At 34.8% G+C, this 144179-nt stretch overlaps 6 protein-coding genes across 13 annotated transcripts; 3 read left to right on the top strand and 3 right to left on the bottom strand.

Moving 5' to 3' along the window:
* Window positions 1–18264: 18264 nt before the first annotated feature.
* Window positions 18265–21759, bottom strand: LOC115970082 (indole-3-pyruvate monooxygenase YUCCA6). 2 transcript variants are annotated; one of them, XM_031089754.1, is made up of 4 exons: window positions 20635–21759; window positions 19629–19877; window positions 19002–19124; window positions 18265–18795 (listed from the first exon to the last, which is right to left on the bottom strand). In XM_031089754.1, the coding sequence occupies exons 1-4, from the start codon at window positions 21346–21348 to the stop codon at window positions 18610–18612; spliced, it is 1272 nt and encodes a 423-aa protein (XP_030945614.1). In that variant the 5' UTR covers window positions 21349–21759; the 3' UTR covers window positions 18265–18609. The 2 variants fall into 2 exon arrangements, with proteins under 2 accessions (XP_030945614.1, XP_030945615.1); XM_031089755.1 differs by having other exon boundaries at window positions 18265–18752.
* Window positions 21760–66554: 44795 nt separating this feature from the next.
* On the bottom strand, window positions 66555–71283 carry LOC115970450 (zinc finger BED domain-containing protein RICESLEEPER 2-like). The gene is made up of 4 exons (XM_031090083.1): window positions 71136–71283; window positions 69299–69369; window positions 66936–69111; window positions 66555–66619 (listed from the first exon to the last, which is right to left on the bottom strand). Exons 1-4 carry the CDS (start codon window positions 71281–71283, stop codon window positions 66555–66557), a joined length of 2460 nt encoding a protein of 819 aa, XP_030945943.1.
* A 2984-nt stretch (window positions 71284–74267) lies between these two features.
* LOC115971494 (BURP domain protein RD22) lies at window positions 74268–76907 on the top strand. The gene is made up of 3 exons (XM_031091449.1): window positions 74268–74379; window positions 74545–74650; window positions 75768–76907. Exons 1-3 carry the CDS (start codon window positions 74350–74352, stop codon window positions 76706–76708), a joined length of 1077 nt encoding a protein of 358 aa, XP_030947309.1. The 5' UTR covers window positions 74268–74349; the 3' UTR covers window positions 76709–76907.
* A 2901-nt stretch (window positions 76908–79808) lies between these two features.
* On the bottom strand, window positions 79809–100732 carry LOC115970825 (helicase and polymerase-containing protein TEBICHI). The gene is made up of 27 exons (XM_031090444.1): window positions 100477–100732; window positions 99633–100075; window positions 99222–99456; window positions 98175–99122; window positions 97141–97205; window positions 95528–95633; window positions 95219–95419; window positions 94855–95055; window positions 93347–93508; window positions 93025–93264; window positions 92638–92850; window positions 92020–92370; window positions 91718–91870; window positions 90717–90938; window positions 90197–90415; window positions 89908–90025; window positions 86912–88113; window positions 86490–86687; window positions 85670–85929; window positions 83787–83976; window positions 83518–83625; window positions 82045–82397; window positions 81562–81670; window positions 81334–81468; window positions 81002–81098; window positions 80713–80915; window positions 79809–80617 (listed from the first exon to the last, which is right to left on the bottom strand). The coding sequence occupies exons 1-26, from the start codon at window positions 100510–100512 to the stop codon at window positions 80842–80844; spliced, it is 6639 nt and encodes a 2212-aa protein (XP_030946304.1). The 5' UTR covers window positions 100513–100732; the 3' UTR covers window positions 79809–80617; window positions 80713–80841.
* A 10281-nt stretch (window positions 100733–111013) lies between these two features.
* On the top strand, window positions 111014–126936 carry LOC115971123 (protein ANTI-SILENCING 1). Of its 7 annotated transcripts, none has more exons than XR_004087240.1 (14): window positions 111014–111359; window positions 111943–112015; window positions 113226–113612; window positions 114144–114312; window positions 114458–115353; window positions 117977–118003; window positions 118460–118552; window positions 122003–122081; window positions 122290–122380; window positions 125186–125288; window positions 125472–125588; window positions 125700–125784; window positions 125885–126021; window positions 126421–126936. XR_004087240.1 is itself a non-coding variant. In XM_031090818.1 (12 exons), the coding sequence occupies exons 2-11, from the start codon at window positions 113268–113270 to the stop codon at window positions 125748–125750; spliced, it is 1971 nt and encodes a 656-aa protein (XP_030946678.1). In that variant the 5' UTR covers window positions 111878–112015; window positions 113226–113267; the 3' UTR covers window positions 125751–125784; window positions 126421–126885. The 7 variants fall into 7 exon arrangements, 1 of the variants encoding a protein (XP_030946678.1); XR_004087241.1 differs by lacking the exon at window positions 111014–111359 and adding an exon at window positions 111620–111638; XR_004087242.1 differs by lacking the exon at window positions 111943–112015.
* Window positions 126937–133613: 6677 nt separating this feature from the next.
* Window positions 133614–138495, top strand: LOC115972294 (nitrate regulatory gene2 protein-like). Its single transcript, XM_031092518.1, has 4 exons — window positions 133614–134808; window positions 135728–135903; window positions 136143–136366; window positions 137475–138495. The coding sequence occupies exons 1-4, from the start codon at window positions 133782–133784 to the stop codon at window positions 138274–138276; spliced, it is 2229 nt and encodes a 742-aa protein (XP_030948378.1). The 5' UTR covers window positions 133614–133781; the 3' UTR covers window positions 138277–138495.
* The last annotated feature ends 5684 nt before the right edge of the window (window positions 138496–144179 follow it).

Raw genomic sequence — 144179 nt, 5'->3', positions numbered from 1 at the left:
TCATACTCATATCACTCTTTTTGATGGGAAGGACTAGAAAATTTTAAGAGAAATGCATAAATAACCATCTCACCACTAAAGCCCGCCAATCATGTATAATATCAGTATGCTTCGACATAGCCAAATTGTGATGTTTTGGCTTACATATGATAGGCCAAAAACGAATTGACCCATTGTGATAAATTAACCAATTAATTTAGTCAAGTAAATTAATTAAGTTAATTAATCATGCAAACGTGTGGTAGCACAAACAAATCACCAATAAACTAATTATGCAACGAAAAATAAATAACACGGCGATTTGTTTACGAATGGGGAAAACCTAACGGCAAAAACCCCACCGGGTGATTTTCAGGTCACCATTCCCGAAATTCCACTATTATCAAAACAAGCGGTTACAAGTAAAGGAATCCCAGTACCTTATACCAACCTACAATTGAATCCTTACCCCAATACCCAATTGGACTTGTTCTGTAGTGACAATTTCCACTTTTGATGCACAGCTCCCAAGCACGTGACTAACCAATGCACAGATCCTAGTACGCGACTTCAATCACCAACTAAAGAAGGTTGTTGGCTGCAAAATTCTTCAGTTCATCACAACGATGAAGATCAAGAAGATGCTTGGTCACAAAACCCTACGGTGCACATACACAGCAACTTCTTCACAAGAATGATGAATTAGGGCAAAACTTTGTCTTTGGTTACAAATTGCTTGAATAAAATTTGCTTGCTCAACACTTGCGCAACTTGCATACCCTTTGATGGCCTTTAAAATAATCCTTTTATATGTCTATGGTTAGAAGAAAAGAAAGCCCAAACACATAATCCTAGATTAGAGTCAAAATAGAAATGGAATTCTGTTTTTCATAAAGCTCGATAGATAGCTGTTTGTCGAGATGCTGTCAAGTAGTTGTTGAGCCTCGGGGTTGGAACAGCTTCTTAAGCTCAATGGATAGCTAGTTGTCGAGTTTTAATGAACATCACTTCTTCATCTTAAATCTTGGATAGACTTGCATGTCTTCAACACTTAATCTTGAAACACAGTTTCTTGAAGTGTTAAACACATCCTAAATCTACCCAAATACAAGTAAAGTGCGTTTTGTCAAAAGATAAGCCAATTACATAAAATAGTGACATATGTTCCTAACAAGTGAATCACATATGTCCTAACAACATAATTGGGTATTTCTTTTCTCTCCTATATGATCATGCATGATATGTTCAAAAAGAAAATATGTAGAGAATATAAATGCAAAAAGAATCAAAATGTTTTTAATATGGTTGCAAGCGTGTTTCCAGGAGATGTGAGAGTTATAGAATATACCTCGAAGGTCATAGTCCCCATCAAATAGTTATGATTATTGATGGTGTACTAGAAAATAAACCAACTCCAAGTTCGTCCATAATGGTTGCCTAGGGCAAGAATGGAAAAAGCCGGCCTATATGGAATACTCGTCCATGACAAGATTGTCCGTCCATAAAATGTGTGGATGACCTCTATACATCCTAACTCTACACAAGTCTTGGACGACCCCCACATTCCTATCGAGCACAAGAACCAAGGTTCATTACTACAAACCATTCCCAATAGCAGTTATGGAAAACAAGACCAAGCAATGTAACTTCCATAGCGATTATGGAAGTTACCATTGAGTTTTCCGAGCTCCTTAATTTTAGGAGAAGTAGTCAGATAAATAACCGTTTCCCTAAACCTATATAAATACTTATCTCTGACAATTAAAGGTATGTTCTGACTTCCTAAAAAGACAACCCCCAGAAGTTTGGAATTCTACATTTTCGAAAAAGAAGAACTAACTTCATCATCGGAGGATTTGTGGCCGGTCAACCCCGGTTTCCTCTGATCTTTGTTTTCTTCTTTTTTAGGCCCACCAAATCATCAAAGTCCGCACCATCCAACTTACTGATTTTCTAAAAATTATCAGTTGGCGCTGTTTGTGGGAAGGAAGTTTGTCTTACGATTTGTCCTACGACAAAAGGTTGAATGGTTCGGACCAGATCAAAGGCTACCAGCCCAGGTCATCACGAGAGTAGGGATGCTTCAAGTAATCCCCATCGCGACCGTCAGTCAGCACCGGTCATGCAACCATCCTCAGTTCAACATGTACAGTCCATGGCAGCTGCCATGGCAGAGTTAACCCGTCAGAACTAGGAGTTAACAAGGGAGATTAATTCAAGAAGGCAATGGCATGAAGAATACACTGAAGGACAAGCCCAGAGTCAAGAAGGTAGAGGAAATGTTGAGCCCGAAAGCCAATCAAGGGGTACCACTTCGCAAAGGGTACCACACTTGGAACGGGAAATGGACCAAATGAGGAAGACTATGGATGAGATGAGGGAGAATATGAGAAGGGCAAACCCCGTAGAAGATTTAGTTCATTGAACAGACTCCCCCTTCATGGCTTCCATAAACGGTCACCCCCTGTCCAAAGTTCAAGATGCCTTCTTTGGATTTGTATGACGGAACGCATGACCCTTTTAATCACATTGCAACTTTTAAGACTAAAATGCACCTTCAAGGGGTTCCAGACGAGATTATGTGTAGAGCCTTCCCTACCACCCTCAAAGGACCAGCGCGAGTGTGGTTCAGTAAGATCCCTCCTAACACAGTGAGTTCTTTCGAAGAGTTGAGTAAGTTGTTTGTCAATAATTTAATTAGAGGTCAAAGGTACAAACGTTCCTCGTCCAGCCTGTTAACCATTGAACAATGGGAGAATGAAAGTCTGCGGTCCTTCATTACTTGCGGTCCTTCGTTACTTATTTCAACAGGGAAGCCCTGACAGTTGACGAGATGGACAACAAGTTATTGTTGGCGGCCTTCCATAATGAAGTCACAAACTTTATGAGAAAGAGCCTCAAACCATGGCCAAACTCGTCCATTCGGCCCAAAATTTTATGAATGCAGAATACGCGATTATAGCCAAGAAAAGGAAAAGAGCCGAGAGAATGGAAACTGATCGTCTACGTCATTCAGAACAAGATCCTTGTCCAAAGAAGGGATGGACGGGAGAAAAGAAAGGCTGAGACAATAAGACAGGCCCACCGATACGGAATCAGCAGTATACACCCTTAAACATGCCGCTTGAACAGGTTCTTATGCAAATTAAGGACGATCATTCATTGAAGTGGTTAGAGAAAATGAAGGGAGATCCCAACAAGCGCAATAGGAATAAGTATTGTTGTTTCCACAGGGACCATAGGCATGACACAAACGAATGCTACGATTTGAAGTGGTAGATTGAAAATCTCATCAGGTAAGGAAAATTGAGAAATTTCCTTGGACGAAATCACAAGGACGAGAAGTTAAAGGGGAAGGTAGAAGAGTTATCATAAGAGGAAACTCGACAGGGCAATCTTCCAAGTCCAGAATGTTGTACCTAAAGGTAGTGGAAAAGGTACAACTCTCTGCACAGTCACTAAAGACGAGGACAACGGATGAATAGGCTGTAACATTCACAGACGAGGATGCTGAAAGAGTTCACCACCCCTATGACAATGCCATCGTCATCACTTTACTAATTGTTGACTATACGACCAGAAGGGTGTTGGTGGACAATGGAAGTTCTATAGACATCTTGTATTACCCAGCATTGCAGCAAATGAGACTTGGACTCGATCAACTTCGTCCAGTGAATTCACCTTTAGTAGGGTTTGTAGGAATGAAAGTGCACCCTATAGGCACTATTACATTGCCTGTGGTGGTGGGGGCATACCCGCAATAGGTAACCAAGAACGTGAATTTCCTTGTGGTAGACTGTTCGTGCTCTTATAATGCCATAATTGGAAGACCAACTTTAAATAGTTGGAAAGCAGTTATGTCTACTTACCACCTGTCAGTCAAGTTTTCTATGGAGTATGGAGTAGGACAGGTGCAGGGAGACCAACTAGCAGCGAGAGAGTGCTACTTGGCCATGTTGGCCATGGACAATCAGGTTCAGACAATGAACATTGAAGAAAGAAGAGTTATGACCGAGCCCACTGAAGCATTAGAAAATATTCCTTGGTCGAGAATAACCCTGAGAGGTGTACCAGGGTTGGAGCAGATTTAGAAGAAAAGACTAAGCAATATCTCGTCCGTTTCTTGAAAAAGAGTATTGATGTGTTCGCTTGAAGTCATGAGGATATGTCGTGTATAGACCCTAGTGTCATTTCCTACTGTCTAAATGTATGTCCTTCCACTAAGCCTGTACGACAGAAGAAAAGAGTGTTTGCTCCTGAGAGAGAAATTGCCATTAACGAAGAGGTTCAAAAGCTGACTGGAGCAAATTTTATTCAAGAGGTTTATTATCCAAATTGGTTGGCCAATGTAGTAATGGTCAAGAAGGCTAATGACAAATGGAGGATGTGTGTAGACTTCACCAATCTAAACAAAGCCTGCCCTAAGGATAGCTATCCATTGCCGCGTATTGATCAGTTGGTAGACTCGACAGCAAGTCATAGATTGCTAAGTTTCATGGATGCTTTCTCCGGATACAATTAGATAAAGATGGACGAGGCAGACCAAGAGAAGACATCCTTTATCACCAGTCAAGACTTGTTTTGTTACAAGGTGATGCCCTTCGGACTAAAGAATGCAGGGGCAACATATCAAAGGTTGGTTAACCATATGTTTCGTCCACAGTTTGGACAGAATGTAGAAGTCTATGTAGACAATATGCTGGTGAAGAGTCTGGATGAGGAGAAGCACTTGGACGACCTACAAGAAACTTTTGATATGCTTAGGCAATACAACATGAAGTTAAATCCCAGGAAATGCACTTTCGGAGTTTCATCAGGAAAATTCCTTGGATTCATGGTTTCACATAGGGGGATCAAGGCAAATCCTGATAAAATTCAAGTGATCCTGGACATGAAGCCTCCGCGAAGTATCAAAGAAGTTTAATCTCTTACCGGACGAGTTGTTGCCCTCATCAAGTTTGTCTCTAAAGCTACTAACAAATGTTTACCATTTTTTAAGGTTCTTAAAAAGGTGTTTGAATGGACAGACAAGTGTCAGAAATATTTTCAAGACCTGAAGACATACCTCACTGCTACTCCTTTGCTGAGTCCGTCCGTGCTGGAAGAGGAGTTGTATTTATACCTGACAGTGACTCCATATGCTGTAAGCTCAGCATTGATCCGGGAAGAGGGAAAGGTTCAGAAGCCTGTGTACTATATAAGTCGAGCGCTTAGGGGAGTGGAAGGACGATACCCGCTGATAGAAAAGTTGGCTTTTGCACTAATAACAGCTTCCAGGAAGTTGAGACATTATTTCCAAGCTCATGTCATCAATGTCATGACGGACCATCCCCTCAAGAAGGCAATGAACAAGTTGGAAGCCGCAGGACGACTGATCTAATGGGCTGTTGAACTTAGTGAGTTTGACATCAGGTACCAACCAAGGAACGCAGTAAAAGCTCAAACCCTAGCAGATTTCATTGCGTAATTCACTTCAAGTTATGATGACTCGTGCGAGATGGAAGATAGTAAGAAGTGGGTCATCCATGTTAATAGATCGTCTACACAATACGCAGGAGGAATTGGAGTTGTTTTACAATCCTCAGAAGGAGATAAATTGAAGCACAAGGTTCATCTACAGTATCAAACAACCAACAATGAAGTTGAGTATGAAGCCCTTCTTAAAGGGCTGCAATTGGCTAAGTCTGTGGAAGCAGAATCAGTACTTATCGTGGGAAACTCTCAATTGGTCATAAGCCAAGTAAATGGGATATATGAAGCCAAGGAAGAACGAATGAGGAAATAACTTAATAGGGTGGTACGTCTTGTGAAGAAGTTTAAGAAAGCTGATTTTGTTTAAATCCCAAGGAAAGAGAATATGGAAGCAAACACCTTGGCAAAGGAAGCCTCAACGAACAAAGCAATGGATGAGTTTGATGAAATTCAATATATGCCAAGCATAGATTTTCCGAAAGTACAGTAGATAGAAAATGAAGGAAATTGGATGACTCCAATACTGACATACCTTAAAGACGGGAAGCTTCTAGAAGAGAAGGACGAGGCTAGAAAGGTTAGGGTCAGATCAGCCAGGTACGTCTTTATAGACGAGGTACTATACAAAAAGGGCTTTTCTGAACTTTATTTAAGGTGTTTAGCCCTAGATGAGGCAAATTATGTATTGAGAGAGATTCATGAAGGAGCATGTGGTAATCACTCAGGAGCCAGAGCATTGGTTCACAAGGTCGTCCATGCAGGATATTACTGGCCAACTATTCAAGCAGACACAAAGGCTTATGTCAAGGTGTGTGACCATTTTCAACGCTTTAACAATATTTCCCGGCAACCATCAAAATATCTCACCCCGATGATGGCCCTATGGCCATTTGCACAATGTGGGTTAGATATCTTGGGCCCTTTTCCACTTGGAACAAGGCAGATGAAATTCTTGGTAGTTGGGATTGACTATTTCACTAAATGGGTGGAAGCAAAACCCTTAGCTAAGATCACGCAACAGAAAGTCAAGAACTTCATCTGGAAAAATATTGTGTGCAAGTTTGGAGTGCCTAGAGTACTAATATCAGACAATGGACAATAGTTTGATAATACACTTTTCAAAGACTTCTGTGAACACTTCGACATTCAAAATTATTCCTCACCCGCCCACTCCCAAGCAAACGATCAAGCAGAAGTAGCAAACCGATCCTTATTGAAAATCATCAAGACTCGGCTTGAAGGGGCAAAAGGCGTATGGCCAGACGAGCTACCAGGTGTTCTGTGGGCCTACAGGACGATGATGAAAACCCCCATGGGGGAAACTCCTTTTAAGCTAGCCTATGGAAGTGAAGCAGTGATACCTGTAGAAGTACATATGGCCAATTATAGAGTAATGAAGTATCAAGACGAAGGTAATGAGGAACAACTCCGCCTTAACCTTGATCTAATAGACGAGGTGAGGATGGACACAGAGTAAAGGACAGCAAGGTATAAGAACCTCATGGCCAGACAATATGATGTAATGTTAAAACTTAGGTGTTTCAACATAGGGGACCTCGTCTTAAAAAGGGTCTCCTTGGCAACCAAGAACCCGGCTCATGGGAAATTGGGACCTAATTGGGAGGGACCCTACAAGATTATCAATTGCAAAAGGTAAGGGTTCTACTATCTGGAAACCTTGGACGGGAGGAAATTGGAGCATCCTTAGAATGTTGAACACCTAAGAAGGTATTATCAGTAAAATGTCAGCCTAGACAAGCGTTGTCTTGGACGAGACCTGTCATCCTAGACGAGTTAGAGTTTATTTTGCTCTCTGTTGCATGTGTTGTTAACATTATATATTATGTTTTAACTCCTTGAGAGTCTAGTAGTTTTAAATTAACTATGGACGAAGTCATGAACTTCGATGTTTGTATGAATAAGGCGCTAGCTTCTAAGCATGTGCCATACTTATGGACGATGTTTATATTATAAATGTGGTTTGAATTTTCAAATATATGCGATGTATAAATCTTACCTCCATAATTTCATACACTAAAAGGCTAAGGTCAAAGACGGGTAAATTCTCTGGACGCAGGGATGTAATGTTTATAAGCTTTCCTTAATGAGGATAAAGCAAAGTGAACCAAAGGTGTATTCGTTTAATCAATGGATGAGGAAAAGCCTAATATTTGTCCAATTAATGGACGAGAGAAAACGTGCACGCAAAAGAAAAAATCCATAAAGGAATTTGATTAACCAATCCAGTCTTTGGACGAGTGAAAACTAGCAACTTACCTCAATACGAGCAAAGAATCGTCCAACCTATGGACAAGGGACAATGCTGTGTTAAGTCTATAAGGCTAATAAAAGAAACACCATTCGTGAATGAATTATATTGCAAAAACTTAAGAATGGTGAAAGATGCTGAATATGAAGGAATTCTTATCATGGACGAGCCAAGGTTGAGATCAATACCCTGGATGCCAAAAAAGTTCACCCATGCAACATATTTAGTAAACAAAAGAAAAATGAAGGAAACAAAGAAAAGGGTGGACAACCTACATCCAAAAACCCTTATATAAAGTAAAGATTAACAACTGTTTGAGAAACTCGTTCTAAAACGATGGACTTGATAAACGTACTTGAGTTACATTTAGTGGTCCAAAACAATGGACCAAAAAAAAAAAGAGAAATGAAAATATAAAAGCTTTGTCTTCACAAGGGGGCATCAGCATTAGGGTCGTCCTGGTTAGGCTGGGTGCTAGCATCGTCCTCAATGTTGACATTTTCTGAGCTTGTCTGAAGGAGGGAGCTTGTAGCCGCACCACCAAGGTTGAGTTTGATGGAGCTAAAGTCAACTTCAGGGAAGTTTTTCGTAGCGTCCATCTTGAAATCTTCATTCCCAGCCGCATAGTTGGTATCTAGCAAGTCAGTGGATTGCTTGGACGCCTTGAACTCTGCAACTGTGTCTCCCTTTGCTTTTTCAAGAAGGGCACTCAACTCGTCATTCCTCTTTTAGAGGTGATCAAGACGAGTATCCTTCTCTATAATATCAGTCTTTAGTTCCTCAACGTGGTTTTGTAGCTCCTTAGCTTCTTCCTTGGCCTTAGCCGCCACCTTAACCCACTTTTTGCACTCATCCTTAACCTCCTGGATCCTTGTCTCCTATAGGATCCTCGTCTTGTCCAGCTCTGTTACCTGCCTGGACGCGGCAATGAACTTGGACATTGCCTACATAAATTAAAATTTTGTTAGACGAAATACATTATTGACAGCGACAAAGTTTTTTTTTAAAAAAAAAAGTAAAAAATTAAAGAACTACATACCTTGAAAAGGTCATGAACACCAGAGTGCTCAAAATCCTTCAAAGACATGTCATAACATGCCATCACATACTCATCTGTCACAACCTTCTCGAACCTTTCCCAATCTAAATCCTCATTTCCAATAAGGTTTTGAGGTACCTGTTGAGAAGGGTGAGACGAGGTAGGTTCATTAACTATGGACGAGATCTGCACGGACGGAGGATCCTTGGGCTCTAAATCAACACCAAGAATCTAGACAGGAGGATCTTGGACAGGGAGGATAGAAGTGGAATGGACGTCCTGAGGCTTGGACGACCTACGCTTGGCCTTTTTCTCCCTATGCCTACTTGGGAGGTTCCCCAAGTCAACTCCTTGTGATAGACTTTTTCTTTTATCACCTACTAATGGACGAGGCTGGGATTGCACCCCCTACTTAACTACCTCGTCCATCACTTCCTTACCCTTGTTCTCCTTCATTGTTGCCATCCCTTAAAAAAAAATAGAGAGAGACGTCAGTTAAAAAAAAAATAGAAGAAAAAATGGAGAAAAGAAAGATGAAATGGAAAATAAGGAAAGAAAACTTACGTCCACGGACAGTTAATTTGTGAGCAAGTGCTTCGATGGACGGCTCAAGGCCTGACCCCCAAACAGCAAGACGTCGGAGACTCACCAAAAAATGGAACGTCCTATCAGTGTATAGACGAGCCTTTTGGACTTGTTCAAGGTAGAATATGCTTAAATGAGGTCATCTAACACCTGAAAAAAGAAGGGAAAGTAGAATTGTCAGACAACCATGATTAAAAATAAATATAATAAATAACAAAATGACAACTATGAGAATACTTTCAGGATGAAGGTTCCCTAATTCTCCTGTGTAGAGAGGAAACGGGTCCTTATCAACCTCAATAGGGCGTCTAGCCCAAAAACCAAAGACGAAGAAGAACTCTGTCTTCCAATTCCTATCTGAGGTAACCAAGGACTTTATTAGTCTAAAATCTTTCCCTCTGGCTGTGAACTGATAAAAGCCAAGGGATTGGTTAATTTCGGAGGGTTTATAGCAGTAGAGAAACTCATCCACAGTAAGAGGACGATCCCCCTCAAACACCTCCCTCCACAAAACTTGCATGGAGATAATTAACCTCCAAGCATTGGGGTTGAACTGGCATATACCTAACCCCAACCTAGTGAGCAACTCCTTGGCAAAGGCATTAAGAGGCAACCTCAAACCTCCCAAAAGGTAAGCCTTATAGATGCCAACACCAAAACGAGGTTGGCAACACCACTCCCCATGCACAGGTAAACTGGGGTTTAGGTCATTAGGAATTTGATACCAAGTCTTAAGGGAGTCTAGTCTTTTCTCGTCTGTCTTAGAAGCGACCCCTATAGCACAACTATAGACAATCTCCTCCTTGTCTTGAACAATAAACGAGGGAGCACTAGTACTAGCCTTAGACCCATACTCGGCTCTCGTCCTAAGTCCTTCCTGAAGAACCTCTAAAGGAACCCCAGGGACACCAGACGTGTACTCGTCTGTGGTGTTTCCCCCACTGGTGCTATTACTACCACTACTACTACTATCACTAGAACCACTAAAACTACTAGGGTCGTGATACTCATCTATGGCCTTATCAACACTAGTGCTAGACGAAGAAAGGACAATCTCTGACATTTCTTAAGAAAACTTAAAACTTAAGGATGAGGATGAGGAAAATACCTAGATTTAGATGAAGGAAAATTATGGACACGAGAAACTTCTAAATGAGGCACTAAGACAAAGAATCTCAAGGAAGGAAATTTCAGAAATGTGAAGGGTAACGGGGGAATCCCACTATTTATAGGCAGCAAACTTTAGCATCTGAAATGACACAACCAAACGAAAGATGACACGTGGCGTACTCATCAAAAAATGAACCTACGTGACTAGTCACCAATAAAATCGTGACACGTGGAATGGCATCAGGCTACACATCTCCCTAGATGACCCATGGACAAGGGGGCAACTGATGGTGTACTAGAAAATAAACCAACTCCAAGTTCGTCCATAATGGTCGTCCAAGGCAAGAATGGAAAAAGCCGGCCTATATGAAATACTCGTCCATGACAAGGTCGTCCATCCATAAAATGTGCAGACGACCTCTATACATCCCAACTCTGCATAAGTCTTGGATGACCCCCACATTCCTACTGAGCACAAGAACCAAGGTTTATTACTACAAACCATTCCCAATAGCGGTTATGGAAAACAAGACCGAGTGATGTAACTTCCATAGCAGCTATGGAAGTTACCATCGATTTTTCTGAGCTCCTTAATTTTAGGGGAAGTTTTCAGATAAATAACCTTTTCCCTAAACCTATATAAACACTTATCTCTGACAATTAAAGGTATGTTCTGACTTCCTAAAAAGACAACCCCCAGAAGTTTGGAATTCTATATTTTCGGAAGAAAAGAACTAACTTCATCATTGGAGGATTTGTGGCCGGTCAACCCCGGTCTCCTCTGATCTTTGTTTTCTTCTTTTTTAGGCCCTCCAAATCATCAAAGTCCGCACCATCCAACTTATTGATTTTCTGATAATTATCAATTATGTATGAGTGTATTTGATTTTCTCATGTCTCAAATCTTCATAATATGAGACACTTATGCACTCTTGCTTTGTTTTACACACAACACGCAAATTTTTTGCTACTCTTGATATATATGCAAGTACAATGTGATTTGGCCATCACAAAGGATACATGTGTTTATATATGCTTGCTAAACTGTCTTAACTTGTTTTTGACAAATAAAATTGGTTAGACTTGTTTAGTATGTATGTGTGTCTTTTGATCTAGAAATACTTTACATCTAGATTTGAGCTATGTTTGAGTGCTTAACATGTTGCTTGGATGCTTGTTTGAGTAGTCATCTTGTTGCCTTTTCATCTTGTGTGTTTTTCCTCCCTTGGAAAACCTTGTTTCTCTCTTCTCGACAGTTGCTCGATAGCTTCTTGACAGCATCTCGACAGCAGCTCAACATAAGTTTCTTCTATCGACATTTCTGGATTTAACCTCGATAGCTTCTCAACAACTAGGTCGATCCATTGAGCCAAATTTTTGTGCTCTTTGTCTGCTCGATACATTCTCGACAAATTCTCAATCCATCGAGATTTTTGGGTAGCTTCTCGATAGATTCTCGACACATATCTTGATCTATCGGGGTAATTTTATGTGCTCTCTGCTAGCTCGATAGTAGCTCGACAGCTTCTCAATCTGTCGAGACCTTTTTGCATGCATTGTTTTTTACATGTTTTGCATCTTTCTATTATCTTGTCATCTATAGCATCTTGTTTCATTACATTCATGCATTTATATGGATTCTTTGTGTCCTTTGATCATCTTTATGTTTCTCGGGTGAAGCTTTATAGCTTCTTGTACTCTTTGTCAATCATGACAAAAAGGGGAGAAAATGTGATTTCTTTTTAAGATTCTACAAGTTAGGGGGAGAAATACAAGCCTTTGTAAGAGGGAATTGTGTTTCATCTTGTTAGGGGGAATGTTTACCTCCTTATATTTTTAGGAGCTTCTTTTAGCTTCTTGTACACCGGTCTTGTGATCATTTTTACATACATTGTGCTTATCTTTGATATATATATATATATATATATGATGATGTATGTCTTCTTCACCTATCTTTACATGTGTTGTTTCTTTTCTATTTTTATACTCATGTTTCTTTATGTACGCAATCTTTATTTCTGTTTTACACATAATGCCTTGATGAGTTTTGTTTAAGTGTTTCAAAAAGACAGGTTGTGAAAGTCTATCATGCCATGAACTCTTTTCTTGCAAAGTTTTTCAAGAGTTTGTAATACAACAAGTGGTTATAAGTTAAGTAATTTAAGACTTCTCTCATGATTAGTTGTTTTGTTGTGGTTTTGTCACGGATTGCCAAACGGAAATTATTAAGGACATATTTTATATAATTGGCTAATCCTTTAACAAAATGCACTTTACTTGTAATTGGGTAGATCTAGGATGAGTTTAGTACTTCAAGAAACAAGAGTTCAAGTCAAGTATTAAAGTCATGAAGATTGGACCAAGAAACAAGTGAAGAAAAACTGTTCATTAAAACTCGACAAATACCTCGACAAAAACAGTATCTATCGAGACTTAGGAACTAAACTTGACAGAAACTGAATCTATTGAGATCTACGAAACCAGAATTTGCAGATTTGATTTTTGGCCCTAATTGACATGTATGTGTAGGGTTTCTTTTCTCATAACCCTAGACATATATAAGGCTTATTTTAAAGGCCGTTATATGTAGAGAACACATGCAGAAAGTGACCTAGTGCCTTATTCTCTTTGCAAGAAGTTACTACGTCTTTTGCCCCTTAGGGTTTTGTAACCAAGTACTTCTTAATCTTCATTGTTGATGAAGTGAAGAACTTTGCAGCCAACAACATCTTCAAGTTGCTGGAGTTAGTCACGTACTAGGATCCGTGCATCTTTGGTTAGTCACGTACTAGGATTTGTGCATTAAATGACGTTCATATATTGAAGAGTTCAGAGGTTCTGAAGTAGTAGAAGGTTTCTGCTGTAAATTCATCTACAGGGACTGTAGAGCCTAGGAACAAAGGTTTTGTACTAAATCTGAAACTTCTTTTTACTATAGTGAATTGCTTTTCGGGAAGGTTTCCCTCCAGATTTTCCTCCAAGTTTTTTACTGTGAAACTAGTTTGTTTCATTGGTTTTCCTGGGTCATCATATCTTGTCTTATTTACTATTTTGCTGTGCATGATATTGATATTTATTTATTTTAATAAGGTTTATTCATAATAAATCTAATTTACAACTTGGGTTTAAGACTTGTTAATTCTATCAATCGGGGTCTAAATTTCCTAACATGTTCATCTTTTTTGATTAATAGTGGAGTAATTCGTTTGATACTTATCCAAATTGCAAAGCCTTTTTTTTTAATACAAAGACTTTTATTAGAAAAACAAACTAATACACACAGAGAGTATCCTCCAAAGTTCTACGCACTGTAATATTGTAATCAAAGAAAAGCAATGACTATTCCCAAATTGCACAAAAGTTAAAAATAAAAATAAAAACAAAGTTTTACGTACTATAATATTGTAATTAAATTTTTTTTTTAAACAAAATTCTACGAACATACTGTAATATTGTAATCGAAGAAAACCAATGAAAATTCCATTTTGTAATAAAAGAAAAGCAATGAGTATTCCATTTTTTTAAGGTAATGAGTAAGATATAACCCACAAATGCATATCATACAAAAATAAAATAAAATAATGATAAGGAAATATTGAAATAAAGAAAAGTACTTCAAAGTCCATATAATTAGAATAAAGAATAGCAAAAGTAACCTACCCAAATTCAACAAAAACTAACTACAAATTGCATAATCCTCACCAATAGACAAATTGTCGGTGACTGTGATAAAAATAAATAAATAAAAGTGTTAGAAGACTATTTATTTCTTTATTAAAAAAATAAAAATAAAAGAAATATGTACATTAACATACTTGTTGCTTTCCTTAAAAAAAAAAAAAAATGACATACTAGTTGAGATGGAAAAGCCTTTTTTGTTTGAGCAAGAACAAGTAGAAAAGATCTTTTGTTTTTATAAGTAGAGCTTCTTTTTCCTGTATCTATTTATGCGGTGACTGTAACACTTTACCAACATTGATCAAGAAGAATAGAAATTATCACAAAGAATACATATATATCACGTGTAAATGTTTATGTAAAATAAAAATAAAAATTAGAAGAGACAAACTAACCAAAATTGCAGTTAGATAACACATCCGCTATGTAAGTCTCATAGCTTTTGAGCTTAATTAATATGCTGTAAACATCAAATTCCGAAAGAAGTTATAGAACAGTAGTATTAAATAGAATTTGGTGATAGAGGTTCCAAAAACATAAAAACTTAAATTATTTGACATGAACGGAAAGAAAAATGATGAGTAAATACCTTTTTGAGTGGCTTCCTCTAGCATGTAGTCACCTATTACTAAAATGCAAAAATGTTTGTTCCTCTTAGTATAAAAAGTAGAGACTTGAGGATGGAGCTGGGAATTAAATTTTTTTTTTCTAGGGAAGAGATGGGAAGTAATTTGATAACATTATAACTGCTTAATTATATTGAGGAGATTTAAATTTGTTGGGTAGGAGTTTGGAGTTGTGTGTATGACTAAAATGTGGATGTACAACTGGTTTTTTTTTTCTTTTTTTTAATCAGTATGACAGATGTGTTTTTACAAAAAAAATGTGTGTTTGTTTTAATTTTAAATTTTTTTTAATAAACGGATAAAGTAATTTGAAAACCATCAAGAGAGTGGTCTTATTTTGTAGGCAACATTTTAGTGGGAGTTAAAGGTGTATTTACATATCAAAAAAAAAAAAAAAGTGTATATATCTATTTTTTTTATAGTTTTTTTTTTGGGAGAAACGTGGGTTTATTTATTTATTTAGAAAAAAACAACAAGTTGTTTAACTTGTTTTCATTTTTTTTTTTTTAAAAAAAACTTATAGTTGCTTTGAAAAAATGGATTAGTAGAAGAGTGTTCTTATTTTGTAGGCGTTTTAGTGCAAGTTAGACATGTATTTTTACCAGACTATCCTTTAATTTTGTCTCTACTTAAATCTAAGGGTGTAGGGGTATTTTGGAATAAAAAAAAATTCGGTCCAAATATGGGAAGCCCCTTAAATAATAGTTTAGATATAGGCATATTATATATAAATCAATTTTTAGAATAATGTATACAGTAGAGTTAGAACGAATTCTTTACATTTTAGGGCCTAATTGGTAGAAGGATTTTTGTTTTTGTTTTCAAAACAATATAAAAACAATTTTCAAAAATTTGAACTTGAAACTAATTTTTATATTTTATGTGTTTGGCTCACACTTTTAAGAACAATTTTCAAAATACTAAAAATAAAAATAATTGTTTGGGAGATCATTTCTATTTTTGAAATTTAAAAAAAAATTACAAAAAGTAACGTGTAAAATCTGTAGATTACCTTTATTTATTTATTTATTTATTTATTTATTTTGTGGATAATGATAGGCGAATAGAGCTCATCATGTTTTTTTTTTTTTTTAATGATAAGTTTCAAATTTGAAGTGTGAGAATTCTTTTTTGTGATAAAGATAAACTCCTAAATTTAAGAGATAAAAGAGTTTAAAACAAATATGTGGAGTCCACTGTTTTCAATTTATTTACAACTATGTCATTAAAAACATTTTCTGTATTCTGAAAACACCTCCTAAGCTGTTTTTAAAATCTTGATTTAAATTAGGAAAATAGGATACAGTTTTTTGAAAACTGTATTTAAAAAATATTAACCAAACAATAAATTCAAATGTGGAACCCACCATTTTATGGATTGCAAAACAAAAAATTATATTTAAATACTCTTACCAAACAGCCCTTTAGTTTTTGTGGTTATGCTTCTTCTCCTTCTTTAGATTGGGAGATAAGAGAGGAAAGGAGAGGAGTGTTGTCTCTCATGAGAATTCAAATGGATTGGATAATGAAAATCACTTTCTTGAATTTCCATTTCCTCTTAGTTCGGGATATTAAGATTTTTAGGAATATATTTTGAGAAGGAAAAAAAAAAAAAGAAGGAGAAGAAAAGGCGGGATACTGATTGTGATAATGTGAACAACTAGAGCAAGAGTTGGTTATAGTCAATCTTACTAGTCTCACATATACCTGGAACATGTTTAGTCTCTCCCTTGATGGGATTGAGAGGTGCTGAGATTTCATTTTCTCCATTTTATGCATTACATATTTACATCGACCAACAAAATTGTGGATAATTAAACCACTTTCTTGTAACAAATTTTCCTCTTTTTCTTTGTGGCTTGAATACAGAGACAAATAAATTCTATAAAATAAAAACCCTCCGCAGAAAGTGTCAGCATTTCAGAACTGACACTAGTAAGGGAATTTAATTTACACCATGTGGGAATTCCTTTTTCCCTCCCAAAAAAAAAAAAAAAAAGAGAGTGGGAATTCCTTTCTTTCTTATTTATGATTATGAAGATTCCAAGAATATTACAGCTGCGTGCTACTTCAACTATCCTCAGAATGGGAAATGAAAGCATTTTTTTTTCGCTGAAACAGCTGTGAGTGGAAGTGGGTACTCTCTGGCAGAGCCCTCCTTTAAAAAAAAGTGTGACAAGGATTGAAATCACTTTGAGCAAATGGAGAAAAATACTTTTCGATAGTGAACAAATCCAAATTAGCAAGCTTTGAATTGAAATTCCTAAAACAGTCAAAGATCCAAAAATGAACCAGTCAGTCCGCATGCTTGATGTCATGACACTCTGATACTCAGGCGTGAGATCTATAAATGTACTTCCTAACTTTTCTTTTTCAATAATGCTAGGGTTTGGCTTCCTATTTTTTTGAGTTGAAACTAAAAAATAGGATAAATTAAGTATTTGGTTTATATCCTTTACAACTTAATTTTTTACTGTCATGTCAATTTAGTTTCTGTTATTATCTTTTGAATGGAAATTAAAAATTAGTCTATTGCTATATCAACGGAATTTTTTTTTTTTTTAGTTGTTTATCACGTCAATAATTTTCATCTAAGAGATAAGTACAGAGACTAAATTGACACAATACTGAAAAGTTAGGAACCAAATTGAAATATAATATAAATGATAGAAACTAAATTCATAATTTATCCTAAAAAATATTATAGACGTATAATATGCATCACATATGACATAACCTCAATGAAAAATGGAAAATAGATACATCAATTTTCTAGAGTAGGTGATCGATGCAACCAAATTAGAAAAGACCGAGTCTTGAGTCATGACAATTGATATGGGAATTGTATGCAGTTAATAGAATCTTTTCTGCTTCAAATTAAGTGGTGGTCCTAGCTACTACTTGGAATGAAATCATTTCGAAAGCGAAAATGCATGAAAGAAATAATTAAACTGGTACAAGTTGTAGGCAAAAGAATAAAAAAAAGAAGGGATTTTCATTAGAAGTCATTTTTCTCTTTAAGTTGTCTCGGATACACCCAAAAACTCAATGTAGAATTGAATTTCATACAATGCTACACCAGAGGAAAACATCAAAACGTTAATACTCTCATCGAAGCCCTACGGGAAAATACTAAATAGAGGTTAAAACATAATTATATCACAATTATCAAACATGGCTCTCTATAACTCTTCCCCCCCCCCCCCCCCCCCCCCCACACTCTTCTATCTTTTTTTTTTTTTTTTTTTTTTTTTCTCTGGAAAATGTCATACCTAACACTACTAATTAGAGAAAACCGGTAATGTACAGCATGTACAAATAGCTTATGAGGTCCATCTTTTTTTCTTCACTCTGAAATCCTCCTTTCCCATGGCCTGGCTTGTGTCATTTTGTGAAGCAAAAGAGTTCCGATTCAATTCTTTCCCCACCCTTTTTTTTTCACCCTCAATTGGAGGAGCACTGGCATCGGTACCAAACCATCAAAACCCTCCAATTTTGGTACTAACTTTGCACTCGTTCACACTTGCATTAGAAATTGATGATTGACGAAAGTGAAAATGTAGATGAAAAAATTTGATGGTCATTCACTATTTTTTTACTTCCTAGCTCCAACTAATGCCCAAGTGTCTAACTCGGCCAAATCATGATGATGATTGAGGCAAAAGCAAACGGATCGAGCAAAGGTGGGTATACATATGATGCCTCCAATCATTCATGAATGTTTTACTCTCTCGATCGATTTTCTATATCTCAAACTCGACAAAACCATAGTAATATGACTTAGGACAAAAGTGAGCTAGCAAAGGTTGTAGATTTATGTTTTGTCCACTTTCCAATACCGTTCGATGTCCTCAGCTATTCTTTTCGCATCCATTGACGCACCAAGAATTCCACGTTTTGTGAACCCCACTGCGTAGAGCCCACGCTGGCCTTTCCAACCATTTGGAAATGGCCTTCGAGGCAACCCATCTTTCTCTGAAAACATTTGTCCCTCCTGACAATATAAGCCCATATAATCTCCTTTTCAGTCTATGAAACTAGGGTTAACATGTGGAAGGAAAATAAAACAATAAGTAAATAAGTTCACAATATTTTTCACAGACATGACTCGTTGTAATTGATGCATAGTGTATAAAGGTAGTAAGTGATGATGCTACAACCGCAACAGACAAATAAAAAAAGACATTGGCTTAAAGAATCAAGGAACTAAAACTAGAATGAAAAAGATAAAGAGGAAAGGTACCTTTAGCCAAGAGGGTACATTGCTTCTGTAACCGGTTGCTAAAATAATGGCCTCAAAGTTCTCCATTTTTCCATCAACAAATTCCACAGCGTGACGTTTTAACCGCTTAATGCTTGGAAGCACCTAAACCAGTATTGAAAAAGTTAAGACTTTTGAAATTATTTAGCTTGAGAATAACTTCCGCATAAAGAATCAACTAAATTTGGGAACTAATTGACACCCTCAAGAAATTATTCACTCCTAGGAGAGAAGTTCTCTCTCATCTTTAGAGGCAGTGTAGGCCCGTGGGATTGAATAGTTTCTCCCACTAAATAAAAAAACTTGAATTTATTGGTGAAAACAAAATGTATGGCTAGATTTAACAGTCTTTCTTAATAAGGCTGGAAAAAAGTTTCCAAAATTTGGAAAGGCTCAAAAAATTGTCATGCATAGTTAAAGTGAAAAACAATAACAAACATTAGCAAAAATTGGTGAAATGATTCAATAAAAAGAAAAGCAAGTGTGCCATCCAGAAAAGCAAATAATAAGTACAATCATTTGACAAAAGGATAGTAAAATCTATGCAAAATTTGTGTTGGCAACAGGAAGTGAAATAAAGTGAGATATGATTTGATAAAAGGGAAGTACCTTAATGTCACCACTTTTGATTTTGGCAAGCGTTCCGACATCTAAGACTGGGGTCTTTCCGGACAAGTTTTTGAGTTCGAGGGGACCCAAGCTCGGCCGGTCCAATCCGAATCGAGAAGTGTCACCAAGAATGAGCCATGATACAATCAGCAGTAGCCGATCGACAAGGCGCATGGGCAGCCACTTGAGCAACCACATGGACAGCCCGAAAGTCGATTTTCCCAGCATCTCTCGTGGTAGGATGTGCACCTTCGAACCAAAAAAAGTTACACCCAAAAAAGCTTTAATAAAAATGGACCAAAAGAAACATAGAAAAGACATGGAGTTGATGTGTGTGAGGCCCTAATTATTTTGATAGGACTAGGAGGCCTAATTTGACTCTAAGCTATGTGATACTTTATATGCTTAATGGGGGTGGATTGTGTTTCTTTAAAAATACTCAAAATCATAATAGGGAAGAAGAAAAAGGCCAAAGTGGTTGTGTGATTTTGACAATATTTTTAACCTCCTACGTTTCTGAACAATGTTGCGCATGCTTGAGAATTCCTAGAAAGTGAAGGATAAAAAAAAAAAACTGTCTTTCCAAAAATGAATACAGCTACTTTAAAAAAAAAAAAAAAAAATCATCTTTTAAAACAAACTGTTGAAACTTGAAGTCACTAACTCTTAACAGCAATAAGCAGTTAACAAAACAGTCATAGTGAAATGAGTGTTCTACATATTGCACAAAAAAAAATCAATAGGGATTATAATTGTACAAAACATGTTTGAAGAACCACATGAGTGTTTTAGACACTGAAAAAAGCCTTTCCCAACATTTATTTTCTCTCTTCCTTAATTTTGGGAAAACTTTTGTAAACAAAAAAAAAAGAAGAAACCTAGAGAGATCCATGATTGGAGAGACAATAAGCGGCTAAAAATAAAAAGTGAGCTTCTTGCTTTGGTGCGCGGGAGAGAAAGAGAGAGAGAGAGAGAGAGGACATGGCTATGAAGTAAGAATACTTACCGAGTCTCTGACCACAATAGAAGGCTTAGCATCATAGTTGCAAAGATCCAAACAAACCTCCATGCCTGAATTCCCACAACCCACAACCAAAACTTTTTGACCTTCAAACTCTTCCCCACACTTGTACAAACTAGTATGCTTTATAGACCCTCCAAATTCGTCTTCTCCTTCAATCTTAGGCGTCACTGGCTCTGCATTTTCTCCGGTGGCCGCGACTAACCAGCGACACCGAATCTCTGTCATCTCACCATTTAATCCCTCACTCTTTACACGCCAACGATCAAGAGTACAGTCATACTCCGCTTGTGCCACTTTCTTATTGAATCGTGGCTTGATATCAAACTCGTTGGCATAATCTTCTAGGTACTCTATAAATTGTTCCTTAGTAGGGTAAGTAGGGAAATCATTAGGAAACCCCATGAAAGGAAGCTCACAAAATTGCTTTGGTAAATGAACTCGAAGGCGATCATAGGTCTTGCGCTGCCACAACGAGGCTATGCAATCGGATCTCTCAAGAACAACACTAGGAACGCCCTTTACTTTGAGAGAAGCCGCTACAGCCAAACCTGAAGGCCCTGCACCAATGATCACTGGCTCTTTAACATCCTCGACTGGTGAAGAACATAACTTGTTGGAATTAGAATTAGTCTTCCCTATGAATAAAGGATCATGGGCTTGTTTTCCTTCTGTCTCTGTGAAGTAATAGCTCCCCATATGAACAATGCAAGAACAGAACAAAATGGCTTTAGCTAGCTTGAGGTTTTGTGTGCTCCAAGAGCTGGTTGAGCAGAAAAAGACTATATTGGATAAGCTGACTCTGTTCTGTGTGTCTCGCTATGACTCTAAAAGTGTGATCTTTTGGGAGGTCAAGGCTGAAATTTTGATTCAGTGACAAATTCCTCTCTTATCTAAAGGAAGATTAGGCTGGTGAGGAAATTCCTGGAAATTTGGAGTGGATTAGAAGGTCTTATCCACTTGTGAGAATTAGTATTTTTGGTTTTTATTTTGTGAAAAATCTGTGTTGTTCAATGGAGAATTAAGCGGAGGCATGAACAACAACTACGGGGCTAATCAGCATTGAACATTAAACCCACAGAGAGAGATAGTGAGAGAGAGAGAGAGAGAGGGATGGTGATATGTCTATATATATATTCCTTTTGTTCACAGAGGACTTATATCATATGTGGGCAGTAATACGAGTGGACCTAAACAACTAGCAAATTTCTCAATATATGAATATTTCGATTGATTATTATTTATAATACTAATATTATGATAACCAAAGCTATAGCTATAGTTATAGTTCAACCCCTTAAATCGTGGAAAAAAGAAGTTTGATTGGGTGTGTTTTACATGAAATTGTTTCTCCTAACTCCTAAGAATTCTATTGTTTGACAAAATCCAAAAATAATAGGAGTAAATTTTTTCTTTCTTTCTTTCTGTTTTGGAGAAGCAATAGGAGTAATATTTGACTAGTAAAAGTAGTCCTTTTTATTTATCTAGAAGATAGCTGGGGTGGTGATTATTTTTGATTCCGGACCAAGTTGGGCCAGGTGGAATTTGAATTTTAACCAATTGTCCACATTAGGTAATTTGTCGAACGAGAAAAAAGTTTGTAATCGTGGGAGAGCACTTGAGAGACAGCTAAGAATTTAGTAAAAAGGTTTTACAAAATAGAGGACATTTCAAATTTTTGGAATTTCGAAATATGTAAGATATGACGGTATATTCCATCTTCAAATTTTCAATTGAAACAATTCCCATGTGTACTTGCGTCATTTGACTTCTGTTTTAATTTTTTTTTTTTTAATTTTATAAAATAAACCACGGTTGAATTTTTAGTGTTGAAATTGTAGTGGTCAAACTGATGGTGAGGATGCCCATGGTTTTAGCTTTTTAGACCTTACCAAAAGAAGTAAAAATATGGAAAAATTAAAAGAATAAGTATAATCACAAAAACAAATTTCATAGTCTAAGGGTGACAAGCATGTTGTAATTGGTGTATAATAAAAGAGAAAAATGTTACAATTTTTACTTCAAAAAGCTTTTAAATTGATATGTCAAGAATATGATTGATGTGACTTAAACAACATAATAAATAGATGTTTAGATTACTTTTTTGTAATTAGTGACAGGCCTATTTATAATTCTTGTATGGTAAAATTTTGTTACATCCCAACATCACTTGTAAAAAAAATTGTAAAACTTATTGTGTCTATATTGTTGCTAAAATAAAATGGTAAATTACAACTTACCCATCTACAGTTTGACCGAAATTTAAGTTACCTACCTATGGTTTGAAATTTGACATTTTATCCACCTAAAATCTGATTGAAATTTGAGTTGTCTACTTGTAGTTTAAAGTCCTATGATGCAGTGTTTAGCTAGATTCTTTTTAATATCATTTGATCTATATTTTTGTGTTTTTTGAGAAAAGAAACATAAAAGTGAAGCAAAATCACATATTTAGCAGTATTTTTAACAGAGGTGAGTAAAGTGTCAAATTTCCAACCATAAGTAGACAACTTAAATTTCCGTCAAACCACATATGGGTAAGTGGTAATTTGCCCAAAAAAAAAAAAAAAGAAGAAGAGAAGAATGGCATATATAGTAGAGCTCAACATGACAGTGGGGGCAATAGTAATAGTAATACATACACTAGTGCTGTTGGAATTGCGAGGTGACGGTTACCAAAGTTGGCTATGGGAGCACCGGTGACAATGGTGCTAGTGGCAACTGGCATGGAAGTGGTGAAAATATGGTCAATTTTCTAGATGCTGTAGCAATGAGTGGAAACATATATAATGTGGTTGTGTGCTAATGACTTGGTCACTTGGTCACTTGCTACTTACTAATAATAGTGACTGTCTATGATTTCCTTAGAGTTTGGTAAGTAAGGACGTTCATGCTCCAAGTTGAGGAAACATACATTATTTCAAAATCCACGGTTACAAGTGCGAACTGTTGGTGAAAGGATGATTATGGAATCATACATAAGTAGCTCATATGGTGGGGCACAATGTTTATGAACGGTGAGCTCTTTGATTTGATTTGAGATACAGAAAATCTTATTACACACTTGTTATTGCGTATTACACATTCTCACACATTCTTTTTTGAGTTTTTGAAATCGTAACACGATTTCACAATTTTAACTGTAATTGTGTTTTTAAACATAATTTCAGTCTATATAATAATGTGTGCATAATAAATGTGTAATAGAGAGTGTGTGGCTCTCATATATTACTAGAGATATGAAGTCACCTGATACATGATTTATACAAGTGAGATCCTACATTCAAATTATCTAACAGTCCTAAAAAGAGAGCTGTTCGCCAAAGGAAAATATTAGTACAATTAAAGGTATTTGATGGGTATAAATGTAAAGCTAACGAATATCATTTGGAGATTTTAACATGATTCTATTATAAAAATTTTTAAAATTCTATTCTATTAGTTTGAAGACGACATTCTCAAAAAAAAATTTGAAGACGAGTTCTGAGATTTTTTTTTTTTTCCCTTCATATTATCAACATTTAAAGTTTTAAACAAGCATAGTCAATAATTATTTTGATATTTATTTAAATTACTCATAATGTGATAAAATTTAATACACTCATTTCAACATATAAAAACAAGATTTTATTTATCAAAAAAAAAAAAAAAAATTTTAGAAACATTATGTCAAAGTTATCCTAAAAATTTTCCTTCACATTATCAACATTTAAAGTTTTAAACAGGCATCAACAATAATTATTTTGATATTTATTTAAATTACAGATAATGTAATAAAATTTAATCCGCTCATTTCAACATAGAAAAACAAGATTTTAGAAATATTATGTTACAGTTATCCTAAAAGTTTTTTTTTTTTAATTGATTCATAACAAATAAGATTATGTAAAATAGAAGATAACTGATTTTTAACTTCAAATGTAAATTATATCATAGCTTTTGGAGTCAAAATTGAAAATTCCCACGCTTTAGAATACCTCGGCAACACAAAAGTTTGTTGAGAAAGGCACAAAAATGTCCACTTGCCATGTTAAACATGATCGAAAAACTTAATTCAAGTTCAAAATCCATCATATTCATATTGTTTTGAATTTTTTTTTTTTTTTTTTTTTGATAGGATTGTTTTGACTCTATTGAGTGTCCCTATGTGACAAAAATTGCATCTATTACAGTTTCAACAACCCCAAAGTACAACGACAAAAAATATATAAATTGAGTAATTGCAACTAGAGGAACTCACAGCTTATCATAGCCTTTCTAGTGTCCAACCCTACCTAATCATGGGGAAAAATCAAAATATCAGCAAAGAGCTCTACGGAATTGAAATGAAGCCCATATGTGTTGACGACTTTTTTTTTTTTTGACTGAATATATATGATGATGACTTGTTCAAAAGAGGGCCACCATTAGACATGACAATGCAGTTGGTTATTAACTACCTCAGCTGAAGAAATCATCCTCTCTCTCTCTCTCTCATAAAATCATCCTCTCATAACATATGAGATCCACACATATGTAGATCTAACGTACTGTAAAAAGATCGACCTCCATCTCATAAATGATAAAACCATTCCATGTGTTACTTCCTCCCACCCCACCTTTTAACTATCAAATGAGATTATGGCAAACGATACCCTTATGTGATCCTTATACTTGGTACATTCTCAATATGTTTAATACAGATTTCAGTTCTATGCATGAATAAATTTGAATCGTATTTCTTTTCCTCTAATGATTACATCATTAATTTTTTTTGCTGTTTAGAAAAAACACTACATTTTGTTGCTTAAAAAAGGGTTTCGAAACGAGTTTCATTTGCCTTTCCCAAACCATGACACCTTTTGTTGTTGTTGTCAATGTGAGTGTTCAAAATTCTTTGAGCACCTGACTATTCTCCCGAGTGTATATAGTCTCCCATCATCATATACACATTATTTCAAACACTTGTTGGACATTTGCATTTATACCATAAAAATAGTTTGTTGATCCTTGCGTAGGTGTCTCAAGTCTCAACTATCAAGAATTATGTTAAGTTTTTATATATAAATGTAACTTATGCAATATAGTTCATATGTTTATAAGATCAACATGATTAAATAAAGGTGGATTTCAATTAACTCAATCAATAAAAAATTTCATTGTCAAATAATGGAATCCTGTGAACACAAAAAAAATTACCCAATTACATTTATAGTTGATATGATGATGAAGAACAAGTATCATATTGTTTTCCTATGTTCGAATTTCTATAGTGTTTATTAAAAAATGATTAAATAATAATGCATGAGGGCCACTTGGGTGGTGGAAGTGAAATATTAAATAGCATTCCAAGTATTAGTTTGGCAATTATACTGCATAGAACTTTGTCATTTAAATGCAAGTGATGTTGTGGGTACTAAAATTTTACTACGTAAGCACTTTTTTTTTTTTTTTTAAATACCAAGTATTTTAACACACATACACAAGAAAAGGGAAGATGGTCTTAAAGAAATTGATAGTGATATATATCCAAAATAGGCCTAACTCTTGAATTTGGATACACACTACATAAGCATTTCAAATTGAGTCACCAATCATTAAAAAAAAAAATACATACATTATTTATCATGTTGTACAACATGTTAAAAACTTAAAGTGACACAATTATATTCATTACCATGTCAGATTTTTAAGAATTTTATGCTAAAATTGTTAATAAATTTTACTTCCTTAAAATAAAAGTTAAACAAAAAGTGACTACTAAGAAAATACAAAATCACCTATATTTCAAATTAATTGCATGTGAGAATTCATGTAAAATTTCACCTGACGACAGTCAAATATGTTTTCTTATGATTTGGCTTAATGCATCTACCAAAATACCTCGCCACAAAGATATACAATCTCAAAAAAAAAAAAAAAAAGGAATAGAGTTAGCATAAATGATAAAACTGATAGCAAAGGGAGAGGCGAAGGGAAAGGATTTTGGATTTGAACACATAACTCAAGTTTCAGTTTCAATTTTATCTTCTTCTTTTTTGAAAAAAAAAATTATATTTGGCGGAGGAGGGTGGTGGCTTTTACAAAATCCTCCCTCTTCCTCTATATTTTTTATATATAAAAATTAAATTAAATTACCTCTAAATTTTCTTTATTAGTCTCCTTCATATTTTTATTTAAACAGTTATCCAAACACTTATTTAAAATATTAATATCTTCTTCTTTTTTTTTTTTCTTTTAGCATTCAATTAGTCATATTCAATTCATTATAAATCTTAGGAATATTTAAAGTATATGTTTCAAAAAATATATGAGTAAATTTCTTTAATAGAAAAATATTTTCTTTTCAAATAACAAACTCTTCTTCATTTTGTGTTTAGGGAGTGCGGTCTATAGGAATGCAATGATTTTCTTTTTCTTTTTCCATCAGAAGAAAAGGTTCTGTGGTTTTTTTGTTTGCATTTTTGGAGATTTTCTACTTTTTTCATCCATAAACAAAATAGATGTTTTTAATATTTTATTTTCATTATATTCCTCTTATATTATAGTGTTGTGGGGCCAGAGAATTTGTGGTCCCGACCCACTTTCCATTAGGGCCCAAGGCCCGCGTCAAGGAGAATAGTTGCCGAGGACAAGTAGCGAAAGTCCAAATGGCCTAGAGATGCAACCGAGGATGACCCTATCCTCGGCATCCCGAGGACTAAAAGGGAATAACGACATGTCATCAAAGGCAACCTCCAAAGCGCTCCCAGAAGAAAAGGCGAGTAGAATGGGACTCGCGCGGGGGTGCGGTGTAGGAATGGTTCAAGGAAAAGACATCACCTCCGCATTGAATGCGCCTACAAACGTCCTAGCCATATTGATGGAAAAAGACCCCTGAATAGTGTGGTTTCAGTTATTGCAACTAACAGAAAGTGGGGGGAGGCGGCTGATGGGACAGGCACTCGAGTAGTTACCTGCCTGATCGACAGATAGAAGGTCAGGATCAACTGAGAAGGGCTATATAATGTAAGGATTCATGCGCCAAAGGAGGGAGGATGGTATCCAAAAAGTGAAAGGAATAATAAGAACATTAAGCTCAATGGACAAGGTCCATGGGCAAACTTGATTCATCTTTGAGCATCCACTATGAGCACCATGTCTAACCACTGTTCGGTGACCAAGGCCTAGCCTTTTAGCCAACTCTCTACAAATTTATTGTTTGGGCCTTTAACGTACGAACCCAATACCATTTTAGGATCGTTACAAATTGTGTCCTTACAAGTGTATATAAATGCATCCAAAAGTGTTAATTAGTATTCAATTTATTTGAAACTAATTGATATAAACATATATACACACACACACATTTTATGTTTTCTAAAGCTGTTATTAAATTCTAATGTTTAAACCTTAATTTATTTAACAAAATCTTGAATTAAAATTAATAAAAAAATACTAGTTATGATAATTTTTATCTAAAAGATAATTATACATGACTTAATAAAAAAATTATCTTGAATTATATAAAATTGACTTTTTTTTTTTGGAGAATGTATATAAAATTGACTTGATAAACTTTTCTTATGCACATTAAAATGATATAAATAACAAATCATGTTAAAGACCTGTCCAAAATATAAATTACATACATCCATATGTGTAGTGTTTTTGTGGAGTTAAAAATGATTGATATAATTACTTTGACCATGCTAAAACAAATGTGAGCACACTCTCTTCGTAGTCATGACTCCCGCGTCACCACCAATAGGCAATAACCCAACAGTTTTTTTTAAGCTGCCAATAACCCAATATGTTGACCATTAAAGAATGGGTCATGCTAACGAGTGCCTTTAGGGTATTTATTAATAATCCATTTTAAGAAAGTTTTAATACCACTTCTATGGAAAATGAAAAAAGTTGTCAAATCACAGGTGGTTAGTCATTATTAGTTTAAATTTTAAATTAACGCTAAGATTACTTTTTTGCCTCAATAATAATAGCTAGCAACAACTTGCCACTTAGGATTTTTTGTAAAAAATGTTATAGACCTATCATTTCTCAAGTCAAAATACTCAAAACTCAAAAGCTAGAGCACCACCTCTTTATAACAACCCCCCCCCCCCCCCCAAAAAAAATCGATTAAAGAATTAATTGAGGATGAAGGGCATCTAATCTTACATGATCAAATAAAATCTTATGTTCTTCCAAACATAATAATAATAATAATAATAATAATAATAATAATAATAATAATAAAAAATAAATAAATAAATAAATAAAAGTATGTATAGTCCAAAATAATCTAATGACCTATTTGGATTGAGGGGGAAGAAGGGGGAGTAAAGGGGAGTAGAATAGATTTGGTTAAAAATATGCTAATTTTGGACCAATTCTACTCTACTCCCTCTCCTTCTTCCTTAATTCAAATGGACCATAAATTAAAATGGTTATAAATAATATAATCATGAAAATTTGATCGTTAAAAATATTATGTTTTTCAAAAATAAAAACATTTTACGTGGGTTTTCTTTTGTAGTCAAATCGGACATCCTTTCTTTCTTAATTTTAAGAAATAAGAGAAAGTCTAATAATACAACTATTATGGCAATCCTTTTTCTTTTTTTTTAGAGGCATAATTTTGAGTTGGTTGACTATAGATGGTACAAAAAAAATTAAAAAAATAATGAATTCATGTAAAAAAAAATGATATATATATATATATATATATATTTTTTTTTATAACAGAAAAACTTTATTAAAGACCAAAACATGCCAAAACAAAATAGCAAAGGAGCTACCCACAAACTTACTGATATGCCACCTTCGAGATTATATTTACAATAGCAGAAGGGCTACCTAAGTCAAAAGATCCAAAAACAGAAATTAAGCATAGACTATTTAGTTAAGGAGTGTGTTGCTCTGTTTGCTACAGGGTTAACTCAACTAACACGAATATTCGCAAAGTTTAGGAACTCTATCATATTAAATTATCAATTATCTCAAAAACTTAAATTATTTGGATATAGTAAATTTAATCATTGAACATTTTAACTGTAACTAACAGCAACAAAATTCTTAATTCTCCAAGGAGCTGCATCACCACCATCCCATAACATTAACCAGAAATAATTATCTACTACTTAACATTAACTGCTTTATCAAAACTTTCTAAAAAAAAAAAATAGTGCTTCATCAATTTATGACAATCAAATTATGACAAATTTTGCGTCGTACAAGAGATGAGAAAATTAATACACCATATAAATAATCAAAGTTGGCATTTCATCCAAAAGAAGAAAAACAAAACAACTGGCACAAATCAGAGTTTCGAGAGCTAATAAATAGTACAATGCCTTGTAGTTTGCACTGGGAATTAAATTCTGAGTTGGTGAGATAAAGATGGAAAATCATTGGGGACTTCAGGAATCCCGTCAGCTTCACAGTGATGCCAATTGCTCAGTCCTCGCATCGTCCTTCGAGTAGACTGCCATTGTATTATTTCTCTTTTTTTCTCTCTCTATCATTATTACTTGTAAAATAATTCAAACCTATATTTATTGTAAATCAGTGAAGCCATACTGTCTTTTTCTTTTTCTTTTTCTTTTTTCTTTTTTTTTCTTTTTTTATAGGCATATTATGTCATTTAAACTCAATACTTGTCAGTTATTTTTATGTTATCAAAAAAAAAAAAAACAAAAAACAAAAAAAAACAATTATTTTTAAAATTGCGAAAATAGCAAAGTTTGCTAACATAAGAGCATTAGCATTAGAAAATTCCAATGCTACTCTATTTTACCATTCTAAAACACCACTTTATCAATATACCATACCATTTTACAATATCTAGACATCTCAAAACTCTATTTTTATTAAAATATTATTTTTTAACCTTTCTTTATTATTTCTTTCCAACCGTTTTTCAGTCTCATTTTCCTGGGCTTTCCAGCAGCCATTTTTATTCCTCTCTCTCTCAACCTCTAGCACCGATTCAACACACAACACACCTATGATACACCGATCAATCTATCCAAACCCATCACCACACCTACACACACAAACACAAACACAAACATCAAACCAGCAACAAAGCCACACACACAAACCATCTAACTAGTTGGAGCCAACAACGGCCACCACACCCACCACCCAAGCCACCGATCTGAAACTCACGCCGCCGATTTGAAACCCAGGCCACCGATCAAAAAAATCATCATCGGAGCAAACCCATTCAAACCCATTAAAAAAAATCATCACCGGAGCAAACCCATTCAAAAAAAATCATCACCGGAGCCATCGGAGCAAATCCATTCAAAAAAAATCATCACTGGAGCCACCGGAGCAAACCCATTCAAAAAAATGAGAGAGATGAGAGAGCAGATGGAGAGCAGAGATGAGAGAGCAGATGGAGAAGCAGAGACGAAAGAGAGAGAAGAGAACAGAAAAAATGAGAGAGATGAGAGACAGAGGAAAGAGAGTCAGAGATAAAATATTAATTTTCTTTTTTACAATACTGCTACAGTGCAATTCTATCTTAAGAATTGCACTGTAGCAAGTATTGCAAAAAATATACAATACTTGCCTTTACAATTTTCTGATGCAGATGATTTTAAGGCTGCAAATGCCAAATTTCCCTTAAATATGACATTAGCATTCTCCAATGCTAATGCTAATCCTTTGCCAATTATTGTACCTTCTCGATGTAAGGATGAAATGCCTATAAACTTTTTCTTTTATTTCAAATATATATATATATATATATATATATATAAATTGTCCTCTTGTTTACCTTTTTATGTATAATATTATTAAGACTTAATGGTATTATTTCATTTTTCTTAGGTAGAATTTAGAATTTGGGTTTCAGTTTCACTTCTCCACTTTTTTTACTTTATTTTAATGAAGAATATAAAAACCTTTTTTTTTTTTTTTTGAAGACTTGAAGTTTTGTTACAAGTGTTAAGTGCAATGTGAAAAAAAAAATTGGAGTGTCCTCTAACCATTGACATCTTTAATATTTCCAGCCATTAAAGTAATTTTTTTATTAAGTAGATTATTTCAAATTAAATTGTTGGAAATCTTCTACCAAGAGTAATACAAAGATTATTGTATTTTTCTAACAAAAAGTATATCATAAATATTTCAGTAATTTTTGTGGCGAATTTTATACTAAATGTATTATACACATACTATACCTGTACCATTATTTCTCCGTCTTAGATTTTTTTGCTGAATTTTTTAAACATACTTTTCTTAAAATAAGCCGAACTATACACATTCATATGTTTAGCATATTATACATGTATCGTATTTTACTAACTATGGTTGAAGTTTTGTTACAAGTGTTAAGTGCAATGTGGAAAAAACTTGGAGTATCCTCTAACCAAGACTCCTGATGCATTATTATATTAAGTAAGTAGTGGTAGAATGAGAAGTGAGGTTCGAACCAAACAAATGAAACACTACAAAGGATGTTATTATTACAAAATTATCATTTGAACCTTGTTATATATAGGCATATGTAAGGACCAAATTTGAGTCCCTAGCCCAAATGATGGATTGACCTAGGCCCAAAAAGCCCAAAACAATAAATTTGTAGAGAGTGGGTTAGAAAAACTGGGTTAAAATGAGTTGAATTCCAAATAAAGTGGATTCAAATGACAAGAACAGAAAGATAAATTGATTTTAAACTAAATCATCATCAGCACAATCTGAGGAGATTCGTTCTTATATGTTTCTCACAAGTTTGATTACAAAGTTGGTTCCTGATTGCTACGGTGTTTCTCTCTTGATTTCTCGATCCCCTTTCCATGGAGGGTCTCTTCTATAATATAGTTCTCCTTATGCGATCTTGGCCCTTCACTTGTTCATCATCCAAGCCACCACTTGAGTGCATGTCCCATCGAACACCCTCTCAGTCCCTCTGTGCGTTGGGGTAGCCAATGCAACACTGTTCAGGGGTCTTCTCTACATTAATACAGCCAGAAAGTTAGCTGTAGAGCATTCAATGCGGTAGAAACAACTTTCTCCTTAGATATTTTAGGACTCCTCCCTGTCCTATGTTCCCATAGTGCTTATCCGTATTAACAGAATGTTCCTGGGACATTCCCCCGAACAGCAAACCACCCCTACGAACCTCGGCCTTGGTTAGTCGAGGAGGCATTCATCCTCGGCACAACCCCCAAGGCTGTTATGATCAAACCCGACTTCTTCATTTACTAACATGGGCTCTCTTGACAATGTTCACCCTCCTCGGATGCCTTCCAATCCTGGGCTTGGGCCTTAAGCCCATTATATACATAAATAATGAGCTCTTGGGCCCCACCTCACAGCATACATTATGATTGTGCTTTAATATAAAAGTATTTATTCCACCATTAAAAGAGAAAAATATGACATGATAAGATTATAATGGAGTATGAAAATTTAAAATCAATTTTATAAGTGTATATATATATTCAAACTTTTTTCTTGCTTAGCATAGGTTACAAGGGCGAAGCCATTCTTAGACCAAACGGTCACGGCCCTCCTGAAGTTTTATTTTTATTTTTTTATTAGTATGTGTATCTATATATTGAAAGTTTGAATAAATAAATAAATAAACTCTTGGCCACAAAAGGTTGAAAACTAGCTCTTCCAAATTGAAAGTTGACCAAAATAATATAATTTTTAAAAAGGTCAGTTGATCAATTTATGTTTGGCATGACAATTTGCTTGATTGATGTTTGGGACTCAAAATTAAAATTTTGAAAATTTGTGTTTTGAGTGATACTTTGATAGGATCAATTCCATTCAAGAGAGGAATAGAGAGAAGTTAAGTAATTCTTCGAGGGAACTAGGCGTTCTAAGGAAATTGTAAATGAGAGAGAGAGAGAGGTGAAGACAACTGAATAGAGAGAAGATTCTGTATTAACATTCTGAATGATTCTTTTTCAATTCATACAATTCCCTTTATAGGCTTTACAATATCAATTCCATTACACTAAAGCTACAGACTAACTATCAATTAGTTATACCAACTAACTAACTACTTGTGAAGAGCCACATTTGATCAGCAAACCTTCAGTTAATTTGGTTGACTATGAGATTTCAAACCATCAGTAAAATGAGTTGTTAGTAACACTGACAACCGTTACACACATTAATGATCCGGTCCTAAATCCTTTCCTTAACAAGGTCTAGACGTTACGGGATTCAGCAGACAACCTCAGACAGCTAAGCTGATCGTTGTAAAACCGTTACAAGACTTTAAACAAGAATATAATGGCATTCAACAGGCTATTCAAAGCCTCCAATGTCTGGCACAATAAATGCCCCGAGCATTTATTCACAGACATGCTATATAAGGCAAACAACAACAAGTGAGCAAGCATGAACGCATACACTTACACACTATACTTAGACTATCTCTTACTTTATTCTGTTTTTCAAGGAGATAAACTAACTTAAGCATCGGAGGCTCCCCCGGGACCCTAGGTGCCCTCTTACATTGTTTCTTTGAAACTGGTACTGACAGTCGTCCATACCAGTGACAAGGAGCATATTGACAAGCGGCAGTTTTCTGCTTCATCAACTTGTAACAACCATAACAAAATAACTCCACCTCAACATAACTAACTCCAGCTCAACATGACTGACTTCAACAGCTTTAGCTCTTATCATTCACTTCCCCTTAAGAAAGACCTTGTCCACAAGGTCCATGCCAGATTTCAAGTACTTGTAACTTTAGTTTGAACAACATACTACACAAGCAAACATAACAACTCCAACTGCATAAAGCAATTTAAGACATAATTCCACTACAACACACCAGATGTGCACAACTAATTCTGCATTACCCTCACCAACAGCATAATCCAAATCACTACACATCACCCCTCCTTTCAAATAACCTTGCCCACAAGGTGGGGAAACTTATTTTGGAGGAAGAACAAGGACTCTTAAGTAGCATCTTCTGGAAGTTGGCCCTGCCATTGAACCAGAACCTCAGTGATGGATCTAGTCCTCAACTGCTTAGATCGAGTTTGAAGGATAGCAGTAGGTTCATGATCAAACAACCCCTCATCATCAATAGGTGGAAGAGTAGGAATAGGAACCACATTGCTACCCAAATTTGAGCTTTAAACAAGAAATATGGAAAACTAGGTGGATAGAGCAGCCAATAGGCAGATCAAGCTTGTATGCAACCTGTCTAATCCTTTGCAGAATTTTGAAAGGACCATAATATCTGGGGGGCAGCTTGTGAAAGTTGATGGACCAAAGAGAAAGTTGCCTATAAGGTTGGAGTTTGAGGTAAACCCAATCACCAACTGAAAAGGACTTGTTGATTAGCCTGAGCCTTCATTCTAGCCTAAGTTGTCTCCAAATTCTGCTTTAAAAGTGGTAACAAGCGTTGTCTCTGCTGTAACAATTGATCCACAGTTGCTACCTATGTAGTATATGGAACATAATCAAGCAACTTTAGAGGGGAATAACCATAAAGAGCTTCAAATGGTATCATTTTAGTAGAGGTATGGAAATTAGTATTGAACTAGTATTCTGCCAAATGTAACCAAGTAAAGTAGGTGTGAGGTTTATCATTAACAAAGGCCCTAAGATAATGTTCTAGGCTTCTATTAACCACTTCAGTTTTTCCATCAGATTGTGGATGGTAAGCAGAGGACATGGCCAAATCAGTGCCTTGTAATTTGAACAACTCCTTCCAAAACTAAGCAGTATAAATTGCATCCATGCAATCTAAAAACCTACTTCATGAACACAGAAGCTACCTTAGTAGCAGTGAAAGGATGGGATAAAGGTAAGAAATGCACATACTTTATGAGCCTATCAACCACCAAAAAAACAACCTCATACCCCATGGACTTAGGAAGGCCCTCAACAAAATCCATACTAATGTCAACCCAAGGCTTGACAGGAATGGGAAGTAGCTGTAATAACCGAACAGGTTTTGATGTGTCCACCTTGATTCTTTGACATGTCTCACAACATTTAATATGGAACTTAACATCTAATTTCATACCCTTCCAAAAAATATCTTGTTTCACCCTATGTAGAGTCTTTAAATATCCCGAGTGACCTCCAAGTGGTGAGTCATGCATGTGCTGTAAAACTAGAGGTTTTAAAGGAGAAAGAGCACTCAAAAAGATCTTATCCTTGTACAAAATAATACCATTATACAAAGAGAACCTTGCAAGTGGATTACTGCTAATAAAAGAAGCAAGAAGCTATTGGTATTCCTGCTCACTACGGTAACTATCCTGTAAAATGCTCAACCAAGAAGGACAAGGGAAAAAAATTAAAAACAAGCCACATCTTGGTTAGCATACCCCAATTTACTGCCCTCATCAATGTCAGCAGGAATTGAGACCATGGAGTTGAGAATACCCTCCATTCTTTAAGATAAAGCATTAGCAGCCTTATTGTTCTTACCCTTTTTATACTCAACCACAAAAGAATAACTCAAGAGCTTCATAATCCATTTTTGTTGAGCAGGTGTGCCCACCCTTTATTCAAGAATAAAGTTCAAACTCTGCTGGTCAGTTTTGATGACAAAAGGTTTCCCTACCAAGTAAGGTCTCCATTTTTTTATTGCCTTCACCACAGCCAAGAACTCCTTCTCATAGGTAGAGAGGTGCAAACATCAACCCCTAAAGGCTTCATTATGAAAAGCTAATGGCCTTCCTTCCTGCATAAGAACAGCACCTAACCCCACACCGTAAGCATCACGTTCTACCACAAACAGCTTTGAAAAATTACGCAAAGCTAGAATTGGAGGACTTAAGACAGCCAATTTGAGAGCATCAAAAGTAAATTCAGCTTATGAAGTCCACTGAAATGCATCCTTCTTTAATAAAGCATTCAAAGGCGCTGCTATGATACCAAAACCTTGAATAAACTTCCTATAATATCCAGTTAACCCCAAGAAACCGCTCAATGCCTTCACAGACTTGGAGTAGGCCATTGTAACATAGCTTCAGTTTTCTTAGGGTCAATTTTAACCCCTTGACCTAAAATGATATGACCCTAGTACTCCACCTCAACACAACCAAAGGCACGCTTGCTTTGCTTTGATTTGCATATAATTGATTATCAAGTAAGATGGTTAAAACAGCTCTCAAATGTTCCACATGATCTTCTAAGGTCTTGCTAAAGACTAATATATCGTCAAAGAAGACCAAAACAAACTTCCTCAAGTGGGGTTTAAAAATGTGATTCATCAAATATTGGAAAGTAGATGGAGCATTAGTTAGTCCAAATGGCATAACAAGAAATTCATAGTACCCTTCATGAGTTCTAAATGTCGTCTTAGGTATATCAGAATCTTTCATTCTAATTTGGTGGTAACCCAATCTAAGGTCTAACTTAGAGAGAATTGTAGCACCACCCAATTCATCAAGCAATTCATCCACAACTGGAATAGGATATTTATCCTTAACAGTAGCTTGATTTAGAGATCTATAATCGACACACATTCTCCACTACCATTTGCTTTTCTCACTAGTATGATAGGAGAAGAAAATGAACTATGACTCACTCTAATAGAACCAGCCTCAAGTACATCATGCACAATTTTTTCGATTTCAAACTTTTGATAAAATGGATACTTGTAAGGTCTTTCGCAGATGGGTCAAGTGCCCTCCTTTAACACAATCTGATGTTCATGGCCTCTATAAGGTGGTAGATCAATAGGTAAAGCAAAGACTTTGTTAAATCCCTGCAGGAAGTTGTCAATCACAGCATGTTGTTGAACTGGTTTTGCAGAAGATTTGCAGTTAATGATTTATAAAAGTAAACATTTCTTGATTTAGGCTTGAAAAAACATCAGCATCTTGAAGAGCTAGACCAGATGGCTTCAATCCTTAAAGCAAAATTGATTTCCCCTGCCGAATGAACCCCATTGTCAGCTTCTTGAGATCCCATTGAATCAAGCCTAAAGTGTATAACTAGGGGTGGCAATTTGTGTTCATGGGTCGGGTTCGTGTCGTGTCAAGCCATGAGTATTTGGCTAAATGGGTTGACCTGAACCCAACCTTTTTAGTTAACATGTCAGAAATCTTCAACTCAAATATGACCTATTTATTAAACAGGTCAATCCGACCCGACACGTTTAACTCGTTTAATTGACAAGTCATGTAAAAGTCAATACAAATAACCCATTTAATAATCTATTTGATTGATAGGTCATACCTAACCTATATAATTTTTATCAATTTCCATTATATCTAAAATTAAAATACAATTACAACCATAAATATAGAAATAAACATATAAAAACAACCATAAATTAAGCAATAATATATAATAATAAAAACTAATAACTTAATAAGCTAAACAGGTCAGATGAGTCAGACGGGTTCATATGTTGAACACGAACCCAACCCGTTTTTTAAACAGGTTAGCCATGTCAACCCGAATATAACTTGAACCCGTTTAACCTCAACCCATGACCTGTTTATAAACGGATTAGTCGTGTTGGATTCTCGGGTCATGTCAGATTTTGCCACCTCTATGTATAACCATTGAGTCCCCAAAACTACATCATAGCCTCCCAAGGCCAACAAATTCAAATTCAACAAGAAATTAGCGCCCTGTATTTTCAAAGAAACTGCATGACAAGCCCCCTTTGTTCTCAACACAGCTCCATTAGCTACCTTCACCTCAAAACAATTGCAGTAGATAAGGGTATTTACTAGGACTGCCACGTAGACACATCCAAGAAATTATGGGTGCTATCAAGATTATCATTTCTTGGTTGTTAATCCTTCCCCATACTTTCATAGTACCTGGTGATGGACTACCAGGCAGAGCATAAAGAGTAATTTCAGCTGTCCCTTCTACTATGGCCTATGAACTTTCCAAATGGTCACTAACTTCTTCCACTGACTCATCCTTAGGATCTACCTCATATGAGCAGGTTAATTGTTGTTGTAACCCTTCCAACAAAATGACTCTAGGGGTTTTACATTGGTGACTAATAACCCACTTATCATCACAATGAAAACACAAGCCCTTCTTCTTCCTTTCCTCTACTTGAGATAGTGACAGCTTCTGAATTGGCAATTTGACACTCCTAGCTTCATTCTTGATCAATGATGGTGGACCAAGAATTGATCCCTTCTGATTATCATTCCATGACCTTATCTTCTTACTAGCCTGAAGGTAGTCTTCTTGGATTTTTTCAAGTCCAAATGTTATGTTCAGATTCTAAGGATTCAACATCCTCACTAGCAACCTTATTTCATCCTTCAACCCACTTAGGAAGCAACTCAACTTGTGCTTCTTAGAGTTCCTTGATTCGATTAGACAATGCCTCAAATTGACCCTTGTAGATAGCTACTAAACTTACTTTTCTTAGCCTATTAGAGTTTCCATTGGGTCATCATAGGCTAATGCACCAAACCTAACATGTAAGGCTTTCACAAATGCTTCCCAACTTGTGAACTACCCAGATTCCTCAGCATCTTGAAACCATACCAATGCTTCATCTTCCACATGATACGAGGCCAACAAATTTTTTTGGTTAGGTGGAGTATTGTATTATTGGAAGAATTGGTGAACCTTATAAACCCAACCTGATATACTCTCACCCTTAAACCTCGAAAACTCCAATCTCACAGCTTTAAGAATAGCTGCCATAGTGGAATCTTGATGATTTGTGGTCATTGGAGATGAAATTCTTGAAGGGGATGTAGCTCTCTGTTGCCAACCATTGCCTACTTCTGGAATTCCTTGCACAGTTTCTAATAGGGCTTGCAACATACTTGTGACTGCATCTAGCTTCTGATGAACTATAAGAAATTCTTGGTCATGTTGCTCTATTGTCAATGACAAAGCATTGACTTTTTCATTAAGAAAAGAAGAAGATTGAGTTTCTACCAAATCAGCTTTGATACCAAATGTTTCAAATCCATGGGTAGAACTCATCCTTGAAAACCGGCTTACAAGAAGAGGGTGCCCAAGAGCTTATAAACACATGATTAAGCTTACACTTAACTAATGTGGGACACTAGGATCATAACATACCACCATGCTCTGCAGCCGACGTCCACGATAGCTTACTCTAGCGACACTGACCCGTTAGTAGCCCTTTCTCTTTTTGGTGGCTTCACTCAACTATCAGTAATTTTAATCCAGCCTCTAGGTTACCCCTTCTGGGATCCGACCACAAAGCCGCAAATCATTTGATCCCATACTCAATGAGCTACACCCAATTAATCAGGATGATGGTCGACTTTAATACCAATTTGATAGGATCAATTCAATTCAAGAAAGGAATAGAGAGAAGTTAAGCAGTTCTTCGAGGGAACTAGGCATCCTAAGGAAATTGTAAATGAGAGAGAGAGAGAGAGAGAGAGAGAGAGAGAGAGAAGATTCTGTATTAACATTCTGAATGATTCTTTTTCAATTCATACAATTCCCTTTATAGGCTTTACAATACCAATTCCATTACACTAAAGCTACTAACTAACTGTCAATTAGCTATACCAACTAACTAACTACTTGTAACAACTATAATAGAATAACTCCAGCTCAACATAACTAACTCCACCTTAGCATGACTGACTTCAACAGCTTCAGCTCTTATCGTACTGTCCGACTCCACTTAAAGGATTGTTTAGCTAGGTACTTTTTGTTTTTATTTGTTCATTTGTATATTGTGAATTTGAGATTTTTTTTTTTTTTTTTTAACTTGGAAACAATAATTAATTTTTTAGTATGAAGAATACATGATATATAATGATAACAAGTATGACACTTAAAAAAAAAAAAAAAAAAAATTCATTAGTTGCAAATTACAGCACAAGGGGATGGAGTATTTGAATGCTGGTTCTCCTCATAATTAAGAGTCCACAATGCCATTAAGTTATAAGGTTCTTGGCATAAGTACAACTTTTAAATTTAATGCTATTTCATTTATAGAATGATTGTAATTATATTTTTCATTCTAATTTCTTTTCAATTATGAACAAGCATTTTGAGGCATGAGTATTATCAAAACTTGGTTTCACAATAAAAAAAAAGTGATTTTCTAAAAAACTTTTTGATTTTGTGCATTGAATGAAAAATTGTTATGCAGTTTAATACTCCCTTCATCCCACTTTTTTTGTCCTCTATTCCATTTTGAGATGTCCCAAAATATTGTCCTGTTTCTAAAAATAAAAGTCATTAACTTACTAATTTTCCTATTATAACCCTATTAATTTACTAATTCAATTTTTTGATAATTTTTTTTAAGGGTAGTTTTGGAAACTTATATATTTTTAAAAGGTAGACAAGATAATAAATGATGTTCCCTTAAAAAGTTTGACTTTTTAAACAGGACAAAAAAAGTGGAACAGAGGGAGTACAAAATTAATCATAGATGATTTTCATGATTTAGAAGAATATTTAGTTATTTTCTTCTTTTCAGAATAACATTGAATTTTATTTTGATAGAACATGAATGATTGAATATAATTTAACTAAGAAATAGTCATTTAATATCTCTTTTTTAGTTTATGTTTTGTTTAATGTTGAATAGATACTAGTTTATGATTTATATATTAATCTAGTTTTGAATTTTTGAATTATTCTTTTTTTGATTCAAATATTTTTATTCATGTTTTAGCCCTTAAAGAAAAAAACCATTCCATCATTCATGGAATAGCAATTAGTGTGTATTATAACGTATAATAAGACCCTACAGTTGTAGTTTCAGGACAAACAAAACAATCCTTAGGTAATGGTGGGAGATTTAGATTCACTCGGCTTTCTTACAATTTTGTTGAACATAGTGCTACGGATTACGGAGGAACAATTTGGGGGCATGTTTGGTATGGATCATGAAAAAGTAATCACACATTTGGTACTTGGCAAAATCATCCACCACAACCATAAACATTTAAAGAAAAAACCATTCCATCATTCATGGAATAGCAATTAGTGTCTGTGTGTGTGTGCGCAATTATGGTTTATGGACAAACAAAATAATAACTCTTGAGTTATGGTGGGAGATTCAGATTCACACGGCTTTCTCACAAGTTTGTTGCACATAGTGCTACGGATTACAGAAGAACAGTTAGAGAGCATGTTTGGTATCAGACAAGATCATGAAAAAGTAATCACGCATTTGGTACTTGGCAAAATCATCCAACCACAACCACAAAAATCCACTAGGAAAATTATGTATTCTCACATCCTCCATTGCACAATTCATAATAGTTTAAGTTGCAATGACAAACATAGCTGTAGTTGGGTTGGTGCTAAGGGATTTGAAATACGGCACAACCCTTTTCTCTCCTACTTCCCTTCCCCTCGTGTATGTAGAAAGAGAAGTATGGATGGGTTAAAAAGTGGCACATGAGAGAGAGAGAGAGAGAGATATATATATATATATATATATGAGTATTATGGCATATAAATCTATATATTTAGTTTTCTTATATAATATAAAAACATATGTGTGCGTGCGCGAAGAGAGAGAGAGAGAGAGAGAGATTTTGCCTATAAAATGTTTAAAATTGAAGTTTTTGTATTTAAAATCAACAACAACTAAGGTTTAATTTTATATTTGTTGGACCAAGTATTTAATTTATTAGTTGGACACGTGGCTAAATAGGGACAAGCCATGTGAAAAAAGGAATGTTAACAAATCAACCATGTCATTGACAGGCTAGTAATAGATTAAAGCCTAAGAAGTGACCTATGGCCTTAATCTATTGGCAATTAAGGAATAACAGTTATCTCGAGCTTCAAAGTTCATTGCACTTGGAGTGGGCTTGGTAACTTAAGATGGTTAATTTAGGTTGCTTCCTTGTTCTCGAGGTTAACTTGTCCATTTTTTTTTTTTTTTTTTTTTTTTTACAAGATAGAATTCTACTCTAACATAATCTAAGTGTATATGTGTGTGAAGCTCCCTCCTGGAGATTTGAACCCCGACCCTTACCCCTCACACCCCATAGACACTTATACTTGTGGAATGACAATCGCACCAATGGCGTGCAGTGGTAACTTGTGCATTTCTCAACAAGACATATTGAGGAAACTTTAATTGAGTAGTTGATATAACATATATGCATTTCTCAACATGTTATATTAATCACACACACTTGTCATTATTATTCCATGTAAGATTTCACTCACATATGACACATGTATACCCAACAATATTTACTTCGAGCATTTGTGAATCATGTCGAGTAATGTAAAAACTACTTTTGCTTAAACAATATTAATCAAGATTTGCCACATATAAAATGAATGAATTTATGGCTTAGATAAGACAGAAAATTCTTAAATACTTCCAGAGTACGAAGAAATGATGTTTCTTTCTTTCACGTTCATGGTGGATCTCACCATGAATTTAATGAGTAGACTTCACCATAAATATGAGAGAATGAAGCACCATTTTTTGTGCTCCAAGAGTATCTAAAAATTACTCAAATAAGAAATGCAATATGGTTAATTTGAAAAATCAGCATATTTGTTAAGTACAAAGAAAAACATATAGTGAAATATCACTAGCAAAAGATCCCTCTACCATGTTCATAGCCGAAATATGGGTAGATGAAGCAAGGCTAAAGCACATCCTCAGTACGACTAAGTCTTTGATTAACAGCGATTCTATTATGGAAGTAGCTTTCATGGATTTCAAAGAATTGATGTCGTGGATGATCAGATCAAAACAAAATAAAAAGTTGTTCTTGGTCATGTTTTGGATATTAAGGACACATCCATGGCCGATCCTGAAGGTGAAATCTGATGATGCGATTTTTCGAGAACAAAATTCTGTGGATGTTGTTTTGGATATGGGAGGTGGATTAGTGTTGTTTTGGAGATCGACTATTGATGTAATTGTGGAGGGTTCGGGCACAAATTATATCGATACAATGTTTCAAGAAGATGACAGGGCAGGGATTGAAGTGATCATCCGAGAATGCCAAGGAAAAGGCCTGGCACACATGGTCGGAATCATCCCTCTCCCCCTAACTGTCATAGAGCTTAAAACTTTGGCTATATCGAAGGCTTTACAGTTTGATGCTGATCTAAGTTTGGAAGATGTCACCCCAGAGGGAGTTTCAGTGATTGCAATGAACGCTTTAAATGCAGATTTGCAGTCTTTGGAATCCTTTGGTTTACTTAGTCATGATGTTAAATATTTTGCAAGTTCATTTCATTGTATTAGGTTTTCATATGTTCGTAAAGAAGGATTGTTGTATTCTCACATTAAGAGAAACGACAATGGGGTTACTCATAGTCTGGCTAAAAATACATTATGCATACCAGATTTTTCAAGTATGGATGGAAGATGTCCCATCTCATATTGGTTCGATTTTACAATTGGATGTAGTTGAATTTTATTAATAAAATCTATCAGTTTCTTTCTCAAAAAAAAAAAAAAAAAAACATATAGTCCAATAGTAGGGTTGTTAAAGCAATAATTAAACAAGTAGTTTTTTTAGTAGTGAAATACTAAAATGGAATTATGTCTCTCTATCAAACTTATAATCCACATGGATAGGTTCATTATAATCCTCTCCTCCATTTATGATTAATTGTTGCTTCTTCTTCTTATTCTTACACATGTCAGTGTGTCACAATCCCGCGAGATGCTTCTGAAAGTTTCCTAGCCACCATAAAGTCGGGCCACTTGATATTTTGAGCAAATAAAAATCCAAGTCTTTGAACTGCCTAATCGTTCGGTGAGAAGAACAGAACAGCCATAAGTTCTTCAGGGACATTAAACTATATGATCCTCTGGTGCCTATGCTTTTTACCCTGTCAGGCCGCGTCCCATCAGTATTATAATTTATAAGTTGAGTTATACTACCTACACACAAAATTTCACACAATTGAGTTTATAAATTTTTTAATCTTTTTTATTTATAACTTTTTTATTTATTACTAACTATATGTCACATTCATGTGTGAAAATTTTTTATTATAAATTTGTTCTTATAAATTTTTGACGTATTCTTAGCTTTGAACATTGACATCTTTTGTGGTGTTAGATGTCCATGATTCGAGCCTTATCTCCTCTCCCATTACTATTTGTGTACTATAAAAATTGACAAGATTATTAATAAACTCTCTCTTTTGGACTGGATAAGTGGGGTTGGCATATCGTTCAATTTAAAGAAACAATAATTCAGCCAAAAAAGAAGCTTCATTTTTGCTTTAATATTTTAATTATTCAGTTGATGCGAGTTTATAAATTTTTTAATATTTTTTATTTATAACTTTTTTTTATCTATTACTAACTATATGTCACATTCATGTGTGAATTTTTTTGTATTATAAATTTGTTCTTATAAATTTTTGACATATTCTTAGCTTTGAACATCGACATCTTTTGTGGTGTTAGATGTCCCTTATTCGAGTCTCATCTCCTCCTCCATTATTATTTGTGTACTATAATCCTCTTTTGGACTGGATAAGTCATGGGGGTTGGCACTTGGCATATCATTCAATTTAAAGAAACAATAATTCAGCCAAAAAAAGAGAGAAATGATAGCCTCTTCATTTTTGCTTTAATGTTTTAATTATTCAGTTGATGCTTGATGCCCATCTTTTGAATATGTTTACACCGAACCATTATCAAAAGTGACACCTTAACTGGATTTGTGAATTTTGCCAACGAAGTATAGCTCTATAAAGTAGATATACCATTAACAATTAGATGATTTAATTATCCAACAAAGAAAAGAAAAAAGAAAACATTTTTTAAAAGAAAAAAAAAAAATCTAACCCTATGTTGGAGAGGAGAAAGAAATGTAATAAAAAAAATACTAAAATTTTAACCCTACAAGGGTATATGGTTGGTGGGCTCATTGTTGTGGGACATGACGTAAACTCAAACGTCCTAAGTTCAATCTACCAAAATATCAATCTATCTCATGGATAGGGAAATGAATAGTCTGACCGAAATTAAAACTGAGATGGCACTTCCTTATATTTAATATATAAAGTAATAAATATGAGTATATTTTGATCACCTTTTGCCCTATCCTCCTCCCCCTTTCAGGCTTTCCTCCTCTTACGCTTCAAAAATATGTAAATTTTTTAAGAATTCATTGGTTGTGAGAGAGGGTGTTTGAACTTGGACATCTTCGTTGGAAAAGCTTATTGTGTGTTTGATATTAACTTGTTTAAATTTGTGATGATTGTCTTTTTTTGGGAGTGGGTGCTAATAATTGTAATTTGAAAATGTGAAGTTAAAAAAAAGAAAGTACATGAAAGCTAAAAACTATATGAAAAAGATGTTAGGCAAAAATGTGTAATGATAAACATGGGTTAGTTTTTCTTCATACTAGGTGTGCGTTTGTTTAGCAACGCGTCTGCGTTGCTGCTGCGTCTAGGTTTTTTTTCTAGTCCCATGGCATTGTTTATAGATCAACCAAAGCACAAAAATGCGTGAACAATAGCAAGTGAATAGTTTTTTTGCCTTTTAAAAATTATTTTGCTACAATATTTTTAATAATAAATTTCCAACAAATAAATAGTATTCAAATAGACCCTAAGTACCGTGAAGATAGACGTAGTTCCAACAAAGAGCTAAGAGCCAGGGACAGATATGAAACAAAAATGGAAAAGAGGAAAAGGAAACCCATATAAATAATAGGAGCATAATGAAATATAAAAATAATATAAGATTAAAAAGCAAGCCGAAAGCTTATTAGGCTATAAAAAGTAAAGAACACTGTAGCTGTGCATCCTGGTTGGTCTGGGAAAAAAGCATAGCTAGATAGTGGGGGTGGCATAGAGGAGAGAACCTATCTCCAATTAGTAAGGAAGAGGTCAATAGGCATAAGCATATTTAGAGTTAGAGCTAAAAAACAATTTTTTTTTAGCTAAAAAACAATTGGGAATGAGATTTGGGGTCAAAAAGTTGTCACTATATTTAGTAACATATTTAGCCCTGTCAAATGGGAACCAGAACTAGCTAGCATATGAGCCTTAGCCCTCCTGTATCACATGCCACTTTCTTTCTTTTGTTTGATTTAATTAATTCTCAATAGAGGGAAGTGGGCCATGTTTATTAACTTTGACATGGGTCCCATGAAAAACTTGGTTAAGCCCAAACAAACCAATGATTTGGGCTTACTTATACCACGCCTATCCTCTTCCACCAAGACCTACTTCTGCGGGCCTATCATCGAATTTCCTCTTCATTTTTTTATTCGAAGAAATTCTGGGCATAAAGTTTAACGCGACTAATGCGACTAAACCCGTACGAATCTATATTATTTAAACATTAGTTGAAAAAATCTCTTTAGTCGTTATTTAATATGTTGGAGTAAGATAGCTCGTATATTTGAAATCAAATTTTTTCCTTTTTAAAGTGCTTTCTGAAATTTATATACATTGTGAATATTTTGGCTAAATTGAGCTATATAGATTTTTTTTTAGAGAGTTTCAACTTATAGTGTTCACTCCTGATAATAGCTTTTTATCATTAGACCAAGACAACAATCAGTTTTTGATATAGATAAGGATTGAACCTCAGATCTCTTATTCAACCATCAGAAACTTTACCAGTTGAACTAACTGGAACCACAGGCTATATGGATTTAAAATCAATGGAAATGAAAAATAAATAGTAATATAAATTGTATGATATGAATTTTAATGACTGGTATCTTATGCGCTTAGCGCATGAATTTTTTTTTTTTTAATTTTAACAAGCAGGGTAGATTTAAAGTTCAAAGAATTTTGCTTTAACAAAAGTGAATTTGGAATAATATCTTATATCTAATCATTTTAAAATACATATTAATATGCCTAAAATTTAACCAAAAATTTCATCTATATCGTAATGTGTACTTTTGTACTTTATTATTCAAGTCCTTTTAAACTACAACCTTGTATGTTATTCAACTACTCCAAGCGTTATTCCACGGACACAATAAAGTGTTACCATATTTTTATTACAGTTGAGGTATCAATCTTTCATAAGTCAAAATAAAATACAATAACAATAATAAAATATTATGCCAAAACCTACCATAATTAAAAACAGTGGTGTTATGAAAATGCTCGTGACATTTAGTTATATCTTCTTCTTTTTCTTTTTTCTTTTTCTTTTTTTTATACAAAATAAAAATTCTACTCTAGTCTAATCTAAGTGTATATGTGTGTGAAGCTCCCTCCTAGAAACTTGAACCTCGGCCCTTACCCCCCACACCCCATAAAACACTTATACTTGTGGAGTGACCACCGCATCAAAGGTGCGCCGTGGTTAGTTATACCCTTAGACTTTCTCCTTTTGAAATGAACCAACATAAAATTACTCATCACAATTATTAGTTAATTATGGTAAGAGTTAAGACCGTTCCTTGCACTGTATTTGGATTTTTCTTATGAGTGTCACACTCTCTTATAATTGGTGTTCTCACTCTAATAATACAGGGTCACAATCTTGCTCCAAACGGATATAAATACACTCATAATGCTAATATGCTTATCTCTCTCTCACTCTGTTGTGGCATGTCTAATCAAAAACTAAACTTTATATATTTGATTATTTATGCCTACTTTACCTAAGAACATTGGAAGGTTTAGTACCACTTGGAATGGTTTAATAGTTTAATGCACCCTTTTATTTTATAATTTTCTTATACCTATCCTCTTTCGTCATCATAAATTGCATATCTTGTTTGCATAGCCCACATGAAACTTAATGATGGACAATCACCATAATGCTCTTAGAAGCTTCACTAACAGCTCCATCATGCAATCTAATTTGTAGTTGGGTCTCAAACAATTCCTCACCACTAACCTTTGTTATTTACTTTAGCACTTAGTCACTTTATCAAGAATAATAGTCAACATAATATTACTTTGCAAGGGATATTATCTCAGTTAAATGATGATAATCCGACTTATAGGGGCCCTAAAAGATCGTGGTTTCATCATACTTAAAGCTTCATTATAAGAAAATATGCTAAATATATGATTAAGCAATAATCTTCACTAAGACAATGAATTTGAAGAATCCGAAGAAAGATTATCTCAAGCCCCATTCGGAATCTCACACAGAAAGCACCCGTGGTTTCCACAAACTTTTCTTTTCCTCTAATTTTTTTTATCTTTCTCAATCTTTCCTATTAGGTATTTTTATTAGTCGGCCACCATATATTAATATATAATTATAAAAAAAGAAGATGACCATATTATTTATGTTGAACTCATCAAAACAATATTATGTAAGTTGAAAGTAAACCGAATTAGAAGCCACATAAGTTAAATAGTAATTGACTACATAAGTTATCAGTGTTTTTAGAACAACAACGATTACCACAATATTTGTCACAATTTGATAATATGTGCAAATATAATTGATGAACTATCACTTTTACATATATTCATCACTTTTTTTTTCACTATTCACAATCAAACGCACATGACAATAATTGTAACACAAAAGTTGTGTGCACGTTTGTCTCATAAGTTATAATAAATTCATGTGGTTTTACTTTGCATAGGAAAGAACAATAATAACTATTTAAATAGGCAACTTGGGTAACCAAAAAACACAAAGAAATCAGCAAGCGATATATATTTAATTTTTTTTCCCTCCCTATTCATGTCGGCAAATCCACCTCTAAAGGAGTTGTTTAATTGTAAATATTTTAGTATTTACCAACAAAAATCTCTGTTTAACTAATTCTTTGTTATTTTTTTATGGAAAACGCTTTTCAAAAAATATTTTATTCAATTTTTTTTTTTTTTTTTTTGGTATTTGGTACTGCAAAAAATAAAAATCAACAAAAAAATTATTTTTGTGATCAACAAAAACAAGCCAAAAGAGGCGAGAAACATTTTCTGTTATTCATTTATGTCCTCGCTCTCTTCATGATTCAATCTCTTTGGGGGACATTCCCTAATTGTCTAAAGAAGCTCTAAAATCCTCAAGGAATTCCAGAAAACCCTAGTTTTGTCCTATAAATACCCCAAATCACTTTGAGAGAGAGAGAGAGAGAGAAGCTTCTAGCTACCACATTTGCTAAAACCCTATTTCTTCTTTCAATTTTCTTTACTCTACCTACCAAAAAAAAAAAAAATTCTTTACTCTAGCACATTAGCACGATTTTAATCATTCAAAACCTTTTTCTAAGAGTCCGTCCTAGGCATAATTCATTTTCAATATTGTCTCAAAACCTTGTAAAAAATTCTTTCTTTGAATTTTAATTACCATGTTCTAAATATGTTTTAAAATCCCTCTCAATGTCAATAGGAATTTGTTATTGTAGGTGGGAATTTGTTATTGTAGGTGTTGTAGGTTCATTTGATCACGATCCAATACATCTTAAGGTCAAGATTAGTTCTCATTTTTAGTGTCTCCTTATGTTTTATAAAGTTTATATGTTAGAATATATTGTCATTTTAATTTGAAGATGTAGATCAGATTTCTAGCTATAAGGGTCTGTACGCATCTCTTAAAGTTGCATGCACATGCTTCTATATGTATACGCAAACTAAAGAGATGCGTATGCAATCACATTTTTTTCCAAAATGTAAAACCTAGTTTCCTTTTGTTTATAAATTTAGTGTACATTTTTGGTGATATCAACTCGTCCAGGTACACTTCCTGCTTCCTTATTTTCAGTCCTGTACAATCTCCCAAAGAATCATATTTAAATTTTGTGAAAATTTGAATTTATGTTCAATGGTGAGTATACATTCCCTAGGAATGCAGACACAAGCTCAAGTATATGAATGACTAGATGTTGCCAACGCAATGAGGATAATTGTATATAAATGTCAATAAGTTGGTTATGCAACATGTCTCCTTGTGGCTTGTGTATACAAACTGTTTTTGAAGAACATAATCACCTTTTAATTTGGTTCAACTAGAGTTGTGATCCTTTCAGGTTTTTTGAAGAAGATTTACTTGCTTTGTTCCATTCATAATTGAGAATTAGAGATTTTAAGATGTTGATCAAGATAAAATGGGGTGTAGGCCTATAATATCCATTGTCCAAGCTAAAATCAAAATACTAATTATTTTCAGTACGAGTTAACATCAAAATATTTTAAAGATGATTTTCAAAAATTATAACCATATACACACACAAGATTAAGTCATTTTTTAATTTCCAAAATTTATTTCCTTTATTTGATGTTGGAACCGAGCTAACTTATTGAATAAAAAATTCTAGGATCACCCAATTTCTCACATCATTTACCACAACTATTATATGTTATTGACTGTGAGTGGTAAAGAGGGGTGTGATTAGATTGCGATTCTAAAATAACTCCTATTGAATTGAGTAAGTTGTGAAAAGACTTGGTTTAGGTCCAGTGCATCCAATGCATTGGACCCAGTCAAATGGTAACATATGTTCAAAAGTGAACACATATTATCATATCAACAGGTCCAGTGCCACTGGACACATGACCTAAGCCTGACCCGTTGTGAAACAATCAACAAAGTGTCAAAAAAGTAGGCAAACATCTTGCTTTATATATTTACATCTTGTAGTCAAAATTACATCTTGTAGTGAAACAGACACTGTTTTTAATTTGTGACATCTTGATTTGCTTTATATTTATTTATTTTTCTTAGTTCACTGTTTCTTCGACTTAAAATTACATTTGGAGAGGAGAAAGAAAAAGAAAAGTGAATGTATCATTCAACTTTTAGTTTTAATATGAGCAAGCATGTGTAATTAAATGAGGAAAACTGTAATTACCCCCATAATTGTCTGTAGAAAACTAAGACCCGCGTGATACTTTAGCCTAATAAAGAACTCTTAATTGTAGGTTGAGTTGACAATCTTTTGCATTTTACTTTGATTAGACATAATTAAACCGAAAGCATTATGAAATGATTCTATCAAATTCTCCTATTAATAATATAATATGTGAAATAAACTAGATATAATAATAAAATCAATCTAATCATCATGAAATTAAGTGGGGGCATGAGGAAAAGAGATAGTAAAGCAATTCACTTTGGAAGTTCTTAAATAAATAAAGTTTAAGCACTAAAAACCTGAATAATCTGATATGTACAATGGAAAAAGATGGTGTCTAGTGTGACAAACGCAATACAAAGTTTGAAGATGAAAGTGACTTCATTGTGAAGTCTAGCTAGGCTCATTTTAAATGTTTTAATTTGTTTTTTTTGAGAGAATAGAAAAATGCCTAAGGAAAAATGTAATTGGCTATGTATAATTTAAATAGAAGCCCTTTGCTCAAATATTCTTTTTTCCCTTCACAAAGTGCTTTCTTATTAAAAGCAAAATGAACATTCATAAATGAGTAATTTTAAAAGCAATCTAGGAATAATATAATATGTCACTTGTCCACTTGTAGGTTATAAAGGTTAACTCGGAAGAAGTTAGATGTCTTCTTTCCCAACTCCCCAGCCTTTCCCACCTATTTTTTAAAAAAAATTAGTACATCTACAACTATTTTAATCTTTAATGTTTTTATTTTTTAACAAAAGTTATAATATATATAGAGTAGGTGATGCAGAGAACGATCAATCTAAATGATTAGTATAGAGAATGTCTCCTCAAAGAATGCCCATGGTGTCCAATTATAAATGGTTGTCTTAAAATTATTTCAGTGCAAAACGTGCATGGTTTAGTGAAAATAATATTCTCTAACACAAATACAGTGTTTTAGTTTCAGTGAACTGGGGTTTGCCGCTCTATATTAATTATTTTTTTATCACAAAGCCAAAAAGTTACTTGATTTTCAGTACAGGCAGAAATGAATCCCGTGCTTTATTAATTAAGCACTGTTTTGTCACGAAGGGGTGGAATTATCCTACATCGCCTAAGTAACCCTCCCACTCATGGTTTATAAGTTTCTGGAGCGACCATGAGTGGGAGGGTTACTTAGGCGATGTGGGACAATCTCACCCCTTCGTGACAAAACCATGAGGGACTGGCTCCCAAAAGCGGACAAAAACTGTTTAATGCGAAGACACATTTCCACAATACTATATATGGGAAATGCTAACGGATGGCCTTAGAATAATGGTTAACAATTCATTTAAAGAAAGTTTTTATGAGAAAAAAAAATTCATGTTTTAACATTTTTTTTCATTTTCCATAAAAGTATTGTCAAAATTTTCTTAAAATGGATTGTTAACTATTACCCTAAGAACACTTATTAGCATGACCCTTTATATATTAATATATGACCTATTTTGAATAGTGGGTCATGGAGCAATGCTTCCTCCCCTTACAAAATAGTGGGTCTTGTTAATTTAATTACGATGAAATCTACCATTCATGTAAGAGAATGAAACATTGAATAATTTTCCTATTATGAGGGGAAAAAAAAGCTCTTCCTCTTAAAATTAGGCTTTGTATTAACTAATATTAAATTTATGATGAAACTTACCATTCATGTGAAAAGGGGGTATTGCTCTAGAAAAATTATTTTTGTTGATTTAGGCATTGAACTTTTGATTTGAACGTTTAACCCCTATACTTTAGTTTTTTTTAATAAATTAAACATTTTGCTAGTAATGTCCATTGAAGAGTAACATATTTAATCACATGATGTAAACAGTTTAATCCACGCCATCATTAGTTTATAAAATTTCATTATTATTAAATACACATTAAGTATGTAATTAAATCCCCCTCAAAAAAAAAAAGTATGTAATTAAATGTCAATTTTAACAAATAGTAATAATAAAAAGTCTAATTTACAAAATTAAAGTGCAATGGATTAATTTTTTAAATTGAAATATTAAAGACTAAATTGAAATTCACATCAAAGTCTAAGCGTGCTATTTCAAAAAAAAAAACCATTAAAGATGTAGCTTAAATTTACCATGACCTATTTTGTAATTGTCTATTATAGAAAGAAGGGATTTTATGAGATATCTCTCTCACAACATGTGAGAGTCATGAGATTCACACATGTTGTGAGAAAGATATCTTACAAGATCATCTCATGAAATAATTCTCTGCACGTTAGATATGTACGGAAGCAAATGGGGGTTTTTTTTTTTTTTAATGAAAAAATATTTTGTTGCTGTAGAATTAGAGAAGATTTTCTAATATTGGACTTGGCCCAATAGTTTGATCGTCACCTTTTGTTTTACGGGTAACTTTGTGAATAAATTTCAAAATTTTTATGTTTATTTGGAGAATCTATTATACAGTAGGTTTGATCATGCTATTGTCCATGTGGACAAGGACCTTTTGTGGGTTCTTCTCTCCCTAATGATTGCCTATTACCTATTAAATAAGTTCAAATGAAAGCTTTTAAAAGCCTTTTTAAAAAACAAAACACAATAAACTTTATATTCCATCAAGTATCACTGTGCAAATATGATGTATCTATTTGATAGGGACAAGTTGAACAAATAAACAAAAAAAAGAAAAAGAAAACCAATGTGAACAATCTCTTAAAAGCTTGAGGCAGCATTCCGCAGGTCATGGTTTAATTATTGTGACGAAAGAAGTGACCTTTATGAGAAAATATAAACACTTCTTCCACACACACCACTACGATGGAGCAGCTCACTCAGTATGAGAGACAGAATCTGTGTGGGTCATGTCTCCCACTCCTTTAAATTTATTTTTTTCCTATTTAAAAATCTTCATGAGCTCAAATAGCAGTTTGTTTATTATTTCACATAAGTTCAAAGCTTTGATTAGACAGTTGTGGGGATGGTACTTTTCCATGATTAAAAGCGCATTTGTCCAAAACTCTTTTTATTATGATTCGAAGAGAATACCTAATTGGTATCAACTTTGATAGGACACAATCTCATTATACATGGTTTAAATTTTCACTATTTTTATAGTATAGGTTGGTAAATATTATTAGTCGAGGTCATTCATGGAAGTGTATAAACAAAATAAAGATAGATATGTTACTAATTAACTTAGCTTGATTTTATAAAGTTAAATGATTGGTATTTTTACTTGAATTTGAATGGTTAGCATTGCTTTTGACATTTGTTATCTCTTGTATAAAAGAAAATATTAAAAACCTTTAACCATTATCAAAAAAAAAAATATATATATATATATATAATAACCTTTAACGACTTTAATATCTTAAATTATTTCAAAATTCCACACATATAGGTTAAAATAAGCAAGGCCTATTTCCCTTCCTCCTCCACCATCCCAATACATATTATCACATTAATATTATAAGATTTAAATTTATGAGATTCATTCTATAATGATTGTATCTTTATTATTAGATTAAAATGTTTATTTGTTTTTGATTAGGCAAGTTGTTTGATGACAAAAACCTTTACCAATAACAAATTGTTATCATAAAATACAGTTTGATAATATTGGTCACATGCATAGATATAAAATTTTTATTATGTATTTCCAAGGCAATCATTGGACCATTTGAAATATTTTTAAATGCCAAAGACTTCTTGGCAGCTATTGGATGATATAGACCAGCATCTTGAACAAAGGTACCCGCTTCTCCTCGGCCTCAAGTACAAAAAAATATTACATCCAATAAAGAAAAATGACATTGGTGACAAACATCTACTTAGTCAATTTCAATAAATAGTCTTCAATTTTTGTATTGCTTCACTTCCCTTTGTAGTGACAAGATTCTTACAAATTTGCAATTAACTTTTATATATATACACACGTATTTAGAATTTTTCATGACATTATTTTGCGTTCGGAGGCATTGTGTAAATTTCATTAGAAAAAATAATTAAAAAATACCTTATCATAAAAGAAAAAATATATTTGAGATTATCTTACCCATATAGTAAAATCTTGAAGAGTAGTAACTCAATAGATTTGTCTTATGAAATGGAGGTCATTAATTTGAATCTCCTTTTTCCTCTTTGCTTAAAAATTCACTTATCAAATGAAAAAAAAAAGTTTAGCTCTAAATTGGTTTACAACTATCTTCCTCCTACTCATTATGTGTTGATTGAAATGACCAGCCATGTATAGTTTTAGTTAGATAACTTTTTTAATGAATGATGACTTGTTTAAATAATACAGTATAGACAATCTTATAAATTGCCAAATAGAGGGTTGAAAGAGATAGGCTACACTTTGTCCTACCAAATATGTGTGTGTAACTTTTATTAATATTACACCACTAAATAAATTTTTATTTGGTATTTTTTCAACAAATTTACTATTAAAAATCTCAAGAATATCGGAGATTAAAAAAGTATCACATTTATAAAATGTTTAAATTTTTGTATATTTTGAAATTATATTCAAAATATGAGTTTATGGATTGAAATCATTGAATATTAAATAATAATTCACACTGCATGCACGATAAGAACAAGAAGACATGTGATCCAATGGTAGAATTTTCAAATATTAATTCAATAAATTAAGTGGTGTAATATTTACAGAAAATCACACTAGCTAACTATATTTTTAAAATTGTTCTTAATCTATACTATATATAAGAGGATTCTCCTCTTTCAATTAGATTTTTATTTGGTTCAACAATGCCTTCATTAATGAAGGGTAATTTTATTTAAAAATAGGATCATAAATGTCAAATAACAAATTTCATTTTAAATTCAAAAAGTGAATTCCTAAAATTTAGGATTTGTTTCCCTTCACATTCAAAAAAGAAATTACAGTTACTATTTATCTCTAAAGTTGATTATTTTTATTTGTTTGAAAAATAAAAATATATATTTCTAGATGCAAATTATTAATTTTTTCAAAAAATAAAAAATAAAAAACGCACGTGCTTAGAGATTAATATATATGATTATAGGTAGACTCACACCTACTAACATAGTTACTTTTTATTTAAAACAATCACCATATTTGATTTTTTTTAAAGTTCACCAAATTTCTTAATTTGATTCATCTTGGAGTTTCAACTTTCAAAAGTAACAATTAAAATTTTGAAAGGTATAAATGATCTAATTTAGCCCGTATATATCTTTAAAAAAAATACTAATGTCATCTAACTAAACATATTTATAATCATAAAAAGGTTTAAGTGTTTTGAAAGGTAACAAATTTAGTGATACAAAATTTTTCACAATTGTTGACGTAGTGTTTTGTGATTGATACATAGTAAATCGGTGTCAATAATAAACTCATGTGAAAACAATATTATTCCAATCAAAACTTAACAAGGTGTGAAAAAACTGAATTCACAGCATTTTTTTCTTTCTATAAAAAAAATAATTTTTTTATTTTAAGAAAATTTTTAAAAATATATATACATGATTAATAAAGATGGATTGAAAGTGTCAAAATATCAACCCACCTGGCAGCATAGCCACATGGCAATAATGAGCCTGCATTGGCGGCATCATGGTGCTAGGTGAGCCGATGATAGTGTAACACTTTTAATCCATTTTGGCTACTCGTGTGAGTTTTTAAATATATTTGAACTTTTTTATTAAAAAAAAAAATTGTAAATGTTTATAATAAGATGACAAACTTTAAGAAATTGGACAAACTAAAAGTACAAAACGTGGAGGGTTTTTTTTTTTTTTTTTCATTTATATTTATGAATTATGCTATGTTTTCTTTCTACTTTTTCCACCTCCCAATTCCAATCGGCAAATGCAACAAGAAGATATTTATTATTATTATTATTGTTCAAGCAGATGACACATGTCCATTGCATATGCCTACTGCAATTTTGTGATATTTTCCTTGAATATGACAAGAAAAAAGGATCAAAACTAATAGGTAGTTCAATACTTGGGCCTTGGCATTGGAAACCTTCTTTTTGTTTTTTTGTTTTTGTTTTTGTTTCTTTTTGTTTGTTTTTTTGTAAGTAAAAGAAGTTAGGTATCCAAGTACTCTGAACCTCCAATTCAATTGGATTGTATACATCATTATACTCAATTATTGAATATGATAAGATTACAAATATGATCTACTACTAGTACGACTTTTTTTTTAAACAAAAAAATTAAGGAGAATGTACTACTACCTCAAAACATAGTTTTTTTTTTTTTTTTTTGGGTGCCTTCCAATAAGCACCCCAAATCATATGGTTTATTGGTCATTTAGTTATAATGAACAATAAACCATACGATCATTAGAGAAAAAAAACACTTATATTGTACTAACACAATGCAGTTGATTATCTAGTGTTTTTGAAGAGGTAATTGAATAAACTCAAGTTCATCAACTAATTGTTTTGGTTAGAAGGTCATCAACTATTAACAATATATATATATATATATATTTATATATATTCTTTTTTTATAAAGTATCATGGTTGCACGAATGACGCAACAAAAGTTTTTTGATTCTAGTTTTTGTTTAGACTAATTATAGTCTCTAAATATGCTTCATCACCAATCTTAAATGGTCAATCAATAACCAAGCTCAAACTAAGTTGAGGACTTAAAAAAACAAATTACCTAATGTAATAAAATAATAGAAACTCACAAATTTATGTTAAAAAGTTAATATTATATCAAGTTACTTGTTTTTATTTGTATAAAACTTCATATTAACTATACTACAAGAATACCCAAATAAATTTTTGAGAAAGAAAAGATTGAGTAAGTTTGAAAAACTCAATGTGAGAATACAAAATAATGGAAACGCCAAACAAATAACAATGGTTTATTTCATGTATTACCATGTTGGTTCTCTTTGTTGTACTAATTATTGTCTCTCAGTAGTAGTTTATCCGATACAAGCGATTCCTCTCTTTCTTTTCTCTTTTTCTTTTTTTTTGGGTTAAGCATTTATTTTCTATTTATATTCTTCCAATCTTGTGGTAGACATAAAGTGTGTGGCACTATAAGAGAAATTCAGGATTAACAACTTACAACTAGAATAGAATCCACTTAGCAAAACATTTATATTTTTTTCCCATAGATCCCTATGGGAACTATTTGTCAACCGCCCCACCAAAATAGCTTTGCCAAACAAACCCCACCAGAATTGACCATTTAATTAACACTTAGGCATAAAGGAAACAAAAAATTTCTTCAATTAGTGGAAGACACCAGGCCCATTAAAGATTACTAGCACAACAAGAGGGTCTCAAAAAGACACATTAGTGGGAAAAAGGAGTTTTTTAGATACAACTGAAAATGCTAACATGTGAGAGAGAAAAAGGAGATAGTGCGGTAGCCCACCATAGGATAGGATTGAAAAGTTCGAAAAGTCTAGGCTGAACCTGATCTTCCTTCAAAGTTTCAAAAGGAGTGGCCAACCAAGTTGCATCAGGTTTCGTTAATATCCTATCCAAAGGCTCACAGCCATCTAGAACCTGTTTGGTAAGTTTGGTTTGAAGTAATAGGTAACTAAAATGTACTTGCAAATTTTGCATTTCTTGTTCCTAAGTTGGAGGAGAAGACCCTACATTTTAGGATTTTGTGATAATAAAATTATGAACCTTTTTTGAGGAGATAGAATCATTTTCAATGATTTGACTAGCCATTCTAGATAGAGATTGTAGTAATCAAAATCTCACCAATATGTAATACAAATGTCTTTGATTTGAACCTCATCTCTTCGTCGTCCACTATTTATCTATTAAAAGAATTTTTTTTTTTTTAAATAACTGAAAGGAGTTTAGCTTAACACGAAAGCCGGTGAGTTGAACTTGAGCCCAGTCATTTGTGGGAGAGTCAAAGGCACCACTAGTCCAACTTACCTTTGAAATTTTTAGTTAAAGAGTACATATTTGCGCTTTTTTTGAGATGATTAGAAATAATATAGTGTCAGGCAACTAGAACCCAGAAATCCTCCGGATCTCACCCGCCCCCATTAAAAAAAAAAAAAAAATTTAGTGTCTGAGGAGGTGCCAACCCACCTAAAGGTGCAGTTGGTCATATTTGCTCTATTTAATTTAATCGTTATAGTATGCCTTGTACAATTTGTGACCGAGTAACAACGTATGTCTCATGCAAAATCTAGTCTTAATTGAGTAAGTTTTACACTGGATTTGGGGCCCAGTAGATGCCTATAAATATAGAGGGCATTAGCGTGGGAGTGGTCCACTAAGTTTTTTTGGGCCTGAATGTGCTAACTTAGATAGCCCATATAGCAACAATCATTTTTGGCCCAAGCCTGGCCTGATCCGACCTGAACCTCATATTCTGTGCCAGCTAGGCCCTATTGTAAAACTTACAAAAAGAAATAATCCTGAAGCAGCACATGATTTTTTTTTTTTTTTTTTTTTTTATGACATGAAATCTATATTTTCGAAACAGAAGATTTTATTTAAAATGAAAACAAGAAAGAGAAAATTTTATAGCATATACTAAAGATTAATAACAAAAAGGCTAACGGCCTTGTAATTGAATAGGTTGACATCTTCTAGTGTTTTTAATAAAGACATACATGATTCAAATTTCCTCCACTCTCAACTACTGAATTATAAGAATTAAAAATTAAAAAAAAATTAAATTAATTTGGCTCAATAACAAATTACACTCTAAATTTCATCGGTTTTATTTTAGTCCATAATTTGAGTAAGCTTTACACTGGATTTACGGCCCAGTAGATGCCAATAAAGGTAAGAGGGAATTTTTCTGGGAATGGTCCACTAAGTTTGTTTTGGGCCTGAATGTGCCACCGTAGTGCCCATATTATAGCAATCATTTTTCTGGCCCAGGCCTGGTCGGATCCGCCCTGAACGTAATATTGTGGGCCAGATCGGCCCAATTGTAAAAATTACAAAAAGAAGTAATCACTGGACCATTAAATGATTTTTTTGGGGGCATGAAACTGTTATTTTCAAAATAGAAGAGATATATTATAATTAAAAGAAAAAAAAAAAACAGAATATTTTATAGTATACTAAAGGTTAAATAACGAAAGAGAATTAAATTAATTTAGCTCAATAACAACTTACACTCTAAATTTTGTCAGTTTTTGTTTTAGCCCATATAGTTTGGATTTTTTCAATTTCATGTCCCAACTTTCATTTCTTGTTCAATGTAGTTATTTTTGTAGCCTAAAAAAATACATGACATAATAAAAATGATGTATTATTATTTAATTGGAGAAATTAAACACACGTGACAAACTTATGTAGCACTTAAAAGAAAATATAAGGGGAAAGATTGTTGATGTAAATAGAATAGAACTTTATGAGGTAAAAGCCAAATTCTGAAATTTTAGTGTGTAAAATCCAGACATCCTAAACTTTGGGAGTGTAGTTTGCAACTTAGCCTAAAAATAAAAATCCTTACTTAACAATAAAAAACTCAAAGAAAAACTATCAAATGGAAAATTTTGAAATTGAAAATGTTTAAGAAAATTAATACCTTGAGGATGCTTGCAACTTGCAAGTCTTGTACGAGTTGTATTGGCTATTCCTTGATGGCGATGAACTGGTCGTGTTAAGTTACTCAAATCACAGAGTTGCAAATCAACTCCTACTTTTAGTTTAGTAAAACCGACACAAAATTTTATTAAAGAAAAAACTATAAAAGTTGATACAACCTGAGCAATAAAAGCTCAAAAACATGAAGGGATTATTACATCCAATCAAACAGAGACAAGTTGCAACCCTTAGACAAAACAGCCGACCCTTAGGCAAAAGTTCCCCTCTCATTCCTCTTGCCATAAAACATCTCCAAGTCCAGTTTGCTAGCTCACGTGGTCCATCATATGGGGGGCAGTAACATTAATGAAAGGAAGGTTGAGGTTAAGGGCGGGCAAGACAGAGAGCATGGATCACATCTCTTCTTGGTTCTTACTCCTCTTCATAGCTATCACATGTGATGTGGAGCCAATCAACTCCTATTTAAAAGCTTTGCTAAATGTAAGTTAATACTACCTAGGCCCTGTTCATTAATCGATGAATGTGACATGAACACTATCAGTGGTGGCTCTAAAGAAATTTTCTAGAGTAGTCATTAACAAATTTAAATTATATAAAATCTATGAAAATATAACTTATATATCGATATCACCAAAAAAAAAAAAAAAAAACACAAATACATGAAGTTTTAGAATTTCCTTCTACTAGTTTTCATATTTTGAAATCTTCATTATGAATGCTACTAACTTCATTATTGTTACTAAGATTAATTATTTTTGTTGTTAAGCAAAAAATAATACAATACACTTAGAGGCAACAAAGTCCGTATATACCAATAACTTAATGTAATTGCTCTAACCAATACTATCACTTAAAATAAAATAATATAAATTTGGAGATTGTTAAAGACTTAAAGTTCACAATCCTATTTTATAAGCTACCGCCCATAACTAGGTTATAATACTATACTCTCTTGTCAGAAAAGAAAAAAAAAAATAAAAGTTTACAATACCCCCTCCCCTTTCTCTCTCTCTCTTTAGGGATTATTTGGATTGAAGGGGGGAGTGGAGAAGAGTAAAGTAGAGTTGGTTAAATATATATATATATAAAGCTCATACATTTACAAGACAAATAAAATAATCCTAATTTTGTACAAATATTATAAGAATTAAAATAAGCATAAATAGATCAAAAAACCTCTTCATTGAGGCATTACTAAACCACATTTTTTATAATACAAAGTCAAATCATAAGAAAAATATCTTAAGAAAGGCTATCGATGCCTATGAAATAGGGATAACAATGGGATAAGGCGGGGCGGGGCAGGTCCAAAGGATGGGATCTTCACCCCTACCCCGCATAGTTTTGTCTTACCCCATCCCTGCCCCGCCCCACATGACAAGGAAAATTTTCTTACTCCATCCCTTTTCCTTAGAGCCTCGCAAAGCCCCGTCTTATCCCGTAAAACTCTACTTTTTATTAATTTACTCCCAACTATTACAATTTTTTTTAATAAAACCTGTTTTGTTAATAAAAATATACTTGAAATTACAAATAAATTTATCCCATCAAATCAAACTATTTTTTAGCAAAAATTGAATAATATAATCAAAGTGTTTAACAAGACAATCTCACCAACAAAAAAAAAAATCGCATAATACAAAATCAATGATTCAATAGTATATAAATTTGTTTCTAATAAAGACAATAACATGTTAAAATTGGATTTAACCCAAAAAAATGTTAAAATTGATACCTGTAAGGACTCAAGTTGTAACGACCCAAAATGATATTGGGTTCGCACGTAAAAAGGCCCAAACAACATCATTTGTAGAGCGTGGGTTTGAAAGGTTAGGCCTTGGTCACCGGACGGTGGTTAGTCGTGGTGTTCATACAGAGTTAAACCATGTTCGCTCGAGGAGTCTTTCTCCTTAAGGCGGTCTGGGAGGCTCTGGTTCTCTGGTTCTTGGCATTTTTTCCCAACCCCCTTTCCGGATTGCTTGCTTCTCCTTTTGTATTAGACTGTATCCCTTATCCTACGTCCACGTGTAGGTTCGACTTTCCAGGACTGATACTTGTCCCATCAGCCCATATCCAAAGTGGTTGGGGGTGGTTGTAAAAGCTGAAGAGCATGGCTCTGTCAGGTGCAGAGTATTCAATGGCAATAATGGCAGTTTTCCCTTTATCTTTGGTCGTTATACTATACAGTGTCCCTTTCTCTATTAACATAGATATTTTAGGTTTTTCCCAAAATTGTTTTTATACCGTTCTTGCCCTTTCTTTCAGGGGGACCTCGGATATGCCGAGGACAGCATTATCCTCGGCTATGTCTCAAGACTACTTGGACTTTTATTACACGTCCTCGGCTATACCCCTTCTCGGCTCGGGCCTTGGGCTCCAATGTAAAAATGGGTCAGGGCCACAAATTCTTGGGCCCCACAATACCTTATTTCCAACCTTACTAGAGAAAAAAAGAGGCAGAGAGCCATGTTGGGTAGAATAAAAATAAGTTGATGATATGTTTGTTTAAATATTAAGGTTTTAAGGTATGAAAAATTTATAATTTAACACTTATCAACGCAAGATGAGATGGGGTGGGTCTAAAAAGTCTAAACTCATCCCGACCCCACCAACTTTCTGGGGCGAAGAAAACCCATGCAGGACAAAGCGGAGAAGGGCAGAGCAAAATTACCATCCCTACTATGGAAGGTCATCAATGCACCCACATCACATTGATACAAGAATCTGTACTTTAAAAATTAAAATAGTTGCAAAACAAGGACATTCCATTTCTTTGCCACATAGATAGGATTTTTACACATGATTTTCACCTTCACAAAACTATAATCCTTACACTAGCTAGAACCAGTAGGATTCTCCCCCCTCCTCTCGCTATGCAAACTACCGGATTTGAATCCACAATATTTGTTTCATATAGATTTTCATCATTCCAAGGCATATGCATCTCTATGGTTAATTTACTAGGGACCGGCTCTCATTCAGTTCAAATTTCTCCCATTTCCTCTTATTTTTATCCAGATGCAAGACTTGTGCCAAAAAAATATCCAAAGGCACAAAACAAGCCACCTAAAAAAAAACCAATTTATTATTCTCTCAACAACCAACCTCCCTTGCCAAACCCGGACCGCTGGTCACTTCCCACAGCAGACCTTTTAGACTATGTGATTCATATGGTGATGCCCTTTCACTGAAATAATTATCACATATTTCAGATTCATCATACATATAGCAGACTTTCTCACAAGTAGTAGGTTCCGCTCGTATCTGAGACAAGAGATACTGTCTCCTCCAAATAAACCATTGAGAAGTACAAAATATAAAGGACCTTGCAAATGATATGCACTTTAAAAACTTTAATTATTGTTATACAGGTTGAAAACATAATTTTAATTATAATTTGTGGGTTCAATTAGCTCAACTGGTAAAATTTTGTATAGTTGAATAAAAAATTTAGGATTTAATCCCTATCTACACCAAAAACTAATTGGTATCTTAATTTAATGATAAAAAAACTATTATCAAATGATATGTACTTTAAAAACTTTAATTATTGTTATACAAATCGAAAACACAATTTTAATTATAATTTATAGATTCTAATTAGCTTAACTAATAAAAATAAGATATTTAGGGTTTAATCTCTGCCTACGCTAAAAATTGATTGATATTTTAAGCAGACACCATAAATTGAAATTTTCCAAAAAAATTTATAATTTTATATCTTAATGAATATATTAAAAAGAACCGAGTCGATCCAGTACTGCGGTGCATTAAATCCATTGAAACGTGGATACGTGGCATTTATTTGATGATTGTCCACGTTTCAACAAATAAATGCCACGTATCCACATTTCAATGCCCCCATTGAAAGGGAGTAATTAAAGAGAGGGGAGGGGCCAGGGGATTGCTGTTGAAGCTATATTCGGTGGTAATGACAATGTCTTGCAGGTCCACTCTCCAACGTAAATGAATGGACAAGATTGAGTAGAAGCTTAGAACAATCGGATACCACAAGCTAGGTGTGCTTAGAAAATTTGAATTCCATGAGTGTCAATGAAATTGCACGAAATTATGGGACGGGTTATATGATATATATAACAATTGGCTAAAAGTAATCCGGATCAGAGCACCCACAACAAATGTGGTAAAATTATGTCCTTTTAACACATCAAAATACTTACTTTATTATTTTACTACATCATTTTATAATACGTCATTTATCACATGTTCTATTTTTCAATTCTATATATTAAAATAATATATACAATATATTAAAATAATATTTACAACTCATCAAACACAATCAACAACCACCACACTGCTGCCAACAACCAGCAGCCACCACCACACAACCACCACATCCTCCACAACCCAAAACACAATTCAAAACAAACCCATAGCCCACCAACACCAAATCGGAAGCCCCACCACCACCACCTCAACCACAAACCTCAACAAACCCATTGCCTCCACACCCTCACCCACACCCACTTCCAAACCCAAAACCTTCATAATCCAAGTCAACCCAGACTCCAAACCCACCACCTTCCCCCCACACTCTCCGCTACCTCCATGCCACTCGCTTCCCTCAATTCCTCGGCCTCAAAACCACCGGCAACTCCGACCTCCTCAAAGAGTCCAACTTTGGCTCCGACCTCGTCATCGTCGTTAGGCCTGTCCACGGGTCGGGTCGGTTCGGGTTTGGGCCTGAACCGAACTCGACCCGTTTGAATCGGGTGAATGAATTTTAGACCTGTATCCGACCGAATAGTCGGGTCGGATTCGGTACTTCGGGTCACCGGATGAACGGGTCGGAGCTGTCGGTTAGGCGGGTTGGGCCATTAATATGGGCCCAATTTTTGAACTTAGATGAAATTTTTGTAGATAAAATTTTATAAGCCTTTTTAGCCCACTTTTAGCCCAAATTAAGGAGTGGCAGTTTTAAAAATTATTTGGGTGTCACAATTTTTAACTTTCCATATAAAACAGATTGGGCCTCTGTTTTCCCTAATTTTTTTTTTTAAAAATTGGGCTTTTAACTAAACTAAATTAAGCAATTTCACTTCTAAATATATTGGGCCTTCAGAACAAAATCTTCTTGGAAAAATAACCTCACCAAAGGTCACAAAATAAGCCAATTTCAACCACCTGTTAAAGTATTAAATATCCTGGACAAAATACTCCACAACACAAAATAAACCTATTTTACAACATCAGTTTAGCCTCCAGGCCCTCCACACATGGACCACAAAAACTAAATAGCCACATTGACTACAAATTAAACAGCCACATTGACTACAAATTGACTAAACAGCCTCCATAAATTGACTAAACAGCCTCCACACATGTAACACTAAACAGTCACCTGTGACTTGTTAAAAAGCCACATTGACTACCCAAAAATCACCACAACAAATAACCTGGACAAAATAGCAAAACAATACACAAAACGTGTATTTCCATTCCAACAACCACACAACAAGTGATTAATTATAAGGCAGTAAAATCAATGTTCCCACAAGGCAGTAAATCATAAGGCAGCAACCTTGCTGGCTATACAATGTTCCCAGCAATAATATTAATTACAAATTATAAAATACCACAGGTATTTCCAAAATAAAAATAGCTTTTCCCAAACATTAAATGACAAATTCTCAAGCTTATAACTAATAGAAAAGAAAACCTATATGATTCCTAGGATTTCTTTCCTATAAGCATTAAGACTAGTATTGTGTTAGTAAAGCAATTTACAAAAAATCTTCCAAAATGTTCCCAAAAGGTTCTGCCTCCTTCACAAAATAAGTGATTCCGCCTACAAAAGACAAAAAAATATTTAACAACTAATACACTACTATCAAATACAAGACCAAATATAAAGGGCAGCAAGGCAGCAAGCTTATAACAGTAAGAGGCCAAAGGCAGTAACATACCAACTCAATTATCAATCTTCAACACTAATTATGGGTCGTTTGCCTAAGCTAGAACCCAATTTGGAGCTGGTACTTGCTGATGCACTTGATGAAGACTGTTGATTTAAAACTAGAAAAGAAAAGGAAATAAATACAACATATTAAATTTTGTTTAAACATGAGACATAGACTATAGGTTCTAGAATTTAAACATATTACCTAAATCATGAAATTCCTCCTCCAATGCCTCAACCTCATCCCTTGATTGGCGATGAGAAATTGGTACCGTGGCTTGAAGCCAATTTTGCGCACATACAAGGTTTTGAACCATGAGAGGAGAGAGAGAACTTCGAAATGGATCAACAATGCGGCCTCCGGTGCTGAATGCTGACTCAGATGCAACAGTCGAAACTGGTACAGCCAGCACATCCTTAGCCACTTTGGACAACATTGGGTACCTACTAGAATTGTCCTTCCACCACCCCAACACCTCAAAATTCCCATCCCTTCTACCATCACAATTTTCAGCTAAATACTTGTCAACCTCATTACTACAACCTATAGATTGCTCAGCTTCTAAGAAAAGCTCATACCTAGAGTGAACCATCACATATGGATCACTTGCATCACCTACCACCATTAGTGTCCTCTCACCCCCACTTGGTTCTTCCACATTTGGGGAATTAACAGAACAGAAAAAAGTATACAACTTCATCAAAAGAGCTTTCACCTTATCAACCATCACACTCCCCACTTCAATCCCATAAATTTCAGAAAAAGAGAACTTCAAAAACCTCAATTTTTTTCGTGGATCAAGAACAACAGCCACATACAAAAGAGGATTAATCTTATCACCTTCCCCCCAGTACTTCTCAAATTTAGTTTGCATGTTTGTGGCTGTGTTTTTCAAGAGGGTGTTTTGGGATTTAACTAAATGAGAAATACTCTCCTGAATAACAAAGATTTCATCAAAAAAGGCATTTGAGGTCACATACAAAGAACCAGAAAACTTCTTTGTTGCATTGTAAAAAAGCCTTAAGAAAGTCACAAATGCCCTACAATTTTGGAAATCACTCATACAAGGAGATCCCAAACCACCACTATCTTCCTTGCTCCTAAAATATGACGAATAACCATCATCTTCAAAGTCCATCCTAAGGAATACTTTCTCAAATTTTTCAGCAGTTTCTAACATAAGGTAAGTTGAGTTCCACCTAGTAGGTACATCTAAACAAAGAAGACTCTTGGACTCCATACCTAACCTCTCCATAAAATTCCTAAAGGTTTGATTTCTATTAGGCAAGGACTTCACATACCTCACAGCTTCACGCACCCTAGCAACAGATGCATCAATTTCTTTCAAACCCTCCCCAACAATTAGATTTAAGATATGGGCACAACACCTCATGTGCATTAACTCATTTTCTAGAACTGTCCCATTCCAATCTTTTGTTACCCTTTGTAAAAATTTAACTGTGGTTAAATTGGAACTAGCATTATCCACTGTCAAAGTGAATATGCCATCAATACCCCACTCACGCAAAGACATCTCAATCTTTCTACCTATAGTCTCTCCCTTATGATCTTCAACTTGACAAAAATTTAAAATTCTTTTATGCAACTTCCAAGTATCATCAATAAAGTGACATGTGAGACACATATAATTCAAATTTTGTAAAGAAGTCCATGTGTCCGTAGTTAGACACACCCTACAACCCTTCAAGGATTTCCTTAGCTTCTCTCTCTCACTATTATAAATTCCAATTACATCTCTAGCCACAGTTTGTCGAGATGGAATATCTTTTACACGAAGCTTAGGTTGTAACGTAGTTACATATTTCTTAAACCCATAACCTTCAACACACCTAAAAGGCAACTCATCAATTATTATCATTTCAGCTAGTGCCTTTCTAGAAGCCTCAACAGAAAAAGTTGTTGACACAAGTTTGAACCCTTCATCTCCATCATTTTTGGGTTCAAAAGCCAAGGTTTTTTGCCCTTTATCTTCTCTATTAGGGTTCTTAGGACAGATTGTCACATGAGCTAATAAATTACTAGTACCACAACTCTTACTATCAGCCAGATATGATTTTTTACAATAATTACATACAGCCATAGTGACACCATCATCTACCTTTACTTTTTCAAAATGATTCCAAGCTAAAGACTTTTTCCTACCACTACCAGTACCAGTCTTACTCACTACACTAGGTGGAACTAGGGGCAACTCACCATCAGTAGCTTCAGCTTGGGTTGCAGCAGCAGCCTCTTGGGTGGCAGTGGCAGTAGCACCATCTGCTTGGGTGGCAGTGGCAGCAGCACCATCCGCTTGGGTGGCAGCAGCACAATCCGCTTGGGTAGAAACAAAGGGAGCATTAGTGGAGGAATCCATGACCTAAAAAATCAAACATAGAAATTAGCAAACTAAAAATTAATAATAATAATCAAACAAACCAAAAAGGACAATCTTTGATACTTGAATCTAGATAACAGCATTCTACATAAAACTCTAACAAAAAATAAAATAAAATAACAAAATCCCAACTTTTAACACAAAACACAAAGGGAAACAAAAATCATACCTTAAAGAAACTAGGGGTGTTGGAGTTATGAATTTGAAGACTGAAACCCCCACTTGGACAACTTTCAATTCCTGAGTAAAATTAAAATAGGAACAGAATTAATCAAACAAATAATCAAAGAACAAAAAACAAATAATCAAAGAACAAAAAACTTGGGAGTTTATTTGATTTTTAACAGTATAAATTTTACTAAATAATAAAAGCTGAAACATTGAACACATCCACAGCAGCTTAAGTTACATGCATCAACTCTACGTCTCTAACAAAAAAAGAACAAAATCCCAACTTTGAACACAAAAAACAAAGGGAAACAAAAATCATACCTTAAAAAACCGTGGGTGGTTAATTTCAAGTTTGAAGACACTAAAAACCCCACATGTACAACTTTCAATTCCTGAATAAAATTTAAATAGGAACAAAATTAATCAAACAACTTAAGTTACTGAACAAAGAACAAAAGTAAATGGCTAAGGTTTCAACTATTTATAGTTAGGGTTTCAAATTATAAAACTTAGGGTTTATTTGATTTTAACAGTAGATTTTCATAAAATATATAATCAATGATAACTGAAAAAAAAAGAGATGAGAAAAGGAGAACACATACCCTAGGTTCAACCCATATAATCGGCGGCAGGGAGAGGAGTGGCTGCTGGTGGTGGCGGCGGCGGCGGCGGCGGCTAGGTGTGAAGAACTTGTAGTGAGAAGCTAGGGTTTGGACCTTGGAGTAGAGAGAGGCTAAGTGAGAACTAAGAGTTTGAGAGTGTGGTTTGTTCATTGGTGAGAAGACTGAAGATGCAAGCTTTTAAAGGGTGGAGATTGAAGACTGATGAAGATTTGAGTCTTGAGATTTCGTATGAAATTGGTGAAGGCCCGAAGGGACTGTAGAGATTAGAGAGTGAGAGGCAGAGAGCATTCGTGTGAGACTAGGGGATTTGGTGAAGTGATTCCAGGTTTTGAGGATTTGAGATTGAGAATCTGAGATAGAGAAAGAGAGAGATGCAGAGAACGTAACTCAGTTTGAGCCTTTGAGAGTGAGAGGATCTGTATGAGATTACGATTAGAGAGAGAGAGAGAGAGTGACTGAGGTCTGAACCCGTGCCCGTGAATATGGTGAGACTTGAGAGAGTGATTAGGTGAACTGGTGAAGAATGAAGAGAGATTGAGGCCCTTCGATCACTTGATCAGTAGATCTTGATTCGGTGAAGGGTGAAGATTGAACTGTGAATAGTGAATAGTGAGAGAGAGTGTTGGGATATGAGACTTATATCAGGCCGGTTGATCACTTCATCTTTAATTGTGACCATCAGATTTTGATCATATTTTAATTTCAACCGTTGATTTTGAAATCTCTGACTTACTGTGCTGTCACTACTGTGCTAGAAGCTGTAGCCTGTGGAGTAGATTGCACATTAATATTTAGAACCGTTGATCAACAGCTCTTTCTTAATTAAAAAAAAAAAAAAAATTTAAACGGTTGGATTTAAAATTGGGAAGTTGTGCCCAGAAGCCTTCAGCACATTACCCACTCCAGACTCCACTACCCAGAGTCCCAGACGACGTGACTTGTAGCTGACTACCTGACTGAAACTGAATGGTAACAGTAATTTATTATGTTATTTTATAAAATATTCGGTCGGGTCGGGTTATTCGGATTTTTTAATGTGTAATCCGAAACCCGAACCGATTATTCGGTTCCTTTTAAAACAACAACCGTATCCGACCCGTATATACACTCGGATTCACCCGTGGGCCTTCGGATCGGGCGGATACGGTCGGGCGGGTCGGATTACACGGGTCGCTGGACAGCCCTAATCGTCGTCATCGACACCGACATTACTCCCAACCACAAAAGCTTCAACGACCAAGACCTCGAATCCATACCCACCCACCGCCGACCCATCCATCAGAACCCATAGCCTAGCCCATCCAAACCCACCCACCTTCGTCGGAACCGAACCCAGCCAACACAATCTGAACCCACACATCACCGTTTAAACCCACCCATCAACCCACCCATCAAACCACAACAAAAAAAAAAAAAACCATTACTAGAGAGAGATTGGCGTGGAAGTGATCGTCAGCGTCAGCGTCAGCGTGGAAGAGCAGTAAGGGTGAGAGAACAAAAGATGAGAGGTTGAGAGAGAGGAGAGGATTGGGGTTTGAGAAAAAAAGAGAGGAAGAGACTAACGGAGAGATGAGAGAGAAAGATGAATAAAAAAATAATAAACCCATGTGCTATATTGCTCCATACTGTGCAAAAGTTATCACAATACTATAACATGTTGCAAAAATTTGACACATTTAACACATTTGATAAAACTCTGTTTTTTGTGTTTGGTGTGCCAAATGCCAAATATTATAGCATTTAGCACAAATGTGTCCCATTGTTAAGGAGGACCACATAGTACACTTGACAAAGATGTAAACAAAAATCTTATTTCATTTTCTCAGTGCTAGCCCTAAAATCCCTACTTCTTCTTCTTTTTATTAATTTAAATATTATTGTTAATTATTTCCTTCAGTGCGATAATCGAGTTTATATAGAACATTGTCATTAAACCAAAAAATTAAACTAGAATTTTTTTTTTTTCACTTTCTTTTCAATTTGACTTTTCTTTTAAAAAAATAAAATTACAAGGCATAAAAGTGGGTAATGTTTATGTATTTTACATGCATGGACGAAACCCTAAAAATATCTCCTTCCAAGTTCCAACTAAACAATAGGACTATTAGGTTGTATTTGTCACCATCGATCTCACGAAATGGGATAGTGAAATGTATAATAAAATAAAAATTGACCATTTAAATTTTATCTGTGGGTTTCAGTTAACTCAACTAATAAAGTTTTTTATGGTTGAATAAGAGATATGATTTCAATCTCCGCCTACAATTCCCTCAAAAAAAATATAAATTGACATAGAATTAAATACATTTTAAGGTTTATAATATCTAATCTAAAGATTTTGAATTATGAATTAGAATCTATTTCAAAGAAAAGAGAATGCTTTATCCCCCATCCTAGTATTAGAGAACTGAAAGAAGAGTTCAATGATCCTACAAGGAATTCCCTTTTTTAATGGCTCATTTACTTTCCTGGCAAAAAAAGTCAGAACGAAGGAAAGTCCACATAAAATGAATATAATCCCATTTAGCTTTGATTACATCGGATAAAGTACTCACCGAATTTGGAGCATGAGAATTGACACAAAAGTCCAAAACTACAAATCACGTTTGCATGAATTTATGCATGCATATATCTTGAGAACTTTCTCCACAACTTTAGGTGTACTGAACCACCATATATAAATGTTTTTTTTTTTTTTTGGAGAAAGCACCATATATAAATGTTATGTAAGCATTAAAATTTAACGACTTATTTTCATTACTCTCTGTGGGCAATATGACTAATATCTCTAAACCATTTTCTGTTATTTATTATTAAGGTAATTTATGTGCAAACATAATAATTAGGAAGATGAATTTGATTATCATCCCTATCATACTCAATTCCGAAATGCCTATAAGACACAAGGGATGTGAATTATCCACAAGCACACACACACACAAAATAGACATAAATGAAGTGTTTTCTTGGCTATATTGATGTGTTTTGCTATGCTATTTTCAGATTGTGCACACTAATTAATAAATTGTTGACATATTGAGCTATGAGTCTTGTAACTTAACGACATCATTTGTTCTCGAACAAAATCATGTGTCATATTAACATTTGTGTTCCACTTTATTTTCTATCAATTGCAATATATCATATATCTTATTTTTGTTTTACATTTTAAACTTTAGTTATTGTATATGAAAAGGGGAAAAAAGTGACAAAATGTGATTGAGGGAATATAAAGTGAAACAAAGTTAGGGCCAAAGATTTTTATTTGTTTGCTCTCTTTTATAATGAGCATCATAAGGTTCAAATTCTCCTCATCTTATTGTAACTATCTAATAATAATAATAATAATAATAATAAACCCCTAATCAATTGATAACGTCATGTTGTTGAAATTTGAAAATCGATTGAAAAAATAATAATCAATATATATTTCTAAATAATATGTTGTTGAGGAAAAAAGGTAACTGATATTGTTCATGTAACATTATTAATTGTCCCTAACCTCTCCAAATGGCGATATGTCAACAAGCTTTTAAAAGCCGAAAAAAAGCATATAAATCCATTGGGTAGACCGCCAGACCTGTATAGTATAACCTGATTATGAGAGATGATGACGACTCGCAACCCCCCACTGATCCATCATAAATTTGGTGGTTGTTTGTTTAGTTTGTTTGATGCAATTATTGATGCAAGAGTCCCATGTAATTGTAACTTGTAAGTAAGTGAAACAGGCCCAACCGTCCAAGCCACAAAGGCAGTGACAAACGTTTTCATGTTTTCACTCACTCAGTGCACACTCCAATATTGCACACAACCATTCCCACACTTCTATGTCACGATTTCAGTGTAAAGTATGTGTACAGTTATATGCCACAGTTTGTGTGAAATAAACACTATCCATTAAAATCACAAATTTAATGTAAAATGTATATGTACGGTTGTGTACCATCAATGTGAAATAAACATTAGTTATTGAACACGCACTTTCAAATCACAATTTCAATACAAAGTGTATATGTATAGTTGTGTGCAACAATTTGTATGAAATAAACGTTACTCAGTCATGATTTTAATGCAAGGTGTGTGAGTACAGTTGTGTGCGACTGGTGTGAAATAAACATTGGTTCTTGAACAATATACAAAATCAGCTAGAAAACAATCTCAATTTCTCTCTGGGTACTGTTGTACTGCCCGACTCTCTCTTGCTCTCTCTCCACCTGTCCCAATTGACATAAATGAGTTTAAAGTAAGTGAGCCGCGGGCAGTTGAAGAAATTAAGCCGCCTGCGTCTAGCTACGTAAATTACTGTATCTTTTCAAGAACAATTTCCCTTATAAATTTGCAACCTTGTTGCTATCCTTTCCAAATACTAAGCTCAGCATTCAGGTTTTTCTGATCTCTACTAAAAATCCATAGCTAAACCAAGATGCATCTACACATTCTCGCTTTTCTCGCTGTAAGTTTTATAATATCTTGCACCCATCTGGACATAATAATCTCTCTTTCAAACTCTCTTTGATTTTGGAGCTTATAAAGTTCCAAGAGAGTTCATATTTCCATGATTTCAATAACTTTTTTTTGAGTATTTTTATGTAACATAACGTGACTTTATGTGTTGCAGGTTGCACTGGTGGCAAGCCATGCTGCTGTGCCTCCTGAAAAGTACTGGAACTCCGTGCTGCCAAACACTCCAATGCCTAAAGCCCTCAGTGATCTTCTCCAGCCTGGTTGGTACTTCAAATCTGAGAGGACCTCTCTTGCATCTTTTCACTAACACCTCTATAATATACTTCTAGTTATTTCTTACGACCTGAAAGTTGCAAAAACAATTTTGAGCTTTGGCAAGAGGTTTTTCTTTTAATTTTTTAATTATTTGCTTACGAAAATGTTAAAATTACTACATATTTTTACTAAGCAAATCACTTACAAACTGACTTAATAATGAAGGTAATTTATGTCACTTAAACAACTAATAAATAAATAGGGAAGCAAGTTAAACATGACAGCCCATGTCATAGCCATTGCTTACCTTCCAAAATCACCATTATTACATGATAATTCATCTCTCATACCTTCAGTTATGAAGGCATGGAGGAGAGATCCTCGTGTGTTCTTCTTCTTCTTAATAATATTGTGGTCTAGCAAAATAAATAAATAAATGGAATGAAACTAAGAACTCTTAGAAAGTGACCTTCTACAAAACGTGAACTATATCTAAATAAATAAAACATCCATTTTTGCATAAAATAAAATGATAAATAAATATCTTAATTAACTTTTGTGATTAAAAACACGTCGGTTTGTAAGATTTATATAGTAAAATTGTAATATCTTATCATTATTTAATTGTTTATGTATAGCTTTTTATTTTTTATTTTTGTCTTTAACTAAAAAAAAGGTCTAATTTTTTAAATACAATTATATTTTAACTAACCTTAACAAATTAACAACAATAAATTTAACAACACAACAAATTTCTTTCATAATTAAAGAGATGGAAAATTTTAGTTGGTGTGTCATAATAGTGACAATCTCTTTTTTTAAATAAAATTTATCTATAATCTTTTAGATACAATACAATAGGTTCTCCAATTAAATTTAAACTTTTCATTTCATTTACCAATAAGATATATATAGTGCTATATTTTTCATTAATAATTAAATTCAAAATAACCAAAGGTTTACATTCAATTAATATACTACACCTAAAGTACTATATCAAAGTTTGATACTTGTTAATAAACCAATAGGCTTTTAGCAAAAATCTACATCTAGATTCTAGACGTACTAAAAGTCTTTCCTCTTATAAGTTCTAGCTTCTAATTCATGCTGCTAACCTTGCAGGCCTGGTCGATGACAAAAGCACTTCAGTCGATGTAGGAAAGGGTGGCGTAAACGTTGATGCAGGAAAAGGAAAGCCAGCTGGTGGCGGCACTCACGTCGGTGTTGGAGGCAAAGGAGTTGGAGTGCAAACTGGAAAGCCAGGCGGCAAAGGAACCAATGTCGGTGTTGGCAAAGGAGGAGTATCTGTGAGCACAGGCCACAAAGGAAAGCCTGTGTATGTTGGAGTAAAACCAGGGAAAAATCCCTTTGTTTATAATTATGCTGCCACTGAGAATCAACTCCATGATGACCCCAATGTAGCTCTTTTCTTCTTGGAAAAGGACTTGCATCCAGGCACAAAAATGAACTTGCACTTCACTAAAAACACGAACACAGCTACCTTTTTGTCTCGCCAAGTTGCAAATTCAATACCCTTTTCATCTAACAAGGTTGCAGATATTTTTAACCGGTTTTCAGTGAAACCTGGGTCAATGGAAGCTGATATAATTCAAAGCACAATTGAAGAATGTGAAAAGACAGGCATCAAAGGGGAGGAAAAATATTGTGCAACATCATTAGAGTCAATGGTGGATTTCAGCACTTCCAAGCTTGGAAAAGATGTTCAGGCAATCTCTACCGAGGTGGGAAAAGAAACCCAGATGCAGAAATACACTATAGTCCCAGGAGTGAAGAAGGTTGGAAGTGACAAATCTGTTGTGTGCCATAAACAGAACTATGTCTATGCTGTCTTTTACTGCCATGCAACAGAGACCACACAGGCTTATATGGTGCCACTAGAGGGTGCTGATGGAACAAAAGCTAAAGCAGTGGCTGTATGTCACACAAACACATCAGAATGGAACCCAAAGCATTTGGCCTTCCAAGTACTCAAAGTTAAGCCTGGAACTGTCCCTGTCTGCCATTTCCTTCCCGAGGATCATGTTGTCTGGGCATCCAAATAGAAGTCTCTGGGAAAGGCTCAAACCTCCATAGCATAATTTAATTGCAAGAGTATGAAATCCTTATATGTACTGTGATATATACTACAGCGTTTAGTTACATGTTTGATTGTCCTTTAGTCATGGATGATACATTATGTACTCACTAATAATACATCCTGTCTCTTTCTACTTACTAATAAATTCATATCTTTTCGCTTTATTGGGCCACTTTCATTCTCCTTATTTCCTCCATAACAAGACTTAAATGTAATGCTGGTACGCATCAGTAATAAGATAAACCAACAGAAAGACCTTGTTGTTGCTACATTCTTTTCTATAGTGTCCTCAAACCAGAAGGGTAGGAGCTCTTGGTTTGTTAAGACACCTCAAAATTAGGAGTGGAGGAGGATCCTTAAGATATGGTTTTAGAGCCATTTATGAAGCAACAAGCAACATTTGGCCAAAGTTTCTAATTTCCTGGAAGGAGGGAATTGGGATTGGAAACTTGCAAGGTCTGAAGGTTTTGTTCCTATTCAATGCAAGCTCTCCTTCATTGAGCTTGATGAGAAGGATACGGCCTTTTGGCTTCTTCCAAATTTGGCAAGTATACTTGTGCTGAAACTTGGTAGAGTGAAGTTACATGAGATAAATTTGAGAATCATCTGATTTTCTACTAAATATCTAGGCATGGTTTCTTTAATTGGTTGGCTTTTAGGAATAGGTTGTCCAGTCTAGATACTAGATAGAGTCCTTCAATGGGGGAATCAAGGAGATTAGGCTTGTGTTTTTTTGCTGAGGTTGCTTGAAAAGTAGGATCCATTTGTGTTTTGAATGCGCCTTTTCTAGAATAATATGGAAGGAAGTCATGAAATGCTGCTTGATTAACAAGCCCAAGCTGGTTTGGGATGATTAGACTACTTAATTAAGGCCTTCCAAATTTGAAAAGGAACTCTAAAGGTTGTGCTATGCAAGTTGGTGTGGGGCCTACCATGTGCCACATTGGGTTTGGGGTTAAAGGATGATAAAGCTGAGGACAGCATTGTGAATATCACTCAATAAATGAATCAAGGCTAAACACCTACCTGAGGAATTAAAGTTTGATGCGCAATTGTTTCTCAAAAAAAAAAAAAAAAAAGAAAGAAAAAAGTTTGATGCGCAATTACCACTAACTATGCGTAATGATAACCATGCAGCTATCCATATAACTTCAAAGCCTTTGTTCCATGAGCAAACAAAGCATACAGAGGTGCATTGCCCCCTTATTCAAGAAAAAGGGAAAGTGGATTATTGTTTTCCATTAATGTTTCTATAGAAGCTCAAACGGAAAATGTTTACCTAGATTGAATTTACCATATAATAAGTTGAAATCATATACATCTCCCAACTAACTTAGAAGCGGAAGTGATTTGAGAGTTTGAGATCTATATTTTTTAATAAATTTGGATTTAGAAGAGGTATTCTCAACCCAAACAAGGTGTTTCTGTTCTTAAATAAGTGCACAAGAATAGACCAAATGGAACCAAAATGAACTAAAGTAGATTGAACAGACCAAAGCAAACAAAAATAGACTGAAATGCTATATTCTAATATGGCTTAACAAAAGAGTAGCAACAATAAATACTAAACTTCATCTTTTAGATATTACTAGCTTGTAACCTATGCTTACGTACAGAAACATAGAAAATAAATAAAGTGCGTCGAATGAAACAGTTTAGTTTGCATTTTTTTTTTTTTTTAAATATTCGAGTCATGTTTTGGGTTTTCAAGGACTATTTCTTATTCTATTAGCAATAGTAACATGTTATGATTTAAAATGGAGTAAAAATTTAGTGTTTTAAAGACCTTGGCACTTGAAAGAGGTAAGAGAGGGAGAAATATTTGGTGTTTGTGTTTAATGAGAAGATGAACAACCTCAATAAATAAGTAAGAGGAAGTTTTTTCTTCTTTTTTTTAAATCACTTTAGAGATCAACGGGTATGAGAGAGAGAATTTGGAGGTTTCTAGGAGTTGTGAAGCAAAATTATGGATAATCTCTTTGGATTTTGAACCCAATAACTCATTTGACCCAACAAATATATATATATATATATATATAAATATATATGTGAACATGTAGTGCAAAATTGAGGATCCAATTGAGAATCTAATTGGATTTTCTCTCAACTTTGGCTTTAATAATAAAAGGATAAGTATGAAATAATGTACTGAAATTACTTTTTTAAATACTAAGTATGTGTAAAGGTAAATTAATAACCCTAAACATACTTCCCAAAGTTAATAAGCATAAGAGCAATCACATCAGCATGTGTAAAGTCTTCTAAAATAGAAAAAGGTACTCATTTTACACATTTTGACCCAAAAGAAAACACTCACATCAATGTGTAAAATTATGCATTTATACACAATTGCTACAGTAACTGTACCTATATGCACAATTACTATAGCATGTGTATTTAATATTTTACATTTTTTTCTCTCTCCTTCACCTCACTCTCTCAACTTCTCACTCTCACCTCTCTCTCGTTTTATCACTCCCTCAGTCCACCGATCAATTCACCGATCACCGATATCCCACCTACAATGATCATCGTAAAAGCTCAGGACTTTCTGGAACAACAAAACTGAAAGTAAGAAGAAAAAAAAAAGGAGGCTCGTTGAGATCAACAAGCAAACCACAAAGGAGGAGGCTCATTGAGATCAACAAGCAAAACACAACGCACAAGACCCAGAAACGACGTTGTGACGAAGCTCTCAAGGACATGATGTGTGGGTTCGACGGAAGCGACAGTAACTGGGTATTGATCCGTGGATATTGATCGGGGGTATTAATCGAGTTGATGGTGGGTTTTGATGGGTATTGATCGGATTGATAGTGGCTGGGTTTAGAATATTTTATTTGAATAAACGTGTATAATAAACAAACTGATATAGGTGTTTTGTAAAAATGAGAGTATAAAATAAAAAAAGTAAATTTTAGATGTGCAAATTTACAAAATTTTTGCATTCACTAATGTGGATGCTGTATAGTTATTCAAAAATGTTCCTCCTAGGCAAGCAAATGTTCTATTGTCGCAATCCAAAGAATCAACCAATGCATTGGAACACCTTTTTTCTTTTCTTTTTTTTCTTTTTTATGTAAGCAAAATTCACTAAAATCATAAAGATACAACCCATATACAAGGTATACAGAGAAATACTAACAAATCATTAAAAAAGCAAATTAAAAAAAAAATCAAGAAATCATAACTGAAAAAGGGGGACTTAACTCCAAAATTGTTCTCTTACAATCCTAACAATGCGCATGGCATTCTCTCCAACAACACCGCAAAATTGCATTACCAATGCCTCGGAATACTTACAAATCCCACGGGTAAAAAGAATCTGGTCATCTTTGAAGCTTTGCCTACACCTCATTTAAGTTGAAATAGCATCCTTTGATTCCCCGATACTACCCATTATGCCTCTGCAGGCCACCAGCAGTAGCCTGTTTGCCACAGCTTATTTTTAGCTTATCCGGCTTATGTACAACTTAAAGCTTTACTTTTTCTAGGTACAGTTGAATTTTTATTCAGCTTATTTTGTAAGCCCAATGAACAATGAAAATAAGCAATCCCAAACAAGCCAGTAGGAAGCAAATACATCACAGGGCCCATAGATTCCCATTGTCGTTGCAAAGAAAGGTAATTCATGGATGCCATTTTTCAAATGAAGTAACTGATTCAGCATTTAATGAGAATGAGCTCATCAGCCTGTCTACTATGGACAAGCAATGCTCAAACCTCTCAAATTTCTTCTTTCAAAGCAAACCTTCTACCTGAAGTCGAGCGAAGGCTATACTTATTGCAAAACTGCAATTCAAGAGATGCACTTCTTTCTCATGCCCTTCCCCAAGGAATGCATTGCATAATCAGAATGGATAAGATAGCTTCCCTGTGGGGGAAAAAGAAAATATTAGATTTGGTATCAGAACATCTCAGGCATAACGCTTTGATTCGTCACTAAGAAAAATGGAGTTCAACACTTACTCAATAATCAGAATTTACAAACACTGGTTCAAAGCCATCGTCACCATTCAATGTCATGAAACACATCTTTTTCTTCACCAAGAATAAAACGCTCCCTTCTAATTCATGAATCAGGCACAATAGCTCCCCTTAACACTGATCAGCCTGCAAAGGTTCCAATGAACCCCACGTTCTTCCTACTTTCAATTTGACATGCAAAGGAACTGGAAAACAAATAATGAGATAAAATACAGAAAAGAAAATTTCTCAGAATGCAAAGAAATGTGAACTACAGATGCTGAACATATACCAAGAAGCAAGGCAGCATTTTCCATGCTCATCTGCAACAGCAATGCAGCTTCCTTTATCATACAAGGATCAACTTCCAGTACTAATTCATCATGTACCTAGATGGGAATCACCAACCATCTATCAATTTTCATGCAGCACATATTGCAGTGTAAGAACAAAAAAGTAAAGCAAAAAGCCCACTGCATTAACAAACCTAAAAGGATGATCTTCCAAATTTATTAAGATTTTTTTTATTCATAAAATCTGCCTGTTTCAGATTGTTGGAAATAATTGAGCGATGAAAAGAAAAAATTATAGAAAACAACAATAGTAAGCAGTTTTCCCAAGCACCTGTAATAAGATTCGGCAGCGGCCTTTGAGCTTTTGAAACTTTGTAGCGAGTGAACTACCTGGCCTATCAACTCCTTTGACAATCACAGAGTAGATCTCTATCATTGCAATCTTAATAATGTCAGCAGCAGATCCCTACAAAAAGCAGCTATTAATAAATTATATTATAATTTGATGCTACATTTAAACACCCATAACCACCCTCATCCCAAAGGAAGAAAGTTTTACCTGACAAATAGAATTGACTGCTTGTCTCTGGGCTTTTGATCTTTCATTACTGTTTCCAAATTTAATTTTTGACAAAAAACGCTTTCTTCCCCTGAGGGTTTCCACATATCTGAATCACAATGGCACTCAGATAAGTCACATACTGTATAGCACAAAAAGGAAAACATTTCTGAAAAGACTGCATAATTATACAAGCAGTTAATGGCAATTATAAGACAAATGGAAAGAAAATTCTTGTTTGGAAAATAAAAGAGATAAACAGGATGTAGAACCTAATAACCTTCAGTCACATACATTCAAGAAAAAGGCTTTATAGTGAACAAAATGGAATGTGAGAAAACAAGAAATTGGATAGTATTTAAGTGAAAAACAAAAAAACAAAAAATCTAAACTCTCTCACTCAATCTCTTGCATTATCTTTATCCTTGTATAGAAGGAGAGGGAGAGAGAGGGGTAAAAAACAATGAAAAATAAAATACTCACCCTTTCTGACGGCAAGATGCAATGGCATTCCGAAGCCAAGAAGCAACACCAGGAAAAGAACTTTTGAAACTTCGGATTTTTTCTGCAGCTTCGTCCGAGCTGCAATGCAGTTGTTCTGCAAGAGTGTTTGCACCCATTCCATAAAGAATGCCATACACCAACCTTTTGGTCTGGTCTCGTTCATTGGAGTCAACAGACTCAATTGGTTTCCCAGTCCATCTTGCAGCTATCATAGTAAAAACATCACCATGCCGCTTGCTAAGAAGTTCAATTAATGAGGAGTCTTTAGAAAAGTGGGCCATCAGCCGCAGTTCAATTTGAGAATAATCTGCTGTTAAAAGTAACCAGTTATCCTGCAAAGATTAAGAATGGACTCAACCAGAATACAAACCAAAAAAATCTCCACAAAATAATTGTTGCATTTACACAAACCCACAAAAACACATGCATCTGAAAAGCCCAAGGGACAAATCCTTCAAATAAATCATAATGCTCTCTCTCTCTCTCTCTCTCTCTCTCTCACAAAAAGACATCCTAGCCCCTCCCCCCCACCCACCCCCCTCTCACTCTAATTGCCAAAATTCAAAATCACCCAACTTGACTGCTTGCAACCTCACTTAAGCTACCAAATTCCCTCTACTATCAAAGTTCCTTACACCACCACCTACAGTTAGGAACCCTCGCACTAAGTCAAACCAACAATCACCAAGCCAAACACCTAAGCTGCCTCCATCAAGCCAAGCTTCAGTAAACTGGCAGATACATCTTTATAAAATCCCCTATCACAGCATCAACATAAAGTTCCTACTCAAACAGATAAAATTCATTAAATAAATAAAAATTACTGATGTTCTCTGATATTGCTTCTGGAAAAGAAACTTTTCAAAGTACAGTGCCAACTGCCAAACACGGTAAATGTATTATCCTTTACCGAATTTATGTCCACACTGATCTTCATCCTGAAGCTATTTTTTTTATTAAAAAAAAAAAAAACAAATCATTTAACTAGTATCTTTCAATATATACAGGGCAAATTATTGAAGAGAAACAAATTTCACAAGAAATTAAACAAATCCTGGTTTTGGGAATTCCTTTGAAGCAACATTCATCAATATATTTTGCAACAGGCAGATCAACTAGAATCCAAATTTCAAAGTTAAACACAAATCTGGCCTTTCTGCACTATCCCCTGGCAGAAAAGCTTGGTCATAAGCAATAAGGGGACTCCACACTCCCACTGGCTCTCCCAGGCAGAAAACCAGAGAGAGAGAGAGAGAGAGAAAGAAGAGGTGAAAATGGGGGAACTTTTGTCCAGCTTGCATCCTCAGATCGCTATGGGTTGAGAGCTAATGTAAAAAAAAATTTCCAGGTCTTCAATTATGAAAATATATTCATCAGTTTATTCTCCAAAGTTTAATTGAGGAGCATTTATTATCTACCTGATCATAAATACATGAACATCAAGACCATTACCTGCATAGGAACAAAGAAATCGCGAGCATTAATTTTATAATGATCAGCATCAGCATCACCTCCATTTTTATTCTTGTTCATTTTGAAGTCAACCACATGTTCCACACACTGCATAACTCAAAAAATACAAGATGATGACGATAATGAAAAAAATAAATAAATGATAGTAATAGTTCATTACACTAATTTTTAAATTTCACTAACACGAGAAAATATCTAAAATGATAAATATGACAGGTGTATATATATGACAGGTGAAGAAATCAAACCTGAAGATTAGGTTCCTCCATTGAAAGCCGCCCAGTTGCGGTTGATGTTTGGAGCCAATGACCATGAAGTGTGTACCTCTGTGTCTTCAAAGATAGCCTAGCCAGTGAACAAATTGATCCCAAGGTGCAGTTTAGGAGCTTTGCCAATGTACGGTGCTCCTTAATGACTGGAACAATAGGATGCTCATGCCTGAAATGAAACCAAATCCAGTTGTTATGCATAGCTTAGCAACTATGAGAATGCCCAAGGACAAAACCTATGTGCTAGAAGCAATGTGCAAATAAATGGGTATATGATATGCAAGTGTAGCAGTTCAAAAATCCAACGCAGATTGTTTATTAAAATTCAAGAGGCTACAATAGTTGCTTTCTCTGTTATATCCACTTCATCTTAGACTTCAATTGGGAAAAATTATTGGAGAAGGATCATCACTTTAAGCCCTGCTATCCAAAAAAAAAAAACTTAAAGGCAAAATCATGTACTGGCATAATGAGGATGCACCTGAACTCACAACCTTGAAAGGCATATGTCACCATGTAATGAAGCACAGTTTTTTTCCTCCTTTTTAGGACATAGGAAAGATGTACAGTTCAAACTATATAAAACACAGTTGCACCTCCTTCAACACCAATACCCTTATTACAATCCACAATGAACATAACCTTTTTTTGCATCAATAAGCACAACAATGCATGCTAAAAGGACCCAGAAGTTTGAAAGACTCAGAAGAGGATGATACAATTTCAACAACTGCCCCACAGCCTAATCTATTAAAAATTTAAAGCCTTATGGAGGATAATAACTCCAACAATTCTGTGCTTGCTGGACCAACCATGAGGAAAGACCAAAGGTTTGGACTGCTGGCAACTAAATCCAACTCAAAAACTTCAACCCAAGGACTTGGGGAAATAATACAGGACTCTTTTGCCTCCTAAGCCATTTGGTCAACCGCCTGCATTTTTTCAACCTTCCTCTTGACTTTCTCTGTACAAGTCTACTAGCTGTTTAACAAAGCTTTTCCTTTCAACAAATAATTCAAAATTAGATAATTGCTACTATTTTGCTTTTGCACTATCCTTGCAAAGGCAAAGCAGAAAATGTCACGGGGCATTGCAATACAAGGAATGACTCTCTTACTTGTAATTTCAAGAAGAGAAAGACAATATACAAGCCCAAAATAATTGCACGTATTCCAGGAAAATTTTCCTGAAATTTTTTTTTCACAAAAATCTAATGTTTTTCACTATTTTGAAAATGCAGCTATACCTGCTTTCCCAAGACATCACTTCAACAGAGTAATACTACAACATATTCTTAAGGAAAACAAGTGACCAACAAATCGATAGCATATAGAATTTAAGCTTCACCTACTGAAGATACACTATTTTACTAAAAGGTTCTGACAACATAGGTAGAAGATCTGAACCACTAGGACCGTTAAGAAAAATAATAATATATACGGATGACTAACATTCACAGACATCATTATGTGAACACTAATGCACTTTTTGAGTATGGCTGATGCAAGCACTTTCCAAATCCACATCGACAAATGTGAAACATTGCTCATCAAAAATAGTAACTCAATTTATCAAAAGTCCACCTGAACTTTGCTGCAGAGACATCAAGTAGTTACTCAGAATAAGAAACCCTCAATGTATATCCCTGATCAGATTTGTCACAACCCAAAAGGGCCACTCTTCAAAAATTAAGAATCTCTTAAATTACACAATTTTGAATTAAACAATGAATGGTATTATTGGAGATAATATAGTGAAAACTTAAAATATGGAGAGAGCATAAATTATTGCAGTATCTAATTAGTAAACAAATTCACCTTAAGATGCGTAAAGAGCATAGAACAAGAAATCACTCCCAATACCTTAACAGATCCAAGCAATGCTTGTCAGTACTTGGATGTTGCTTTCCCTTATTGTGCCCCTCTGGTATTGCCAGCTTCAAGTGTCCATACAGCACATTTGCAATATCTGCTGCTGTATATAATGAAAATGTCATGCCAGCCAGCTTATGAGCTTCCTTCTCCAGATACCTAAGCTTTTTCCCCAACACATTACGTGCCTGAAGGCATCCCTCCATGTCAACACCTATTCCCCAAAGCTCCATGTCTGCAAGCACATTAACCTAACATACACATACAAGCATACAAATTTTTGTCAAATACTTCAAATATCTATCCAGATGAAGAGTGTATTGTTTATAAAAATCAGTTCAATGGTTTCTGAAGGACGACTTTCTTTTAACTCATAATCCCTAAGTGGCTCAACAGTCAGCTAATTTTAGCACCTATGCCAAGCATCAGTTTCGTACTTAAGCTATTAATCAAGGTCAAAAAATAAGAAGCATCAGTTTCGTACTTAAGCTATTAATCAAGGTCAAAAAATAAGAAATGGAAAATTTAAAAATAAAAGGAAGAAGAACCCCACCAAAAGAGAGGTCACACTTTCAGAGATTTATCGAGGCCAAAAATTAAAGTAGAAAAATGAGAAGAGAAGTCATGCTTAAGATATTTATCAAGGACAAAGAAGAAGAAAAAGAATGGTTCTATTTACATGCTCCAAAATGAACGCATTATCCTATCCATTTCCTTTTAGATACCTAAGATGGACACGCCAAAAGGTTTAAATGCCCCAGATCACAGAACTCCTCTAAAAGTTAATAACAGAGAGCATAAGGTAACTTACCAATGGGATTTCTATATTCATAAGGGCTTCAATAAGTTCTTCGGAAATAAGCAACTTCCAAAGTACAGAACATAAAGCTCGTGTTTGCGCAACCCGACGGCAGCACCCATTATGAGCAGCCCTTCGCATCTGATTCTTCCACCTGCCACTCATATTAGCGGCTGCTGCAGCCTCGCTGGATAAACGTTTTTTAACTTCCTATTTTTATAAATTTATCAGAAGGCAGTTTGAGAAAAGAAGAACACCATAGTACTATTAACTAAAAGACGAGATTTCAAGAACTTTAGATGTCATGGGGCCATAAGAAATTAAAAGCAAGAAAATTCTCAGCATTGGGAAAATAAATAAAAAATATCTTCCAAAAACATACTACACATGCTTGAAATTACTGTCAAAGTAATTGATATGACTCTTCTCAATACCTTCTCCAGGTTTGGGTTAGAGCTTCTTTCCTCATCAGGCCACAGAATCCATGCCACTATGCACACATCAATTCCATCTTTTACATTAACTGGGGATAACAATAAGAATGAGTTGTCTATGAGTTCAACACCCATATTTTTCACAGCAAGATCTGAACCAAATTTTTGAACTGAAACTGCAGGATTTTTAAGAGCCTGAATCTGAACTTTAAGGTTCCAAGTAAATTTTCTAACATTTCTTTGCCCCAATATTTCACCAATCCGGTTCCATCTTTGTCTAACTATCTCCAACAAATACTCAGGAGGTGAAACATTACTCTTATCACCAGATGTACCCACAGATGAGTAACAATTTCTTCTGTTTTCAGACCACAGTAGATCCTTTGGGAGATTGACATAATACACAGGAGAATTTTCCCAACAAATGGCTATGCCGTGTATTTCAAAGGGGGCAACAGAGTTCACTTCCGATCGTTTGTTGTAGTGGATATCAAAATAGAATTCCCGTGTAGTCTCCCAAAGATCCAAGAAGGAATCAAATCCACCAGGAGTATTAATTGCATTGATAGGGCCCTTCCCACAAGCACTGTCCTTATTACCAAGAGACAAATTTTCCTTGCTATGTGGTTCCTGTACTCCACAATGAAGATACTCATCACATACCCTGGTTCCATCATGAGAGTTTTGTAACTGAATAGAGCGTGCCATATCTGCACTTTTGGTATTACCAATGGTAGCATTCAGCTCAGAACCACCAGTAACAGACCCTCCAACTGGTACCCCAGAATTTTCAGCACCAAAGTTACATTGCACTGCAGCCATTGAGTTTACTTCTGCTGAAGCCACTAAGCCAATATCTGATGTTCTCATTAACTTCTCACCTTCACTTTCTGAAGAAACTTTGTCAGAATTCTCATTTTCTGCTGTGGATGGCTTAGCAGAAACATGCTCCATGTGCTCTACATCAACAAAGCTACTACTAGTTTCATTTCCAGAAGATGTAGTTGCAACTCCTTGCGTAACGTGATTGCCCATGGCATTTGCCAATATGGGTTGAGAAATGTGTTGCACATTAAATCCAAGTGATTTGAAAGCTGAGAAGGCAGCAACCCTTGCTTCTTCAGCTTTATCTAGAACAATTTTGCGTGCACCATTCTTAATCTTCCTTGCCACTCCAAGTTGTACACGTCTTTGTGCTGAACCTGCTAACACTCATATTAGTCAACTTGTCAGGATTAAAAGATCTATAAAACCATAAATGCATTAAATTTTCAATTGAAGATGAATTACATGAAAACAACCTTAAACTGGAAGAAGAGAATAAAAGATAACAGCATACAGTGCTATAAATATAAAATCTACCACCATTAATAATCCAAGCATCACAAATATTTTTATGTCATCTTTATAATTCTCCTTCCTCATACTAACAGATTAGTAACATAAATAATTTTTTGATAGATTAGAAATTTTATAAAAAGAACAAAAAGGCAAGGCCCTAGTACACAGGAAATATACAAGATAATTGCAAGAGAAATCTATGATCTAAAGCTACAATGATCTTAAAAATCCAACAAATAGGAAGAAGCTAAACCCTGTGTTAGATTAAATGATTAAATTTACAATTTCCTAATAGCTTCCTAATAGCTTAAGCTTTTAAGACAATCAATAATTTATAATTTATTATGGTATCAAAGCAATAGATCCCGGGTTCAAACCCTGTATCCACCTTACCTCCCATTTAAAAAAATTTCCACGTGTTGACCCCACTTAATAAGGGCAGCTTAGCCCACAAATGAAGGGAAAGTGTTAGATTAAATTATCAAATTCACCATTTCCTAATAATTTAGGCTTTTGAGACAATTGATAATTTATCAACCTAATTGCCCTCTACCAATCAAACAAAGATCTCAAAAATAAAAGTTTCAATTGCACATACGAGATCTCCATTCCATCAACATCTTGCAATCATGCTCCCTCCAAATGCACAATATCAAGCATAGAGGAAAAGCATTCCACTCATTCAAACTTTGATGTCTCTTGAGAACACCTCCAACATATAAAAAGCTCCACCAAATTAGGCATTACCCAAGAAATTCCAAACAAAGCAAATACTAACAATCACAGCTTGCTAGCAATATCACAATGCAAAAAGAGGTGCTTAATCGACTTCCCAACAACTTTGACATACAAGACCAATCAACAATGATGATCTTGTGCTTCCTTAGATTATCAATTGTTAAGAAAATTTTATTCCAATACATAATAATGAGTCACCCAAGTATACAGGAAGTATACAACAGTGGACCAAAATAATCAAATACATAAATAACAAGCATCCATCAAATCATAGACCGAAAAAATAGAATGACTTCCTATGATAGACATCCAATCCGATAGAGATTTAAAGAAGAAAAGTTTTAAATCAACTATAGTTTTTTCAGAATCTTCAAAACACTGATTGTTTCTCTCCTGCTCCTATTAATGTAAATGCTCCTATTAATATAAACCACATAAAAAATGTCAAAAATGTTATTAACAGATAGTGCAAAGCTTGAGAGATAGTAAGACACCAATCAAGAGCATCATTTAATCAATACATGTACTCTACCGTTATTCAAATTCTCCTCCCCCCCCCCCCCCATTTATTATATAAAAAAATCCAATTTTGGAGAGACCAATAGAAAGGAGCTTTTAGTTTGTCCCATTTTACCTATCAAGAGAGGGGGGGGAGGGGGGGAGAGAGAAGACCAATAGAAAGCAAATATCAGATAGATGAAACTTCCCAAAGAAATTTGACAAGAACCACATGCTATAACAGTCATGTCAAGAAATCCCATTATTGGCCACAAAACAAATACAACTTATGGTCCATACAATTCTTTGGTTTGAAAATCCATGACAAAACAAAGATATTTTCAATTTTTCATGCATGACTTGAAATGTAATTATAACTATGAACCAATATCAGAGACCAAAAATCTCGTAAGTATCACCTTCTGTAGCCCATGAAGAAGATTCAAAAAGAGCTTTGGTGATTTCAGGAACAGATGCTTCTGCAATTGCTAGAGGTGTACGCAAGCCAGCTTTGTAGAGTGCTCTTGCTCGAGAACCCTAAAAGTCAAATAATAGAAACAACCAATCCTTGACTATTTATAAAATGTTCTAAAACACTAAAATTCAAATGATAAAAACAACCAATCCCAAATTATTATAGAAACCTGAAACCACTAGTGAGGTTCCCCTCAAGACAGTAACAGAAAGGTAGTTTGCTAATAGAAGTACCTTAACATATGGAATTGTAGTAAGCTCTACAATTTCTGCTCTCACTCCAAATGAAACACGATTTTGGAACTTGGCAACCAAGCCTTCCAGATCATGCCATCCAAGCCTCTCACAAAATAAAGTAACCATTGATGCAAACCTTCCAGCATTCTCTTGTAAGGCTTGAACCATGCCTCGAGCCACTTTAAAAGCTTCACAAACCTCAGCCACAGGAACTTCCTTCATCCCAGGTTTAAGAAAATGTATTTAGCAAAACAAGAAAACCAAAAAACAAATACACATCAACAAAGCCATCCCATATAAAGACAATTCAGAATCCTATCAAAGTAACCAAACTAATAAATATGCAGTCCAAGTGAAAATCAAGGAAAATAGACGAGAAGATTTAATTGAATGTTATCCCAAGTCACAGTCACCTCAAACATACGCAATCCATATAATAGCATGCAATACATGGTATTTCGTTTGCTTACATTCACAAATTGGGGAAAAATAGGAAATCTATTAGTGCATGCAATACCTGCACTAATCTTGATAAGATGAGTGCAACATAGAAACGTTTACACACTCGAAGTGGTTGATCATCCGAAAGCATATTAGTGTTTGTGATCCCAAGTCGGTTTTCACTTTTGCCATGCTGCACTTTCATATTGTCTCTTGACTGCTTTGAAATGCGCAAAGGTGCACCATGTGCCATGCGCATCAAAAACGGCTCAACAACTCCAACTCGATTGCCCACTGACTGCATTTCATGCAATTGGGAAGAGAAATTAATTAATTTTTATCGTAAAATCAGATGTAAAGATGAAAATTACAGGCTGAGAAATAAAACACATTAAAGTTTATAATTTTTTAAATTCAAAAAAAAAAAAAAAAAAAAAAGAATAAGTTATCAGCATGATTCTGAGAAGATGGAATCATCTACTAAGGAAATCCAATACACAATCATGGATTTATGAAGAAAGAAAGCATACTTTATATTGATTCTACCATTAGGTAAATCTCTAAACATAATTGCTCTTAAAAATACAAAAAATTTGTTACTGCAACAAGCCAATGAGCTCTAGCTCAATTGGCACCTCCTTCCCTTATAAGTTCTAGGTGGATAGTGAGGTTCTAGGTTCAAGACCCAATGGGTGTGTGTAACTAACACAAAAGAAATATTTGTTACTGTGCCAAGACATCCATTTAAAGAGGTCAATACTTTTAAAACTCCGCATGGCATTTAAAAAAACAATTTGGAGGTCCACTTGGCGCATGAGGTAAACTTTAGATAATCCCAAAGATGGAAGCACAAAACAAGTTCTTAGTAAACTTGAGGCTTGCCTCCAGCGATACAGGAAATCATCCCTTTATCATAGCACAACAAACGGAACTCCAAAAAAGCCTCCCATGACAAAATTACATAAGCCTAGTGTTCAATAGAAAACGGAGGGTCAATAATATAAACCAAGAAAGAGTGATTGATAATGAATTTCCTTTTGGAATCAGAGAAGCCACTATAACAAGAAGCATAATTACCTGGTCAAGAGCAGATAATTGCATAAAACGTTCATAGTACAGTTCCCAATCTGGCTCAACGTCAAAATTTATTGGTGTTACCAGGTAAACTAAATGCAAATCAGATGCAAGCACAAATCCTTCTCTTGCCCTTGAAAGATCATCCAGCACAATCTAGGGAACCAAACATAAGCATTGAATCAATTTCAACAACAAATATTTTCCCAGTAATCAACATTACTTATTGCACAGAGAGTAAATCAATAGTAAGGAAATTAAATAAAAAGAAAAAAAAAATGAAAATAGAAGATGCAAATTTTTACAAGTGATTCTTCTGGGCAAAGAGAACTGCCAAAAGCTGCTCTTCCAAGTGGTGTGGTACTGTATAACCTAGTATCATCATTCCATTCAAGAAATTTTCTGTGGCACAACCACCGAAGAGATTCCTGAGCTGATTTCACCACATCTTGAAATGGCTTGGTGGAATTCAGAAGAGTACACCTAACATATCGATGAATATCATTAGCAGTTTGAACAATCCCACCAGCCACAACTTCTAAAATGGCATGAGTCATTCCATTCATATCTTCAGATAGACAAGAATGCAATGGTGGACAGCTTTCATTAAGAAGTCCCATCATTCTTTTTATTTCTTCTGGTTTGCATATTAGTACCTGGTAAGGTAAAATCATTAGGGGAAAACATCAACATCTTAATATAAAAGCAGTGCATTATGTCCTCACTGAAATACATCAAAAAAGTAAGTCAAATATGATAAAAATAAAGGTAATAAAACAAAAACAAGCATCAATCAATTTGACATTTAAAAAGACAGTCAAAAATCATATAAGCAACCAGCAATCATCCCAGATAACAATAAAAAATATGAGGCGCCTGGACTAATATGAAACATAAAACAGGAACTAAAAAATCAGACATACACTTTCCCCCTTTGTATCTATCCCAGTCCGACCAGCCCGACCAGCCATCTGTTTGTACCTTGTCCCATCAATAAAATCACGACCAATCCTGGGTTGTCGAAAAATGACCCTCCTAGCTGGTAAATTAACCCCAGCAGCTAAGGTAGATGTAGCAGTTAAGACACGTAAAAGGCCTCTGCGGTAGCAGGTTTCAACAATCTCTCTCTCCTCAACCTACAGAAAAGATAAATAAACATCCAAACCTTTAAAAGTAAGGAAATCCCACAACTGTCAATGGCCAAGGAAATCCCCATTAAAAATTATTTTAAGACAATCAAAAGACAAAGAAATCAAGTATACACCACGAAAAATAATGAAAGATACAGCCCCAACAAAATAAATAAATACCGTGAGACCAGCATGGTGATAGGCAACACCAGAAGGGAGAGTTTCTTCCAATGTAGGATCCAGTCCTGCTGGACTCCTTCGCAAGGCGTCAATAGCTGAAGTAATATCCAAGAACTCACTTTCATCATTACGAACATTAATAGAAAATCTTTTGAGGAACTTTGAAACATGCCTTGCAGTTGATTCACATCCTTTTCGACTAGAGCAAAATATTAACACTGAATGACCCTCTTGAACAACCTGAAATATGTTTCTTGGTACATAAATTTTCAACTTCTGGAATAATGCCCTAAGACAGCTTTACCACACAAGAAATCCCTACCTCATTACATAGCTCAACAATATGATCTGGATCTTTACCACCAAGGTCAGATGCTTTTGAGATTGTTCGAACAATATCCATTTTTTTGCTATAAATAGTGTTACCAACTTTAATATATTCTTCTAATGGAACTGGTCGAAAATCTGTCTGGTATAATGCAGCCTACATGCAGATTCAGGAAAAAATAGATCTATAAGTTTATCAAACACAAAAGAAGGCTACAGCAATCATGTGGCAAGACTTAATATCCTCCCTCAAGGCAAGGTGTAAAAAGTAGATACCGCTAATTCAATTGCCTTAACAAAAAATGAGAATTTATTTAAATATGAGGCATAAAATCATTTACAACAAATATAAATGCACCATAGATGCATCATATAAACTTTAAACAAATTGTTACGATCAAAGCTACCTGGTGCATTGTGTTCCTTTCACCTATGATTTACCAACCCTGAGACGACAAATAATGAAAAACCCAAAAAGAAAATCTTTCAAGTACAGGGTCTTTCCATAACATTGATTTTTTTTTTTAAGCAATAAAAAAAAAAAAAAACTTTATTAAATCAAAAGAAAACATGCCTATCCATACATAAGCTGTGTACAGCAGGACAAAATCAGTGAAGTCTAAAAAAGAAGAAAAAGAATGGCATGGCAGAACAGCCATCCATTCAAACAGAACTTGCAGGAAAATGAACTTCAACTCACACGTGCTTTGTTCTAAATCTTCAAAAGCTCTCTTATTCCATTCCTTCCAAATTATCCACATAAAGCACTATCATCATAACATTGAAAAATAATGATAGCGACATCCAAAAATTGAGAAAATGGTGTCCAAAAATTCCTTCCAGATGAAACAAGCATAAATTTCACAAAAGTCAAGATCAACAACATCCACATCCTCAGAGGTATAAGTTCTACTCTAGTATAAAGAACAAATACCCTAGGGTGAGCTTCTATGATGTCAGCTAATTGCCAATCACTCCTAAATCTACAAAGGGAGTAACATGCACTACTTTTAAGAAAGAGGACTAAACTCTCATGCGGAACCCATCAACTAGATTTTTTAGATGTATCACTCCAAGACTCGTAATGTTCCTCCTAGAAAAGGACTAAGATATTTGATGAAATTAGAAATATATTAGTCAAGCTTCTATGAATCAATTTTGAGCCCATTTTTAGCTCTATTCCTCTGTATTCCAGATACATATTAGGCTAATGATACATCCACAGAACCATAGGTGGTATTTGGGGCATTTTTCAGGCATTGATTCCCTTCTTATGTAAAAATGTGTGACAATTGCAGATCTTTCCCCTTTCTTCTTTAGTTCAGGAAGTTACAAACACCTACAGGGTCTTGGTTTTTCAACTTCACCCTTCATCCCCATTCTTTGTTCTTACAAGGGAAAGAGTTGCCATTTGAGCTAGAGCTCATTGGCCACAAGTAGATCTTTACATAAAAATTAACGTGAAACACTAGAATATGTGTAATGAAAATTAGTTCGACTCACTTGAAGCCAATCAGCAACAGCTGCCACATTTGGCATGGTCGCACTCATCCCAACAATTTGCAAACCATGAGCAGGGTCAGCCTTACCACTGCTCATACCTGAACTTTCTCCACTACTTGATTCTGAATTGCCTTCACCAGCTGCATAACGAAGCTTTGTCAACATAAGTTCCAAAAGATAACCCCTATTCCGATCACCAACCTGTTGATGAACATAAGGATGAGAACTTACTATGTAACTCGACCAAAGAGCACAAGCTTAAAGCCAAGAAGAAAAACTAAATGGAGAATGCCTTTCAAAGAGAAAATAAAATAAAAAAGGCAAGATATCTACAAAATACCCCCACAGCCTTTGACTAAAATACCATGTGTAGTTCATCTATCACGATTATTCCAATTTCTGACAAGCGACCCTCTTCAAGTAATCTGTTTATTAGAGAGTTTGCCTTCTCTATTGTGCAGACAGCTACAGCAGTATCTTTAGGAAGTGTTCCCCCACCTTGGTTTCCATAATAGCTACGAACATGCTTACCAAGTGGTTCAAGAAGGACTTCGAGATGTTCAGCCTGCACCAATTAGTACACAAACTTGAAATATATACATAATTTGAATTAAGGAAACTGTAATCAATTTATGCTTGCATCAATTCAAAAAAAAAAAACCCAGTAAAGCACCTTTTCTGCACAAATTGATACATAAGGAAGTACAAGTAGTGCGATTTTTCCAGTTGATATGACACGCCGCAACATCAAAATTTCAGCAACAAAACTTTTACCAGCACTGCAGCAGAGGAAGCAACGTGAAGCAACACAGAGATTCTCAATAACACTCCCCCCCCCCCCAAAAAAAAAAATTAAAAAAAAAAAAAAAAAAAAGAGCAAAACTTGTAATGAGCGCATAAATTTGGGGTTGATATGGATATAAATAGAACTGCCAATTATATAAATTAATAACACAAGCAATTCAAAAGTCACATGTATATATGATTTAGAAACAAATTGTAATTACACTAGAAAGAAAAATAATATACTTTCTCTTTTTGATAAGTAAAAATAATATACTTTCTCAAATATCAAACCATAAATTTGAATATATCAAGTATGTGTTAATGAATAAAATCTAGAAGCTAGAAGCCTTAAAATGCTCAGCGGCCTTGAACACTACCAACTGCTCCAAAAGTTTAAGCTACTAAGAAATATTGAATTTAATTATTTAATCATTATTCTAACACTCCCCCCACATGTGGGCCAAGATGCCCTCTCAATAAGTTGACATAGGATAAATTGGGGAATTGTCTAGGTGTGCTTGTGATAGGCTTAAGGTTAGGAGGATTTACAAATTCATGATTTAGAACCTTTAGAAAGAAGGGTTAGGGTTCAAGAATGACAAAAGTTTTGTAGGGAAAAAAAAAAAATTTGGGTTGCAAAGAGGTAAGAAGAAACGGAAATAGAATCTGCCCACAGTTTGTGAACAATACACGTGAATAATACCCATGAATAGTGACAGAATATCAAAGAGAAGGGAAATATATGAGAGAGAAGAAGGGGAAGAAAATTAAGGACAATATGTCTCAATACTCAAAACACTCAATATTTTATTAATCAACATCAATTCATCCTTGATAGAACTAGGACTCCTTTGATTAGTAAACAAAAGCCCACACATAAAATACTCATAAACTAAATAAGACTTACTTATTAATAGATATAACTCAAGTCCCACAACTATGGCTCATTACCAACAATTGTAGAGTTACTAAAATACACTTGGCTCTTTAATAACCGAATAAAACCAATTTAACTACCATGAACACTTATTCTTGGGCTTTGCATTAAATTTAGGCTTCCATGGAGGATATTGTTTCTAACCACAGTACAGTTGCGCTATCATAAGCAGGGCCCAACAAATGGGACTTTTAATTTTTTGAATGAGAGGTAGAGCACATACGTGGTTCAAACTCAGAACCACTTGCATCAATAACAAGATAAACTACCCACTTATCCCAAAAGCTTAAGCTATTAAGAAAACTTAATCATTTATCCATTATTCTAACAAGCCTAACCAAGAATATAGCAACCAGAGCATCACAAATATTATTTGTCTTCTTCATATCTAACTACAGTAGATCATACAAAAAGTTAATTCATATTGGTTTAATCACATGGGTTTGAAATACTAGAGGGATTAAAAAAAAGTATTAACTACAAATAATAATAAAAAGTAAAGAATTAAGAGAAGATAGTATAACTGAAAAATTAAGATGAATTCTAAGTCCACAGGAAACTACCTTGTAGATGCACAATATACTAAGTTTCTTCTCTGTAAGACGCCATCCACCTGAAGGCAGTCAACCTGAAGAATAATATAAAAAATTTAAATTAAAAAAAAATATATATATATATGTGTATCATGCTTCAAACCTAGGAAGCAAAGGATAGAGATACCTCATGTTGATATGATATGATATAGATACACATCCAGTCATCATTGAAAAGTAGGCTACCAGATAAATCAGGCATACTACCAATAATAAATATAAGTTCCATTTTTTGCTCCATTCTAAATCAAACATAGATGCAACTCAGTAATTTAACCACACAGGCAGTCCTAAGTCAATCACATATGTAAACATATGTCATTAATCTCTTCGATGTCTTCACACACAATCACAGCCCCTATATACTTTAAAATTGATAATATGCATATCATAACATTTTTTTTAAAGTAATAAAAATATATTATAAAAAGAAGAAAAGTGTCACCTGAGTATACAAGGAGTATAAATCAGGGACAAAGTACAACAGTCCAAAAACCCATGAACTGAAAATAAATCATGAACCGAAGTGAAAGAATGACGGCCTAACACTACAACCCAATCCAGAAGTCTTGAAAAAGAAAAGTTTGAGATAGGAAACTGCTTTCTCCAATTCCTCAAAATGGCCATATCATAACATTGAAGGTGTATGTAACAAGTGTCAAAAGTATCCAAGAAGTATCGGCCAAATTTTACATTTTACATTTTAAATTTTGGTAATTGCATACGCCTATCAAATAATCACACACATTGATGAGTATCCAAGAAGTGATTGTCCCCACTACTCATAAGGATGCAGGTCCCATATAAAAGTATCCATGCTACATAGCTTTAAACTTACAACATCTTAAAAACTAAAGCACATGAACATGATTGCAAGGGCGGTAATAATATATAATGTGATTGCAAGCATGGTAATAAAATACCAAGGTCCAGAACCCCAACCACATCTCCTCACATGCCATAATCCAATCAACCACCACAGCAAACCAAGAGTTTATAGTTACCTGCCAAGGATACAATTTTGAAATTCCTTTCTTTCTATATACGCCGCATACTTCAGATGGAAGCCAACGATTTAGATCTAAACGATCTTCAAGCGGCACAAAACTTGAAGGAGTACTTGCTCCATCCGATTCATGGTCAAGATTTAAATTTTTGACTTCATTAACTGGTGAATTAGATGTTGTGTGATTTGAATCCCTGATTTCAATAACAGGTGGCTTAGATGTCATGCAATCGTTGTTTGGACACAATAAATCCACCTTCCTGTTAGTTACAGCAACTACAGATGTCATCTCCTTTCCCTCATGCATCTCTTCATCTGTCTGAACTTTGTCACATCGAATTAATGTATTTCCAGTTTCTAGCCCTTTATGACCTACAGAACCACATTCGGATTGCTCACCACCTCTATGAGAAGCACATTCTGAGCCATCTACAGTAGGACAGTGCGGGGTACTTTCATCCAGGTTTTTGTCCTCACATGAAAAGTCAAGATGCTTAACAGGAAGTGGGGATACTTCTTTATCCAGATCTTTTGTATGCTTCCCCAATGACCCCAAAGAAGTAATTAATTCTGTATGCCATACTCTGTTCTCACCCTTGTCCGATGTTTCCTTTGACTTGTCATGACAGATTCCATTTCTCAAACTGCACGAGTTCACGGTTTTACATTGGCTTTTTGAAATATTAGTTTCTTCAGCAGCCTGAGCAGAAATGTCAACCATTGGATCACACAAACCATCAGCAAGTTGAATTGCTTCATTCCAAAAAGCTTCTCCTGATGAAAATACAGAGCTTCCATGCATTGACCTGGGAGTTTCATGAGCACATGCTTTAACCATCAACGAACCTGGTGTGCAGAATTCTTTCATTTTTACAGATGACTCAGGAGTGTTACTGCATTTTTTCAAGAAGGCTTGAAGCTCAATGGGACCATTACCATCAGCAACCTACCCATGAAAAACAATAATGAGAATAAATAATAGATTACTGAATCAGCAAAACCAGACTATAAGATTCATAACTGAGTAGTTTAAACTTCACCCTACCTCTCTAGAAGAGCTGAAAATAGATCCCATGGTTTTATCAACAAGAACAGACTGCATATCCTCAGGATTTTTCTTATCGGAACAAGTGATTTCACCTTCTAAAAGTGACTGATTACTGTTGCAATGCCTCTTCTTGGATGTCTTATCCTTCTCGTCCAGCCACGATGGACTACAATGTCTCTTATGGTCGTTCACTTCTAGCTCTGACCCTGACTTTACATTTGATTGAAACTCACTGCATATAATAAAGCATCAGAATAAATAACAGAAAGTAAAGGAACAGCACAGCAACTTCATCCCAAACGCCACTACTGGAAAGAATTCTTCAAAAAAAGTAACAACAAAATCCGACACCAGATATCAGTAAAAGATGCATACAAAAAATTGTGCCCGAAATTTATTGTACAGTACCTACAATACAAAGACAAAAAGTCAGCAGCAAACTTTTTGAGCTCTGGGTTCTCAACAGCTTGTGCAGAAGTTGAGCAACCCTTTGCGAGACCTCCAACTGAAACATCCTCCACCACAGGTACTTCTCGAAATGCTTCCTTCTTAGCCACTTCAACTGCTTCAGAGTGCAATTGTACCAGTGAAGAGGGCCGCATTTGTTCATCCTTGGAAGAATTATTAATCTCCAACGCCAAATTTCTTTTAACCGCGTCTTGCCTAGACAACGAATCACGAGCTGTATAGGACGCCTTTGCATTGTTGTTGTCATCCTCTGAAGTCACCAAGTAATTGTCCAGAGTACCTTTGGCACTCGGAGACCCTTCTACGGTACCTTTCAGATCTTTTTCACTTCTACCAGACTTCAAACCAGGTGATACAGGTTTGCGTTTCTTCGAAGCAAAGAACTGTAAAAACCCAAATGAGTGGTCACTGAGAATGCAATAATTTTAGAGCAAACCCAAATGAGTGGTCATTGAGAAACTGGAAGGACTACAATAAACCCCGTTTGGCTACCAAGAAAGTGTGGAAAACGAAAAAGAAAAGCATCCAACTTTAAATTGCAACTGAATTCCATGTAAATATTATTTTCTTGCTCAGCAACCAGACAATTTGTCACGGCATTTTCAAATTTATCAAAATTCTTAGCGCAGTGTTTTAATTCAAGAGCGAACCTAGTGCTCGATCTGTAATCTTCGCTTAGCAAGAGAAATTTGAGTGTGATAAAGTGAAAGGATGTGGATCAAGATGACCGTTGAGAGTATTAGGGTTTGAGAAATAGCGATATTGGATTAGAAAGTGGACGGACCTGATCGATGCGCGCCCGTGGCGAACCAGATGCCATGATCGAAGACGGAGCGTTTTCAGAGCGGTCCGCAAAACCCTAGTTATTTCTTTGCCATCGCCGAGACGATTTTGAATGTTCACGCGCAAGCGCCAAAGTCTAGACAATTTGCAGATGTACAGGTAAAAGCGTTTTCATTCAAAAATTTTGACAATTTTGCAATTGTACCCTTTTCCTCTTCTATATTTTCTTCATTTACTCGAACTAAACTAAGTGTATACTTGTTTGAAGTTTCTTCCTGGAGACTTTAACCACAACCCTTACCCCCCACACCCTACAAATACTAATACTTGTGGAGTGACCATCACACCAAGAGTGTGCGGTGGTGGTTTTCTCATCGACTATAACTAATCATGGAAATAATATGTGTACGAGTACAACTTTTCAGTTTCCCATGTGAGAGTGATGATATTCAAATTACAACTAGTCACATTAGCTGTTGTGATAATTATGTGTTCCTAACATTGCTCTTAAAATACATTTTATATATTTCCTTACTTTGTGAGTAAAGGTGTTCAAAAACTTGCAAATCTGACTTTGATCAACATAATTAATCACAAACAGTTTCACTGAAATACTCAATCACAATTGTCAATAATTTTGTAATTCAATCAACACCTCAAGGTATTTTTATCGAGATATCTATAATTCAAATCCTCTCCCCAAATTGTAACTATTGAATTATCAATATATATATATATATATACCCACACACAATCATAATTGGGTTTTGTAACCTAAAACCTAACTTGTTTTTATTAGCTTTTGGACCTTTCAACCCTCAAATTGGAGAATCCCACCTACCTAGTGGTTTGATGAATCATTGACCTTTGTTTTGCCATCCTCACCTCTCACCAGCATCATCCATCCTTCAAATTTGTCTCACATCAAATATGAGTCGCACTTAATCTCGATCTAAAATATGAATCACACCTAATCTCAATCTTTATTCGATATGGCAAATATGATCCGCGTTGATGCCACTAGTTAATTGATCTACCTCCTCTAGCATCTAATTGGCGGAACTAGTCATCGGCTTGAAAGTAATCTTTAACAAATCCTTTTTAGGTTTAGTGATTGTTCAAAACTCAATCTAATCACGTTGGTTGACAATTTGACTCTCAACTCAACCAAACCCAACCCATGAACACCTCTATTTGAGAGCTTAAACAAGAGGGAATATAACAAGTATGAAGAATTGCTCGTTTTATTATACTCACTAGAAGTGCCAAATCATGCTTTCATCCAAATTTGGGCGAACTATAGGAGAGTATGAAAATGTTTAAGTAACTTTTATTGGAATTTAAATAATACACCCCTTATCTACTTGTTCTCATTTTCACTCATCACCTAATTTCCTTGCCATTGGCACCTCCCTATCTTCAATAATTATTGATTTGAATGCCTTAAGAAAATACAAGATAATCTTAAAACCACAATGATGATGTTGCTATGTGTGCGTGTGTTTTAAACAAAATTATATCAAACACATAACTAAATTTTCAAGAAATCAAATTTTCATTGAATAATCATTGAAATTGTTAATTATTTTAAAGGTTTGTTTTGGATCTGCTTATTTTACTAAAACTGAAAACTTTTTACTGAGAGTATTGTAGATAAAGGTAAAAGTTAGCTAAAATAGTATGGTAAGACCTATGAATAGTACCAAAAAGTGTAGTGGGACCCATGAATAGTAACAAAAATAAGTTAAATAGTAAAATAAGCTAGCAAAATTTATTTTTACCAAACAAACACTAGGGTATGTTTGGATATCGCTTATTTTGCTGAAACTGACAAATTATTACTAAAAGTACTGTAGATAAATGTAAAAGTTAGTTGAAATAGTACAGTGGAGCTCATGAATAGTGCCAAAAAGTGCAGTGAAGCCCATGAATAGTAGCAAAAATAAGCTGAATAGTGAAATAATTTTAATTTATAATTCCTTCCCAAACGCACACTAAGGGTTTGCTTAGATACCGTTTATTTTGTTCAAAATTGAAAACTGAAAATACTACAGCAAAATAATTTTTAAATGTATGAATAGTACTGTAGGATCCAGTTTTAAATTTTTTTTTTCCTGAATAAAGTACTTGTGGGTCCTGTGAACAGTGCATGGAACCTACTGAAAAAACATAATTTTGCTTTCTCTTCCTACACGGGACCCATAATGCATGTGAAACGCTCTTTTTTTTAAAAAAAAAAGGTGAAACGTAGACGCAAGTGCTTTTCAGCACGATCCAAACAAAGGCTAAGCCTCCGTTTGGATACCAATGAAAAATGAAAATTATTTCATTATTCAGCTTATTTTTACTACTATTCATGAGTCCCATTACACTTTTTGGTATTATTTATAACTCTCACTGTACTATTTCAGTTAAGGTTGCGTTTGTTTCAACGTAAAATATTTTCCGAGCATAAAATATTTTCAGGTGAAAATATTTTCAAGTGCTTGGTTGCATTTCAAAAAATGCTTTGAAAAATATTTTATGGTGTTTGGTTGTATTCTTAAAAATACTATAGCAAACACATTTTCTACTTGTTGCTCACATTTTCTCAGCTTCCAAACAAATATATAATATAATTTCTCAATAGATAAACATAAAAGAAACAAAACCCAAAAAAAAAAAAAAAAAAGCATCAAATCTGGTCAAATTGAGAGAAGAAGGAATAGAGAGAGAGGCGACTAGGTTCGATCTAGAGGCGGCGGGGGCAAGATTGCACAGCGGAGGCGATTGGGTCACGATGGGTCGCTTGTCTTACAGTGGTTTGCTTGACATGGGTAGAGAGAAAAAGGGTAGATCGGTGACATGGGTGGTAGAGGGAGGAAGAGAGAAACAGGACAGATCGGCGATGAGAGGCACGGCCTAGACTACGGTGGAGTCGATCTCAAGTTAAAGTGACAAGCCTCTCTCTCTCTCTCTCGGTTTGGTTCTTTTTTCTTTTTTTTTTGGGAAATGGTTTGAAGGTAAGCTTGGAGATGGGTTTTAGACTATGGGGCGGCATTATTTGGGCTAGTCAGAGATTGACTGGGCTAACTGGAGCTTGGCTGAGGTGAGCTTGGAGATGGGTTTTGGACCGTGTGAGGAGTGTGCTCGAGCTATCTCTCTTCAAGCGTGGTTTCCAGAAATTGTTTGAAGATAAAATCAAAGCGTAAATGATTTTAAGCTCAAAGTGGCTTATTTTCCAGTCAAAGCATAAATGATTTTCCATAGCTACCAAACACACACAAGGGTGTAAAATAATTTTCTGAAAGTGTTTTCAGGAGAAACAAATGTAGCCTAACTTTTACCTTTATCTATAATACTTTCAGTAATAAGTTTTCAGTTTCAGTAAAATAAGTAGTATCTAAACAGACCAAATATATAAATTTCCAAAAAACTGTATAAATGAGGGAATATATTATGAGTATGTTCCATGGAATGCTTAACTTGCAAGGCTGTTAGGCCCACAGATGTAGGGACTCTATTTGTGAATGGAGTAAATTCACAAGATAATTAGTTGTTTCCATTAAATTGTCAAGAACTTTGTAACTTAACCAGTTAACATATATATATATATATATATTAAGACAAAATTTAAATACAAACCTTAAGTGCTGTTTCTTAGGTTTTTCTCTTAAAATTCAGCCATGTGGCTATTTAACTAAATAATACACTTTCATCCCATGAGAAAAAATTCACATAACATAATCTTAAAAGAGGGAACTTAAGGAACAACACCTAAATACTGTACATAAGTCTTGCTCTATATTTTAAAGGGTAAGACTTAAGTACAATATTTAGGTGTTGTTCCTTAAGTTCATCTCTTAAGATTCTGCCATGTGGATTTTTTTACATGAGATAAAAGTGTATTTTTAAATTAAGTAGTTACATAAAAGAATCTTAAAATAAAAACCTAAGGAATAATACCTAAGTTACTATACCTAAATTTGTCATATTTTAAAATCCTAGTTGACACTTTTTGATATCTCTAAAAGAGACATTTGAAGTTTAAATACTCACTCTTATAATAAAGAAAGGTTTAAATACTCACTCTTCCAACTATTGAATTATAACTTTCTTGAAATAAAAAACTATTGAATTATTAAAAAAAAAAAAGACTCATAAAAGTGTTTTTGTTGTTATTTATTTATAGAGAAATGCTATATTCACAATTGTAAGGACACGATTCTTTGGCGGCCCAATAAGGATGTTGGGCTCGCGCATGAAAGATCCCTCACAATATGATTCGTAGAGAGTGGACTTGAAAAACTAGCCATTGGTCACGGGGCGATGCTTCGGTCTTGATTTTAGAGGAATTCATATAGCAAGAGGAGTTGGGTTTGAATATTTAAACTCTGCAGGGTCGCATCTTATGGGGTTGGACTCCTCGGACTTGATCTGAGGGTCATTAAGGTCTTACCCCGGTTACCCGACAGTAGGTTTTTCTGTGATGTGCAGGTGTTCTCCTGATATTTTCCCCCATGGAGTCTTTGTTTTTGGAGGTGGAATGGGGCCTCTCCTTAGATTTACTTACTTTCTTCTTTTATACTCGTCTGCGTTAACTGTCTTTCGTCCACGTGTAGGGTCAACCTTTACAAGACTGATATTTGTCCCATCAGTCTAATCCCAGAATTGTTGGGGATGATTGATAAGGCTGAAGAATACGGCTCTGCTAGGTGCAGAGTCTTATCTGAGAAGGGTCATAAGGGTAACTTTCCCAAGATATTTTAGGTCTCCTTTCAAGTTTAGTCCTATACCAGTTTTACCCCTTTATTCCGGTGGGATTTTGGATCTGCCGAGGACTGAACTGTCCTCGGCTATATTCCAAAACAGTCTTGTGCTCTATGTTATCGGGCTTGGGCCATAGCTCTCCTCGGCTTGGGCCATAGCTCTCCTCGGCTTGGGCTTTCGGACTCTCCACGAGCAAATGGGCCTGGCCCATAGATTATTGGACCCCACAATAGCCCCTCAAAACCCGGCTGTCCAACCTCCCGGTTGGAAAGGGGGGTTTTGGCAATGCCGAGCTTTTATTACTGCTCCTTTAATATAGCCCTCCATTAATGCTGACGGTTTCTCCACCTGCCTAGAAGATATATCGGCTTACAAGGCGCTCCCTTTAATTTGCTCGTGACTCGCTCCTGCCATTTGGCTGTCCAAGACGCGCCTTTAATGACATTCCCTTTACGAGACTTATTTACGTCCGACGGCTCATCTGATGAGGTGGGGAAGTGGAATGGACACATCTTTATTCTTCAGATTCTTTTGGAAACCTGAATGAATTTAATACCTTCCGTTTTGCCCTTCCTATAAGAAGGCAAGTAAGAAGCCATCACTTTTATGCAGACACCCCTCCATCTTTCTGAGATCTGAAACCCTCATCCTTCCTTAGCGTTCACTTAACCCAATTGTTATACACCCAATCAGAATACGTTTACCATAACGAGTGATGAAGGAACCATACCCCTCCTCAAAGCACCGTGTTCTAATAAAGCTTGAAATGGCTCGGTCAGGGCAAGGGTGGCGGAGACTTAAGATTCGTCCCACCTTCCCTTCAGCCAAAATCCGAAGCAGGGACTCATCACGTCCAACTTTCGGCGTGACTGAGTCGAGAACTCCCATCATCATAACCAACCGCTCTCTTATGAGCTCACCTAATATGGCCCCAGCGTGTTAGGAGTCAGGACCGAGGCAGGGACTAAGTGTCTCTGCTTCTTCCTCTCTTCGTTCACCGGTGGCTCTCTCCGCTTCCCTTTCTTAGTCTTCCCAGCACCAGATCCATTCTGGTGCTTTCTCTTCTCCCTCTTTTACTCATTTTCTTTCTTTTCATCTCTTCTCTCTTCTTCTTCTTCTTCTTTACTCATGTCCTCCATCTTCCTCATTTATCTCCTCCATCTTCTTCATTGATTTCTTCCTTACTATTTCCTTCTCCTTCATCTTTTTCCAAATAAGGTTCTTATCGTAATATGAGCAATATTGAGGCAGAGATTGGAGAGACTTTGAAGACGAGTTTAAAAGACGCCTGACTGTTTACTTATCTGTACTGCGGATGTTATCGTTGCTTAGGCAGTTCACATTTTGTATAGGCTTGTTTGAGCCCCTCTTTGTACGTTGTAATAATTTTTCGTATTAATAAAAATTGTTGTTATTTTATTTCACATGTTCTGTCTCTATGCTTTTTTTTTTTTAAAAATTTGCAAACGCTGCTCGGCACAATAATATAGCATTTGAATCAATGATAACTAAAGCCAAAATACTGGCTAATAAAAAGATGTCACCATAACTTTAATAGAATTGTTTGACATAGCAATGCGTACCTGTAAATAGCGATACTTGCCCGAAACAAAATCGAGATTAGAACTGGATGTTCTTCGTGGTGTAGGAAGTAATTATTCGAAGGCATATCACCCGCAAAAATGAACAGCCCCCTTAGGCTGCCGAATAGCGGAGCGTCCCGCCATCATCCTAACACTCTTATTGGCCTTAACATTTTACAGTATTTGGGCCGAGGACTTTCCCTATCCGAGCAGTTGGTTTCCCCATAGGCTTGAGTCCAAGGACCATGCAAGGCCTTGGTACTGTCCAACACTTGTAATTTTTATTTTTTGTACTTGGTTTCCCCATAGGCTTGAGTCCGAGAACCATGCAAGGCCTTGATTCTATCCAAAACTTGTAATTTTTATTTTTTGTACTTGGTTTCCCCATAGGCTTGAGTCCGAGGACCATGCAAGGCCTTGGTTCTGTCCAAAATTTGTAATTTTTATTTTTTGTACTTGGTTTCCCCATAGGCTTGAGTCCGAGGACCATGCAAGGCCTTGGTTCTGTCCTTGGGCCCCTATGTTGAACGGGCCTGGGCCGCGAATTTACTGGGCCCACAAATTAGGGGGCATTTCCGTAGTCTTAGGTCACGCGGTACTTTTTGGCGTCCCAGTGTTCGAGGTGCGCCTTCACGAGGCTCCTTTAATCTCAGGGTTGCAGACGGCATTGGAAATTGAGCCGGAGACGTTTTGTCTGTAGCGTTCCTTGGGACGCTGCGTGAATTAAATGCCACCACCTTATCTTTTAAATAAATAGGAGAGAAAGTTGCTTTACTTTCACACAAATCCTTCAGTCTCCTCTCCTAGTACATTATGTTTGAGGCGAGGGTTGGGGCAAAGGAACTCTCTCCGCCACAAAGGCGCTGTGTCCTCCTGAGATTCCAGATAGTGAGGTACGGGCAAAGGAGGCATAAATTCAAGAGAATATTCCAGTTTGACAGAGGGGAAAGGGTGTTTCTCCCTCTTTTAGTCAAAATCCGAAGCAGGTTCTGTTCATGCCAGAATTTTGGTGTGTCAGAAGAAAGATTCTCCGCCCCCAGCGCCTCTGCCTTGTCGCAGGCAAATTTTTGGTGAAGGCTCCTCAGCTTCCGGCTCCCTGCATCTTTCCCTCAGCGGTGTGAGGCTTAAGTCGGGTTCTTTTGCTGCCTGAGTTATGGGCGTGCAAAAGCATTGAGGAGGAATAAGGTCTCGAGGCAGTAGCCAACTTCTCCTCTGTGCTACCTCCTCGGCTTTATCTTCACTCTCTTGTATTTTTCTTTACTTACGTAGTTAGCTTCAATGTAAGCTTGTTTCAGCTTTTCACTGTACACTGTACTGTTCCTTTGTCTTAATAAAATATGTGTCTATTTCTTTATACATACTTTTCTTCTCCGTAACGACTACTTTGTGCATGAATATTAAATGTAAGCTTGCCCTTAATGATATTCCGGGCAGAAAAATGCCTTAACACAGATTCCTACTGGTTTAAACTCACAAATATTATCAAGTATAACAATGGTAATCCTCAATAAATTAAACTCTTGGAACTAACCGGGATAGTCGCTGAGTGCTGCGCGATGCATGCTAGACCAATGTCCGAGAGGGTAGCCGAGTAGCGAGGGACTTTGATTTTGCTTTAGGGTAATATATTGCACCGTATCGCGTCAGTCCCTTTGGCGTTTGCAGATCCAAAGGCAGACTTGAGAATCCTCGCTATTTAGGAACTAACCCAATTGTTAATGGAGAGTTTTCCTCGGATAAATCCTAAAGTGCATGTAATGTAGTTTTTCCTTACAAGTAGTTGTTTTCTCCAAAGGCTTGAGTCCGAGGACCATGCAAGGCCTTGGTTCTGTCCAAAACTTGCGATTTGATTGATTTTTTATGTACTTGGTTTCCCCATAGGCTTGAGTCCGAGGACCATGCAACGCCTTGGTTCTGTCCAGAACTTATGATTTTTTATATGTACTTGGTTTCCCCATAGGCTTGAGTCCGAGGACCATGCAATGCCTTGGTTCTGTCCAGAACTTACGATTTTTTATATGTACTTGGTTTCCCCATAGGCTTGAGTCCGAGGACCATGCAAGGCCTTAGTTCTGTCCAAAACTTATGAGCTTTCTTTTTTGTACTTGGTTTCCCCATAGGCTTGAGTCCGAGGACATGCAAGGCTTGGTTCTGTCCAAAACTTGTGAGATTCTTTTTTGTACTTGGTTTCCCCATAGGCTTGAGTCGAGGACCATGCAAGGCCTTGGTTCTGTCCAAAACTTATGAGCTTTTCTTTTTTGTACTTGGTTTCCCCATAGGCTTGAGTCCGAGGACCATGCAAGGCCTTGGTTCTGTCCAAAACTTATGAGCTTTCTTTTTTGTACTTGGTTTCCCCATAGGCTTGAGTCCGAGGATCATGCAAGGCCTTGGTTCTGTCCAAAACTTGTGAGATTCTTTTTTGTACTTGGTTTCCCCATAGGCTTGAGTCCGAGGACCATGCAAGGCCTTGGTTCTGTCCAAAACTTGTGAGATTCTTTTTTGTACTTGGTTTCCCCATAGGCTTGAGTCCGAGGACCATGCAAGGCCTTGGTTCTGTCCAAAACTTATGAGCTTTTCTTTTTTGTACTTGGTTTCCCCATAGGCTTGAGTCCGAGGACCATGCAAGGCCTTGGTTCTGTCCAAAACTTGTGAGATTCTTTTTTACTTGGTTTATTTTTTTGACCATAAGCCCCTATTCCAGGGTGGGGAAAGTTGATTTGAGGCCGGAAGCCCCTAGAGATGCCCACGCCCTTGTCACTGCAAGGCGTAGCCCCTAGGAGAAGTTTATGCTGGAGCAGCAACTGTATGTCGCTGGAGACGGAGGAAACCCCAGGAATTTCTGCTTGCTAGAGAGTTGACTCTAACGCCACCCGCGCCAACGTGCAAGCTTCCCACAGACGGCGCCAATTGTAAGGACACGATTCTTTGGCGGCCCAATAAGGATGTTGGGCTCGCGCATGAAAGATCCCTCACAATATGATTTGTAGAGAATGGACTTGAAAAACTAGCCGTTGGTCACGGGGCGATGCTCCGGTCTTAATTTGAGAGGAATTCATATAGCAAGAGGAGTTGGGTTTGAATATTTAAGCTCTGCAGGGTCGCATCTTATGGGGTTGGACTCCTCGGACTTGATCTGAGGGTCATTAAGGTCTTACCCCGGTTACCCGACAGTGGGTTTTTCTGTGATGTGCAGGTGTTCTCCTAATGTTTTCCCCCATGGAGTCTTTGTTTTTGGAGGTGGAATGGGGCCTCTCCTTAGATTTACTTACTTTCTTCTTTTATACTCGTCTGCGTTAACTGTCCTTCGTCCACGTGTAGGGTCAACCTTTACAAGATTGATATTTGTCCCATCAGTCTAATCCCAGAATTGTTGGGGATGATTGATAAGGCTGAAGAATACGGCTCTGCTAGGTGCAGAGTCTTATCTGGGAAGGGTCATAAGGGTAACTTTCCCAAGATATTTTAGGTCTCTTTTCACGTTTAGTCCTATACCAGTTTTACCCCTTTATTCCGGTGAGATTTTGGATCTGCCGAGGATTGAACTGTCTTCGGCTGTATTCCAAAACAGTCTTGTGCTCTATGTTATCGGGCTTGGGCCATAGCTCTCCTCGGCTTGGGCCATAACTCTCCTCGGCTTGGGCCTTCGGACTCTCCACGAGCAAATGGGCCTGGCCCATAGATTATTGGACCCCACAACAATATTTTCACAATAAATCATAGGTGGTAAGTTATTATAGGTTGTTACTGGTAGGATAAAAAAGTAATTTTAGCGATAAGTTTAAATTATAACTAATAACAATTAACTACTTATGATTTGTTGTTAAAATTATGTGGACATAACATCTCTCTTATTTATAATATAGTCCATTAAATTGTGCTATTTCCATAATATATATATATATATATATAATTGAGAAGACATAACATAACATATTGCCTTCTTAAAAAAAAAAAAAAACACATAACATATTGATTTAATAAATTAGAATTATAGACCATTTTTAAAAATCTAAATAACCTAGTGAGTACTGAAAGTTGTTGGAAAATGGCCTTTATATATATTTTAGGGTAAATTCCACAAACCACCCCTGTGGTTTGTGATAATACTAACTAAGTTCATAACATTTTAAAACCTATCAATTTCATATAAAAAGACAATTTTGTCCCTGAACTTAAAAAAAAAACCTAAATGCCGTTACTTTTTATTTTATTTTTATTTCCTTTCCCCCTCTCTTCTCTGAGTTTCTCTTTCTCAGAACCCTCTCTCTCCACAACGCCAAGGCCGTGAAGGACCTCCGATCCTGCATGGACGCCGACGTGTCCCTCGCTCTCAAGAAGACAAGCTGATCAAAGTCAAGCTCGAAGCGCTGTGGATCGGACCAGGACCTCCGTGGTGAACGGGCTGAGGAAGAAGCTGAAGGATTTGATTGAGAGTTTCAATAATCTCCGGCGACAGATCTCGTCGGAGTGTCGGGAGATCGTACAACGTCGGTACTTCACCGTCACCGGCAAAATCCCGACGACAAAACCGTCGACCTTCTTATTTCCACAGGTCACCTTTTGTTTCAGACACTTTTCGAATTTTCTGTTGAGATTTTTAGGAGATTTCATTGGGAATTTTCAAAGGGATTTATGTGTGTTGTTTGGCTTGGATTTTTGCTGTTTTTTTTTTTGGGTTTCTATTGGTTTTGAAAGAGACTTTTATTGGTGGTGTTGTTGATGCCGATGACCAAGTCATGGGCTTCACTGTGGCTAAGGTTCCATTACAGATAGAGTTCTGAGATGAGAGGGGGAGAGGAAATAAAAAAAAGTAACGGCGTTTATGAAATTGGTAGGTTTTAAAATGTTTTGGACTTAGTTGGATATTATCACAAACCTCAGGGTGGTTTGTGGAATTTAACCTATATTTTATATATTTTTTTTCTAGAGCAAATTTGATCAAAAAGAGAAAAAGGGCACCGTTGTTTATTTCTCTCTCTTAAAAGCCAGAAGATAGGAGGTGGCCTATATATTTGTGTAATATCTAGATCAAAATCAAAATTAAATCAAACACACATTAATAGTTAAGAAAAAAAAAACACACACACACAGAGACACGAAACGCGCGCTTATCGCTAGGGTTTTCCCTTTTTCAGGCTCAGTGGGGAAGAAGAAAAATTAAAGCAGAGCATCAACACTAAAATTTTCACTCTCGGGAAAGAAAAAACCGTAAGTTTTTCCCGCCAATTCTTCCATCCATTGCCTCCATTATAGTGTTTCGGTTCTCTTCTGCACTAGCATTGCTCTTTGGTTGCCAAAGGCGCTGTTTGTTTCTCGTCAAAATCTTAATCGGGGCCGTTCATTTCATTTTGCCAGACTTTACGATTGGTTTTAAGGCTGCAATTTAATTTATGTGGACTATTTTTTGCTAGGTTTAGTGCATGTTTATATTTTGTAATTTTTCGATTGGTTTCTGCGATTCAAAAATTTATAGCAAAAAGTTGTTTCCTAAACTTAAGGAGCTCGAAGCATGGTTTGCGTTATAATCTTGTTTTAGGGGTTTATGTGTTTAATTTGTGATATTTCTGTATGAGAGTAATAAAGGAGTGTAGCATTAATTTGCCCTGGAAATCAGGGTTTGTCTTCGTTTCAATGTAAAGAAGTTCCTCAATAATTGTAGGTAATATATATATTATTTATATTGTATTAATTTAGTGAATGGCACTTCAATTTGGGAGGTGGCAAATTGATTTAGAAATAATTTTTCAGTCAAATTAAATGGCCGTTTGGGTGGGGGGGGGGGGTTGTATAGTCTGATTTTGGTGCCGTAGTTGTTGTGTGTCTCCATTGTGATTGTTTTAATGTTTAAGCAATAATGTGTAATGTGTATTGTATATATCACACTTGGATTTATATGATACTTGCATTCACATGTGATTTATGATTTGTTTCTACATATCAGGTTTGATTCCCTCTAGGAGTTACCCCTGAATTACTTGATACACTGGTTTTGGTGAATGAGGTCGTGTATCCATGATTTACTCCCCAGGGGGTGGGTCCAAAGGGCCCTGCCTTGGTGAAGGTTTCACGTCATAAAAAAAAAAAAAAAAGAGTTAGTGTCTATTTGGTGTAGTTTATTTTATTATAAATATTTATTATTATTATTTTTATTCAGCTTATGTTTTTAGAGCCCTCATTTTTTCTAGGTACAACTATACATTTGTCTGACTTATTTTTTTCAAAGTAAAATCACCTAAAGAAAATAAGCTATACCAAGTGAATTATTATGCTTGCATGAATTAGATTATATGTTCTCTGTGTTTAGAGTATGTTAATACCTTTGGTTTAGTAGTTTTAGCTTTTGTGCTGCTTGTGCAAGTGAATTTTTTTATTGAAATGAAGTGTATTTTAATAAAAAGAACTTATTGCTGTTTCTCAGGTCTTTTTATTACTCATCTTCGAAAGAGGTTTGATAGAGAGCATGGTGGAAGCAGATGGAGTTGAGAACCTTGAATTTGAATGGGGTAAAAAGAGAGGAGTTGGTGGGAAAAAGAAAGATGTCCAATTTTATGAAACGTTTACATATGATGGTGTGGAGTATTCTCTCTATGATTCTGTTTACCTTTACAAGGAAGGTGAACCCGACCCTTATGTTGGGAAAATTATAAAAATATGGGAGAATTCAGACAAGACAAAAAAAGTGAAGATTCTTTGGTTCTTTCGCCCTTGCGAGATTCAGAATTTTCTTGGGAATGAAGACAGTGCTGAGAATGAATTATTTTTGGCCTCTGGTGAAGGTGTAGGCCTTGCAAATGTTAATCCTTTGGTAATTGAACTTAGGATAAAATAGTTTAGCATTTTCCCCTCTTTTTCCTGTATATCCACTCTCTATTGCATTTAGCACTTTGATCTTGTAACTGGTTCTTCTGCTTATAATATTAGAGATAGAATCAGTTTCCAGGTGGTACAGAATCTAATATACTGTTATTTTAGAAAAGATTGGTATGTATATTATTTGAAATTCTTCTTTAATACTATTGCTTTTTCGGTAGCATAACTTATTAATACTCTTATTTTACGTCTCTGCAAAAGTTGATTTGTGGATTTTCAAACATGTTGCCACAATTGAACTACTAATTGCTTTAAACAAACTTCAACATCTTTATTTTTTATTATTTGAATTCTGAATGTGTATTTAATTCTTTGACATGAGGTAAGCTTTTTTTTATGAATTGGTTTTTTTTTTTTTTTAATATTTTGTAAGTATGAAATACTTTTTTTTAAGTGCCTTTGGAGTTGAGAAGTACTTTTCAGCTCAAGTGAATCAGCTATTAATCATTTTTATATGATTAATCAGGAAGCAATTTCTGGAAAATGCAATGTTGTCTGTACTTCAAAGGATAGTAGAAATCCACAACCTTCAGATGAAGAACTTCAAGCAGCTGACTTTATATTTTGCCGTGCCTTTGATGTTGGGAATCATAGAATTCTGGATAAGATAGAGGAAAAAGTTGCCGGGATTGAAGGTATAACTTTTCTTTTCTTGTTTGTTTGTTTGGTTTTAAATTTTTTTTTTTTTAATAATAATTCCTTGGAAGTCCCAATGGTGTAATTTCAAATTAGTTGTTTATTGTTCTAATTTGTGTGTTCATTGGTTTGTAATTGTTGCAGTTAAATTTATCTTTAACAGAATAGATCTTCAGAAGACCAATGTTGTTTTGAAACTTGATTCAGACAAGAAAGGAGCTAGTGGAAATGCTGTAGCAAGTTATGAAACAGGGGTTCCTTCCCAGCAAACTCATATAGAGCACAGAAATCTAAAGACAACTGGAATTTCTATTGATAATTTAGGGAAAGACAATGCTGGTTCTAACTCTTCATTAGTTAAACAGAAATCTTCACTTAGAGAGAAGCCTATTTCTACCGTAGGTGTAGAATATGATGAAATGGCTAAAAGTAATGATAGAATGGAGAATGATTTCAATGACGGGACCAAATCTGGTCCTATTGTTAAAGAAAATACAGACTTGAAAGCTTCTCTAGTTGAACAAAAATCTTTGCTTAGAAAGCAGCCTGCTTCTAATATAGGTACAGAGGTAAAAATTTCTAAAACTAATAATAGACAGGAAAATGTTTCTAGTGACAAGACTACATTAAGGTTTGAAGATGATTCAATCAAGGTTGGTAAACGGGTTGACATTGAGAAGAAAGTAAAGTCTGCTAAGGATTTTGGTGAAATGGAAAATAGACCATCTAAGAGAGCAAAGTTTGATGGTTTTGTTAAAGTTGATGATAAGAACAAGAAGAGTCCACAGATATTAAGCACTGATTTGGATAGTAATGATGCAAAGGCTTTAGCAACTGTAACTGCTTTAGATGATAAATCTAGGCTTAAACTTGCTAAGGATACTCAAGTGGCTGAAAAAGATCCTTTCAAGAAGGTAAAACCTGATGACAAGACAAAGTTTTCTAATGGGAAGTTGCCTAAAGCATCTCCTGGACGGGCTTTGGATGAGGACAAAAAGATTGATCACCAAATAATGGAAGTAACACGAAGACCAGATACGGTAAGTTATATTGTTAGGATTACCACTTTCTTGCCTTTTTCTCTTTTCTTTTATGGGATCCTAACTTGAATAGATGTTATATTCTAATTGATGAGGTATTTTTACTATAGCAACTGTATATTGCTGTGGAGTTCTTCTACGGACACTAGAAAAGCTCATAACATTTTCACAATTTGAGGTGTTAGCCAACCATAGGTCAAAATAAAATGAAATAAAATTTTAAAAAAAAAAAATTATATTGGGACCCACCACAACTTAAAATAAAGGTTTTGTGAAATGTTGTGAGATTTTGTTGTGCTGCTAGACTTTCTCATTACTAATTTTTTCTTTGTCATATATACATATATATATTTGTGAGCTTTTCTATTCGACCGAGACATAGATCTTGCCTGTAGCCAATGATGTTTCATACCAAAATTTCAAATTTCATATCAGTTGGTATGGCTGGTATTTTTTTTTTGTATTGGTACCAATTTCAATACTAAGGAACCTATGTTTGTACTGGCTAAAATATAGGTTTGTATCAATAAAATATTGATCATTTTCATTTTGGCGATATTGGGAAGTTTGTAGTTGGAACCGATTCATAATATGGTGTTTTTGTAATTTTGATACAACTTAAAAAAAAATAAAATTTATCAAGACATATCCGTTGTACCTATCATGGTTATAGTCTTCCTTTTTGTTCTCTCTCTCTCTCTCTCACACACACACACACTAACACACACCTCCATTGGTATCAATCAATGACTTGAAGCAAAGAAGATATCAAATGTTAGGGGCCAAGCTTCTCTTCACCTCAATCTTTTGGAGGTGGGCTTGTTAAGGTGTTAGGGGTCGTGACCAATTGGTAATGTGTGCTCACTCATTGATATTCTTGGAGAGTTTGAGATTTCTTTTTCTTAAGCCAAAGAGTACAATAATTTGAGAGCCGTGGAAATGAAAGGGTATTTGAGGGTGAGATGTGATATTCCATATGGTATTGGATTGGATTGGATTGGATTGTATAAGTATTTTGCTGGGTGTGTGCTAAGTCCCCATAAGATAAGTAATAAGTTGATATGAGCTATAAGCAATTATGAGGAGTCCCAATTGTGACTAGTCCTTTTGGGAGCTAACACTTTTCTTGAGTCATGACAAATGGTATTAGAGCCAAACCAGTAACTTTGTGTGGCTTGGGGAGCCTGTAGCATAGCATGGGTTCTGAATAGGATGTTAGAGATATTAGTGGGGGAGATAAATATCTTAGACTGTGTGGATTGGATGAATGTGTGTTACGCATGCATGTGCTGAATTCTACATTATACATGTATTATGTCAATCTGGGCTTTAAGAGGAGTTGCAATTGTGACTATACTAACTATCCTTTTGGGGTATAATGCAGATGTGTCTAGCATTTTTCGTAGGACATGATATTAGAATGGTTTGTGGTGAAGTGTCAGATAAAGGAAAAAGGGAGTATAGAAAGTTGTGGATGGAATGGTGGTGAACTGTGGGCTGTTGGATTAAGGAGAGTCCATGTGGCAGTTATTCCACCTGTCATACTAAGCAAAAGCTGTCATATTTGCTTTATTGTTGCTTTTTTGTGGCTCAATGTGAATTGTGTAGTACCAGTCTACTCTACCGCAAGCAAACTTTCAGAAAATCATTTCCGATCATAAACTGTCAGTTGTAAACTTTAGACCAAACTGATTTTAAAGTCACTACAAGAGGTTTATGAGCAGCTTTAGACGTCTTGATAGTTGGATTATGTAAAATGTTGCTACATGAAAATATGAGTTATTGTAGCTGATAAAGTTCACATATATTTGCTCATGAATTTCTAGGTAAAAATATTTTTACGTCCTTTACATCTATTGGAAATTGATTTATATTTATAAATATACAATTGTTTTTTTTTTTTTTTGATAGGTAAGAAAGAAAATATAATTGAAAAAGGAATGGCAGGAAAAATACACATGATAGTGAACAAAGAGTATTATAAATATACAAATTATTCGAAACAGTCTGCCAGAATGTATCAGTATTGAAATAGTATGTTCACATAGGCAAACTGGAACAGATTTTACAATTTTGCTCCAGAGAAATATTATATATGTCAGGTTCGGTTGCAGACTTACTTTGTTGTTGGCACCATTGGCTTGGGAAATATAATTCCGATATTTGGAATTTGGTACCAGGCTGTTTGATGTGGACTATTTGGACTGAACTTAATTGGCGTTCTTTTGAGGATATCAAGAAATCAATGGCCTAGTTTTTAGTTGTTAGATTTGTGCCAACGGGCTCTCTTTGATTGGTCTCGGTGTTGGGGTCTTTCGGATTGTTCTACTATTACTGATTTTCTTTTGTCTCTTAGAATATGATTTTGATTCATTTATTTCTTTTTGTTGCTACGTTGTTCTTTGTTCACTACTGTGAACTCTATGTATCTTTTATTCTTTTCTATTAATAATATTACTTTCTTACCTATCAAAAAAAGAAAGAAATATTATATATGTCATTCGCTAGTCAAAGGATGTGTTTATGGATGCCCTTTAGTGCTTTCTTTGTTGTTCTCTATGTGAAGGTTCTATTCAAGATGAGATTTAGTTCTTACCGTTTCCCATTTTCTGCATGTTGACAGGATAGAAGCAGATGGTTTAAGGGACTTGTAAGTTGTTCTTTCTCCCTCCAATTGCATGTTCTCAAATTTCATTTACTTATTAGAAGCAATAAAAAATGACTTATCATTAGGGAAGTAACATGGAGTTTGACTTCAGAAAGAATAGAATGGAGGAAAAAAATATATGTGGCCGACCCTAACTAATCAATTGAGGATCCATAGCCGACCCCAAAATTTGGGATTAAGGCTTGTTGTTATTATTAGTTTTGATCATTGCTCATGAACCCATGAGTTCATATTTTTTGTTGACATTTTGGTTTCATTATCATCATTTTATTTCCTTGTCTCTCTCTGACAGGAGCAGAGAAACAAGAATTATTAGCATTGGAATCTGAAATACAATTTTTTTTTTACAAGTAAATCTGGCATAGGACATGGATGGCATATATGAATATAAAGTGGGACAGTTTAGACTAATCTATGGAATACATTTTGTATCTTCAGCCCTGGGAAGACAGAATGAAAACTGCTAATGAGCAAGGAACACTGGTTCTTCTTCAAAATTTGGATCCAACTTATACTTCAGCAGAAGTGGAGGTATTACTCATTCTGGAGCTTTGGTTATTTATTTATTTAGTCTATATGTTCTTGCTGGATTTAATTATGATATCTGTGCTTGGTTTTATAACCCCTATACAAAAGTGCACCTTTTAAACCTTTTAATGCAGTTTACTTTCAAAACTTTCCCATTTATACAATGGCTAGGAGGAGATTAGGTGAGAAATGTAGAGAAATTGAACATACTTAAAACAAAGAAAAGATAAAAATGGGATGGGGATAAATTATAGATAAAAAAGAAAATTTTGTTGAGATTAGAAGAATAGGGGATTATAATTTTGTTAATAAAAATTGTTTTAAGAGAAGAGATAATAAACATAGTTAGGGTGTACCCTCCTCAAGTAGGGCTGGAAGAATCTGTAGAGCAAATTTTTTGGAGGACATTGATAAATTGATTTAAGGGTTACCAGATGGTTAAAAAAATTTTATTAAAGGAAACCTAAATGTCATGTTGGAAAAGATGTTGGGGGTTTGAAAGAGTTCATGGAGGCTAGAGGTATTAAGGAATGACTTAGGAGATGTTGTTATAGACTTTGGCATTTGATCTGATATTGATGAATACTTGCTTCAAGAAAGGGACACTTTCTTAATAACCTTCAACTGTTGGATTTTCAAAAAAAAAAAAAAAAATGTATATATATATTCAAAAGTGGGACAAATGTTAATCGAGATGTCATCTTTACTCAAGAATTCAATAGTAAATGTTGTAAAGGTTGCAAGGTGGCTGAAGTGGAAACTGTTAGGGTGCAACTTACATCTTGGGTTCGATCCCCACTAGGAGTTCCCTAGATTACTTGATACACGATTTTGACAGGTGGGGTGGTGCATTCGAGGTTTACCACCCAAGGGTCGAAAGGGCCTAGTCTTGGTAAAGTTCCATGCATCAAAATAATAATAATAATAAAAAGTTTTGGTTCAAGTGGAAAGGGAAGAGGACATTCAAACTAGTGACCTTTGCTTCATGGATTGTAGCCCTTACCGATTGTATTGCCTTTTGGGGTTCTAGCTATTTGTACTAAAAGATGGAAAAAAAAAAGAGATTATAGAGGGATCCAATAATCAGGTGGCGGGAGGAAGGCAAGTGAGACCCAAATGAAGATGTTGAATGAAATGATAATGCTAAAGAATGCTTGGAGAATATTAAGGATGTGTACTACCAACTCAGGAGACTTAATGGTGGAATGAAGAGGTCCAAGAAGTGGTTAGATTAAAGAGAGAGAGTCGGATTATGGGCTAGATCTAAGGCTTACGATGAAATTATATAGCAAGTTGGGGATGGAAGATGGAGAAAAGAATATATACAAGCTGTCTAAGATAAAGAGAAATGAAAACAAAAGACTTAATTTGTGTCTAGTATCTTATGGATTAAGATTAAAAGGGTGTTAGTGAACGAAGGGGAGATAAAAGTGGGATGGGAGTGTTAGTTTTCATCAAAAGGGTGTTAGTGAAGGATGAGGAGACTAAAGAGAGGTGGGAGTGTTAATTTTGATAAATATGTTTAATAGAAGCCATACAAGATATTGAAGTATGCTACTAATCAAAAAAAAAAAAAAAAAAAAAGATATTGAAGTATCCTGAGTAATTAAGAAGCATGGACACGACAAAACCCCTAGCATTCCTTGTTTGACATGTGTTGGACACAGACATGTTGGAGAGACAATTGCTTGTGTCCTTGGTGTGTTGAGAGGGTTTTTTTTTTAAAAAAAAAAAAAAAAAAAATTGTGGACACTGTCTCAACATGGTGACACAATCTTCTCTTTCTCTCTCTCTCTCTATCCCTTTGCCACTCAATCAACTGTTCGACACTCTCCCCACCTAGATGGGTGTTTAGGTTAGTTGCCATTCAAGCTTGTTTTCAATTTAAAATATTAGGCAAAAAAAAAAAAAATGTTGCTATTTTGTGAAACTTATGTGAAAAATAGTTGTTTATGGCAGTGAAGGATGGAATTTTGGGAGAGACTGATTGAATATAGGTTAAGAAATAGAATACTAGTATTGGATAATCAGCTTTCTTACTAAATTAGACCTTAGAAATCTCCATATGGTTTTTATTGACCTATAGAAAGTGTATGTTAGGGAATTTAGAGAGTTTACATGGTGAGTTGTAGAAAAGTAAGGAGTTCCTCTAAAGTATATTAAGGTTATAAGGATATGTATTAGTAAATATTAAAGTCACTAAGGAGGATTTTGAGGGATACTTTGCTGTTCCAACACTTTTTGTGGTCTCTAGGCATTGGGGTTCAAACCCCACTAGCCCCTTCTTCCTAATTTACCTAAAAGAAAAAATTGTTGTTACTAAGATATGTATGATGGAGCAATATCTACTATGAGAGCAAGTGAAAGTATCACGAGTTTCCTATCACAATAGGTTTGCATCAAGGAGGAGCTTTAAGTCCATATCTTTTTGTATTGGTTACGGATGGGGGTTACAAGATTGATTTTGGATGAAGTCTCTTGGTGTATACTTTTTGTGGACTATATAGTTTTAGTGAATGAAACTAAACGTGTAATCAATGTCAAATTGGAAATTTGGAGGGATATTTTAGAATGTAAAGGCTACATTAAGTGGGAGTAAAATAAAGCACATGGAGTTTAAGTTTGGCAAAAGTAAAAACAAAGAAGAAAGGATTGTAACTTGATGGTCAAGAGATACCAAAGAGGCTTTCGATGTCTTGAATTGATAATTCATAAGGGCATAGAGATGTACAATATGTGAATCATAGGATAAGAGCATGGTGGATTAAGTGAAAAAGCACACGAGGAGCATTATGTGAGTGTAGAGTACCTATTAAGTCAGAGGAAGAGTTATATAAGGCTGCTATAAGACTAGTTATGCTCTATAGTACATAATGATGCGGTAATAAGAAGCTACATGTTCACAAAATGAGCGTAGTTGAAATAAGAATGTTGAGATGGATAGGTAGAAATATAGGGAAAGATAAGATATGGAATAAATAAATTTGTTTAAAGATAGGTCTAGCTCCGTTTGATGAAATGAGGAGAATCAATGGGTATGGTTGGTTATGCGTAGAGGAGGGCAACTAATTTATTAGTGAGTGAGTGATTTGAGGGAACAAAAAGAGGTAGAGGAAGACCTACTATAGCGTTTGTAGAAGTAAAAATGATTTGTCAATGAAGGAGGTGACAGAGTATGATGTTGGATATGATAGAATGGAGAGACGAACACATGTAGCCCATTCCAATTACTCTTTAGGATTAATAGCCGACCTTAAAATTACTTGTAGTTATTTTCTAAGAAAAATATTATTATTTTTTTTAATTGTTCCATCTTTTTAGTTACGGTGGCCACTACACAGTTCATACATTGCTGTTTATGTCGGTTTTTTGTTTTGTAAAGTTTTTCTCCTTTTCCCACCTCCATTTGAGGATGTATTATCCAATCTCAATGAACATTAAATTATTTATTAGGATATTGTTTGGCATGGATTCAAGGAAAGTTGCACAGCAAAGATGATTCAGCAGACTTCAATTTCTAGCCCTCACTCTGGTATGAAGACAGGCACCTTTACCTTAACTATATTGTCAACCAACTGGGTAGTTTTTTCTTTTTCCTCTTTGGAACAAAGACTGGATGATGTCTTGGAAAGTCATCAGTTAATGATATGTTTTGTTCGAAAATACAGAGCACAGCTGAAATGATATTTTCAGTATTGCTTTTACCTCAATTATGACACGGTAGTTTGTTGTTGTTGTAGGTCAAGCTTTAGTTATATTTAAAACAAGAGAAGCAGCAGAGATAGCTGTTAGAAAGTTAGATGAGGGCTGTCTATTATTATCAAATGGGAGGTATGTCTGCAACTCCAATTAACCAGCTGTGCGTTATATTGATTAATTGGTGTCAACAGGAGGAATCCTGCTTTGTCTTTTTCCTTTGTCAAAATACATTTTTGTCAAGCATGATATGTAAAACCTCTTGAACTAGGACTAATATTTGTTTTTTTTTTTTTTTTTTTTTATAAAATTTTCTCCTATGACCTTTCACCTTGATGAGAACCTAATGAATACTTCAGAAGCCCCAGGACCACCTTTATGCACCCGTACCTCAAAAAATTTACAATCTCCTCTATGGCCACCAGTTTGTTTGATGCCAACTTTCTGGTGGTAGTTGCTCTAGTCTTTTTCTTGTTAACCTCTTCTAATCTTGTGAGGAATGTACTTATTGACCAGCTAATGATCTTTATCATTGTGGCATGGCTTCTTTCTTTGTTGCCCCCATCTGGAGGCTGCTTTCCTGTATTTTTTGTATTCTTTGGCTACTTCCACCCTCTCTGCATGAAGGTTTTTATTTATATATATATATATATATGTATAATATAATTATTCTTACTTATCAAAAAAAGTAATGTTAGCTCAGCCACCTAGGTTCTGGCACCTGTGTGATATGCTGAAAATCCTAAGAGTTAGATAGGCTTTCAAAACTAGTTGGTTGAACCTTTCCCTCCTTGAGCTGTCTGCTCATTCTGGCTCAGGACATATAGCTTATAGTCAATATCTTGTTCAGCTAAGCCAAGGTGTAAGTGGGAAATTCTTTCAACTCACTATGTGGCGGTTAAATGGACCATCCACACGGTGTTTGGAAGAGATTCCTCTGAACCAGTTTGTAGGAAAACCTTGTTCTGCCAATGTGCCCATATCTCCACATCTGTATTCTATCTCAGTAGCTTGTTTCCAGTCTACTCTGTTTACATTTCAGCTCTACCTAGCCATCTTCTTTTTTCTTCTTATTTATTATTATTATTTTAAAAAATAAATAAGAAAATATATTAAAAGAGTGCGAAAGGGGTGCACCACCTTGCTACATGGGAAATATACAAAGAGTGACCCAAAATATTAACACCTAAGTCTAGCAGCTCTACTAAATCCAACAGATTGGAGAAAGAAAAAATGGGGGCAGCTCTTGCAAATGGATGAAACATTATCCTTGTTTAAAAGAAGGGAAAATCAGAAAGACCTCCTTGAGGCTTGGCAAAATTTTTTGTTTTTGATAAGTAAAGGAAACTTTATTCAAATACTTAATAATGAGTCACCCAAGTATACAGTAGGGGACCAAAATAATCAATAACATAAACTACAAGCATCCATCGAATCATAGACTGAAAAAATAGAATGTCTTCCTATGATAGACATCCTCTCCGATAGAGTTTTAAAGAAGAAAATATTAAAATCAGCTATAGTCCTTTCAGAATCTTCAAAATACTAGTTGTTTCTCTCCCGCCAAATGCATCACATCAAACAATGAGGGACAGCCATCCAAATAACACCATTATGATGATGACCAAAATTTCCTTGCCAACAAGCAAGGAGCTCAACCACAGTCCTTGGCAAAATTACACCAGGCACCCCCTCGTTTTGCTTTAAACACAAACCTCTTTCGCTGTTAACACCATTTAACTTGTATGCAAGTTGTCAAACCCTTTACTCACAATCTACTCCGCTTCTCCACCTTCTTTAGTTTCTTTAACAAATTATAAACAAACATCCAACATATTCTCTGTTTCTGGTCATACTTATAATGGTTATGCCCTGCACAAGACATTCCCTATTCAACATGACATGCATTGCATCAAGAAAATGAAAGCAAAAATCAAAATAAAAGCTCAAGCATGCCCGTGGATAGCAAAGGATATATTGCCCAAAATTCAACCAAAACCCAAATCTCTTAACAGTTGAGACCCACATTTTAGATCCATGACAAAAAGCACCATTGACATCACATAGCACACATTGCAACACAAAATTAAAAAATAAAAATCAACAGAACTTCAAAGCATGCTCAGAGGTTGAGAGAGAAAGTCAAAGGAATTTTCAAACTTCCACTCATCCCATTCATTGTTTGATGAGAACGATGCTGGAAGGGCTCTTGGAGGAGAAGGCCAGCTGGATGAAGGGTTTGGGGGACTGAATATCTCTTTGCTTTGCTCTTTCTGGGATCCATTAGGCTCACAGTGCTATGGTTACTGGAGAGAGGACTGCTTTGGTGAAGAGAAAATCAAGTGAGAATGATAGAAAGAGAAGAAAATCAAATGAAAAAATCAACTTCAACCTTTGGCTATGGGATATCAAGGGCTGGTTCAGTCAGATAATAAAAGAGCAAGACAAAGAACAAGAAAAATTACATTTTTATTAACTAGTTTGGTTACTTAACACAATGACGTTATGTTCCAAGGGTGACCAATGTGATATAACTTGCATTTTAAGATTGTTTTGTGCCTAAAGCAAAACAATGGGAATACTCGTGTAATTTTGCTAAAACTCAAGGTTATTTTCCCTTGAAAGAATGTGTAGCCTGTAAGCTATATCTTTCAATTCATCTGATAAAAGAGAGGAAAAATCGTTGACCTTTTTTTTCATGTCCATTGATTATTAAAGTTTAGATGACATTGGACTATTCATCCAATGTTAATCACATGTCCTGGATTTGTAAAATAATATTATACAAATAACAGACAAGCTTTCTTAAATTCTATCATGTCTCTTATTGTTACCTATGTTTACTGTGTAATGTATCTTTGTATTTGAAGTTCGCTTCTCATGCATCTAAAATGTTTAATCATTGATTTCTTTCCCTAACCCCCTATTAATAACTTGCAGGCCTCTTGTTGGAAGTAAAATTACTTGCTACCCAGAAAAGAAGCCATCTTTTTTTGGCCATCTTGTTATTGATAAACTTAAACATCAAATGCAACGGGAAATGGTGCAATTATTAACTCTCTCTCTCTCTCTCGCTCTCTCTTTCTCTCTCTCACACACACACACACACAATACACACACAAAACGCTGAACCCCATGTTCATGAGCATGCAAAACTTTGACTAAGGTTGTATTTTCTGTCTGTTCCCTCTTATTTATTTGATTTTGGGGTGGTTTTATTTCTCAGAAAGAAGCTGTATCTACTTCACATTGTTCTCAGCCTAATACAATTGAATATGAGATGGCCATGGAATGGTGCTTATTGCAAGATAGATCAGAACTTGCATGGAAAAAGTTGTATGAGGTCTTGAACTGAATATTTCTCCAATTTTACTAATGTATTAATTTTGCCGTTGCTAATATTCTATTATATTTCCTTTGTTGTTCTTTAACTGGGTATTTTGTATTTCTTCAGCAACAAGGGGAGGCGTTGAGAAAACTTCAGTCCAGCCTCAAGTTCAAATGAAAATACTAGTTGCTTTGGGCGCTTCCTCTTTATGGTGAGTACTTCCAACACAACATGATCTTTCTTCGAAACATCTTGTAAATTTCTGGAATTGATCCATGCTCAAATTTATTGGATCTTGTCATTCTGTACAGTACCTCTATCTTTGTTCATGCATTCTGAACTTCCTCATCCTGAAGCACCCCGAAACAATGGATTTTGTGTTCATGCCTTAATGGTTATCAGAAGTCATCAAATTAGAGGGTTCCTACCTTCTGATTAGTATATATGGGTAATTACTTCCGTTTTCTTTCCTTCATTCCAACTGTGATCTCTTTTATGTTGCTTGTTTGATTTTACTTAGTTATGCCCTTAGACAAGTTGGAGGCAAGCATGTCATTGGTATCATAGTCCTTGGCTATCGGTGAACTTGCCTTTATTTGTGTCTGCCTACGTTGTTTCCCCCACTGCTATACTGGAGCACTTCTAAAAATTGACTGGGAATTGTTTGTGAAGTCTTTGTCCTTCATAGGAGGAACACATCTCTTCTGTATCCTTACTGTTGCAAAGTTATGGTCATAATCTAAAGTAGCAAAAAGATGATCATATTTTAGCCATTTGCCTTATTTCAACGTGATGGTAATTCTTAAAACATCAAAACTGTTCTGGTTTTTTTTTTTTTTTTTGGCAGGAAGATGGAATACATGGGCAGAGGTCCTTATTGGGAATCAGGCAAATTTTGAGCATATGTGAATATTTTTTGAGGATCAGCTTTTGGGTGTTGGGAATTGGAGTTCAAGTATCAGTTTCATGGTAATTATTGGGCAAACAGTATGATCCTCTTCGATTGATTTGAAATGGAGAGGGGGGCTACTTTTTTCAACGAGGATTCAATTGTTCACGAAACTAAAGGTTTATATGGTGCCATGCCATTGAAATTCTCATTCCATCAAAAAAAGAATGAGATTTGGATTTAAATCATGTGGTATCACTTATACTTTTAGATTCATGAAAATTAAACTTTTTACCATGAAATTATCTCACACCATATCAAAAGCAAATGGAGAGGATCGTAGTGGTTGCACAATATGTGCATCTTCATGGATAGTGTAAATTTATCATATTTAGTGAAATATATAGAGTTTAAATTTATATACATGTGTGTGTGTTAACTGTTAAGCAATCAGGGTGGATTTGTTTATTGCATTGTTCTAATTGCACTTTATTATGCTACCTACCCTTTTTGACAAGAAATTATTAGGTCCATCGAGAGAGCTGTTAAAGTGGTCATTTTAACCAATGAAACAATGTTAACCTATGCAAATGTATGAGTTAGCTTCCTAAAAAAAAAAGAATCACCAGGTAAGATCACATTTGCATAAGTGGCACTGTGGCAGCGTTTTATTGGTTGAGAGGATCAGGGAGGACCACGTTAGCAATCCTTCGATGGATCTAATAATTTCTCATTTTTGTCACTATTTGACTTCATATTTCAGGAGAAAAAATGTGGGTCAATTTTTGTTATTTTATTGGCTATTTAGATGTCTATTGGATTGCCATTTTCACTTTGAATTAGATAGGTTTTAATTTCTTTATCAAATTACTTGGCTGGATTCCCTAAATATTAGTTTGAATTCTATTAGAAGATCAACATAGCAGTTTAGCTTTATTTTATTTTCGTTCTATGGGTCAAGGGGGTTCTAATTAGGGCTGTTTATCAATTGATGCTCTATCACTTTTGGGCCAAAAAAACTGATATCGAAGTTTTGTTACTTGACTGACTTGAGTGTCCATTTGTCATAAGCTTTTTCATTTACATTTTAAATTATTTAATTTATGTACGGTTTTTTAAAATTTTGGATTTTCAAGTACAAATATATTTTAGTCAACTGTCAGCAAAATAATAATTTACAAAAAGTTATATAAGTTGATGTCAAACGAATAATTAACCAGTCACAATTAGCTTATCTCTAAGTACGGTATTTGAGGAGGACATTAGTAATAACAAGTAAATATACAATAAAATTCATCAAAAGAAGAAGTAAATAACAAATAAAGACTAATAAGATGTCAACTTTATATTGCAAAAACAACTCTTTTACCCTTCCAAGCCTTCAAGGGGCTAATAACATATATATATATATATATATATATATATATAAGCTTTAAAAGCTGAAACGTAGAATTTAATGTTGTTATACTCCTGTTGAGGCTCTTCTTTAGCCACCTCATAATTAAAAAAAAAAAAAAAATCATTTATGAATTTTCTATTTTATTTTATATAAAGTAATTAAATATAGTTCATGAAAAAACTTGTTAATGCACTCCAATACTATTCAACATAGGAAAATTATTAGTAACCCCCGGAATACCATAAATACGTACTCCATTTTCTCACATGAATGGTGGGTCTCATCATGAATTTAATTAGTGGACTCACTATTCATGTAAGAGGAGGGAGTACACAATAATTTCCCTTCAACATATTACCATTCATTAGTTTTAAATACAAATATTTAACTATTTAGCTATCAAAATTGATTTCAACTTTTCATTTTCTTTTTTTCTAATTTCAAGTAATTGTTAAAATTGAATAATTCATTATCTCTTTAGTGGATATGTGCACATGATTCACTATTCATTACAAACATTACTATTCATTAGATGAAAATGTTTGACAATATTCAACTATCCAAATTGATTTCAAGTAATTGTTAAAATTGAATATTTAAACTTTTTTTTTTATCTTCCTATTCTTTAAAATAAAAATAAAAATAAATAATCTTCTTCTCTTCCTCCAACCTGTCTCCTCTCTCTTTATCTTTTTATCTCCCTACTACTTTTTATTTTACCGTTAAACTTTCTTCATCATTTTTTCTCTCTTTCTTATATTTAGTTATATTTTGACTCTTCTTCTTCTCATCTTATTTGGTATAAATTTGATACTATTTATTCCATTCAGTCCATATGTTTTCCACACAAAAACTATGAATATTCTCTCTCTCTCTCTCTCTCTATTTTTGTTCTTTCTTATAACTAATTTAGGTTGATGGTTTTTTTATTTAATTTTTTTGTGTTGTATTTTTTAAATTTCCCATCACAAATCACTCTTATAGCTTTGGTTGAATTTTGGTTTGAGTTAATATGTAGTTTTTTAAAAAAAAAAAATAGAAATTTGAGTTTATATCAAAACAAAATATACATGGTGTTGATATCTATTTTCACGACACATTTTCTACAAGCCCGATTCAACCAAGCCCAACTTCCTTATTGGCCCAATTTATGTATTATATTATTTTTTATTCTTTCAAGTATGGCCCAAGCCTATGCAACATATTGGAGAAATTGAGGGAGTGTGGTTTGGAGGGTATGGGTCGGTTATTTTCAGACTTTTTGCATGAGCTCAACCCATACGTGCTACCAAGTGGGTAAGGGACACTGGTAGCACCTCAGGCTTATGGAGGAGGTTTTGTATCCAAAATTTCCACCTTAATAGAGTTTTTATACTTTGGGTTACTATGCCCCTAATTTTCAGCCCAACTCCATTTTTCACACTAAAATACAGCTGACCCTAAACTAACTAGCTAGCCTATTGTAGCCACCAAATGTAGCTATCAAAAGCCTACAATGACAAGGAAACAATAGCTATTGGAGTCAGCCACTTTATTTCCAAAATCATGCTAAACTCTTCCCTAAACAAAAACAACTCAAGCCAAAACACCAAATTAGTATCATGGGGGATAAAAGCCTCTTCCACTACTCAAAAACCAGTCATTGGTAACACCCCAAACTCTATATAAAACTCTATTTTTAGTTCAAAAAAAGGAACTAGCCATGTTCTACCTACATACTTGAAATTTCAGAACAAAACACCATTCAACCTGTCAACAATATCACAATTTTGGGGGTGGAAATGTGGGTACAGGGGAACCTTCTCTCTCTTCCTCACAACCACTTTCAATTTCCTCCTCTTGGTAACTGTGGGTTGAAGTTTCAGACCTATTAAACCACATTTTCCCCATAGAGCTGAAACTTGAGAGCAAGCACCCATTGAGTTAGGAAACATTCTCACAATTCTGAACCTTAGGGGTGGAAATATGGATATAGGGGAACCTTCCCTCTTTTCCTCACAACCTCTCTCAATTCCCTCTTCTCGGTGACTGTGGGTCGAAGTTTCAGATTTGTTATGTTTTTATGCTTTTTTCTGCACTTTTGTTATTAGTATTTTGATTCTTTCTTGTCAAAGCACCATTAACCTTTTGTTCATTATACATTTGGAATTTTGGGCTTGATTCTCCACAATAAACATCTCTAAAGAACCCAATGGGAGATTTGGGCAGTTCTTGCATTTTTTGCCCTTGTCGCAAAACGTCCCCAACACATGGCTACGAATTTGAATGTGCCTACCAATGGACTTCCACTAAACAAAAATGTATTCACAATATTTTTAGCTTCATATACTTTTTTTGTCTTGTTGCATTCCATGTGTAAGGGCAGGTTTTGGCTCCTAGGCCCAAAGAGTCCAATACAATGAATTTGTAGAAAGTGGGTTAGAAAACTAGGTTCTAAAGAGTTAAGTCACAATTATAATGGATCCAGGTCACAATGAAGCAAAGATAGATTAGTTTTATATAAAGAAAATTGTCCTCGACACGATCCGAAGAGATCGGTTATTGTATATATTACTTAAATTTGATTACAAGTACAATTCTTGTTGCTACAGTATTTTTCTCTTAATTCTCCGATCTTCTTCCAACTGGGTCTCCTCTCTATTTTATACTCTCTTCTTTCTTTTATTTCCACCCTCCATGTGTATATTAGATTGCTAGTGTTGATCCTTATTCCATCACATTTTCTTGAAGTCTTTGGGAGTAGTTGTAAGGCTGAAAAGTACTGTTTAGATATCACTTCCTCGTTAATGCGGTTAGAGAGTTAGCTACAGAGCATTCAATGCGGTGGTAACAGCTTTCTCTTAGATATTTCACAACTCCCATTTGTCTCGTACGTTCATAATGCATATATTTATCAATAGAATTTTTTGGAATGTTACTCTGGATGACAAAACACATCTTCTGATTTCTGCTTCGTTTAGCCGATGAGATACTCCTCCTTGGCCTGCCTTCCCCAGCCTTCTCATTCGTAGCTTGCCCATGGAGTTTTGAGTCTTACATCTTCATTACTGTTTATCTGTCCTTGGACCACTAAGTGTCCTCAAACAAGACCCAAGGCCCAACATATATTCTTGGGCCCCTTATCCCTACACCATGTGTTTGGTAAAATTTCTTTTAGAAATCTTATGTGTTTTTCTCAAATCTATTTGTTATTTTTATTTTGGTCATTTTATTACAAATAATTAGCATCTCCACCATCAAATTTTTAGTTAATATGAACTTTCTTGGTAAGCTTTTACTTTACTTAGTTAATCATCTTTACTGTAAATGCCAAAAAGAAAATAAGATAAAGTATAATTTACTCTAGAGCATTATTATGCCATTAATGTTTTAAAGAATTCTTTCTTTTTGCATTTTATTTTATATTTCCACTTTATGATATATGATTTATTGCATAGTTATCTTTATTTACTTTTTCACTTAGTTTCAATTGTAAGGAAGAAAGAGATGTGAATTTATGTTTTGGAAAAAAATATACCTATAAGAGTTGAATCACATACATCTGTATAGTGATAAACAAAGTATACATAGTTGCAACTTGGTCTAATAATTGTCACACTATCAATTTAAAAAAAAAAAAAATTATTGTATTGTGTTTTCATACATATCTCACTATATATAATACCTGACTACAAAATATATTTTGTTACACTAAAAAAAATTCTAATTTAAAACATAATTTCAAATAACACATAATGAAATATACAATCTAATATATTAATTCAATAATTATCCAATGAAAAATAATCATATCAAATTTTCATGTTTATCGCGCGGATATGAGACTAGTTTAAATAATTTACAACCACGCACATTATAAAATTACCACTATATTGTTATACACTAATGTTGTTATATGTGATAGTATTACCTATCAGCTTACCTGAGTAGGGCATTTGAGAAAAACATTAGTAATAGCAAGTAAATGTAAAATAAATTTCAGCAAAAAAAGGAAGTAAATATAAAATAAAGATTAATAAGATGTTAACTTTATATTGCAAAAAAAAAAAAAAAAAAAAAAAAAAACTCTCTACTCTTCCAAGCTTTCAAGTGACTAATAACATTTACAATCACGTTCAATATAAAATTACCACTATACTGTTGCAAACTGTTGTTCTTAGATTAGTACTAGATGTGTAATACTCGTTCCTTATGTGATTCACAGACAAAATTCATGAAAGGGAGTATCATGTTCTACGTGATTAAACGATTCAATCAAATATATTAGTTTGCAAATATTTTATAGCACTCTATGGTCCACATCCCACGCCCAGTCCTTTTCTTACAATAGTTGGCCCCAAATATCTTTTCTTCCTAAATGACCAAAAATTGCATGAGCCCACGTGTTCGAACTCATGTCTAACAAAGAAGGTTATGTCTATAATCTTTTTACAATAAATTTTAAATAATATTAGTTTTAATTTAGGTTTATCACTGAAATTACTGTTTTGTTTATAGGTAACAATTTATCACCTAAGATTTATTATAAAATTATAGTAAAAATATTATGAATATAACATTTTTTTAATTTTCTTTAATTCTAATAATAAGAGTTTTCACCATAAATCAAGCAGACATGCCATACTCATTACTCACCGATGAGCGCAAATAACGTTCAATTTTCAAACTCATGCATTTTAGATTTGAATGCTTCACATCCATCCAATTCCAATAGTGGCAAAAATGTCCCTTCACTGCTTTGCTTGCCCTTACTCATCCAACTTTTTGCTGGAAGGAGAAATGATTGTAAAATAATTATGTTTTAACTTTTAATTCTCCTTAAAACAAATTTTTAATTGTCATTACTCGCTAATTATTCTCATAAAAAGCAAGAATTAAATGATTTGATATCCTCCATGTCATGTGCGTAGGCCGTAGCCTCCCCCCCCCCCCTCTAGTGGGCTCGTGATTGCATACCACTACCGTAATTTAACTGGGAAACAGTAACTAAAACTAGCAAATTACTTTTAGGGTCGGTTTGTTTAGTTTATTTAATTATTTGATTAGATATATACTAATTTTTAAAATTTTTATTTTTACTAAGTATGATTATAATTTGATTAAAATACATTTTGACCCTTAAAATTTGTGATTTTTTTTTTCATTTTTATAATTTATATTTGATTTGTCTTTGCAATTATTTTTTACATTTTAAAATTTTCATTTTGATTCTTTCAAGTTTGCTTAAATTTTTTTTTTAATTCAATTCTTTTTATGTTTCAAGATTTTCATTTTCATAAAAGATTAAAATGAACGGTCAAAATAAAGGTTTTAGAAAGTAAAGAGTCAAATAGAAATACTACACTAAAGAACATAAAGAATCAAAATAAAACTTTTAAAACATAAAATATTAAAATGAAAACATGATATTCTAAAAACAAAATAAACAATAAAAACAAGATAATAATTTACATTCCAACATACCCACAATCTGTGGCCAAAAAAAGAGAGTAAAAAAGTAAAAACTCATAATATACAGAAATTTCCATATTGTGATAAAATTTTAAAATAGTATACTACTCCCTATAATAGTAGTGATATCCAGTCGAGAAGAAAGACGACGTCGTTTGTCCTCAAAAAATGTGACCGTTATTTTAAAAATGCTGATTAAGACACCTCTTAATCAAAAGCAGCGAGTAGAGTAAAAACACACACTCCCAGCGAGTTAAAAACAACAAAAACAGTGTTTTTGTTTTTCCTCTCTCTCTCTCACTCTCATACACTCCACTCCTCTGCTCTCTCTGCCACCTTCTTTGTACAAGCTTTGGCTCTATTCTCCTCTCTCTCTCTCTCTCTCTCTCGCTTTTCATGCTCTCTTTCTTTCTCTCACAAAGTCTCCTCACTCACACATCTGGGTCTCTTTCTCTCTCTCTCTGAAAAAATGGGTTGTGCACAGTCAAGAATAGACAACGAGGAGTCAGTGGCACGATGCAAGGACAGGAAGAATTTCATGAAGGAAGCGGTGGTGGCTCGCAATGCTTTTGCTGCTGGCCATTCTGGCTACGCCATGGCGTTGAAGAACACCGGCGCCGCCCTCAGTGACTTCGGCCACGGCGAGGCTGAAGACCCACTTCACCAAAATGAGAATGACAACGAGCTTCACGACCAGCCATTAGAGTCAGCTTCGAAGCCGCCTCCGCCGCCTCCACCACCCATTGAGCCTGAGGACAGCCTTCCTCCGCCGCCTCCTCCGCTGCCTAGCTTCTCTCCTAGCCCTCCCATCAAAAGGACTACCAGTTTGCCGGCTAATGTTAATGTTAAGGGTTCGAGAAGGCTTTGGGGAGGAAGAGATACCATTTCTATAGCTGAAGAAGAGGAAGAAGAAGAAGAAGAAGAAGAAGAAGAAGAAAATCATGATCATCATCATGGTGATGATCGTGATGGGGGCAATGTTAACAACAGGGATGTTAAGAGAAATGGTAATGGCTTTGCCCAGAAAGAAGTGGTGCCAGGGACGCCACCGATGCCACCGATGCCACCGATGCCGGAATCGAAAGAGGCTTGGGACTATTTCTTCACGATGGATAATATGCCGGGTTCGACTTTAACCGAGGAGGATGTAGGTAATATTGAAAATGTGGATGTGGGTGTGGCCCAATTTGGTGAGAATGTGAATGTGGGGCCTGATATGGGTGTGGAGATTGAGCCTAAGACACCTGAGAAAGTGAAGGAGGAGAAGGTGTATGAGGAGGAAGAGGAGAATAAAGAGGAGAAGCAAATCGAGCACGCGAAGACTGCCCCTCCTGAGTTTAGGAGAGTGGCAGCACAGGGATCAAGTGTTCGGTTGAAGACTATATTGAAGGAACTTGATGATTGTTTCTTGCTAGCCTCCCAGAGTGGACAAGAGGTTTCCAAAATGCTTGAGGCCACTCGCTTGCATTACCACTCCAATTTTGCTGATAATCGCGGTAATCCCTTCTCTCTTCTTCTGTTTCTCTATGCTACATTTGTCGTTGGATAGTTACATCTTGAATGTGTGTTTGTGTTTGGTCAAGTTTGTTTAGCAAAGGGAATGATTTGAAATTTCAATGTGTTACATTTGTCATTGGATGGTTGCATCTTGAATATGTGTTATGTTTGTTCAAGTTTGTTTAGCTAAGGTAGTGATTTGAAATGCAATGTGCATTCATGATGTGACATTCTCGAAACTCTTATGTGTCATACTTGAGGTTCATTCATGTTAGTATTAATTAGTTGATGAAGTTGCATAGACACCCTTTAGCTTAATGCTTCCAAAGCGTGTGAATGTGTAATGTATGAAAAATTTCGAAGCTCAAAGTAAAGCATAGATCTGCCCAATTTTATAATTGTATAAGATCTCACCCATGTTTGGATCACTTGGGCTTTACACTCTTTAGAGGATCCACATCTACCTCAAATCATTTATTGCTTTTTTCTTTTCAAAAGTGATAAAAGTCCAAAGCAGCACTTCCACCTCCCATAGTAATGGGATGGAGGGTAAGGTCGTGGCACTTCAAGACCTACCTACCAAGTGCATGTGTAACTTACCAATCAAGTAATTTTTTTTGGTAGAGAAGTCCAAAATGTTTCCCATGGTGCCCTAGTAAATCTGAAGTTTTAGCAATCTTGAGTTACAATTTTCAAATATCTTGCTGTACTTTTTTGGTTACTGTGTGATAATTGCAAAATTTCCGGGCCAGGCTATTGGGAAAATGGTTGATCTGCTTTACTTTACTTTTTTTTATTAAATTTTTAATTTGCACTGGTATTTGTAGTGATGAATCCAACACCCCTACACCCCCCCCCCCCCCCCCAAAACAAAGCTGATGAACGGATTACCAATGTAACATTCTTTGAAAATTGCAGGACACATAAATCATTCTGAAAGGGTCATGCGTGTCATTACATGGAATAAATCTTTCAGAGGTATATCCAATGGTGAGGCTGGGAAGGATGATTTTGATTCAGAAGAATACGAAACTCATGCCACTGTTTTGGATAAGTTGTTAGCATGGGAAAAGAAACTTTATGAAGAAGTCAAGGTACACTGCCTTGTTTTCTTTGGTTTCATCTGTGTTTTTTTTTTTTTTTTTCATCTCTTTTTGTAAGACTTGTGCACATGAAGCTTTTTAGCTCCTTGTATGATTAGTGTGAAATGGTTAATGTGTACTTTTCTGAAACATTTTTGTGCAGCGCTGGTAATTTTGATTTTATGGGTTAATTTATGTTGTAAAGTTATTACCTTTGCTGAATCTTATTGAAGTTTGCATTGTGTTGACAGCAAGGTGAGTTGATGAAGCTAGAGTATCAGAGGAAGGTAAATCTTCTGAACAAGCAGAAGAAACGTAGTGTGAGTGCTGAATCCTTGGAAAAAACAAAAGCAGCTGTAAGTCATTTGCATACAAGATACATAGTTGACATGCAGTCAATGGATTCAACAGTTTTGGAAGTAAATCGTTTACGTGATGAGCAGTTGTACCCAAAACTTGTTGCTCTTGTTGATGGGTAAGCTTTTATTTCCAAAAAAGTTACTGAGAAATCTTAATATTGCTTTCTTCCAATCAATTTTCCCCACAAATTTTTCCTTGCTGAGCTGCACTCTTTTATCTTTATGATCTTTTTGGTTATGGAGCAGGGGCCTGACTCGAGCTTTTGTACAGCAAATTAAGGTTTATGAATGCCAAAAGATTACTCCATATCTCTTAGTGTGGTTGCTTTTGCACTTTTAAATTACAGTTTGGTTCTTTGACTCTGATTTACATTAGATTTTTGTGAAGTGTACCAAACTCCTGGTTGGTAGCTTCCCTTTGTTTTCAGTGTAGAGACCACTTGCCAATATGCTCTGTTTCTACTCTAGGTAGTAACTATATTATATGCTCCACTGGCACTGCTTTTCAATCTTATATCAGTATCTTGATGCTTTGTTCTACAAACATCTTTTCTGGCTTTTTTAATTTTTATTTTATAGAAGAAGATAAAATATATATTCAGAAGGACCATTCTTTGGCCTTCACCTTTTCCCCTCTATTTAATCACTCACACCAAACTGGCCTGGTTGGGTTTCAGCCCATGAGGTCAGTTTGAAGACTTGTACGGTCTGTTTGCACTTACCTTTACAAGTCCCACTTGACCTTTTGACTTGCATATGTTTGGAAATCGCATGAGAAAAAAAGCTTGCTCTTGTGCTGCAGTTATTAATGTTTTAAGGCCCTTCCCACTTTGTTATATTTAAACAGCAGGAAATTAATTATTAAGGGTGGACTGTTTTCAACTCACATTGCCTAAAGTGTCTTCCTACTGCAGCCATTTTCTTGGATATATTATTGTTTTTGTTCATGTATGATGCAGTGCCATATCTTGCCATCCTCTTCAATCACACTCAATATGCTATGTAGAAAACTTGTGCATATCTCATAGAATTTGGTTTTTAATCCATCAAAAAATGTATTCCAAAGGATCAGATTACTAGAATTTTCATTCTACAGTCACAAACTATTGTCTTATATTTATCGTATAAGAAATTATTTGTTCCTTTGAAAGCAACTTGATCATTTTTTTTTTGATAATGGAAAGCAACTTGATCATGATCATTAATATGATATCTGCTCCACAGGATGGCCAAAATGTGGAAAAATATGTCCATACATCATGATAAGCAGCTGAACCTTGTTACAAACCTCAAATCCCTTGACATTGCACATGAACCCAGGGAAACATCCAAACAACACTATGAACACACCGTCCAACTTTGGAATGTTGTCCAACAATGGCACTCTCAATTTGAGAAGCTCATAACTCATCAAAAACAATACATCCAATTTCTTAACAATTGGTTAAAATTAAATCTGATCCCCATTGAAAGCAGCTTAAAGGAGAAAGTATCAATCCAACCGGGAGTCCAGCATCCTCCAATCCAAGCCCTCCTCCATTCATGGCACAACTATCTTGAAAAGCTTCCAGATGAGCTTGTTAAATCCGGAATTTCCTCCTTTGCTGCTGTGATAAAAAGCATAATGCTTCATCAGGAGGAAGAGATGAAGCTAAAAGACAAGTGTGAGGAGACTAGGAAGGAGTTCTTACGCAAAAACCAGGCATTTGTAGAATGGCGTGAGAAGTATTTGCAGCGAAGGGGCCCTGAGGATATGGATACTGAAAGAGGTGAAGATCCAAATCACAAGGATCCCCTCTTAGAGAAGGAATTTGTGGTTGAGAGCTTGAGGAAGAGATTGGAAGAGGAAGTTGAATCTCACCAAAAACATTGTGTTCAGGTGAGAGAGAAGTCACTGGTTAGTCTCAAAACTCGTTTACCTGAGCTCTTCCGTGCCATGACAGATTATTCTCTTGCCTGTTCTGACACTTACGAGAAATTAAGGGTGGTCACGCAGTCAGAGAAAATTAATGGTGGCGCTTCATGAGATTGTCTAAGCTCTGTTTTTGTAGTGAAGTTTATCTAGTATATCTTTCTCAGCTGTAGTTTTCCAGACACACTTGTTTTATTTTGTGATGTGATGTTATGCCTTTTGTTCTTGTGTGGAAAATCTTACTGTTATATCTAATGGAAGCCATTCACGCAAGCATTTGCACAGGTAAGCATTTTTTATTCTGATGGAAGTTACATCTATTTTTGTGATTTACTTCATTACTTGTTCATGAGTGCTGAAATGGTTTGCATGTTATAGAAATCCTCTTGAGCGCTTTTTCTTCTGTGTTTTTTCAGTGGTTTTTGTGATATCATTGCTTATGACTTGGTATGAACTGGTGTATTGAAAAAACAAGCTTGGGTGGACAACTGTCTCTGATTGCCAATATATTCTCAGGCTCTTATATATTCGATAAATGTTTTTTTATAGTAGAATATTTTCAGTTGAGAACATTTTTAGAGAAAACAACCTATTTTTTGGTGGATGGCTGTGTTCAAAGTCTCTAGAAAGCATTTCCTGACATTTGGCTTATATATAAAAAAGTAACAAAATGTCCTATATTTTTGTTCATGTTAAATAACTACTCGAATTCATCACTTTAGGATTTAAAGAATATTTTTGTCATTATAGAGATTTTAAAGGTTTCGAGCATATACTAAAGCTCTTTCCTATTTAGATTATCAATTATACCATACAGTTTCTAGAATCGACATCACCGGTGAAACATTTCACAAACACCCCCAGGAAGTGACTCCGAGATACCTGAGAATACATTTCACAACTGTCTGATGTTCTTTTTCTAGAAATTGAAAGAAATTAATTGACTACTCCAACAGCAAAAGCAATATCATGCCTTGTGCCCTGAGAGTATACATTAAACTACTAAAATTTGATTCATAAGCCAATTTCTCCGTTCTCTTTGACAAACTAAATGAATAAATTTGCTATCTCCTAAAAGTTTAAGTTTTTTTGAGCAATTTAATACGGTCTTTCAGACTTTAATATAGCATTAGACTAAGAGGTTATGGGTTCAATTACATGTCAACTTATCTCACCTCTTGTTTAAATTTTTACGTGTTGGGCCCTACTCAATGACAGTTCAGATGGCCCACACATTAAGCATATGAGAGAATTGATAATTTAACACTCTTTATCACTAAAACTTAAAATTGCTAAGATTACTAGTATTAACAACACCACCCTAAACTCTTTCTTAGAACCTCCTCTAGCCCAAGTCGCTACAACTTGTCTCTCTCTTTGTACAACATTTCTTTCTTCTTCTTCTTCTTCTTCTTCTTCATTTTTTTTTTTTTTTGAAAATCCAGACCGGGAGGCCAAGTACAACATTTCTTAATTAGTCCCTTGATGTTTAAGTCTCTTTAATGATTAAAGATAAAAAGAAAAATACAACCATGTGCCTGGATTAACATGTCAAAATAGTAAAATCATAATCATATATAAATGACACTAAATATAAATAGTTATTAAACTTAAACTTAGGAAAATGCTAGATCTACAAGCTATTTTACATACTACTGATGTAATAAGTGATTATTAGTAAGTAAAAATATGATGTTAATAGTGGATCCAGATGAGAATTAATAAGAATTCGTAACATTATTTTAGAAAAATATTATAAAATTATTTGTGTTTGTAGTATTGCTTTTAAATTTATAGATAATGCGTCACACAATCTATAGTCTAGAAATTTGATATGATAATTTTATTGGACTTTCTTTCTCAACTTTGTTTTACAAAAGGAAAAATGTTGTGAAAAGTCTTGCATGAAAAATGTTGTTAAGAGAATAATTGTTCGAATCTTCTTTCCTCATCTTATTATAATAAATATAAAATCAAAATGAAAAAAAAAAAGGTGAAAATAGTAAAATATAACTAGAAAAAGACATTTGTTGAATCATGTGCCATTTTTTTTTCCTCGTCTAGGAAGTTTTCCACGTAGTACACGGTCAATCTCCAACAACTTCTTGTCATTGTCGAATTGATATGAAGGAGAGAGAGAGTGGCATGCGGCCAGCGAAGAATGACTCTTTCGGCCGTCTGTCTTTGAATCTTAAACTATGTTTGGTATCATATTCCATACTGTATATCTTTGAATCTTCTAGACTGCTGATGGCTTGCTTGAACCTTTATAATTTTCAAAAAGTTAATGGATGCGAGCACTGCTTAAGAACTATTTTTTAAAAAAAATTATGAAAAAATAAAAAAGCAATTGATTTTTTTAACCGTTTTTTATAATTCCTATGAATTTGATATTAAACTTTTTCTAAAATTGTCAATTAACAAATGTTCTAAGAGTACTTATTAATCGGATCTTTATTATTTTTATAATTTTTTAAGGTTAGTTATAATTACTCATCCAAATTCATAAGTGCTCAGAGTGTATAGCAAATGGAATGTATAAATATGGTTGTTGAGTGTAAACATTAGACACTTCTATTGTCTTCGTTTTCAACTTTCAATTGTCTGCGCCAAATACTTTTCTTGCATACTACTTAATACTTATCAATACTATAACTTATGGAACCAAAAAAAAAAAAAAAAAAGCTATGTTCACAATATTTTCACAACAAATTATAAGTGGTAGGTTGTTACAACAGTTACTGGTGGATAAAAAAATAATTTTAGTAGTGAATTTAAATTAGAACCAATAACAACTTATTACTATAATTTGTCGTAAAAGTGATGTGGACAAAACAATTCCCAAAAAAACCAAATAATAGTTCCTAATTTTTATCCACTTTTTCCTCTCTTTCTCATATATATTCAATCAAATAAAATCAAAATAGGAAAAATGATAGAGATAGTACTATTTTTTTAATTTGAAACTTCCAAACTGATATGGCAATAAATGTGATTGATGGATTTCAATCACTCATAACTGAATTTAATTTTGGATTGTCTCTTTCTAATTGGTGATATATAATGTGCAATACCAATGTAATAAAAACTTGTATTACCCTTTTTATTACCCAATCAAATAGCAATACCCTCCTTTTAAGTTTTAAGTTAACTAGTCAAATAATTTCAATGACTTTCTCTAATTGTAGGTAGTGAGAGAGAAAGATAGCGCCGCTCGGTGGAGAACTCTAGTACATTGAAAAGAAAGTAACGTGCTAAAGCTACATTGCATATAAATATAAGCCTCATTTCATCTATGTATAGACCAAATATATATCAAGGTGCAGAAAACCAGGTCTCCGTTGTGTAGCAATGGGCATCAAGAAGTGGTTGAATCCAGAAAGAACCGAATGCATCCATTTAGGCCAAAGCCGGAGCTATCGTGTGCAAAGCAATAGTCACAATTACAGGACACAAACACTGATAAGGTGGAATGTCTTTTGGAAGAAAATCAAGAGTAACAAGAAGTATCCCAGTTCTCAAGTCACATTGCAGGCTTATTATGATCCCAAGAATTATTCCAAAAACTTTGATCACGGAGTGATGGAGCCAGATAATCTTTCTCGGTCTTTCTCAGCTCGGTTTGCTGATCCTTCTAGATTTTGTAGAATGGAAAGTTTGTTGGATATGGATTGATGTTAGGAAATGGCAATGAAGGTTATTGATCATGGTGTTTTTTTCTCTTTTTTTGATCATCTCTATGACCCCATTAAATTAGTGTTATTGTTGTTTATAAGTAAAAAGTTGCATCTTAGAATTAGATTTCTCTCCCTCTATTTCTACAAGGATTAGTTTTCATAATCTTGTGCCTTCTCTTTCTTTTGTTATTGATATGAATCACGTACAAAATGTCAAGAACACTTTGGCAAAACTCCATACATGAGTCTATAAATGAACAACAATCCTCAGCAATAGCATGTCAATATAACCAAAGTATTATAATTTCTCTGTTTCTTGTTTTTGCTGTTCTTTTTATTTTGTTTCTGGAAATGGTTTTTTTTTTTTTTTTTTTTTTTTTTTTTTTTTTTTGTTGAAGTTTTGACCTTTTTATGATCTCAATGCAAGGCTAACACAGCACAAGACAAAAAGAAATGCTTTTATGTTTCCAACATTTGTTCTTTGCTCTAGGCACAAGCAAATAAAGATGCTTTGAGACTTGAGAGGTCACATCTCCAATTTTTTTTTTTTTTTCATTCACAAGTGGAAGACATCATGATAAAAGCTAAGAGAATCTAGCACATGCATTGCTCATTTCTATCCATTGTATGTCTAATGAAAACTAAAATGCTCCACTATGTTTGCATTGATTTTGGAGATACAAATCCATAGTCCTGTTTATTGAAAGGAAGCTATTTGAAAAAAGAGTATCAATTGCATCATTCCAAGACACTCCAAAGACTTTGATACAATCATCTGCTAAATTATTTACATTCAGAATCCGATGAATCTGTATTTTAAATGAAACAGTAACAAGTGAATGACCAAAAACGTTCATGTAAATGTCCCCAACTAAATTCATTATCTTCTAACTGGTGTCAGATTCCTCATCCTTGTGCAAGTGATCTAAATCATGGTTTTTTGACTTTTTCCTCACTCTCTCTCTCTCTCTCTGAGCAAGAAACAGTTATGATTTGCCCATAAGTTTATTATTTGTCAATGATTTTCTAAACTAAAGCTTTTTAAGTGTTTCCTTTCATGATTGCTTAGTATATTCAAATAATCACTTTATGCGCACAATTATGGGTTAGATTATTCAAATTGCTGAGTAGAGATTCCCAATTGCCTTGTGTATGTATGGACTTAAGTCTTATAAAGAGGGTTCAATCATATCACTTCACCAATAAAATGAATGTTAAAAATTGGCATAAAGGGATTGATGGTTCATACTTCTCCAGTTTCCTTGTCACTTTAAACTTTGAAGTCATTCAAATTTTAATACTCAAAGAAGGAAGAATCTGCGAGCTCTAATTTTAATTTATTGTTTAGATGAATTTTCATTTTATGATTAACTTCTATAAGTTCTCATTTATTTGGGCGACGTCTTAGGCAAATATCAATCAACTAATAAAAGACTCTACTTCAACCACCCGCGGAGGTTGCATGGTATTTGGGAGCCCTCGTGGTCCATTACCTTGCAAGTTTGAGGTTGGGTTCAAGTTGTAGCAAGTCAATTATTGTGTGAATGGTTCCACGCTATTCATGAGTAAGGTTTAAGTGAGTCAGAGACAGTGACCACACCTGTGAGCTCTCTTTTTCAATTATCCAAAAAGAAAAATGACTTGAATTCAATACTTCTTTTGTTTAATTCTCATAATAGTTTGAGATCCTCAAGAGCTTTTACAACAACTCCACCATGGAAATCTAAAAATCCTAAACATTCATTAAATAAATGGTTCAAGTTTTGCCACATCATCAACATTTAAAAAAAACATTAATTAACACTATTCTTGGTATTTGATTATAGTGGAAAATTTGAACTCTTCATGAATGGATAAGATTTTAAAAATTTATTAGTGGAACTACCCTAAGAACTCTAGAAAATCTTAATCCTTCCAATAATAATATAAGATATTAGATCATTATATAATCAAATGTTTTTACGTTAGGACTTTAGGAGCCATGCTTCCTTTCCTTTTTGTGATGCTAATGCTTCAATAATAACTTCCAGGTTCTAGCCCATCTCCATATATAACCATTTGAAAAGCATATAGCAATACTTATATTGTACCTGCATGTGAATTGCACATGATGCTTTGCATAGGTTTACAACTTTACCTTAAATTGGTTGGTTCAAACGCATTGTTGGAAGTTCTAACTCTGAGTATCATCTAATACTTTTAATGTCAACGTTACGAAAAAGGATATCATATATTCAATACATGTAACCATCCTATCATATCGGGGTGAAATCCACAAATAGATGAGAGGGTGGTTACAGTCATATGTATTAGATACATTGTATACCGGCTTTAATGTTA

This window comes from Quercus lobata, chromosome 12 (genome assembly GCF_001633185.2).
Source record: "Quercus lobata isolate SW786 chromosome 12, ValleyOak3.0 Primary Assembly, whole genome shotgun sequence".
Lineage (NCBI taxonomy): Eukaryota > Viridiplantae > Streptophyta > Magnoliopsida > Fagales > Fagaceae > Quercus > Quercus lobata.
This window is presented reverse-complemented; position numbering and strand designations above follow the sequence as displayed.

What these genes read in the sequence shown, in the direction of transcription:
- LOC115970082 (XM_031089754.1), bottom strand. Translation starts at nt 21,348, where the DNA reads ATGGGGAGCTATTACTTCACAGAGACAGAAGGAAAACAAGCCCATGAT. An exon ending in TCAAAAGTGGTGACATTAAG is followed by an intron (nt 19,125 to 19,628) that starts GTACTTCCCTTT and finishes ATACTGGTTTAG; the next exon opens with GTGCTTCCAAGCATTAAGCG. An exon ending in ATGTACCCTCTTGGCTAAAG is followed by an intron (nt 18,796 to 19,001) that starts GTACCTTTCCTC and finishes TGTTAACCCTAG; the next exon opens with TTTCATAGACTGAAAAGGAG.
- LOC115971494 (XM_031091449.1), top strand. Translation starts at nt 74,350, where the DNA reads ATGCATCTACACATTCTCGCTTTTCTCGCT. An exon ending in ACATTCTCGCTTTTCTCGCT is followed by an intron (nt 74,380 to 74,544) that starts GTAAGTTTTATA and finishes TATGTGTTGCAG; the next exon opens with GTTGCACTGGTGGCAAGCCA. An exon ending in CAGTGATCTTCTCCAGCCTG is followed by an intron (nt 74,651 to 75,767) that starts GTTGGTACTTCA and finishes CTAACCTTGCAG; the next exon opens with GCCTGGTCGATGACAAAAGC.
- LOC115972294 (XM_031092518.1), top strand. Translation starts at nt 133,782, where the DNA reads ATGGGTTGTGCACAGTCAAGAATAGACAACGAGGAGTCAGTGGCACGA. An exon ending in AACTTTATGAAGAAGTCAAG is followed by an intron (nt 135,904 to 136,142) that starts GTACACTGCCTT and finishes TTGTGTTGACAG; the next exon opens with CAAGGTGAGTTGATGAAGCT. An exon ending in CTTGTTGCTCTTGTTGATGG is followed by an intron (nt 136,367 to 137,474) that starts GTAAGCTTTTAT and finishes TCTGCTCCACAG; the next exon opens with GATGGCCAAAATGTGGAAAA.
- LOC115970450 (XM_031090083.1), bottom strand. Translation starts at nt 71,283, where the DNA reads ATGTGTGGGTTCAGATTGTGTTGGCTGGGTTCGGTTCCGACGAAGGTG. An exon ending in ACACCCCTAGTTTCTTTAAG is followed by an intron (nt 69,112 to 69,298) that starts GTATGATTTTTG and finishes TTGATTTTTTAG; the next exon opens with GTCATGGATTCCTCCACTAA. An exon ending in GGAGGAATTTCATGATTTAG is followed by an intron (nt 66,620 to 66,935) that starts GTAATATGTTTA and finishes TGTCTTTTGTAG; the next exon opens with GCGGAATCACTTATTTTGTG.
- LOC115971123 (XM_031090818.1), top strand. Translation starts at nt 113,268, where the DNA reads ATGGTGGAAGCAGATGGAGTTGAGAACCTTGAATTTGAATGGGGTAAA. An exon ending in ATACTTCAGCAGAAGTGGAG is followed by an intron (nt 118,553 to 122,002) that starts GTATTACTCATT and finishes ATTATTTATTAG; the next exon opens with GATATTGTTTGGCATGGATT. An exon ending in CTATTATTATCAAATGGGAG is followed by an intron (nt 122,381 to 125,185) that starts GTATGTCTGCAA and finishes AATAACTTGCAG; the next exon opens with GCCTCTTGTTGGAAGTAAAA.
- LOC115970825 (XM_031090444.1), bottom strand. Translation starts at nt 100,512, where the DNA reads ATGGCATCTGGTTCGCCACGGGCGCGCATCGATCAG. An exon ending in TGATAGATGAACTACACATG is followed by an intron (nt 95,056 to 95,218) that starts GTATTTTAGTCA and finishes GTTCATCAACAG; the next exon opens with GTTGGTGATCGGAATAGGGG. An exon ending in AAATGCTGCCTTGCTTCTTG is followed by an intron (nt 80,916 to 81,001) that starts GTATATGTTCAG and finishes TTTGTTTTCCAG; the next exon opens with TTCCTTTGCATGTCAAATTG.